This window comes from Loxodonta africana, chromosome 20, assembly GCF_030014295.1.
Source record: "Loxodonta africana isolate mLoxAfr1 chromosome 20, mLoxAfr1.hap2, whole genome shotgun sequence".
NCBI classification, from domain to species: Eukaryota; Metazoa; Chordata; class Mammalia; order Proboscidea; family Elephantidae; genus Loxodonta; species Loxodonta africana.
Window position 1 is genome coordinate 58,996,268 of NC_087361.1, and position 144,179 is coordinate 59,140,446.

The 144,179-nt window shown below is 45.3% G+C and overlaps 1 protein-coding gene and 1 pseudogene across 7 annotated transcripts; one reads left to right on the forward strand and one right to left on the reverse strand.

Moving 5' to 3' along the window:
- Positions 1-32,749: 32,749 nt before the first annotated feature.
- SETD4 (SET domain containing 4) lies at positions 32,750-76,182 on the reverse strand. Of its 7 annotated transcripts, none has more exons than XR_010318730.1 (13): positions 75,608-76,180; positions 73,635-73,722; positions 70,163-70,258; positions 67,711-67,748; positions 65,402-65,490; positions 63,275-63,704; positions 60,017-60,191; positions 42,481-42,562; positions 41,530-41,610; positions 38,769-38,892; positions 37,660-38,438; positions 36,768-36,864; positions 32,756-36,116 (listed from the first exon to the last, which is right to left on the reverse strand). XR_010318730.1 is itself a non-coding variant. In XM_023548421.2 (10 exons), the coding sequence occupies exons 1-10, from the start codon at positions 73,705-73,707 to the stop codon at positions 38,304-38,306; spliced, it is 1,323 nt and encodes a 440-aa protein (XP_023404189.1). In that variant the 5' UTR covers positions 73,708-76,177; the 3' UTR covers positions 36,898-38,303. The 7 variants fall into 7 exon arrangements, 1 of the variants encoding a protein (XP_023404189.1); XR_010318729.1 differs by having other exon boundaries at positions 35,890-36,116; positions 73,635-73,787; positions 75,608-76,177; XR_010318731.1 differs by lacking the exon at positions 70,163-70,258 and having other exon boundaries at positions 32,750-36,116; positions 75,608-76,182.
- A 9,791-nt stretch (positions 76,183-85,973) lies between these two features.
- Positions 85,974-93,132, forward strand: LOC100665599 (carbonyl reductase [NADPH] 1-like; annotated as a pseudogene).
- Positions 93,133-144,179: the final 51,047 nt, after the last annotated feature.

The following is a 144,179-nucleotide window of genomic DNA, read 5'->3' on the forward strand; positions in this document are numbered from 1 at the left end:
GTAAGCCATTTCCTTGATATAAATCTCTCTGTATATATTTATGGACACCCTGGTGGCATAGTGGTTAAATGCTATGGCTGCTAACCAAAAGGTCAGCAGTTCAAATTTACCAGCAGCTCCTTGGAAACTCTATGGGGCAGTTCTACTCTTTCCTATTGAGTTGCTATGAGTCAGAATCGACTCGAGGGCAATGGGTTGTTTTGTTTTTGGTTTTGGTTTTTGGTTTTTATATATATTTATAGGCTTTACTGGTTTTGCTTCTCTAGAGAACCCAGTGTAAGACAGCACACTATTGCATACATGGGTATATTTGCAACTTGTACACATGCACACATATATATACATGTGTGTACTTCCATACACCCCCCCACCTCTGCTCAGCTTACATATATACCTATGTATCCACTCATACATTATTGTTTATTACTGTTCTTGCAGGATTGTATTAGTATTTACTGTTGTTCCGTTTTACTCTTGAGTACCTTTCAGTGTCTTCCTTTATCCTGATTATGTTGTGTTGACTTCCCCCACATTGTGTGTTCTCTCTGCCTTCACCAAAGTTAGTGTGTGTCTATTACCTAGACAGTGGTTACCACTGCCCCGCCCCCATCCCTGGTAACTATCAAAGAATGTTTCTATGTGAAAACATTTTCTTGACTTTTTATAACAGTGGTCTCGTACAATATGTGTTCTTTTGTGATTGACTTATTTCACTCAGCATAATTTCCTCCAGGTTCATCCATGCTGTGAGATGTTTCTCAGATTCGTCATTACTCTTTAATGTTGTGTAGTCTCGCCATCATTGCTTCCAAGGAGCATTCTGGTTGTACTTCTTCCAGGAAAGAGTTGTTTGTTCTTCTGGCAGTCCATGGTATACTCAATATTCTTTGCCAACATCACAACTCAAAGGCATCAATTCTTCTTCGGTCATTCTTATTCATTGTCCAGCTCTTGCATGCATATTAGGTGACTGAAAACACCATGGCTTGGGTCAGGTGCACCTTAGTCTTCAAGGTGATAACTTTTTTTTCAATACTTTAAAAAAGTCTTTTGCAGCAGATTTTCCCAATGCAATGTGTCTTTTGATCTCTTGACTGCTGATTCTATGGGTGTTGATTGTGGAGGCAAGCAAAATAAAATTCTTGCCAACTTCAATCTTTTCTGCATTTAACGGGATGTTGCTTATTGGTCCACTAGTAAGGATTTATGTTCCCTTTATGTTCAGGTGTAACCCATACTGAAGGCTGTGGTCTTTGATCTTCATCAGTAAGTGCGTCAAGTCCTCTACACTTTCAGCAAGCAAGGTTGTGTCATCTGCATAACGAAGGTTGTTAATGAGTCTTCCTCCAATCCTGATGCCCCCTTCTTCTTCATATAGTCTGGCTTCTCAGATTATTTGCTCAGCATACAGATTGAATAGGTATGGTGAAAGGATACAACCCTGACACACACCTTTCCTGACTTTAAACTCAGGAACACAGTATGCAGTATTCCCTTGTTCTGTTCGAATGACTGCCTCTTGGTCTATGTACAGGTTCCTCATGAGCAGATTTAAGCGTTCTGGAATTCCCATTCTCTGCAATGTTATCCATAATTTTGGTCTGATCCACACAGTCAAATGTCTTTGCGTTTTCAATAAAACACAGGTAAACATCTTTCTGGTATTCTCTGCTTTCAGCCAGGATCCATCTGACATCAGCAATGATATCCCTGGTTTCACATCCTCTTCTGAATTCGGCTTGAATTTCTGGCAGTTCCGTGTTGATATACTGCTGCAACCGCTTTTGAATGATCTTCAGCAAAAGTTTACTTGCATGCAATATCAATGATATTGTTTGATAATTTCCACATTTATTTGGATCACCTTTCTTGGGAATAGGCATAAAACGGATCTCTTCCAGTCAGTTGGCCAGGCAGCTGTCTTCCAAATTTCTTGGCATAGATGAGCAAGCACTTCCAGTGCTGCATCTGTTTGTTGAAACATTTCAATTGATATTCCATCAATTCCTGAAGCCTTGTTTTTCGCCAATGCCTTCAGTGCAGCTTGGACTTCTTCCTGCAGTACCATTGATACCTGACCATATGCTACCTCTTGGAATGGTTGAACATCAACCAATTCTTTTTGGTACAGTGACTCTGCGTATTCTTTCCATGATATGTTTCTCTCCATTTATGCAGGTCTCTTTTGGTTTCTTGCAGTAGTGTTTGTAGTTTTCTTTGTATAAGTCTTTTACGTTCCTAGCTAGGGTTTATCCCCAAGTATTTTATCTTTTAGGGGGGCTGTTATAAATGATATTGTTTTCCTGATTTCCTTTTTGGAGTTCTCTTGGTTAGTAGAGAGGAATCCAAACTGATTTTTGTATGTTAATCTTGTACCCCACCACTTTGCTAAATCCCTCTATTAGTTCCACTAGGTTTCTTGGAGAGTCCCTGGGATTTTCTATGCATCAGATCATGTCATCTGGAAATAGGGAAAGTTTTACTTCTTTCTTATCAATTTTGATACCTTTACTTCCCTATCTTGCCTTATTGCCTTCCAGGACAATATTGAATAAAAGTAGTGATAAAGGGCATCCTTGTCTAGTTCCCATTCTCACGGGAAATGCTTTCAGACTCTCTCCATTGAGAATAATTGTTGACTGTTGGTTTTATATATATGCCCTTAATTATGTTTAGGAATTTCCCCTCTATTCCTATTTTGCTGAGAGTTTTTATCAAGACTGAATGTTGTACTTTATCAAATGCCTTTTCTGCATCGATTGAGATGATCATGTGGTTCTTTACCTTTGTTTTATTTATGTGGTGAATTACATTTATTGATTTTCTAATATTAAACCATCCTTGCATACCTGGTATGAATCCCACTTGGTCATGGTGTGTTATTTTCTTGATATGCTGTTGAAATCTGTTGGCTAAGATTTTGTTGAGAATTTTCGTATCAATATTCATGAGAGATATTTGTCTATAATTTTCTTTTTTAGTGATTCCTTTGCATGGCTTTGGTATCAGGGTTATGTTGGCTTCATAGAATGAACTCAGGCATATTCCTTCCTTTTTTATGTTCTAGAAGAGTTTAAGATTGGTGTCAACTCTTCTCTGAAGGTTTAGTAGAATTCTCCAGCAAAGCCATCTGAGCTGGGGTTTTTATTTATTGGGAGTTTTTTATGGTCTTTTCAATTCCTTCTTTAGCTACAGGTCTGTTTAAATTTTCTACTTCAGTTTGTGTTAATTTAAGTAGGTAGTGTCTTTCTAGAAATATGCCCATTTCTTCTAGGTTCTCAAATTTGTTGCAGTACAGTTTTTCATAGTATTCTCTTATGGCTCTTTTTTATCTCAGTTGGTTCTGTTATAATGTCACCCATCTCATTTGTTATTTGGATCATCTCTTTCTTTTCCTTTGTCAGTTTGGCCAGCGGTTTGTCTATCTTATTGATCCTTTCCAAGAACCAACTTCTAGTCTTGCTGATTCTTTCTATTGTTTTTTTGTTTCCTATTTCATTTATTTCTGATCTAATCTTTGTTATTTCCTTTTTTCTGGTGACTGTGGGCTACTTTTGCTGCTCTTTTTCTATTTGTTCAAGTTGTAGGGTTAAACTATTGATTTTGGTCCTTTCTTCTTTTTTGATGTGTGCATTTATTGCTATGAATAAGCACTACTTTTGCTGTGTCCCACAGGTTTTGGTATGCTGCGTTTTCATTCTCATTTGATTCTAGGAATTTTATTTCATTTTAAATTTCTTCTATTACCCAGTGGTTTTTCAGCAAGGTGTTATTCAGTTTCTATGTATTTGATATTTTTCCCTGTTCTTCCCGCTAGTTTTACAGCACTGTGGTCAGAGAAGATGCTTTGTATTATTTCAATGCTTTTTAATTTATTAAGGCTTGCTTTGTGACCTAAAATGTGGTCTATTCTGGAATATGATCCATGTATGTTGGAGAAGAATGTGTAATGTGCTGCTGTTGGGTGGAATGTTCTGTATATGTCTATGAGTTAAGCTGGTTAATTGTGTTATTTAGATCTTCTGTATCTTTGTTTAGTTTCTATTTGTTCTCTCCTTCATTAAAAGTAGTTTGTTAAAGTCTCTTACTACTATTTTGGAACTGTCACTTTCTTGTGTTAATGCTGTTAGAGTCTGATTTGTGTATTTTGGAGCTCTGTCATTGGGTGCACAGGTATTTATTATGATTATGTCTTCTTGGTGGATTGTCCCTTTAATCATTACATAATGCCCTCTCCTTGTCTCTTATGATGGATTTTGATTTAAAGTCTCTTTAATCAGAGATTAATATTGCCACTTCTGCTCTTTTTTGGTTACTGTTTACATGATATATTTTTTCCATCCTTTGATTTCTAACCTATTTATGCATTTGTGTCTAAGATGTGTCTCTTATAGGCAACATATTGATGGATTAGGTTTTTTTAATCCATTCTGCCACTCTCTGTCTCTTAAACATTTACATTCAATGTAATTATGGATAGGTACAAATTTACTTTTACCATTTTATTATGCTTTTTGTTGTGATACTGCTGTTTTCTTTGTTATGTTTTATTTTCTGTGCTGAGTATTTTTGTTCATGTATTTTCTTTTCATTTCCTTCATTGTTGATTTTGTGTTTATTGATTTCTTCTTTTTTTTAGGGGGTGAGTAGGTTTATTAACTTTCTTTGTGATTACTCTGACATTTACCTTTATCTTCCTAAGTTTAAAACACTCTGCTCTTTCTTGATATTGCATTGTTTCCTCTCCAACGGGAAGTTCTATGTCTACACAATTTATTCCCTCTTTTTGTTTTGAAGTTGTTCTTGCTTACAGACTGACATCTCTGGTTCCCTGGTTTTGGTTCTGTAGCTTTATTTTATTTTTGAGGTTTCTCTATCTGGGTTGGCATCTTGGTGATGCTGTTGTGTGGCTTACCCACAGGCTGATGTCTGATGTCATTGGTCCTCTATCTGAAAGACTCCCTTTGATATTTCTTGTAAGTTTGGTCTTTTTTTATAAATTTCCTTAATTTCTATGTATCTGAGAATGTACTAATTTTGCCATCATATTTGAGAGATAATTTTGCTGGGTATATGATTCTTGGTGGCCAGTTCTTCTCTTCTAGTATTTTATGTATGTCATCCCATTGCCTTCTTGCCTGTATGATGTCTGCTGAGAAATCAGAGCTTAGCCTTATTGGAGTCCCTTTGTAGGTGATACTTCATTTTTCTCAAGCTTCTCTCAGAATTCTTTTTCTTTGGGCTTGGAAAGTTCGATTATGATATGTCTTGGTGACTATGAATTTTGTTGAGCTTCTTGGATGGAAATATTCTTGTCTTTCATATTTCGGAAGTGTTCTTCCAGCAGATCTTCAAAAAAAATTTTTTTTTTTTTTATTTTGGTCTCCTCCTGTCTGGGATTCCAGTCACACGTAAATTAGTCCTCTTCGTAGTGTCCCACATAACTCTTAGGCTGTCTTCATTTTCTTTTTCATCCTTTTTTCTGATTGTTCCTTGAACAAATTGGTATCAAGGGATTTGTCCTCTATTTCACTAAATCTTTCTTCCATTTTTTCAGTTCTACTTCTTGTCCCCCAGTTATCTATTTCTGATATTTGGTTGTTAATCTTTTGGATTTCTAGTTGCTGTTTTTGTATGATTTCTATTCGTATATTTAATTTGTCATTTTGCTCTTGTATTGTTTTTCTGAATTCTTCTTCTTTCCTTGGTTTTGTCTGTGTTTTCCTTCATCTCTTTGAGGACCTTGTATGTAAGCCTTTCAAACTCCTCATCAGGCAGTTCCATTACCATCCTTTCCACAGGAAGGATTTCTGCCCTTTTATTTTGGTCTCTTGGTTGAGTCATCTTGTTTTGTTTCTTAATATGATTTGATATTATCTGTTGTCTCTGAGGTATTAAGGTGTTATTTTACTTATTTATGATTTCTGTTTTGTTTTGGTATATCACAGTGGGTGTTCTCTTCAGCTGGGTGGGAGGGAAGGCGGCCTGGTGTCATATAGGTGCTCTTGCTGGCAGAGGTGGGTGCACAGGCACTTTCTCCAGCAGGGAAGGAACAGGGCAGTCCACCAGGGGCGGGGGGCACAAGCACTCTCTCTGGAAGGGGAGGGGAGGGGCAGTCAGCCAGGAATTGTGTGAGTGCTCTCTACAGTGAGGGAGGGAAGACGTGTGCAGACAGGGGTTGCACAGATGTTCATTCAGTGAGGGAGGGGAGGGTGGGCAGCTAGAGGGTATGCAGGTACTCTCTTCAATGGGGCATGGATGGAACAATTGGCCAGGGGTCACGCAGGCACTCTTTCCAACAGGTGAGGGGTCAGGCAGTCAGCCATGGGAAGTGCAGGCACTCTCTTGGGCTGGGGAGAGGCAGGGTGGGTGGCCGAGGAGTAGGGGAGGGAAAAATAAAAAAATAAAGAGGGGTTCGTCTATTGCTTCAGTCTGTGACCACCCTACCAGTAAGGTACCATCTTGCAGAGTCATCCTGTCTCTGGGCCCTGGCTCCCTCTCTGCTCTGGGTACACCAGGATCCCTGAAGCTCTCTTCCTCCTTCCTGTACTTTCCCTTCTTAGATCCAGTTCATGTCCTGTTCACCTTGCTTCATTCCAGGTATGTCTTTGCAGTTTCTCTATCTCCTATTGGGAATTCCATGATGTTGTCTTCCTAGGCTCCTCATCCAGGGTCGCTGCTGGCTTTGTCTCAAAATGGCCCTGCAGTGCCAGACTAGTGGGTAGGGCACGTACACTCCATATCTCTCCCTAGTCACTGCTGTCATTCAGTTCCTTTTTCCAATCAGTGTTTCATCTAATTCCACATCCTTTGATATAGATGCTCAGGGTTCCAGGGTTGTCATCTGCATCTGATACACTTTGTTTCATGGGTCTTTGCTGTAGAGGGACAGCATGGTGTGTCTGACTAGGCCACCATCTTGAATTTTTAGTATGCTCTGATGAGCTCAGAGAGGCCAAGGCAGGGTACCCAGGGAGCTGGCTTCTTGGGTTTGGTCACAGGTCACAGACCTACCTTGTCTGTGGATGCCCTTTTTTGGTGTGTCCCTACCTCTGCCTCCCTATCATTTTCAGTGCCAGAGAGGCCGTTTCTCTCCACAAAGGCTTCTTACCTTAATTATAGCACATTCACCACCTCTTTTTTCCAGAAAGCTCACCTGAAAAGACCAGTCCAGCACAGTTGGACTTGCATTGTTCCAGGTAACCCAATTCCCACCTGTACAGCTCTAGATGACCTGTGAGCTCCTGACACCCACTGTGTGAGCTTTCCCAACAAAGGCCCTCTCTGCTATGTCCTTCCTGTCTGATTTCTCTTTCCAGAAAATGTAATTTGCCTCCCATTTCACTGTGGTATGTCACTACCGTGCTCTGGTGGGGAAGCTCTTAATCTTTCAAGAGGAAAATCATTTTGCACATTGCAGTCAACTTTAACATTATCCCAGTCAGCTATGAGGTGTGCAAAAATACCTGATACTATAGAATCCATTCCAACTCATAAAGATCTCATAAAAAAACCAAACCTGTTGCCATTGAGTCAATTCCAACTCATAGAGACCCTATACAACAGAGTAGAACTGCCCCATAGGGTCCCCAAGGAGTGACTGGTGGATTCAAACTGCCAACATTTTGGTTAGCAGCAGAGCTCCTAACCACTAGAGTAAAACTGCCCCGATGGGGCTTCCAAGGCTGTAATCTTTATAGAAGCAGACTGCCTCGTCTTTCTCCCATGGAACAGCTGGTGGGTTCAAACTGCCAACTACTGTACCACCACACAAATAGTTGGTTATTAACAAAAAATTTAAGAGCCTTCATAGCTTTAGATCACTATTTCAATATTTACTATCTGACCCTTCACAGGAAAAGCATTATGAACCCAAGTGAAAAGCAAGAGGGAAGCTGAAAGCAAAGATAAACTGGACACAAGCTAAGTGACAATCTTCCATCCTAACATTCAGTTACATCTGTGCCCCTTGCCCTGACTTTTTTTTTCATTCTGTGATACCTCTACATAAGAGTGAAGAGTGGATTAAGCTTTTGTTATGGAATGAATTTTGTCCTCCGAATATGAGAGTCCTGACCCCTATACCTGTGGATATAATCCTATTTGGAAATAAGGTTTTCTCCGTTATGTTAATGAGGGCATATCAGTGCAGGGTATGCCCTAAACTTAATCACTTCTGAGTTAAAGGACTAGCATAGACACAGAGACAAGTAGCACAAAGCCAGTGGGGCGGGGGGGGGGGTTGGGAGGGCAGATGCCACATGAAGGTTGTCAAGGAACTGAGAAATACCAGAGCTACAGAAGCTGAAACAAGGATCTTTGACAGACAGAGAGCCTTTCTCTAGAGCCAGTGCCTTGAATTTCAACTTCTAGCCTCCTAAAGAAGGAGCCCTGGTGCTGCTGTGGTAAGCCCTCAGCTGCTAACCAAAAGATCAGTGATTCCAACCCACCAGCCACTCTGTGGGAGAAAGATGTAGCACTCTGCCTCTGTAAAGATTACAGCCTTGGAAATCCTACAGGGCAGTTCCACTCCGTCCTATAGGGTTGCTATGAGTTGGAATTGAATCTATGGTGAGAGGTTTAGGAAACTGAGAAACTAAATTTCTGTTCTTTAAAGCCACCCATTTGTGGTATTTTTGTCACAGCAGCACTAAGACAGTGTTATCCCTGAAATAATATCAGTCTTGGCCTGCTTTCTTGAATAGAGAAAAAAAAAAGTTAGTTTGGGACCAAGGAGCACATAGGTAACCACCCATCCTCCGCTTACAACCCAAAGCCCTTGATACACAGTTAATTGTTGTGGGAGCTACAAGTTGCACTGCTTGTGAGGTGTGACTTCATAGTTTCTTTTTCTACTGAATTTCACTCCAGGATATATTTTCAATAAGCAAGACATCAAGGACAAGCAAAGAAGGTGTGAGCAGCTCCTACACTGCTGTTCTACCAGAATGCCACCAGGCCACTTCTCTGGGGAATTTGCAAATCAGGCTGTATTAATTGTTGTCTTTTCCTAATGTTATTATCTTAAATTTATTTTCACATGTATGTCACGTGTACCAAGAAAAATCAGACGTCTTCAATTTGCCTGTGTCTGTTAGTACTTCCAGCGCCCATTCTAATTGAGGCTCCACTATTTGATCTTTTCATAATAATATTTTAAAAATCTACGAATTCCACTTGTTTGGGATTTTAACAAAAATCATATTGTAATACATACTCATTTGTTTAATTATCTAAGGAATACAGGTGTAGAGCAACACTTCTTTTAAAAAATATCCTATTCTTTCAAATATACTTTTAAAATAACTTCAATGATTGTTAGCATTATTAATTTTTTAACCTATAAAATGACTAATATTTGAGATCTTTACGTGGCCACTTTACTCAACATGTATATAAATGTATTTACGAATTTCATCCAAAAAAATATAGTGATGTTTGCATTACAAGATTTTTACATTTTCTAAAATCCAGATCCATTGATGAGATACATTTTGTTAGCTGTACATACATCTATACATCTTGGATGTAAATGACATCTAAGGCAGGAAAAAAAAAAAAAAAAAAAAACGCTGCCCTGACTATAGATAATACTTGCTGTAGGTTTTGAGGGAGCAAAAAGAGCAGGATCTCACGGCCCAGTCAAGCCCCTGGGAGGAGAGCAGACGTTTGTAGGGCCAACAGAATGTGTCTGTTGTTGGAGTATCCTGGGCATGCTCCCTTCTTGGGTGCTGAATACCAGGTAAATAACTAGATCTGGTTCAAAATCAGTGACCAAGAGAAGGACCATCAGAAGAAAGACAGAGACCAACAGAACCATCAAAGAAAGTTCACATTTTATTAGATACAGAGCAACTTTTTCTATAAAGGGCCAGATAGTAAATTTTCTGACTTTGCATATGATAGAGTCTCTGTCACAGTGACTCAGCTCTGCTGTTATAAGGCAAAAACCAAAAGCAGCCGTAAATAACAAACCAACAGACATGGCTGTGTTACAATAAAATGTTATTTAAAAAAATATGGACAGGCTGAATTTGCCAACCCCTGATCGAGAAATTTTCTGTTTTCTATAACATCAAAGTGACTCTTTATGTGTGTTATAATACCAAAAAGTGGGTCTTCTATAGGGTTATCCCACCATGTTAGAATCAAGGTGTTAAGTACTTCCCATGAGTGTATGACCCTTAATCACAGGACTTTGTTAATTTTTATGTCTATATGAAGGTCAGGACTACACTGGAATGTGAAGAAAACAAAAGTACTCACAAGTGGACCAATAAACAGCATCATGATAAATGAAAACAAAATTAGAATTGTCAATGATTTCATTCTACTTGGACCAACAATCAACATCCATGGAAGCAGCAGTCAAAAAATCAAACAACATATTGTGCTGGGCAAATTTGCAGCAAAAGACCTTTTTAAAGTTTTAAAAAGCAAAGATGTCACTTTGAGGAGTACAGTGCACCTAACCCGAGCCATGGTTTTTCAATCACCTTATACGCATGCGAAAGCTGGGCAATGAAAAAAGAAGAATTGAAGTGTTTGAACTGTGATGTTGGTGAAGAATACTGAATACACTGTGGCATTTCAGAAGGATGAACAAATCTGTCCTAGAAGAAATATAACAAGATGCTCCTTAGAAACGAGAATGGCAAGATTTCAGCTTACTTTGCACACATCATCAGGAAACGTCCAATTGCTAGAAAAGGACATCATGGTTGATAAAGCAGAGGGTCAGTGAAAACAAGGGAAACCCTCAATGAAATGGATTGACACAATGGACTCAATATACCAGTGATCTTGAAGATGGTGCAGGACTGGCAACATTTTGTTCTGTTTTACATTAGGTACATCAATTAGAGCTGTCTCAGCAACAACTAACAACAACGATACACACACATGTCTGCTACATGGGGATAGGCGTATTTATATTGGGTGGCGCGGCCTTCAAAAGCCTCTAGACTATGTTATATATACTACATCATGTCCCAGAGAATGGCAAAAGTGTAGCAAGGACAGTCTGGTAGAATGCAAAGGCCCCTAATGGTTTGGGAAGCCCAGTCACCACTTCTTGTATCGTCTCAATCATATCATTTCTTCTCCCTGGGCCTCAGTTTAATTACAACCGATTCGCATTATTCATGGTGGTTGTGTTCCACAAAGCCATAGTGAACACTGAGGTAGTGAATACTGAGCCATTGCTCCTACGTGAAATAGAAGGTTAGGTTCCTGCAAGCCTCTGGTCACCTCATTTTCATAAGCCAATCAATACATAACCTTGTTTTATGTGTGCTTCTCTTTAAAGACACCTAATTTAACACAGATTGTTGATTCATTAACACTGAACTCAGGTCAACAGCGCTGTAAGTTGTGACTGAAGAGAGCTTATCTAATGCACATATTTTTTCCATAAGGCACATCCCAGCCTTCTCGTGTTTAAGAAACTAGACAGCACTTCAGCACTACATTTCGGAGCCATTTTAAACAACAAAGTCACCAACGAAAAACATAAAAATGCAAAAAACGTGGCGCTAAGTGGATCACAAAAAGGACACTTATTTACAGTGTTAGAGCTAAAACCAGAAGGCAGAGCATTGCCTTGCTCGGCTATCTGGGAACGTACACATTGGACGACTCAAATTTCCCACAGCTCTGCACAGGTCCATGGATGATCACGGAAGTACACAGGTATTGATCTGGGGTTTGCAAATAAATTCAGTGAGCAGGTGAATTCACAAATGCAGAGTCCATGAACAACAAGGACTCACTGTGTATGATTCTATATGGTACCTGCATCCCTTACACAGGAGCAGAGAGGCCTTTACACTGTCTCACGGATGGCTCCCCCACCCTTAGGCACACAATCATCCAGAAGAATAAATATCCAAGTAGACATAAAGTGCAAAGCTTGAAGCCATAATTCAATGTATAACAACCTGCAAACCAGTGCAGGTTTATTAGGGCTAATAAAAATAAATCACGGTCGTGTTTTTAAAATGACTTTTCATGTGTTGTGGTTACTTCTCTGGCGTACTGTAAATTAACCGTGAAGTGCTACTTCCTGAGGGTGCATTTTCCCCCAAATGTAAAGGGTTACAAGGCTAAAGGATGCAGACATGCATCATGTCTGCAGCAATCATTAAAAAAAAAAAGATCAAATGTAATATTTTCTTTCAACATGGACAACTGCTTTGAGATATTCCATTCAGGCAGCCTTGAACACAGCCTCCAGCGTCTGCCAATTACTGACAAATGCCATTTGGTTCTGAGTGATGTTGTAAGTGAAATAAAACAGTGGGGGGAAAAACAGAACATGATAAAAGGATTTTTTTTTTTCGGTCTGCTGAGAACTTACTGTAAGTTATACATTCCCGGGTAAGACCTTACTTCCTGCCTGTGACGGACCACATGTGATTTTGAGTTCTAAGGTGACTTTTGTTTGACAGTAATTGGGAGGAAAGACAAAACTCGGTTTTCATGTCCCTTAAAAGGGAGTCAGCTCTTCTTTCCCTCCCAAAGAAAAAACTGTATATAAACAAAGGAAGGGACTCGGGGCTCTGTTCCCCATCATTCTGCACAATATGAGCTAATGGGGGGAAACAATGCCTTGAAATCAGCCTGGCCAGAACCCCAGAGGCTCCCAGCTTTGAGTCTGAGCATGTTAGAACCTGCAGAGGGTAACAAAAGCCACAAGAAAGAAAAAGGAAAGCTGGCATTCAAAGTGCTGTTGTCTGGTCCTCCGCCCCGCCCCCTCCATTCTCTTTCGGCATTTTCTCCTTTTCCGAGGTCTCCATGTCCCAGAACCCACAGACAGACACAATAAAACCAAAATCCAGTTGCTGTACAGTCAACTCTGACTCATGGCGACCCCGTGTGTGAGAGAGCAGAACTGTGCTCCACGGGGTTTTCAATGGCTGATTTTTCAGAAGGAGACCACCAAGCCTTTCTTCCAAGGTGCCTCTGGGTAGACTGGACCTACCTTCCTTTCAGTGAGTAGCTGAGCGTGTTAACAATTTGCACCACCCAGGGACTCCCGTAGCTACAAAATACCAAGTAAAAGCCTAGTCTTAAAGCCCCTGGACTCTTCCAATCATGGTCCCCAGTCCTAATGAGCAGGGCACAGCTTAGCGATTTCATAACCACACCAGTAGCATTGCGAGCTATTTTTCCCTGTAGATATGAAACTCATACACGCAGGCAGATTGGTCTTCTGCAGCCCAACTGCCACTTGGTGTGGGTGGGGACAGGGCGGCTTTCTCTCAGGCTGCTTTACCTGGCATTTCAAGAAGTGTTTGGGAATAGCCAACCAGAACAGTACAGCCAGAATGCTCCTTAGAAGCAAGGATGGCGAGATTATGTCTCCCATTCTTTGGACATGTTGTCAGGAGGGATCAGTCCCTGGAGAAGAACATCATTCTTGGTAGAGGGTCAGCGAAAAAGAGGAAGAGCAGGAAGAGCCTCAATGAGATGGATTAACACAGTGACTGCAACAATGGGCTTAAGCGCAACAATGATTGTGAGGATGGTGCAGGACCCAGCGTGATTCATTCTGTGGTACATAGGTCGCTATGAGTCAGAGCAACATAACAACATCAACATGCCCCAGTGGCAAGAATGGCAAGGCTTCACCTTGCTTCCTTTGGACACATCATCAGAGAAGACCAATCACTAGAAAAGGACATCATGTTTGGTAAAATAGAAGATCATCAAAATTGAGGGAAATCCTCAATGAGATGGACTGACATAATAGTCACAACAATGGACTCAAACAGCAACGATCATGAAGATGGTGCAGGACTAGGCAACGTTTAGTCCTGTTGTACGTAAGGTCGAGGTGAGTTGAAGTTGAGCGGACAGCAACTAACAACAACAACACGTCTCAATGGAGGGGCAAAACCACAGTAATCCCTCTGCTAATCCAGCCTTGAGGGTCCTCTCCCAGAGCCCCTGCCTCACTCTCCGTGGAGGACCCAGCTCCAATGGTGCCTCGGGTCAAGGACGAGGTTCTCCCAGTAGATCTAAACAGATGGCAGAGGAGTGGACTGACGGCCCAGGAGATGGGTCGCACGTACAGAACTGGTGGAGCCCCTGCCGCCAGTCTCACTTCCAAGGCCCTGCATTTCTTACTCTTGTGTACACAGGAATCTCATTACAGTGCAGTGTGGCTTTGACCCTGCATTTTTAACTCAATTCCAGGGGATATCGATGCCTTGATCTGCACACTACCCTTTGAGGGGGGTTCTAAAGCAAGAAACTCAATAAAAGATTCTGAAACAGCTTGTTTCAATTTCCGGGAAACATATTTTGGCAGTGGCCTGTGTGGTGGTGTCCTCTATAGTTCTGTCACTGATAAACCATAAAAGAAAGAAGCTAGAGTCTAGCATTTGCCCCCTACCAGTAATTTGCTCCTACTGGTATCAGAAAGACAGAAGCCCTGGTGCCACAGTGGTTAAGCACTCAACTGCTAACCGAAAGTTTGGCAGTTCGAGCCCACCAGCCACTCCTCGGGAGAAAGACATGTCAGCCTGCTTCTGTAAAGATTTACAGCTTTGGAAACCCTGTGGGACAGTTCCACTCTGTCCTATAGGGTTATTATGAGTCGGAATAGACTCAACGGCAACAGGTGGTATCAGAGACGCTACCTTCTGAATAAAGAGAAACAATCTTTCCTCTTTCACACTTTCTGCTGATGGCTGTGCCCTGGGGAGCTGTGACTCCCAACCCAGGCTATCTTATGGTTACTAGCGCTGAACATTGAATCTCAGCAATCAAAAATAGCTCATTATCCCAACCTGGATACTTTAAAGCAGTATCTGTATCCCAAACACGCAGCCACCATCACCAACGGTGAACTCCCACCAGTGGTTTACTCTGCCAATTCCAAAAACAACAAACATTCCACAACATCCATGAATGTAAGGCCATCCTCTAGGTGCTACCATCAGTTCCGTGGATGAAAATGCAGAAGAGAAAACAGGTATCCTTGGTGGTACAAACAGTGAACGCACTTGACTGCTAACCAGCAGGCTGGAGGCTGAGTCCACCGAGAGGCACCAGCGATCTACTCGTGAAAAATCAACCATTGAAGGCCTCACGGACCACAATTATACTCTGACACTCATGGGTCACTACAAGTCAGAATCAACTCAACAACAACTGGTGAATCAAGGCAAAACTGGAATGTGTATGAACAGTAAACAGGGGAGGCGGGGAGGAGGGTGTCAGGGGAGAAGTATGATAGGAACTTTCCCGTTTACAAGTTAAATTTGTCTTGATGTAAGAACAGATATGAGAAGCCCTGAGAAAGTCCAGTAGACCAGAAAAATAACTTCAAATCAGGCCTCCAGTGGGAAGCCCTTGTGCTCAGCACCAGCAGTTCAAGTATCTGGAGTCTGTCAGTCACCTACTGACAGAGAAATTCAAGGGTAGCTTGGTGGTTTCGTTCCTCTTCCATGAGGCTCTGCCATTGGATCACACACCTCTAACAACGCACGAGCAGCCCTGCCAACGATCAGCAGAAAGGGTTTGTTTCCAGCCCTCCACAAAATGCACCACTGGCCTGTCCTAGAAACATCTGGCAGAAGAGGAGTCACACAAGCAGTTCTCTCCTCTCCTCTTGTGTGTGGTCAACCTAAACACCTTACAGGCAACTCTTCCTGTTTGCCTGCCTGACGGGGCCTGAGTGTACCTGTGATCAATTGCCATGGGCAGGAATTAAAATCTATTGCCTGGTATGAGCAGCTTTCTGTTCTCAAAAGAAAGTATTAATATATTACTTATTTGTGGCTTGTCAGACGACAAAAAAACAGGGAAATCCCCCTTTCTCTCTGGCCCTGGCCTCTAAGGCTGGCCACCGCCCTCAACCAACACTGAAATGAGGTCATCTGCCTGGGCTTCTCACCCAAGCAGAACCAATAGCCCAAAAGAGAATACTAACACCTGTATTTTATTCCGGTAGCAACACATGAACTGAGCTACTTTTGCCTTGTCTTGGTTCCACTAATATTTGAAAAACCTGATTTTGATTAAGCCACAATGACGCCGAGAGTCTTTGGCGTCCTCAGCTCGAAGGTCCTCTTGCGCCATCTAGTGTACAAAGATGGAGATGCCTCAAGCGTGTGTCAAAGTCCCACAAAAATTCAAAGATCTTGATACTTTTTAGGCCCCAGCCCTAAAACTCTGGAGATTACAGGCGTGACATTTTTTTTTTTCTTCTTTTTAAAGAGAAGAACAAAAAGAAGCAAAATTTATCAATCGCCTGTTGTGGGCTGGCCACTCATATTAACTATATTTGCTGAGCCAAATCATAAAGCATTTCATCTCTGGATTCATCTAAACCCAACAAGATTGGTATTATTTTAAAATTATTCATGCAGCATAAACTTGCATATTATAGGAATATATGCTCTATCCTGGCTTCTAAAACTATTATAATTGAAGGCCTTTGAAAACCAGAACGTTCCTGCTGGGAGAAGCTAAAGCAGCTTGTTCAGAAAGTACAGACAGTGACATTGCATATTGGAGCCACCTGGGATCTTTAAAACCCCCAATGTCCTGGCACACAGCAGACCAATTAAATCAGACCCTACAAAGGGGGGCCAGGTGCATTGTTAAAGCTCCCCATGTGATTCCAACGAGCAGCCAAGGCTGTGAACTGCCAATGGAGCGTTTCCTGAGGCCTTGGAGGTGAAGGTACATCTCAGAGGGACCTAGAGATGCACAGGTCTACACTGACTGTCTCAAACACACCCCTTAGACTTAACCTGCTGTCTCAGTGACAGCCTGGATTCCCTTTTATCTTAAAACATTTTAGAGTCTCCCTTTGTGATCAGGGCAAATCTTGAACTGGAATTACTTACCATCCAGTAATTGCTTGGTAACTCTTTGCAATCTTGGGTGTTGCCTTATCTTCTGATTCTAGGCACTGGGGAGGAGATTCAGGGCTTTGGGCAGGCACGCTGGCACCAAAAGACTTTCAAATGCCAACTGTCTGAGCTGCACGACTTCACAGGGACCCAGAGGTCCCTGTGTGGCCACAGGGACGCCCCTGGGGATGAAGTCCTCCGAAGTGGGGGGAGGTCTGCCTGCAGAATCACTTCCCTTTCTCACCCCTCTAGTAACCCCTATTGCCCCTTGATGTGCAGTGTGGGTTGTCATGGTGATGAGGAAGGGCTGTAAGGCTGAAACCTGTTGTAAGAGACAAGGCAGCAGAGACAGAGAGACAGCAGAGACAGGGCAGGCCTACGTAGGCTTCTGAGGAGGACTTTTTTGCTTCTTGCAACTCAGCTGGAGAGCTCCTGCACCCTGATTCCAGTCTGCACAACGAAGTCAGAACAAATCACTTTCAGGGGGTGGGTCACCAGGCTGTGTGCCACAGGCTGCCTATCTTTGAAGGTGGAAACGGATCACCGAGCAAGCAGACTTGAACTCTTTGGTTCTCATCCCAGCCTTATGAGGCTGGACAAGTCACTTGGCTCTTAAATGCCTCAGTTTCTTCATCTCTATTTTTTTTTTTTTTTCAGTTGCCAAGTCGAGTTGATTCCAACTTATGTCAACCCCATGTGCGCAGAGTAGAACCAAATGATTTTCAAGGAATCGACTCGACGGCACTGGGTTTTTGTTTTTTTTTTTTTTAAAACCTTTAGGAAACAGATCACCAGGCCTTTCTTCTGTGGCACCGCTGGGTGGGTTTGAACCACCATTTAGGTTGTGGTTGTTGTTGTTAGGTGCCGTCATGTCGGTTCTGACTCATAGCGACCTTATGCACAACAGAACGAAACACTGCCTGGTCCTGCACCATCATTACAATCGTTGTTATGCCTGAGCTCATTGTTGCAGCCACTGTGTCAGTCCACCTCCTTGAGGGTCTTCCTCTTTTCTGCTGACCCTGTACTTTACCAAGCATGATGTCCTTCTCCAGGGACTGATCCGTCCTGACAACATGTCCGAAGTATGTAAACTGAGTCTCGCCATCCTTGCTTCTAAGGAGCATTCTGGTTGTACTTCTTCCAAGACAGATTTGTTCCTTCTTTTGGCAGTCCATGGTATAGTCAATATTCTTCACCAACACCACAATTCAAAGGTGTCAATTCTTCTTCGGTCTTCCTTATTCATTGTTCAGCTTTCACATGCATATGATGCAATTGAAAATACCATGGCTTGGGTCAGGCACACCTTAGTCTTCGAGGTGACATCTTTGCTCCTCAACACTTTAAAGAGGTGCTTTGCAGCAGATTTACCCAATACAATGCGTCTTTTGATTTCGTGACTGCTGCTTCCTCCCATGGCTGTTGATTGCAGATCCAATTAAAATGAAATCCTTGACAACTTCAATCTTTTCTCCATTTATCATGATGTTGCTTATTGGTTCAGTTGTGAGGATTTTTGATTTTTGTATGTTGAGGTACAATCCATACTGAAGGCTGTGGTCTTTGATCTTCATTAGTAAGTGCTTCACATCCTCACTTTCAGCAAGCAAGGTTGTGTCATCTGCGTAATGCAGGTTGTTAATGAGTCTTCCTCCAATCCTGATGCCCTGTTCTTTACATAGATCAAGAGTCAGTTGTTCAGACAGAACAAGGGGATACTGATTGGTTTAAAGTCAGGAAAGGTGTGCGTCAGGGTTGTATTCTTTCAACGTACCTATTCAGTCTGTATGCTGAGCAAATAATCTGAGAAGGTGGACCGTTTAGGTTAAAAAAAAAAAACAAACCCATTGCCATTGAGTCAATTCCGACTCATAGAGACCGAACAGGATAGAGTAGAACTGCCCTATGGGGGTTTTAGATTAGTAGTCTAGTAATCCATTTGTGCCACCCAGGGACCTTTATCTCTAATTAACCAAAAAAACAAACAAACCAACCAACCCCATTGCCTTCAAGTCAATTCCGAGTCATAGCAACTCTATAGGGCAGAGTAGAACTGCCCCGCAGGGTTTCCAGCCAGCAGCTGGTGGATTCAAACTGCTGACTTTTCAGTTAGCAGCTAAGCTCTTAACCACTGCACCACCAAGGCTCCTTGTCCCTAATAGAAGATATAACGCCCATCTTGCAGAACTGTTGTGAAAACTAAGTGGGAAAGGAGAATATAAAATGCCTGGTACAGGGCAGGACTCAGTCACCGTCAGTCTTGACTTGAAGCTACCATTTCTCTTTCTTCCTTGATAGCCCCACTCATTTTCTGGTTCAATAGAGGAATACATTTTGGGGAGAGTTCATTCGGAAGAGTCTGGATCTTACGCTCTGGCAGAAGGCAGGAGAGAGGAAAACCTACTAGAATCAGGGAGAAAACATGGGTTCTGCCCTAAAGCTATGACCTCTCAGGGCTTCGACTGCAAAGAAAAGGGGTCACTGTGGATAATCTCAGGGCCCTTTTCACCCCAATCTTCTGATGCTGCACATATGGAAAGGAACAGCCTCAGTTCTCATGATCTAGTGCCAAGTTTGGGGGCCATGGTAGAATTCAGAGGTAGAGTTCTCACCTTCCATGCAGGGGGCCCAGTTTCAATTCCTGACAATGCACCTCATGCACGGCCCCCACCCATCTGTCAGTGGAGGCCTGCGTGTTGCTATGATGCTGAATAGGTTTCAGTGGAGCTTCCAGACCAAGATAGACTAGGAAGAAAGGCCTGGCCATCTACTGAAAATCAGCCAACAATAATTGTATAGATCACAACCATTGTGCACAAGGTTGCCATGAGTTCGGAGCTTACTCAACAGCAGCCAACAACAGGGTCAAGTCTGCCTAATGTTTGTATCAAGAGTCCAAGAAATAACCCGCACAACCCCTCAAAGACCAACGCCTCCAGAGGGAGAGTGAAGGTCTCTTCCTTTGGAATCTCTAGATCAGTGGTTCCATATTTAGTGTGCATTAAAATTCCCTGGGGATTCACCTAAAACCCACACTCCTGGACCCTGTCCCCAGAGATTCTAATTTGGTGGGTTTGGGTGGGCCCATGTAACTTGTTTCTGATGCAGCAGTCCGGGACCATATTTGATAACCACTGCTCTTAATAAGGAAACCCTGGTGGCATAGTGGTTAAGAGCTACAGCTGCTAACCAAAGGTCGGCAGTTCAAATCCACCAGGTGCTCCTTGGAAACCCTATGTGGCAGTTCTACCCTGTCCTTTAGGGTCACTATGAGTTGGAATTGACTTGACAGCAACAGGTTTAGTTTGTTTGTTTTTTCGGCTCTTAATAAAGGCTCCAACTGTGCACTTACCTGCTGTGAACCCTTGGGCAAGTTCCTTCACCTCTCTGAGCCTCTCTTCTCTTCTGAAAAGGTGGTAACAACACCCACTGTTGGGGAATGAGCTGTCACTTTTGAAGACATGACTCTGCTCTTCTACATGTCAAGAAGTCTCTCTGTGGATGAGCTAGGAAGGAGTGCTCTTAAAAAGGCAAGAAAGACTGTATGATCTTGGCACCAGAAATCTTCTTCCAAGGTTGACTAATTCAGATACAGTTGGATTTTTCAAAGTCCTAATCAGGTAAGGGGAGTCCCTGGGTGGTGCAAATGGTTAACGCATTCAACTGCTAACCAAAAGTTTGGAGTTCAAGTCCACCCAGAGGCACCTCAGAAAAAAGGCCTGGCTATCTACTCTGGAAAAACCAGCCATCGATTTTTGGTTTGTTGGAGGACAGTTCTACTCTGACACACATGGGGTCACCATGAGTCAGAGTCAACTCAACAGCAAGTGATAATCAGGTAATGTCAGGTGCCTACCTACACCTGCACGCACCCTTCTTGAATATTGTCTTTGATATACGAACAATGGCAATTAGGAGTGATAATGCTGAATTTTACCTGAACCCTGAAACTAGAAAACAGCGATGGTTAACGAAATCCCTCATCCTTTGTGTTCAGAAAAAGAACCACCCTGCCCATCTGAGTTAAATAAGGCTCACGGACTCCCCTTGTTTACCTATGACAAGGCCTGAAACAGACCCTCCAATTTTCCATTCCTCACCTCATAGATGAGTAACTGAATTGCTTGTCCTTATTGATCAATCGGAAACAAAGTGCTTGTTCACCAAGCTTTGGTTAAGCTTCTCGCACTCGCCCAGGTCCCTGAACTTCTGGCCTGCCCTCACCCTGAGCCAACGAACAAGCTCTTTCAGGGTGGAGAATATGCTATCCCCAGCATAAAGCACTCTGATTTACTCTGCAGTGATGTCACCCTTTCATTCCACTTCCTCACACCTGGGCTTTTTTTAGCCTTTTTTTCTTTTTTAATTGTGCTTTAGATGAAGGTTTACAGAACAAACTAGCTTCTCATTAAACAGTTAGTACACATATTGTTATGACATTGGTTAACAGCCCTACTACATGTTAACACTCTCCTTTCTCGACCTTGGGTTCCCTATTACCAGCTTTTCCATCCCCTCCTGTCTTCTAGACCTTGCCCCTGGGCTGGTGTGCCCCTTTAATCTGGTTTTCTTTTATGGGTCTTTGGCTGAAGGGTGAGCCTCAAGGGTGATGTCATTACTGAGCTAAAAACGGTGTCCGGAGGCCATACTCTCAGGGTTTCTCCAGTCTCTGTCGGGCCAGTAAGTCTGGTCTTTTTTTATGTTTTAGCCTGTCTATGTTTTAATACTGTCTGTATTAAAATTAAGCACTTACTGATGAAGATCAAAGACCACAGCTGTCAGTATGGACTATATCTTAACATAAAACAAAAATCCTCACAACTGGACCAATAAGCAGCTTCATGATAAACGGAGAAAAGACTGGGGTTGTCAAGGATTTCATTTTACTTGGATCCATAATCAACACCCATGGTGGTAAAAAAAAAAAAAAAAGTAGCAGCCAAGAAATCAAAAGATGCATTGCGTCAGGTAAATTGGCTGCAAATGATCTCTTTAAAGTGTTAAAAAGCAAAGACGTTACCTTGAGGACTAAGGTGCACCTGACCCAAGCCACTGGTGTTTTCAATCACCTCATATGCATGTGAAAGCTGGACAATGAAGAAGGAAGACCAAAGAAGAACTAATGCCTTTGAACCGTGGTGTTGGTGAAGAATATTGTATCTAACATAGGCTGCCAAAAGAGTGAACAAATCTGTCTTGGAAGAAGTACAACCAGAATGCTCCTTGGAAGCAAGGATGGCAAGACCGCGTCTCCCATAATTTGGACGTGTTGTTGGGAGGGATCAGTCCCTGGAGGACATCATGCTTGGTAAAGTACAGGGTCGGCGGAAAAGAGGAAGACCCTCAATAAGATGGACTGACACAGTGGCTGCAACAACGGACTCAAGCATAACGATTCTGAGGATGATGCAAGATCAGGCAGTGTTTTGTTCTGTGGTACACGGGGTTGCTGTGAGTTGGAACCGACTAGACGGCACCTAATAATAATTAAAAATGAAACAAAAAACACTTTTCCTCTAACTCTTTGAGACATTTGCCGGTTAGTGTTCTATAGGTCAGTGGTCTCCATATCACAATAGACCCCTCTCCCTGTTGTAATAGCCCCATTCCCTTTTCCTTCTGAATAAAGCTTCTCCCTGTCAAAGTCTGGATCTTTTTTTTTTTAACAAGAGCATGGAGTCTGGAGGTTGGGCAGGGGTTCAATCCTGGCTCTGCCATTCATCAGCTGTGTGACCTCAGTGATAACTTCTGATTTAGGAAATAATATTGAAATCATTATTCCTGTCCTTGAGCATAGAGAATGTGACCCAGCTGGAGCTGGGCTCACAAGGGCTCACAGAGGCTCACAAGGACACATCAACTGGCCCCTGAGGTATAAAGACAATAGATAGGATAATCTTGGAAAATACCTTTTAGGGAACCTTTCACAGAAGCACACAAAAGACTTTCCACTGATCTTTTTCTATTAGCATTTAATGAATGGAGAATTTTTTGGACCAGTGAGGACCCTCCTGACTGTTGTTACTGAAACCTGTAACAAGGACAGTTAAGAAAGGCAATTCAAAATGTGGAATCACATTTTCTAGCTTATCTCCGAAAAGGTAAAGCTTTCAATGGTTTTGCTCATTTTGTAATGTTAATATATACTGATGATTCTGCAACTTTCTTCAGACTCGGGCAGACATGACTCTAGCTGCATGCTTGTCCGTTTTCTCATTCTTGCCTATACTGTAATATTCTTTGGACTCAGGCAGACATGACTCTAGCAGCATGCTTGTCCGTTTTCTCATTCTTGCCTATTCTGTAATATTCTTTGGACTCAGGCAGACATGACTCTAAGCCCACTGCCGTCAAGTCGATTCCAACTCATAGCGACCCTATAGGACAGGGTAGAACTGCCTGATAAGTATCCAAGGAGTGCCTGGCAGATTCGAACTGCCGACCTCTTGGTTAGCAGCCGTAGCACTTAACTACTACGCCTCCAGACATGACTCTAGCAGCACGCTTATCCGTTTTCCCACTTTTGTCTGTTTTGTAGTATCTCCTTGGACTCGGGCAGACGTGACTCTAGCAGCATGCTTGTCTGTTTTCCCACTTTTGTCTGTTCTGTAGTATCTCCTTGGATTCAGGCAGACGTGACTCTAGCAGCATGCTTGTCCATTTTTCCCCCTTTTGTCTGTTCTGTAGTATCTCCTTTGACTCGGGCAGACATGACTCTAGCAGCATGCTTGTCCTTTTTCTCATTCTTGCCTATACTGTAATATTCTTTGGACTCGAGCAGACATGACTCTAGCAGCATGCTTATGCACTTCCTACTTCTGCCTTTTTGAATACATGCCAAATAAAACTTTTTGCTTTACTCTGTGATAGTTTCACCCTACTTCTCTGAACTTTTGTTTCCTCCTTCACAAGAACAGGAGAATGTTGTCTCAACAGATTACATAAGGATTAACGCAGGTAATAAAGCAGTCATCAGGCTAAGGACTGGACTCTCCCAGAGCTTCACCATCATCACGGTCCACTTGATGAATTCTGGACTTTCCTGTGTTAGTTCAAAGTGAGAAAGATATAATTCTCATCTCTAAGGTACTAACCTTACATTTTTATTATGTAAATTCTACTCATCTTTTGTGGGTTTTTTTTTTATTGTTACTGTTTACTCACTGCCCAAGGTTAAAACTAGAGTTCCTGGATAAAGCTAACAGTTGAGCACTCAGCTGCTAACCGAAAGATTGATGGTTCAAACCCACGCATAGGCACTTTGGAAGGCAGGCCTGGCAACCTGCTTTCGAAAGGTCAAGGCCATTGAAAATCCTGCACGCATGGGGTCGCCACGAGTCAGGACTGACTCTGTTGCCGGGAAATCTGAGTTCTGCTTGGCACGACTCTGTCGGGGCCAAAAGACAGAGAATGAATTAGGGAGAACAAACAGCAACTTTATTGGTTGGCTAAACAAGGAGGCAGTTGGGGCTAAGCCCTTTCCAAGACTGTTTTTTTGCAGGCAGAGTGTTGAGGATAGTTTACACAGGCAAGATCAGTTACAGATAAAAGATGGTGCGGGTGCCGGCGCAGAGTGTTCCAGAATGAGTAAGCATTTTCTAGGTCCTGGGTTCAATTCCCCACGCAAGAGGAACTTAGCCATTTTTGTTAATCAGCATATCAAGCTCTCCACCCAGGGGTGGGGAACTTACCATGCATGAGGCAGTTAATGAGCTAAAGGTCCTCTGGAGTGCCAAGATGGAAGGCAGAGCCTGTTTCAGCCAATTCCGGCTAGCTGGTGGCTGTTTCTTTTCGATGAAGTTCTGAGGAGAAAAACCACCTCAGGAAATGGGCCAGGTGAGGGGCTGTCCCGAGGAGCCAAGGATTTTAAGGAAATGGCTCTGGCCCTCTTAACTTGATGGCACCTGTTTTTTGTTTTTTTAAGGTTAAAACTAAACGTAACTGAAGGAAATTAAACAATACATCCTCAAGGAGGAAACCCTGGTGGCGTAGTGGTTAAGTGCTACGCCTGCTAACCAAAGGGTTGGCAGTTTGAAGCCGCCAGATGCTCCTTGGGAACTCTATGGGGCAGTTCTACTCTGTCCTACAGGGTCGTTATGAGTTGGAATCGACTCGACGGCACTGGGTTTTGGTTTTTTTGGATCCTCAAGGAGAGGCTGTAACAGACTGAGGAGGGGGGAATGCCCCTTTCCACATTGAGGGAACAGCACTGAGAGGGGATGGCTATCCGTATGGCTGACTCATGAGGCTCTACAAAAGCGATTAAACATATTTTTCCCCCTGATGTCCTAGTTCCCTTTGAGTCACACATGGTTTTCTGGATCTGTAAAAGAAAGTTCTTTTCCAAGTGAGCCAACACAAGCATTCCTGACAAGGTTCTACAGTCAAACATCAGCCAACAAATCAGTGTGGGTCTTGCTATCGTTCCTCTTCTCCTTGGGACAAAACCTACTGCCAAGTAGCTTTGGTTGCCTTTACCAACCGAGGAGCTAAAACTGCTTCCCTATTTCTGTACCTCAACGGCTCCTCTAAGGCACTGTCCAAGTGGATTGGTAAGAAAACCATTTTCACAGAATTACAGTCTGAGTTCCTAAAAGGTCATTACCAGTCCCCACCCTCAGGCAGAAGCACTTAAACCTTCTCAGTCTGAGCAGCCTCTTCTATTTTTAGCATGAAAGATTACAGAGGAATGCTTCGGATCATCCCTGAGGTCTCCTGTCTGTGGCCTCGGGCCAAGTTAGCATGGGAGGTTTACCACCCACACACCGGTAATCAGATACCACAAAGGGGTGGGGGTCCGCAGGGATCTCAGGCACTAACTAGCAAAATGGAAAAAAGAAAGACATGATAAGGGGGTAGGAGTCAAGAGAATAAAGACAATAGGACCACAGAGTAGGAGCCCTGGTGGCACAGCTGCTAACTTGAAAGGTCAGAGGTTCAAACCCATCAGCTGCTCCAAGGGAGAAAGATGTGGCACTCTACTTCGTAAAGATTACAGCCTTAGAAACCTACGGGGGCACCTTTCTGGCTTTTATGATTTTACAAGAATACCCAAAGGAGGCAGGGCATTGGATCGTAAGCAGTGGTTTTCACCCTGTGGGCCAGACTGCCCCATAAGGAGCCACAGGATTTCTTGCCAGGAGTCTGTGGGTTTATACATTTGTTGAACATTATCAACAAACCAAGTCTTACGTTACTATTTTTCAAATAAATGTAGATCTGTTGTGAATGGTGAAATATTACTCATTTTAGAACGTGTATCAGTAGTTGCTTTTGGTCATCGTGTATTTGTCCTAATCACTGCAGAGCTAAGGCACAATTACTATATGGGGGTCTGCAAAGTCTTTGTCACAAAGGGGCTTCATTTTTTAAAAGTATAAAGCACTTTGAGGCAGGAATTGATATATTTAGGTCCTAAAGGTCCAATAATAGGGGACAGAAAAAATAAATTACAGTACAGCACTGCACCAAACCAAACCCATTGCCATCAATTCTGAGCCATAGCAACAGGTGAGCAGAACTATGGCCTACCACTTGACTTTGTAAAAACAGTTTTATTCAAACACAGCCATGCCATTTGTTCATGTACCATCCAGCTGCTATTGCAGAGCAGCTGTGACAAAGACCATACGGCCCACAAAGCCTAAAACATTTCCTATCTGGCCTTTTACTGGAAAAGCTTGCCAACCTCTGGAATAGCATATCTTGGTATACACTGTAGCTATTTAAATTAAAATCAGTACAAACTATATTAACAGGAAAAGTATTCAAGATATAATAATGGCAATGTTTTACTCATAACTCCAACAGACTTCTGAGGAGAGTGGGCCCCATCTGCTTGGTTTTACTGAGCCCGCCCATGGGGAAAGGCAGTAAAAGGGCTTTCGGAACAGAAATGTTGACCTGGGGAGTCCCCTGGGGTAGGACAAGCAGCCTCAGTCCCTCCCTATTTCTGAGTCCTATCTATCCCTCCAAGGTCCCATGCACTCTGCATTATCCATCCAGGGAGTCCTGAGGCTGAAGTCTATTGGAATTGTGGGCTGAGCATCCCTCTTCCTGCTCTGGTTATGAAAACGCTGAGGAACAAAACAAAGAGTAAGCCTGGAGGCCAAAATACCAGCATGGCTTTGAGTCAGTACATCTAAACCGAACCCCAGAATCAGACACCCCTACCGAGCGGCAGCTGTGCTGGGCAGGGCCAGCGTCCCCAAGTAGGGAGGCCATCCAGAAAAAACTCCAGGAATAAAGCTGAAAGAATTGTGTAGTTGAGCCAGTCACTCTTCCCAAATTATTAGATAAGTTCCTTCTCCTGGGCAGGAGAGGCTAGGAGCCTCCTTGAAGAAAATCCCTCCTCTGGAGGCCCCAAGTTTCCCCCAGGAGGGCTCCCCAATATCTACCTCAATGCTCCCAACATGGGGCAGGACACGGGCTCTCAGGAGAAGCTGTGTCTACAAGATGTATCTACACAGCAGAAACAGCAAGCCCCCTCTCTGAGTAAGACCCTTCTTTTCTCCAGCGGACCAGCAGAACTGCACCTGCACCCACGTCCTGCCTCCTAAGGGAGGCGACCCTCAGTGAGAACCAGGTGATGTCTCACCCTGCTAAAAGAGAAAACAAGAAAGCTGCTCTCTAGAAGGGCTCCTACTGGAGAGCCATGCCAATTCCCCCCACCTACGTCTCCCCAACAATCTCCAGGGAAGCTACACAACTCACGCGTGCTAGGGTAAGAACATGAATAAGTGCTACCTTCTGCATCTCTGATGCCAGCTGATGAGAGACAAGCATGGACGCAAGGGTGAGACAGCCCTGCGGACGGGCGAACCCAACCCCCGTGTCAGGACAGGCAGGGAGAGCTCTGAACCATAGGCACTGGGGCAGGGGCAGTAGTTCCCCCCGAGGGCAGGATGAGAGGCATTTTCACTCTGCCACATACCAGCTTCTGCGGAGTAGACTCTGATGCAAAGCGACCCCATATGTGTCAGCAGCACTGTGCACCAGGGGGTTTTCCATGGCAGGTCTTTCGGAAGTAGATCATCAGGCCTTTCTTCCAAGGCACCTCTGTGTGGACTTGAACCACCAACCTTTCTCTCAACAGTCAAGGGCATTAACCACCTGCACCACCAGGGACTCCTCACTCTACCTAGTACTGTGTGTGTGATCGCAGTCGCTTTTTTAACTATTTGTAAAATAAGGTTAACTGTGAGGCTTGAATGAAACCTGCACAAAAAGGCCTCACCCCAACCCAGTGATACTGGCATTTAATGACTTATTGTCAAAGGTTTCGATAATGGTCAGGTGTTTATAATAAATGCATATTTGCTTGTGCAATCAAAACAAGTATTTTTAAAATAAAGCTTAGTTTTCATCCTGGCTCTGCTACCGATATTCTGTGATCTTGGCAAACCAAAAAACCCACTGCCGCTGAGTCAATTCTGACTCATAGCAACGGTATAGGACAAGCAGAACTGCACCATATGGTTTCCAAGGAACGGTTGGTGGATTCCAATGGCTGACCTTATGGATAATAGCCAGGATCTTAACCACTATGCCACCAAGGCATGAAAGAAAATGCTAGCTGCACTGCCTCCCTCACAGAGTGGTCATGAATGTGAATGAAGTCATGAGAAGGGTGTGGAAGCATAAATCCAAAGCAGGAATATAAAAAGAACCAAACAGAGCATCCGTTGCCATTCAGTTATGACTCACAGCAACCCTACGAACAGAGAACTGCCCTTCAGGGATTCCTAGGCTGTAATCTTTACGGAAGCAGAGTGCCACATCTTTCTCCCATGGAGTGGCCGGTGAGTTAAAATCACCAACCTTGGAGGGGCCAAGATGGTGGAATAGGCAGATGCTTCCAGCGAGCCCTCTTTACAACAAAGACCCAAAAAAACAAAAGAAACGAGTATATTTGTGACAAGATGGGAGCCCCTGAGCTTCAAAGGCAAGCTTAGAAAACAAACTGAGGGGGAGGGGGAAGAAGAGACCTTTCAGACACGGAGAGGAGTTACCGGGCCTGAATCCAAAGGAGCCCTCAGGCACCATTCCCAGAGCCGCAGCAGGGATGGGCTGGTAGTAGTGTTCGGCCGCAGTTTCCTCAGGGAGAAGCAGCCAGCCACACAGCCCACTCAAACCTCCAGAACCTGGAAAGAACTGCGCTCTAGGCAAAAGTTAAGTACTTGCCTATATTTTACGCCCCCCCCCCCGCCCCCGCCCCGCCACCTACCCCAAAGCCGGCTTCAGCAGCTGAATCCCTGGGCCTGAGATAGGACCTGTTGAGCACCTAGAGCCATCCTCCTGGCCTCGGGGAAGGAAAAAATTTGCAATTGGGGGAAAAGATAATTTGATAGCTCCACTAACCAGGGGAGCTCAGGACAGAAGCAGCTCCTGTCCAGGCATAAAGCGTCCATGGACTTTGAGTACCTTTCCCTCCTGCATAGACCTGTATGGGCCTATTTCAGGAGAATAGCCCCTTGTTGGCAGACTCCAACCATTTCAGCCATGCGATGCAGGGGTGCGTGTTTGATGTTTGACGTTGCTTTGCCTATTAAACAAGGTCCTCACCTACCCACATCAGGGACCGAAAGACTGGTAGCTCCACTCAGGTCACCCAGCAACCCGTGACAGGGGTCCAAAGATAAGTGGTACCTCCCAGTATTTACGACCAAAAATATTGGGTGCCCATGCTCCGTCTGCAAAACCCACCAACCTCCACGCTCTAGGGAACAGGGACGCACTTTCTTCAGAGACACTCGAGGGTTGGTTCTCAGCCCCCTAGCTTGTTCAGAGCGTGACCTCCTGCTGCAATCAGATAAGAGTATATACGCCAATCACCCCTGCCCCTCTAAGACTGTAGGACAGAGCCTGTACCACACACTTGATCAGCTACCTGTACACCAGAGCTGAATTCATACAAGAAAACTGAATGGACTCCTACACCGATATACCTGATAACAGCTCTAGCCATCTTGGGACAGGACGTCAGAGCTCCAAAGGCAAAAATAATCAAGCTAGCTCACTCAAGCAACCCACAGGGATATACCAAAACAAAACAAAGCAAGCAGCTGTGACACAGTAAGCAAGCATAAAATAATAAAATGACTTACAGATGGGTCAGAGACAACAGCCAATATCAAGTCACATAAGAAAACAGACCATAATCACCTCAACAGACTCTCAAAATAAAGAATCCAGGGATCTTCTAGATGAAAGTGCATTCCTGGAATTACCAGAGACAAAATACAAGACATCAGGAAGGAAATGAGGCAATACGCAGAACAAGCTAAGGAACACACAGACAAAGCAACTGAAGAAATTAGAAAGATTATTCAGGAACATAATGGAAAGTTTAATAAGCTGGAAAAATCCATAGACAGACAGCAATCAGAAATTCAGAAGATTAACAATAAAATTACAGAAGTAGACAACTCAATAGAAAGTCAGAGGAGCGGAATTCAGTAAGTAGAAGCTAGAATTTCTGAACTTGAAGATAAATCACTTGGCACTAATATATTTGAAGAAAAATCACATAAAATAATTTAAAAAAATGAAGAAACCTTAAGAATCATGTGGGACTCCATCAAGAGAAATAACCTACGAGTGATTGGAGTACCAGAACAGGGAGGGATAACAGAAAATACAGGGAGGATTGTTGAAGATGTGTGGACAGAAAACTTCCCTAATATCGTGAAAGATGAGAAGATATCTATCCAAGATGCTCATTGAATTCCACATAAGGTAGATCTTAAAAGAAGGTCACCAAGACATATTATAATCAAACTTACCAAGACCAAAGAAAAAGAGAGAATCATAAGAGCAGCGAGTAATAAACAAAAAGTCACCTACGAAGGAGAGTCAATAAAAACAAACTCAGACTACTGGGCAGAAACCATGCAGGCAAGAAGGCAATAGGATGACATATTTAAAAAACTGAAGGAAAAAAAATGCCTGCCAAGAATCACATATCCATCAAAACTGTCTCTTAAATATAAAGGTGAAATTAAGACATTTCCAGATAAACACAAGTTGAGGGAATTCATAAAAACCAAACCAAAACTACAAGAAATAGTAAAGGGGGATCTTTGGTTAGAAAATCAATAACAATCATGTATCGACCCAAGACTAGAACACTGGGCACAGCAACCAGAAGTCAACCCAGACAGGGAAATCCAAAAAAACAAAGATTATTAAAAAAAAAAGCTCAAAACAGGGTAAGAACAATGTTATTATATAAAAGAAGACAACATTAAAATAATAAAGAGGGACTAAGAAATGTAATCATACACCTTCCATATGGAGAGGAAGATCAGCGATACAAAGAAATAAAAATTAGTTTTAAATTTAGAAAAATAGGGGTAAATAATAAGGTAACCACAAAGGAGACAAACTATCCTATTCATCAAAATAAAATACAAGGCAAAAATACAGACTCAGCAGAAACAAAATCAACAACAACAAATATGAGGAAAGGACAATATATAAAGAAAATCTATTCAGCACATAAAATCAAGTGGGAAAAAAACTGTCAGCACACAAAAAAAGACATCAAAATGATAGCACTAAATTCATACCTATCTATAATTACCCTGAATGTAAATGGACTAAATAAACCAATAAAGAGACAGAGAGAGCCAGAATGGATTAAAAAACAATGTCCGTCTATTGTGGAGACAGCTCCACAATAATAGTAGGAGACTTCAACACACCACTCTTGGTGAAGGACAAGACATCCAGAAAGAAGCTCAATAAAGACATGGAAGATCTAAATGCCACAATCAACCAACTTGATCTCATAGACATATACAAGAGACATACCTTAGACTAGAGACACAAACAAATTGAAACTCAAAGGATGGAAAAAAATACATCAAGCAAACAACAATCAAAAAAGAGCAGGAGTGGCAATATTAATTTCTGACAAAATAGATTTAAAGTTAAATCCATCAGAAAGGATAAGGAAGGACACTATATAATGATTAAAGAGACAATACACCAAGAAGATATAACCATATTAAATATTTATAAACCCAATGACAGGGCTGCAAGATATATAAACTCTATCAGTATTGAAAAGTGAGATAGACAGCTCCACAATAATAGTAGGAGACTTCAACACACCACTCTTGGTGAAGGACAAGACATCCAGAAAGAAGCTCAATAAAGACATGGAAGATCTAAATGCCACAATCAACCAACTTGATTTCATAGACATATACAGAACACTCCAACCAACAGCAACCAAGTATACCTTCTTTTCTAGTGCACATGGAACATCCTCTAGAATAGACCACATATTAGGTCATAAAGCAAGCCTCAGCAGAATCCAAAACATTGAAATATGACAAAGCATCTTCTCTGACCATAAGGCCATAAAACTGGAAATGAATAACAAGAAAAGCAGGGAAAAGAAATCAAACACTTGAAAACTGAACAATATCTTGCTCAAAAAAGACTGGATTATAGAAGACATTAAGGATGGAATAAAGAAATTCATAGAATCCAATGAGAATAAAAACACTTCCTATCAGAACCTTTGGGACACAGCAAAAGTGGTGCTCAGAGGCCAATTTACATCAATAAATGCACACATACAAAAAGAAGGGCCAGAATCAAAGAATTATCCCTACAAATTGAGCAAATACAAAGAGAGCAACAAAAGAAACCCACAGGCAGCAGAAGAAAACAAATAATAAAAATGAGAGCAGAACTAAATGAAATAGAAAACAGAAAAACAATTGAAAGAATTCACAAGACCAAAAGCTGGTTCTGTGAAAAAATCAACAAATTTGATAAACCACTGGCCAAGCCGACAAAAAAAAAAAAAAAAAATTAGAGGAAGCAAATAACCCCAGTAAGAAATGAAATGGGCAATATTACAACAGACCCAACTGAAATTAAAAGAATCATATCAGATTACTATGAAAAATTGTACTCTAACAAATTTGAAAACCTAGAAGAAATGGATGAATTCCTAGAAACACACTACCTACCTAAACTAACACAAACAGAGGTAGAACAACTAAACAGACCCATAACAAAAGAAGAGATTGAAAAGGTAATCAAAAAACTTACAGCAAAAAAAAGCCCTGGTCCGGATGGCTTCACTGCAGAGTTCTACCAAACTTTCAGAGAAGAGTTAACACCACTACTACTAAAGGTATTTCAGAGCATAGAAAATGATGAAATTCTACCAAACTCATTCTATGAAGCCACCCTATCCCTGATACCAAAACCAGGTAAAGACACCACAAGAAAATTATAGACCTATATCTCTCATGAACATAGATGCAAAAATCCTCAACAAAATTCTAGCCAAAAGAATTCAACAATACATCAAAAAATAATTCACCATGACCAAGTGGGATTCATATCAGGTATGCAGGGATGGTTCAACATTAGAAAAATAATTAATGTAATCCACCACATAAATAAAAGAATCACATGATTTTACCAACTGATGCAGAAAAGGCATTCGACAAAGTTCAACACCCATTCATGATAAAAACTCTCAGCAAAATACGAATAGAAAGAAAATTCCTCAACATAATAAAGGGCATTTATACAAAGCCAACAGGCAACATCACCCTAAATCGAGAGAGCCTGAAAGCATTCCCATTGAGATCGGGAACCAGTCAAGGATGGGCTTTATGAACGCTTTTATTCAACATTGTGTTGGAGGTCCTAGCCAGAGCAATTAGGCTAGATAAAGATATAAAGGGCATCCAGATTGGCAAGGAAGAAGTCAAAGTATCTCTATTTGCACATGACATGATCTTATACACAGAAAACCCTAAGGAATCCTCCAGAAAACTACTGAAGCTAAGACAAGAGTTCAGCAGAGTATCGGGACACAAGATAAACATACAAAAATCAGTTGGATTCCTCTATACCAACAAAAAGAACATCGAAGAGGAAATTATCAAATCAATGCCATTTACAGTAGCCCCCAAGAAGATGAAATACTTAGGAATAAATCTTACCAGAGACGTAAAAGACTTATACAAAGAAAACTACACTACACTTTTGCAAGAAACCAAAAGAGACTTACGTAAGCGGAAGAACATACGTTGCTCATGGATAGGAAGACTTAACATTATAAAAATGTCTATTCTACCAAAAGTGATCTATACATGTAACGCAATTCCGATCAAAATTCCAACAACATTCTTTAATGAGATGGAGAAACAAATCACCAACTTCATATGGAAGGGAAAGAGGCCCCGGAAAAATAAGGCCTTAGTGAAAAAGAAGAAAAAAGTGCGAGGCCTTACTTTACCTGATTTTAGAACCTATTATTCCACCACAGTAGTCAAAACAGCCTGGTAAGTGGTACAACAACAGACACATGGATCAATGGAACAGAATTGAGAATCCAGACATAAATCCATCCACATATAAGCAGTTGATATTTGTCAAAGGCCCCAAAACAGTTCAATGGGGAAAAGACAGTCTTTTTAATAAATGGTGCTGGTATAACTGGATATCCATCTGAAAAAAAATGAAACAAGACCCATACCTCATTCCATGTACAAAAATGAGCTCAAAATGGATCAAAGACCTAAATATAAAATCTAAAACAAAAGAGATCACGGAAGAAAAAATAGGGACGATGTTAGGAGTCCTAATACATGGCATAAACAGTATACGAAACGTTATTAAGAATCCAGAAGAAAAACTAGATAACTGGGAGCTCCTAAAAATCAAACACCTATGCTCATCCAAGGACTTCACCGAAAGAGTAAAAAGATTATCTACAGACTGGTAAAAAGTTTTTCGCTATGACATTTTCGATCAGCACCTGATCTCCTGAATCTACACGATACTGCAAAAGCTCAACTACAAAAAGACAAATAACCCAATTAAAAAATGGGCAAAAGATATGAATAGACACTTCACTAAAGAAGACATTCAGGTAGCTAACAGATACATGAGGAAATGTTCACGATCATCAGCCATTAGAGAAATACAGATCAAAACTACAATGAGATTTCATCTCACTCCAACAAGGCTGGCTTTAATCCAAAAAACACAAAATAATGAATGTTGGAGAGGCTGTGGAGAGATTGGAACACTTCTACACTGCTGGTGGGAATGTCAAATGGTACAACCACTTTATAAATCGATTTGGCGCTTCCTTACAAAGCTAGAAATAGAACTACCATACGATCCAGCAATCCCACTCCTTGGAATATATCCTAGAGAAATAAGAGCCTTTACACCAACAGATACATGCACACCTGTGTTTATTGCAGCACTGTTTACAGCAGCAAAAAGATGGAAGTAACCAAGATGCCCATCAACCGATGAATGGATAAATTATAAAGAACAGTGGGGAATCTGTGAAATATTTCATAACATGGAGAAACCTGGAAGACATTATGCTGAGTGCAATTAGTCAGCTGCAAAAGGTCAAGTATTGTATAACACCACTATCATAAAAACTTGAGAAATAGTTTAAACTGAGAAGAAAACATTTTTTTGTGGTTACAAGAGAGGGGAGTGAGGGAGGGTGGGAGAGGGGTATTCACTAATTAGATAGTATATAAGAAAGACTTTAGGTGAAGGCAAAGACAACACACAATACAGGGGAGGTCAGCTCAACTGGACTAAACCAAAAGCAGAGAAGTTTCCTGAATAAACTGAATGCTTTGAAGGCCAATGTAGCAGGGGCAGGGGTCTGGGGACCATGGTTTCAGGGGACATCTAAGTCAACTGGCATAATAAAATCTATTAAGAAAACATTCTGCATTCCTCTTTGAAGAGTGGCATCTGGGGTCTTAAGCGCTAGCAAGCAGCCATCTAACATGCATCAATTGATCTCAATCTACCTGGAGCAAAGGGGAATGAAGAACACCAAGGATACAAGGTAATTATGAGCCCAAGAAACAGAAAGGGCCACATAAACCAGAGACTACATCATCCTCAGACCAGAACTGGATGGTGCCTGGCTACAACCGAGGACTGCCCTCACAGGGAACACAACAGAGAACCCCTGAGCGAGCAGGAGAGCAGTGGGATGCAGACCCCAAATTCTCATAAAAAGACCAGACTTCATGGTCTGACTGAGACCAGAAGGACCCCGGTGGTCATGGCCCCCAGACCTTCTGTTGGCACAGGACAGGAACCATTCCCGAAGGCAACTCTTCAGACATGGATTAGACTGGACAATGGGTTGGAAAGGGATGCTGGTGAGGAGTGAGCTTCTTGGATCTGGTGGACACTTCAGACTATGTTGGCATCTCCTGCCTGGAGGGGAGATGAGAGGGTAGAGGGTGTTAGAAGCTGGCGAAATGGACACGAAAATAGAGAGTGGAGAGAGAGAGAGGTCTGTCTCATTAGAGGGAGAGTAACTGGGAGTATGTAGCAAGGTGTATATAAGTTTTTGTGTGAGAGACTGACTTGATTTGTAAATTTTCACTTAAAGCACAATAAAAATTATTAAAAAAAAAAATGCCAACCTTTCAGTTAGCAGTCAAGTGCTTAAACCACTGTGCAAACCGTTAATACCCCACTTCCATCAAGTCAACTTCGACTCATAGCAACCCTATAGGACAATGTAGAACTGCCTCAGGGTTTCCAAGGAGCACCTGGTGGATCTGAACTGCCAACCTTTTGGTTAGCAGCTAAGCTCTTAACCGCTGCACCACTAGGGCTCTACTGTGCCACTAAAAAAAACCCAGTGCCACTAGGGCTCCTTAAAATAGAGCATACTTCACATAAAAACCAAACTCAGAGGGAAGTCTACAGTCCAACATGCTTTAATTACTCAAAAGACAAAAAAGGAAAAAACCCAATTCAAAATTGTCGAGCATAAAAATGTACCTCCTCTCCCTCTAGACAGAACCATTAAAATGACCAAAAAAAAAAAAAGCCGCATACTAAGAGTTGAACACCCACCACAAAGAGAACAGTGAGGGAGCCATCAACTGACAAGAGGTTTCAATCAAGCTCTAGAAGACTTCAAGTGGAAGCAGGACTGGTGAAGCAGGTGCTCCTATACACAATGAAGACACATTAACTTCCCACTCATAAAATCATGGCAAGTGCCTCAGATAACCTGACCATAATCCCCCATTCTCAGAGAGCGGTGGGGCTGGAGAGGTCCTGCCTACGGTCTTATCAACTAGGACCTTTGCAGGGCCAGCTAGGCGGGTGGGGACGAAGGGCTGGGGCACTTGGGAGCCAACAACATTCTCATTTTCAGGACGGAAATTAAGGATGAAAAATTCAAAGTTGTTCACTACAGCTCAAGGTGCAGCTGAAGGTGAAGCCAGCTGGGACCCAGGACTGCTAGCACGCCCCTACGCCCTCTACAGTCCCCACAAGAAGCCACATGCCACTAGCTTGCCTCTGAATCTGATAGTATCAGAGCATCTTAAAAGCAGGAACTCTTGCCCTTTTACAGCTGCTGAGCCAGATAAGAAGCAGGAAAGGCAGTGAAAGACCACCCATGGGGCCCTGGGGCAGACTCGGGTCCCTCAGGTCTCCCTCTCTCATTACAGCTTAGTGCTTTCCTTGCATTTCCTTCGGGACTGTGGTGTATTTTGTAGAGCAGTGAATGAACTTCCTAACGCCACATCACCTTCACTGAGGGCTCCGGCATGCAGAACCCGTTCTCCCTTGCAGACATCCCTGCAAAGTCCTAGGAGCACCCACCACATTGTCCCACAAAGACTCGTAAAAGTTCAGTATTTGTTGGAAAAGCAAAAAGGATTAAGTATATAATTTTTGAATAGAAAGCATGCATCAATTGCAAATGATTCTATATAAAATAAATTTAATTCATTACACTGTTGTTAAAAACGGTTCCATTACTTAAGACGTCACAGCCACCATAGGAGGTGATCACATGTACTTTGGTCAATGTGACGGTTAAAGTTGTGCGTCAGCTTGGCTGGGCCATGATTCTCAGTGGTTTTGCAGTTATGTAATGATGTAATCTGGCAGTTGTGTAATGATATAGCCATCCTCCATGACGTGATCAGCCAATCAGTTGTTAGGGGAGTTTCCTCAGGAGTGCGGCCTACATCCAATATATATATGGGTGTTTTGGCAAAGCTTGCTTGCTTGCTCTGGGTCCTGCATCCGGCTCATCATCATCTGATCTCCAGTTCTTGGGACCTGGGCCAGCAGCCTGCCAAACAGCCTGCTGATCTTGGGATTCATCAGCCTCTGCAGCCTATGAGCTAGCAGCCTGCCGTCTTGCCTGCCTATCTTGGGTTCCTCAGCCCCTGTGGCTATGTGAGTCTGGAGATGCCTCCAGCCTGAAGCCTGACCCACAAACTTGGCTGGCTCTACAACTGTGTGAGCCATTTCCTTGAGATAAATATCCCTCTCTCTCTCTACTTTCTCTCTCTCCCTCCCCGAGGCTACCTCCTCTCTCTCTATACATACAATTAACTGGCTTTGCTTATCCAGCCTAAGACAGTAGAGTTAGGTAAAGGTTGTTTGTAAACTGCTTAGAATGGCAGCAGATGCTTGTAGAATCTTTAGCTCTTCTGTCCACAAAGTTTCTACCAAAGTTAGTTGGTTTATCAAAGCCACTTCTTCATTCTTCATACGAGAAACCTGAAAGTAATTAAAAAAAAATTTTTTTTTAATCTCAGTAATGTTTTCATATGAATAAGCTGATCTCTCTTAATTAAAAAAAATTACTAAATAAAAATATAAATGGAAAATCATACCTGAAAATCTATTACCGAAAAGTCATACAATAATTTTTACCTATTAAAAGGTGTAGGTACAGTTTCAACAATCAAAAATAGAGATCGCATCAACATTCATTCAAGACACTAAACAGTGCACTTATAAGTGTACTGTCCCTACCTAACACGTATAAAACATGTAACTTCTTAAAACACTTCTTTAAGAAAAGGATGTAATACTCTAGAAACATACCTTTTGAAGCATAGCATTAGACTCCTCTATAAAATAACAGCAGATTTTCCAGGTTACGTCCAAACTTGTCTTCTCATTTGTATCTGAAATTATTTCACCAAGAAGTACTTTTTTCCAGGATGTACTAGAATCAAAATGTACAATAAGAGAGTATCATCAGGCTCTCAAAAAATAAAGGTGTTTACACTCAATATGGCACACAAACTCTTTTCTTTAAAGCTCATCTGTAGACAGACTCCCTAAAACTTCCATATCATAAGCAGCAGGCAAGGTAGAGAAGAAAAGGAGTGAAAATGGAGGCAGCATCAAAAGCCACCAAGAATAAAAAGCAAGGGGATCAGGTGCTCTCTATAGGTAGAGACTCAGTTTTATTATCATGGCAACCCTGTGTCTGGCCCATAACAAAGTAGGGTCACAACCACCAGCCACGGGCATAAAGCAAGAGACAGAGCAGAAAGGCAAGTCCACAGCAGAAAGGCCAAAAGACTCTGAGGAGTGAGGGCAGCATCTCAAGGCACAGTCCTTCCTGAAAGGTGGCTAAATGAACAGAACACATTTTACAAAACGTTTTACAAGTGGAAGGATGACTCTACAGTCAAGTCTTTCTCTAATTTTACACTAGAAAACTTTGTAGAAAATGAAGTTCATGGGCAGTGTTGCTGTCAGGTGCTGTCGAGCTCTCCCACGTGAGAGAACAGAACTGCCCAACGGGATTTTTTCAGGTATAATCTTTACAGAAGCAGATGGCCAGGTTCAAACCTCAACCTTTGGGTTAGCTGCCAAGCACTTAACCACTGTGCCGCCACGGGCAGGGTAGGGCCAATCTACTACAGTTTAGGTGTGTTAGGGTAAGGAAGAGGAAGTCAAGGCCAAGTCTGCACACTAAGAAACACCAATCAGGAAGAGAATGGAGGAACATATTCTGGATACAGAAAACGTAGAAGTAGGATCTAACCTGGAAGACTCAAGATAGACTGCAGCAACACTAAGAAGAATATAAGTACACCGTAGCCAGTCAGACATGCAGAACAGCTGACAAGACACAACAGGGAATGAAGTCTTAGAAGTCTTCAGCTTTACAGAGATGGCTGAAGCTTGAGGAATAGGAGTTCTCAGGCAAGAAAGAAGGAGATTACTATGTGCCAGGAGCCATACTTTCACCTATACCCATTATCTACTTTAATCTTCACAATTTCTTGCAAAGAAAGCATTATTATCCCCACGTTAGACACATACAAACAGAACCAGGAAAGTTAGAGAATTCCCTCTAAGAGACAGAGCTAGTCAAAGACAGCCACAGCGTTTAGACACACAACAGGCAGAGTCCCAACCCCACGCTTTTTCTGCCACGTGCCCTGGAAGTAAGAAAAAACTCAGAGAAGAGGCCTAAAGATGACCTCTGGAAAACATCCAGCGGTTTTATTTTAGGTTGAAGTACCTAAAAAAGGACTTGTATCTTGTTCCACAAAGGATTTTAAGAAGCTTACATACAAGGATACACACAAGATAAAACAAAATAAAAAGATGAATGAATAGGGGAAACCAGACAAAGAAGAGAAGAGAGATGATGGAACCCAGCAAGGAGGCCAGTGATGAAGCTCATGCCTCAAGATCCTGAACAGCTGGAGCCACCACAAATTTGCCTGAGTTATCCAGCAAGCAATAAGAAGAAGGAAACATGATCAGTTACAGAATTCAATGCCTGTAAGACAAAAACATGTCATCTGCTGAGAATAAACACAACTATTCCTGGTGTTGGGACCAGGGGGAAATTCCACTCCCCAGGTCCCTATAGAAAAGAAGTAGGTGATGTCATCAACAACGATAGCAGACATCACTGAGTGTGCACCAAAACCACCTCCAGGCACTGTGCTAAGTGCTATTTCGAAGCATTATCTCTTTTAATCCTCCCTGCCACTTATGATGGCCTCCTCATCTTCAGGAAGTCATCCCTGTTTCTCTGACCTGAGCTTTTGCTAAGTACCAGGCAGCAGTGAGGAGGCTGAACCAGGGAAGGAGCTCCATGCATGTGCAGGGCACCGCCTACATGCTGGCCTAGCTGGGCCAGGACTAACGGACTCAACGACAGCCTCACATGAATACTGAGGAGCCTGACCAGGACCAATGTGCACACCAGGGGCCCCTGTGCCTGCCTTTGTAGAAAACCCCAGGCCTCTCAGTCAGCAGGAAACCCTGCTGGCATAGTAGTTAAGAGCTACAGCTGCTAACCAAAAGGTAAGTAGTTCGAATCCACCAGGCGCTCTTTGGAAACTCTCTGGGGCAGTTCTACTCTGTGCTATAGGGTCGCTATGAGTTGGAATCGACTTAACAGCAACTGGCTTGATTTTTTTTTTTTTTTTTTTTCGGTTTCTCCTTCAGCAGAAGCTCTGGACCTGCCCAGCACAGAACCACATGTGGCTTATGGCAGCAGCTCTGTTTGCTCCTGGGAAGAACCTACTTACTCTAGCATGAGACTTTCCTCTGCAAAGTGCCAATGCCCACACGTTTATCCTGAACAATGAGCTTCAGGTGACCAGGGGAAGTATCTGATTAGAAACTAAAATATTCTCAGAACCATATACTTTATGATTCTAAAACCAGAATCCTAGAAACAGTTAAAATGTAGACAAAAATACCAACTACATGGGCAAATGAAAATTCTTTCTTCCTCTCCCGTTGGGTGCTTGAAGGTCAGCTGAAACACTCCCAGATAATGTCCAGATTGTAACTACAGCTCATGACCAACACGCGTGGAACTTACAATTCTCCAGCTTCCAGACACAACAACTTGAGAGCTGTGAGTAACCTCCACGATGGACCATCCCATCCAAACGTCAAATTTCTAAAGTAGAACAAAAATTAACAACAAACCCTTTATTTCAGTGTTTTATGACACCATGACAAATGGCTGAAAAGCCATGTATTGTCTTAAAGGGGCCACTGAACATATGTAACCTATGACCCTGGTCAAAAAGGAAAGGAGATAAGTAAGTCTACAAACACTTAATAATAGAGACTGATAACAGAAAATTCCCTCTGTGTTTAATTAAAAAAAAAAAGTAAAAAGCTATTCTCCAATTAATTCTGATATGGGGCTAAACTTGGGTGAGGGACCACAACAAGAGGGGGTGCACCCCAGTTTACAGTGTGATAAGTGATGTGGAATCTGGACTCATCCTGGGGTCGGATAAACGGCACCCACCATAGTCAGGCTGCCTTAACGCTACTTCTCGATTCCTTAAAGCTTAACACTGTCCACAGAATATGTGAAAAGAGAAAGGCTAAAACCCTGTTTATTCCACTAGGTGTGGAATCACCTGGCTGCCCACCCAGCTCAACTGCCTGAACCAACGCCCAGGTTTCAAGCGACTGGGTACATCCCCAGAGGGCCAGCCTCATCCTGCGCTAACTAGCCCAAGGCCGTCCCTCCTGGCCACATGTCAGACACACATACACAACAGGCCACCAATTGGGTTCCCTTTAGGTATAACAATTCAGCACTTCAAGCTTCTGTCTTACTTCCCAAACTAAGCCTCCTGAAAGTGCCTTAAGCTCGTGTCCCCAGCAACACTAGGCACATTTTTATGCACAGAGTAAGTGCTCCACAAATGCTGACCTGTCCGTGACAGAGTCAGGTGCTGCAGGCCTGCAGAACCCTAACCTTCATTCCTGAAAGAGTAACTTCAAGAGAGAAAGAGAGAAAAATACTTACTCTATAAAGTCGTGGTCCTTTAGAATGGAAATCTTTTTGTTCATCTGCTTATCTGTTGATGGGAGATATTTAACGAGTATATCTACATCAAAAAAAAAAAAAAAAAGTCAGACTAAGATCCAGGGTATAATTCAGACAGCAGTGTGTACTTCCCTTCTCAGCTCACCTTCCTTCCCATCAGCAATCCAGACATGTGTAAGCAGAATCTGACCAAGTCACATACACAAAAAAAGTCTATTCTTCCTGTTCAATTCAATGAGATCATTTTTTGTTCCTGGTAAACTATAAAAATCCCAAGGCAGGAGGCCAAAACATCCAAAACCTCAGCTTATGCAAATCAAATAATAATGACATTAGCATAGCTGTAGGGAAATTACAACCAACAAAAGCATAAAACCAGTTTCCCTGGAGTTGATCTGGACTTATGGCGACCCCGTGTGTGTTCCAACAGAACTCTGCTTCATAGGGTTTTCAATGGCTGATTTCTCAGAAGTAAATCACCAGAGAAGAGGCGGGGCAAGACGGCAAAATGAGTGGCTCACATTCCCTCAGCCAGCAACTAATTCACTGAGTGACGAATAAAAACAAGCAGAGACTGAGAGCACAGAACACCAGCCGTCATCTGAGATGTTGGAGAGTGGGGTGACTCTAGAAGCAGAGCAGAGGAGGGCGGACGGCACCGAAGTTGGGAGATCCTACCCGCTGACATCGGGAGCACGTGCTCATTGTGGACATTTTGGGACAGGGCTGGGTAACACCTCAAACATGGAACACAGAGAAGTAGCTAATCTGAGGAAGCTGTAGCCAGATTTTTTCAAGGCGGCAGAAACTGGCTGTGGGAGTTACAGTCCACACAACTGTGGTGCTGCGAGAGAATGCTACTGAGTCTCGCTGAGGCTCAACTGACACGCACTAGGACCAGAAGGAACAGCAAGGGCAGCAGGGTGAGGGCAACACTTCAGACTGACAGGCAACACAGCGAGAAACAGCCCACAGCAGGATACCATGGGAGAGACTGTGCAGGGGTATCCATGACGGAAAGATAAAGAGAGCCCTCCCACCTTCGCTACAGAAAAGTCAAGCCCCATCATTTACATCTACTACAGCTAAACCCCGCTCCTGCACATGCGTACTGGATTCTAGAGATCAAGCATCCAGAACACCTGAATCAGCACTGAAAAAAAAAAAAAAAAAAAAACCTAAGGATAAGAGTGCTCTCTAGTGGCCCTCAGGAGAAGATACCAAGCCCACTGTCTCTGGATCAATTCTGACTCAACAATCCTGTGAAGCTCAGAGGAGCTGCCCTGTGGGGTTAACGGGGCTGAGTCTTTGTGGAGGCAGACTGCTGCATCTCTGTCCCGCAGAGCGGCTGGTGGGTGCAGGTCCTGGCCTTTCAGTTGGCAGCTGGATGTTTGGCTGCTGCATCACCAGGTCATCCAAAAAGAAAATTTTCACACAAAATACAGAATAGAAAATTTAAACTAAAAAATAACAAAATGGCCCAAGTTCAACAAAAATTAGTAAAATACACAAGATCACAAGAAAGACCAGTCAAAGGCAAAACATGAAGAGAAAATTTGTCCTAGGGAGGCCAGAATAATACAAAGAATCGATAATTTTCAGACTACTGTACTAAATATGGAAACCCTGGTGGTACAGCGGTTAAGTGCTATGGCTGCTAACCAAAAGGTCAGCAGTTTGAACCCACCAGGCGCTCCTTGGAAACTCTTATGGGGCAGTTCTTCTCAGTCCTATAGGGTTACTATGGGTCAGAATCAACTCAGTGGCAACAGGTTTGGGTACTAAATATGTTTAAAGAAAGCAAAAAGCACAGAGAAAACAAATTAGCAGAGATCAGGAAACAAATGGAGGAACAAGATGACAGACTGAACATAGAAACTGAAGACATCAAAAAAAAAAAAAAACCCAAAGAGAAATACTGGAACTGAAGGAAAAAACATGAATTAGAAAAAGCAAGAAAAACACCCAACGAAAGAGTTGAATAGACAGAAGACAGAAAAAATTAAGTAGCAGACAATATAACTGAACTTACCAAGTCTTGAGAAAAGAACAAAGAAAAGTAAACAAACCCAAAAGGAAATGTGGGATTAAACTAAGAAATCTAACATTAGAATTATTGAAATCCCAGAGCATCATGACCACAATAAAGGCTCAGAAACAATTCTCCTAAGAGATAATCAGAACTTCCCAGATATGTAAAGAAAACCAAGCGTGCAAATACAGGAAGCTACACGAATTCTAATCAGAAGAGACACAAAAAGATCAACTTCACACCATATCCTAATAAAATTCTTGAAAACCAAAGACAAGGAGAGAATTCTGAAAGCAGCAAGAGAAAACGCAATATAACATACCAAGGGGCTTTCATAGGATTCAGGGCAGATTTCTCCCCAGATCTAGAGGCCAGAAGACAATGGAGTGACATACGTAAAATACTGAAAAAAACAAAAATTGCCAACCAAGACTTCTTTACTCAGCAAAGCTGTCATTCAAAAACAGGAGGGAAATCAAGGCATTCCCAACAAACAGAAGCTCCAGGAATTTGCCACCACCAGACCAGCTCTGCAAGTATTACTTAAGAGAGCACTCCAAAGGAAAGGCAAGTGCATTGCATAAATACTCATGTCTATAAACTGAGGGGGGAGGATAACAGAGAGAAAGAGAGATCTCCAAAATACACACAACAACACAGGCAATCATAAGGACCAAGTGTATGATATTTTCAGGGAATAAACTCATGAATTAAATCCTGCAAACAATACAACGTAAGTTTGTAAGAAATACGCACAAAGTAAACTTAAAGAACACAGGTTGTACATTGATGTTAATGGAAACATACCAACAGGAATGGGGGAGGGAAGAAAATATGAGAAATAGATTTACTATGTTAAGGGTGTACGTTAACTGTTGTTCATATGCTAAATGGTCCAATTTAAAGTTGTGTAACTTAACATATGTAGTAACCACTATGAAATCATCAAGAAGAAACATTCTGCCGGGGTCTTAAATGCTAGCAAGCGGCCATCTAAGATGCATTAATTGGTTTCAACCCACCTGGAGCAAGGAAGAATGAAGAACACCAAAGATATAATGTAATTATGAGCCTAAGAGACAGAAAGGACCACATAAACCAGAGACTACATCAGCCTGAGACCAGAAGAACTAAATGGTGCTCGGCCACAACCAATGACTGCCCTGAAGGGGAACACAACAGAGAACCCCTGAGGGAGCAGGACAGAAGTGGGATGCAGACCCCAAATTCTCGTAAAAAGACCAGACTTAATGGTCAGACTCAGGCTAGAAGGACCCTGGAGGCCATGGTCCTCAGACCTTCTGTTAGCCCAAGACAGGAAACATTCCCAAAGCCAACTCTTTAGACAAGGATTGGACCGGAATACGGGATGCAAAATGCTACTGGTGAAGAACGAGCTTCTTGGATCAAGTAGACACATGAGACTATGTTGACATCTCCTGTCTGGAGGGGAAATGAGAGGGCAGAGGGGGCCAGAAGCTACCCGAGTGGACACAAGGAGAAAGAGTAGAGGGAAGAACTGTGCCATCTCATTAGAGGAAGAGCAATTAGAAGTGTATAGCAAGGTGTATGTAAATTTTTGTATGAGAGACTGACCTGAATTATAAACTTTCACTTCAAGCAAAATAAAAATTAATTTAAAATAAAAAATTCTAAGGAGGAAAGTTAACAAAAAGGCTCATCACAAGAAAAGCAGCTAAATCAAAATAAAAACAGAATTAAAAAACAAAGAAGACACAAAACACTCAAAAACAAATAGGATGCGAACAGACTGAAAATAAAGGATAGAGAAAAATATTCCATGCAACCAGTAAACAAAAAAGAGCAGGGTGGTCATACTGATTATCAGATAAAATAGACTTGAATTCAAAGTATATTACAAGAGATGAAGGATATTACATAATAATAAAAACTTGTTACAATTATAAATATATGCACACCTAACAACAATGCACCAAAATACATGAAACAAACACTGAGTAATATGAAAGTAGAAAAAGACAACGCCACAATAATAGAGGGGATGTCAACACACCACTTTGAATTATAGGGAGAACATCTAAAAAGAAGATCACTGAGGATATCGCGAACTTATATAAAACCATAGGCCAACTGAACATAATGAGCATATACAGAACACTCCACCCAGCAGCAGAACAATACACATTCATCTCCAGTGCACATGGATCATTTTCCAGAACAGCCCATATGCTAGGACACAAAACAAGGCTCAACAAATTTAAAAAAGATTGAAATCAACAAAGCATCTTCTCTGACCATAAATGATATAAAACTAAAAATCAACAGGAAAAATCGGAGAAAAAAAAATAAATACATGGAAACTAAATACTACGCTACTAAAAAACTATTAGGTTTTATAAGAAATCAAAAGAGAAATTTAAAAATTCCTAGAATCAAACAAATATGAAAACAACATATCAAAACTTTTAGGACAGAGCAAAAGCTGTACTCAGAGGGAAACTTATAGCACTAAAGGATTACATTAAGAAAGAAAGAATTCTACCAAACATTCAAAATAGAGTTGACACCAGTTCTACTCAAACTATTCTAGAACACAGAAAAAGGCACAGTCCCAAATTCATTTTATGAAGCCAGAATAATCCTGATACCAAAGCAAGGCAAAGACATCACTAAAAAGAAAACTACAGACCAATATTCTTCATGAATACAGATGCAAAAATTCTCAACAAAATCCTAGCCAATTCAACAGTATATCAAAAAATAATACATCACAACTAAGTGGGACTCATACCAGGCATACAAGGATGGTTTAACATTAGAAAATCAATCAATGTAATTCACCACATAAATAAAATAAAGGAAAAGAATCACATGATCAGAGATGCAGAAAAGGCATTTGATAAAGTACAACACCCATTCTTGATAAAAACTCTCAGCAAAATAGGAAGAGATGGAAAATTTCTCAACATAATAAAGGGCATTTATACAAAATTAACAGCCAACAATTATTCTCAATGAAGAGAGTCATAAAGTATTCCCCTTGAGAGTGGGAACCAGACAAGGATGCTTTTTAACACTACTCTTATTCAACATTGTATTGGCAGTCCTAGCTACAGCAAAAAGGCAAGAAAAGGAAATAAAAGGCATCAAAATAGGTAAGGAAGGAATAAAACTATCCCTATTTGCAGAAGATATGATCATAGAAAATCCCAAAGATTCCACCGGGAAGTTACTGGGGATTCAGCAAAGTAGCAGGATACAAGATCAGTATACAAAAATTAGCTGGATTCCTCCACATCAACAAAGAAAACTTGGAAAAGGAAATCAAGAAAACCATTCCATTTACAACAGCCCCCCAAAAGATAAAATCCTTAGGAATAAATCTAACCAGGGACATAAAAGACTTGTCAAAAGAAAACTACAAAACACTACTGCAAGAAACCAAAAGAGATCTACATAAATAGAAGAAAATATCATGCACTTGAATAGGAAGACTTAACATTGTCAGAATGTCAATACTGCTCAAAGTGATACACAGATATAATGCAATCCTGAGCCAAATCCCAATGGCATTCTTCAACAAGATGGAAAAACTAATCACTAACATTATATGGAAAGGAAACACGCCCCAGATAAGTAAAACATTATTAAAGAAGAAAAAAAAAGTAGAAAACTTCACACTACCTGATCTCACAACCTACTATACAGCCATGGTAGTCAAAACAGCCTGGTAGTGGCAACAGACACATAGACCAATGGAACAGAATTGAGAACTCAGATGTAAATCCATCCACCTATGGAAAGCTGATCTTCAACAAAGGACCAAAGTCCATTCAATGGGAAAAAAGACAGTCTGTTCTACAAATGGCACTGGAAAAACTGGATCTCTATCTCTAGAAAAATAAAACAGGATCCATACCTCACACCATACACAAAACTAAGTCAAAATGCATTAAAGACCTAAATATAAAACCTAAAACTATAAAGAGTATGGAGGAAAAAATAGGGACAACACTAGAGGATACACTGAATACAAAACATAACTAAAAATGCACACACAGCAGAAGATGAACTAGATAAATGGGACCTCCTAAAAATTAAATACTTATGCTCAACAAAAGACTTGTCCAATGACTAAAAAGAAAACTTACACACTGGGAAAAAAATTTTGGCTTCGACATATCCGACAAGGGTCTAATCTCTAAAATTTATAGAAAACTTCAACACCTCAAGAATGAAAAGACAAACAATCCAATTAAAAAATGGGCAACGGAGATGAACAGACACTTCAAGAAAGAAGACATTCAGGCAGCTAACAAATATGAAGAAATGCTCCCAGTCAATAGCAATTAGAGAGATGCAAATCAAAATTATAATGAGATACAATCTCACCTGGACATTGCCGGCACTAATCAAAAAAAAGAAAATAAGAAATGCTGGAGAGGTTGTGGGGAGAATGAAAGTATTATATACTGCAGGTGGAAATGTAAAATGGTACAACCACTATAGAAAATGGTATGACTCTTCCTCAAAAAGCTAGAAACAGAAATATCACATGGTCCAGCAATCCCACTCCTAGGTGTATACCCTAAAGAAATAACAGCCATGACACAAACACTTCCATACCCATATTCATTGCAGGATTATTCACAATAGCAAAAAGATGGAAACAACCTATGTGCCCATGGATGGACGAGCGGATAAACTGTGGAACATACACAAAGAAGAATACTACGCAAGGATAAAGAATAACTATGAATCCGTGAGACATCTCACGACATGGATGAATTTGGAGGACATTATGCTAAGTGAAATAAGTCAATCACAAAGACAAGCATTGTGTGAGACCACTATTATAAAGTAACAACAAAAGGTTTACACACGGAGAAAAAAAAAAATCTTTGATGGTTACCAAGGATGGGAAAGGGAGAGACAGAAAACTACCAAATAGATAAGAGACACATGTTAATACTGGTGAAGGGAAAGGCAATACACAATATGGGAGAAATCAACATGACCAAGGCAAAAGAGGACACTGAGAAAACGCAAGAATAATGGGCAACCATGGTGATTAATATAGCATAGACAATCCTGCAACAGTAGTATTAACAATCTACGAATGGATACATAGGTAAACAGATATGCCAAGATGTGTGGGGAAGTGTTAGGGAGCACACCCATGGGCAGATGGTGGATATGTCTACATACACAACTGTAGGTGCTCCTCATATATTAATATAGACAACATAGCACACAAGGGGCACAGTCAGGGAAACCTCTTAGATATAATCAAACATCTCACGGGATGAAATTTCCTGGCTCAAAGGTAAAGGACCATAGAGTCAGAGGACATCTACAACAATTGGCACAAGAGAGTTCATAAAGACAATATTCTGCATCCTACTTTGGTGAGTAGCGTCTGGGGTCTTAAAAGCTTGTGAGCGACCATCTAAGATACAACTATTGGTCTCTTCCTGTCCGGAGCAAAGGAGAGTGAGGAACACCAAAGACTCATGGGAGCAATTAGTCCAAAGGTCCAATGGATCACATGAACCACAGCCTACACAGGCCCAAGACCAGAGGAACTAGATGGTGCCCAGCTTCCACTACCGACCACTCTGACTGGGATCAAAACAGAGGGTCCCAGATAGAGCAAGAGAAAAACATAGAATAAAAAAATCAAATTCACAAAAGACCAGACTTTCTGGTCTGACAGAGACTGGAGGAATCCCTGAAACTATGGTCCTACAACACCCTTATGACCTGGAACCAAAGCCATTTCCAGAGACCACCTTCCAGCCAAACAATAGAGAAGCCCATAAAATAAACAATAATACCCAAGAGGAATGTGCCCCCTAGAACAATCAATTATATGAGATTGAAAGGACAATATTTGCCCAAAAGCGAAGATGAGAAGGTAGAAGGGGTAGAAAATCAGGACGAAGGGAAACGGGGAAACCAGGGTGGCAATGGTGAGAGCGCTGACACATTGTAAGGCATGAAACAAAGGCCACGAAACACTTTATGTACAAACTGTTGAAGGAGAATCTAATTTGCTCTGTAAACTTTCACTTAATGCACAATAAAAGAAGAAGAAAGATCCAAAATCATGAACTTAACCTGACAACTTGAACATATAGAAAAAGAAGAGCAAAAGACGCCAAACGCTACCAGAAAAAAGAAAATAATAAAGACCAGGTCAGAAATAAACAAAATTTAAAAAAAGAATAAAACAAATCAACAAAACCAGAAGTTGGTTCTTGAAAAGATCAGTAAAACAGACAAACCACGGGCTAGACTGACAAAAGAAAACCCAGAAGAGACAAATACCAAATTAAGAAATGAAACTGGTAACATTACAACCAATCTAACAGAGATAAAGAAGATCATCACTGATTACCATGAAAACCTGTGCTCCAACAAATCGGAAAACCTAGATGAAAGGGACAAATTCCTAGAAAGACACTGTCACACTACCTACCCAAACTAACACAAACTAAGGTAGAAAATTTAAACACCCATTACAAAAGAATAGATTGAAGATGTCATCAAAAAACTGCCAACAACAACAACAACAAAAAGCCCAGGATCAGATGGCTACACTGGAGATTTCTACCGAACATTCAGAGACGAGTTGACACCAATCCTACTCAAGCTCTTCAAAAACATAGAAGTGGAAGGAACACTACTGAACTCTTTCTATAATGCCAGCATAACCCTGATACTTAAACCAGGGAAAGATATCACAAAAAAGAAAAAGAAAATTACAGACTAATATCCCTTATGAACACAGATGCAAAAATTTTCAACAAAATTCTAGCCAACAGACTTCAGCAGCATATCAAAAAAATTGTACACCATGATCAAATGGAATTCATACAAAGATTACAAGAGTGGTTCAACATTAGAAAATCAATCAATGTAATTCACCACATAAATAAAACAAAAAAGAACCATATGATCATATCAATTAATGCAGAAAAGGCGTTTGATAAAATTCAAAACCCTTTCCTGATTAACACTCAGCAGAATAGGAATAGAAGGGAAATTTCTCAACATAATTAAGGGCATATATGCAAAACCAACAGCCAACATTATACTCAACAGAGAAAGGCTGAAAGCCTTCCCTTTGAGAACAGGAACGAGACAAGATGTCCATTATCACCACTTTTATTCAACACTGTACTGTAAGTCCTAGTAGAGCACCGAGAAAAGAAAGAGAAATAAAAGGTATCCAAATTGGAAAGGAAGAAGTAAAACTATATTTGCTGATGACGTGATCCTATACATGGAAGAGCCTCAAGATTCCACAAGAAAACTGCTGGAACTAATAGAAGAGTTTAGCAATGTTGCAGGGTACAAGATCAACACACAAAAATCAGCTGGGTTCCTCGACACTGACAAAGACTACTCTGAAAAAAGTTTTCAAAAAAAAAAGCCCATTTACAACAGCCCCTAAATTGATAAAATAACAAATTCCTAACCAAACACATAAAAGACTTATACGATGACAATTACAAAACACTTTGTACAACCTGCGATATGCAGATGACACAACCTTGCTTGCTGAAGTTGAAGAGGACTTGAAGCGCTTACTGACGAAGATCAAAGACCACTGCCTTCAGTATGGATTACACCTCAACATAAAGAAAACAAAAATCCTCACAACTGGACCAATGAGCAACATCATGATAAATGGAGAAAAGATAGGAGTTGTCAAGAATTTCATTTTACTTGGGTCCACAATCAACACCCATGGAAGCAGCAGTCAAGAAATCAAAAGACGCGTTTGCATTAGGCAAATCTTCTGCAAAAGGTCTCTTCAAAGCGTTGAAAAGTAAAGATGTCACCTTAAAGGCTAAGGTGGCGCCTGACCCAAGCCACGGTATTGTCAATCGCCTTCCATACATGTGAAAGCTAGAAGAGGAATAAGGAAGACCAAAGATGCTTTTGAAGTGTGGTATTGGAAAAGAATGCTGAATATATCACGGACTGCCAAAAGAAAGAAAAAATCTGTCTCAGAAGACGCACGATCAGAATGCTCCTTAGAAGCACGGATTGCAAGACTATGTCTCACACACTTTGGCCATGTTGTCAGGAGGAATCGGTCCCTGGAAAAGGACATCACGCTCGGTAGAGGTTCAGCAAAAAAGAGGAAGATGCTCAACAAGATGGACTAATACAGTTGTTGCAACAATGGGTTACGCATAACGATTGTAAGAACCCGGCATGGTTTTGTTCTGTTGTACACAGGGTCACTATGAGTCAGAATCAACTTGATAGCACCTGACAACAACAACAACTACGTAGAAGAGATTAAAAGAGACATACAAAAACGTAAAGACAGCCAGTGTTCGTGGACTGGAAGTGTAGGGTAATGCTATTCAGCTATATGCATCCCCTCCTAATGGAGGCAGCTTTGCTCTTCCCTGAAGCATGCTGGGGATGAACTCAAGATGAACTCAGGCTAAGGTACAAGGCCAGGAGTGGCATGACTGGGCCAGTGGCCAAGGCTGAGGAACGGCTTGTCAACAAAAAGAAACACCTCTGGGCCTGGATGTGTAGTCCCTTGAAGTGCTGGCCACCCAGGGACCTGGAAGAAAAACAAACAAGCTTTAGGCCCAGCGGGAACTGTATGTAAGCTTGAGTCCCTTGCTAGGCGGTAGCAGAGTGCTACTCTGGTCCAGTCGCTGCCATGGACTGTCCTGTACATAAGCTCCCCAATAAACCCTATGTCCCGACTGCTGGTTCCAGAGTCTTTCTTTGGTCTCTAGGCTACGTGGCTGACCCTGGGTCCAGACGCCGCTGCGTTATCACTCAACAGAAGACATAATGAAAATGTCAATTCCACCTAAAACAATCTACAGATAACAATGCAATCCGATACAAATTCCAACGTTCTTTACTGAAATGGAATAACTAATAACCAACTTCATATGGATATGTAAGAAACTCTGAATAGCCAGAACAACATTGAAGAAAAAGAACAAAGCAGGAGGCCATACACTCCCCGATATCAAAACATTCTATCTTAGTTATGTAGTGCTGCTATAACAGAAATACCACAAGCAGATGGCTTTAACAAAGAGAAATTTATTCTCTCACAGTCTAGGAGGCTAGAAGTCCAATTCAGAGGGTCAGCTCCAGGGGAAGGCTTTCTCTCTCAGTTGGTTCTGGGGGAAGGTGTTTGTCATCAATCTTCCCCTGATCTAGGAACTTTTTGGTGCAGTGACACCAGGTTCAAAGGATGTACACTCCTGGCTCTTTTTGCTTGGTGGTGATTAGGTCCCCATGTGTCTCTGCTCCCTTCTTTTATATATCAAAGGAGATTGACTTAAGACACAACCTAATCCTGTAGATTAAGTCCTGCCTCATTAACATGATAGAGGTAGGATTTACAACAGAGGAAAATCATATCAGATCACAAAATGGTGGACAATCACACAATACTGAGAATCATGGCCTAGCCAAGTTGACAGATATTTGGGTGGACACAATTCAATCCATGACATTCCACGCTTTGGCCCCTCCAAATTCATGTCCTTGCAATATGTAAAATATAATCACCCCATCATATTATAGCAGAAGTCTTAAATCAACTCCCAAATCCAAAAATTCCTCCTCATCTGTGAAATCTAGAATACAAGTTATCTGCTTCCGAAGTACAACAGTGGAACAGGCACAATTTGACATTTCCATTACAAATAGGAGAAACTGGAGGGAAAGAAGGGGTAACAGGCACCAAGCAAGTCAGAAGGACACATTACATTAGCCCTTAAGGCTTGAAAATAATCATGATCTCTGAGACCATTTAGGCAATGGCCCTCCCCTCCAGATTCTGGGTGTTGGCCACACTCTCTGGATTCTGAGTAGAAGTCCCTCAGCCCTGGGCTTCAGCTCCATCTTCCAGGCCCACTGGAGCAGCAACTCTGCTCCCTCACATTTGGGCAGCCCCATTCTCTTAGTCCATCTGAGTGGCTACCTTTTTCTGCCCCTTGGGCATGGCGGCCCCACCCTTTCAACTTTGGGCAGCGGGTCTGGCCCCATACCGCTGGCACTCATGAACGGTAGCTCCATACTCCAGAACTGAGTTGGTGAAGATCTGACTCTGAAACCCAGGAGGCTTTGCCCCCACCCTTAGAAACTCCAGAGGCTATGGCTTCACCCTTTGAGACCCCAGAGATCATGGCCCTACACTTTGAGACTGAGGCAGCTCTGCTTCCTGTGTTTCTTGTCTCTTCAGCTTCTACTTCCTGGCCCCTTGGGCTCTAGGCCCCTTGGACCTCACCACCCATGTCTGCCCTGCTGGGGCAAGTGTTCCAAAGTTTTTAGCTCTACCGGTATGTGCCTGGAGGCACCTCACTCTGCAAGTAAACTTCGGCTGGAAGGCACTCAGCTCTCTTACTCTGTGGGTCAGCAAGCCTAGCTCCACCGGTAAGTACCCAGGGGCACCCCACTCTGCCAGGAAGATTCCTGTGCAAAGGCACTCAGCTCTCTCTCTCTGTGGGTCAGCTCCAGTGCTGTCTTGCACTGGTTTCCTGGTTCTGTTGCTGCTTCTTGTCGTTTGTGTAATCTCCAGTGTAACAGCTCTTCTCATTTCCTTGAGTCCTCACCAGAATTGCTTCTGATGTCCATAGTTCCACCAAAAGTCTCCTCAAGGCAATCTAGGCTTTTAATATTAGGCACTTTAAACTCTTTCAGCCTCTACCCATTCACAGTTTCAAAACCACTCCCACATTTTAGGTATCTGTTAGAGTAGCACCCCATTCTTGGTACCAAATTCTGTCTTAGTTATGTAGTGCTGCTGTCACAGAAATACTATAAGTAGATGGCTTTGACAAACAGAAGTTTATTCTCTCACAGTCTAATAGGCTAGAAGTCCAAATTCAGGGTGCCAGCTCCAGGGGCAGGCTTTCTCTTTGTTGGCTCTAGAGAAAGGTCCTTGTCATCAAACTTTCCTGGTCTAGGAGCTTCTCTGCTCAGGAACCCTAGGTCCATTTCTGTCTTAGATATCTTGTGCTGTTATAACACAAATACCACAAGTGGATGACCTGAACCAAGAAATTTATTCTCTCACAGTCTAGGAGGCTAGAAATAAAAAATTCAGGGGGCCAGCTCCAGGGGAAGGCTTTCTCTCTCAGTTAACTCTGGAGGAAGGTCCTTGTCACCAATCTTTCCCTGATCTAGGTGCTCTGCGGTACAGGGACCCCAGGTCCAAAGGATGTGAACTCCTGGCTCTTCTTGCTTGGTGATAATGAGGTTTCCATGTATCTCTCCTCCCTTCTGTCTTTTATATCTCAAAAGAGATTGACTTAAGACACAACCTAATCTTGTAGATTAAGTCCTGCCTCACTAACATAACTGTCCCTAATCCTGCCTTATTAACATGGGAAAGGTAGGATTTACAACACAGAGGAAAATCACATCAGGTCACAAAATGGTGGACAATCACACAAAACTGAGAATCATGGCCTAGCCAAGTTGACAGATATTTTGGGGGGATACAACTGAATCCATGACACACATACTATACCCAAACCCACTGCTGTCGAGTCCATTCTCATAGCAACCCTATAGGACAGAGTAGAACTGCCCAATAGAGTTTCCAAAGAGCGCCTGGTGGATTCGAACTGCCGACCTCTTGGTTAGCAGCTATAGCACTGAACCACTACGCCACCAGGGTTTCCACATACTATACAGCCACTGTAATCAAAACAGCCTGGTACTGGTTCAACGACAGACACACAGACCAGTGGAACAGGATTGAGAGCTCAGAATTAAACACAATCATCTGTAGACAACTGATTTTCTACAAGGGGTCAAGGTCCATTCAGTGGGGCAGAAACAGTCTCTTTAATAAATGGTCCTGGCAAAACTGGATATCCACCTGCAGAAAAAATGAACAGGACCCATACCTAACACCACACACAAAAACTAACTCAAATTGAATTAAAGACCTAAATGTGAAATCCTACATTATAAAATTCCTGAAGGAAAACACAAGGAGAAAACTATAGGGCCTAAGCTTTTACAAGAACAGGATAACAAACATTACAACAAATACATGAACAGAAGACAAAATAGATAAATGGGACCTCATAAAAATTAAATACTTATGCTCATCAAAAGACTTTATCAAGTGTGCAAACTAAAACCATAAAATTCTTAGAAAAAAACAAGCAGGGTCAACGCCGTCAGTCCTAGCTTTCAACAATGCATTATTTAATATAATAACAAAAGCACAAATAGTAAAAGGCAAGATAAATAAATGGGACCTCATAAAAATTAACTTTCATTCATCAAGACTTTGCCAAAAAAGTGGAAAGACAAGCTACCGACTGGGAGAATATCTTCAGAAACCACGTATCTGACAAGAATCTAGTAACCAAAATACATATGAAACTTTGACAACTTAACAACAAAAAGACAAATAACCCAATCATAAAATAGGCAAAGGACTTGAAAAGACATTCCACCAAAGAGGACATTCAAATGGCCATCACACACATGAAAAGGTGCTTAGTGCCATTAGCCATCAGATAGATGCAAATCAAAACCATAATAAGATGCCATTTCATTCCCACTAGAATGGCTAAGATAAAAAAAATAAACAGAAAATCACAAATCTTGGCAAGGATGTGGGGAAATTGGAACCCATATCCATTGATAGTAGGAATGAAAAATACTACAGCCGTTGTGGAAAACAGTGTGGCAGTTTCTCAAAAAACTCAAAATAGAACTACCATGTTGTTGCTGTTCTTAGGTGCTTTCCATTTGGTACCAACACACAGCGACCCTATGTATAACACAATGCAACACTGCCCAGTCCTGCACCATCCTCACAATTGTTGCTATGTTTGGGCCCACTGTTGCAGCCACTGTGTCAATCCATCTCCTTGAGGGTCTTCCTCTTTCTACTTTACCAAGCATGATATTCTTCTCCAGGGGATGGTCTATCCTGAAAACATGTCCAAAGTACATGAGACAAAGTCTCACCATCCTTGCTTGTAAGGAGCATTCTTGCTGTACTTCTTCCAAGACAGATTTGTTGGTTCCTCTGCCAGTGCATGGTATATTCAATATTCTTGGCCTGGCAATCTACTTTCAAAAACTAGCCAATAAAAATCCCATGAATCACAACAGAATGTTGTCTGATACAGTACTGGAAGATGAGCCCCCTAGGCTAGAAGACACTCAAAATACACAATGGCTGCAACAATGGACCTGAGCATACCAACGATCATGAAGACGGTGCAGGACTGGGTGATGCTTCATTCTGTTGTACATGGGATTGCCATGAGTCAGAGCCAACTGGTCAGCACCTAACTATAACAGAGTAACGAGGGATTTTTTATTTTTTAAATTTCATCTTATATTCCTAGGTTTTTTTTTTTTAAATACAAAAATGACTAAAATGTAAATTTTTCTTAAATTCATTTATTTTACGAATGAACATTTCATAGCCTTCAGTATTAAAGCTACCAGGATTCTGAAAATATGAAACCAATCTTTTAGTTTTCTAAGACAACAAACAAGGCCAAGTTTTTGCTTTTCTACTTTTAAGAAATAACATTAGTATTCAGCCTATAGGATGGAGGAGCATTACCTTGACCAAGCTTCTATTTCCACCAGAACTTACATTAAAACTTCCTCAAATTATAGACTTCTTAAATTTCTGGCCATTTCTTTTTAGCTTTGAAAACTGTTTCTGCTGCTTCAGGAGGAGAAAAATCAGTCTTCTATGTACTGTTTTTAATACTATATTTTGAATTTTTTTCATACTATAAACTGAATAGCTAAATTATTATTTTTTAAAAGGGTTTTTGTTTTAAATACCAATGATGATGGCTAGTTAATACACTGCAAAAAACATAAATACAATCAATAGTTCGTTGTGGCCTTGAACTCTGAAAACAAGGACTATTTAATAGATTTATCTCTGTTGTCAACATGATGCCCTGCACATAAAACAAACACTAGCTGCTGTTGAGTTGACTCTGACTCATGGTGACCCCATGTGTGTCAGAGCAGAACTGTGCTCAATAGGGTTTTCATAGCTGTGGCCTTACAGAAGTAGACCACCAGCCTTTGTTCCCAGGTGCCTTTGGGTGGATTTGAACCACCAACCTTTCGGTTAGCAGTCGAGCACTTAACCATCTGCTCAATCCAGGGTTCCTAAGACCGAAAAAAAAAAAAAAAAAACTCACTGCCATCTAGTTGATTCTGACTTATAGCAACCCTATTTTTTTTATGGTGTAGATTAGAACTGCCCCATAAGTTTTTCAAGGTTGTAAATGTTTACAGAAGCAGACTGTCACATCTTTCTCCTGTGGAACTGCTGTTGAGTTCGAACCAACAATCTTTCATTAGCAACTGAGTGCTTTAACCACTGAGCCACCAGGGCTCTTTCCAGGTTTCCTCACAAAGCCAAACCAAACCCGTTACCATCGAGTCAATTCCGATTCACAGTAACCCTACAGGACAGAGTAGAACTGCCCATACGGTTTCCAAGGAGCACTAGGTGGATTTAAACTGCTGACCTTTTGGTTAGTAGCCAAGCTCTTAACTGCTGCACCACCAGGGCTCCTCCAGTGTTCCTAGTAGGTGCTTAATAAAATTTTTGTATACTTTTATTAAATATTAACAAATATTTTGAGTTTTAATGTTTTGAGTTGTTGATCTCTAATCCTGCTATCTTCAGTGACAGTGAGCCCTAGGAGTGCACGGTTAAGTGCTAGGCTGCTAACCAAAAGGTTGGTGGTTTGAACCCATCTAGCTGCTCCGTGGAAGAAAGGCCTGGGAATCTGCTCCCACAAAGACTACAGCCTAGCAGTTCTAGTCTGTCACATAAGGTCACTGTTGAGTCGGAATTGACTCAACAGCACCTAACAACGACCCTACTTATCTTTAGTGACAGTGACAATGTCTTGATACGAAAATCTCCATTTCTTTCCATCTGTTAATATTTATGTCCTTAACAGTTTTCTTTCTCTTTCATTCTGTCTTCTAATCTAATGTCATTACGCTTTTCTCATTTCTTATCCTCAATATCAAGCAACCTAAGCTTTGCAGTTTTTACTTCAACACTGAATCACAGTCGGTAGGAGTCAGGCGGGGCCTACCTAGGAGAAGACAGGTGATGTGCACATGTGCTCAGGAGTCCCTGGGTGGTGCACACAGTTAACTGCTCAGCTGTTAAATGAAAAGTTGGAGGTTCAAGTGTGTCCCGAGGTGCCTCAGAAGAAGGCCTGAAGACCTACTGCTGAAAAAATAGCCGCTGAAAACCCTATGGAGCACGGTTCTACTCTGACACACATGGAGTTGCCATGAGCCGGAGCTGACTCCAGATAGAACCAAACCAGTTGCCATCAAGTCGATTTCGACTCACAGCAAATGGTATACGCTTTAAAGTTTTGCTGTTTTTACTAAATCTTAAAATAACCACATCTCCAGAAGGGAAAATTATATCGTTTTAGTGATAAAACCAAAGTCGACTCCAACCTCTTGAGACGTAAACACAGGCATGAGGATTCCGGGTGGAAACAAACCCATATTCCAGGAGCAGACGGTGGTTATCGTGGGGGCCATAGCAGATGAATACCTCCTCATGTTTTCTACAACTTGACACGGCAACAATTTCGTAACAGCGAGTTTTCTCATTAAACGCTGCTTTTACCTACAAAGGGAAAATTTTTCAGATCCTTTCTATGTGTACAAAGGAAAAGCTGATTACATTGCTGCATTAATTGGTGCAGACGCAGCTTTCTAATGCTCATCAATGAATTTAACCACATGTGAAGAAAATTAACAAAAAATGCCCAGTCTGCACTTCAGCCCTCAAGCAGCATGATCATGGTTAATACAATCACGTGGATTTTGCAGTAATGCTGTTAATTACAAGGAGCCCTAGTGGTACAGTGGTTAAGCGCTCAGCTGCTAACTGAAAGGTCAGTGGTTCAAACCCTCCAGCTGCTCCATGGGAGAGAGGTGTGGCACTGTGCTTCCATAGACTGTTGCTGTTAGGTGCCGTCAAGTCGGTTCTGACTCATAGCAATCCCATGTACCACAGAATGAAACACTGCCTGGACCTGAGCCACCCTCACAATTGTTGTTATTGTTGTTGAGTGCTGTCGAGTCAGTTCTGACTCATAGCGACCCTACATATCATAAAACAAACACTGCCTGGACCTGCACCATCCTTACAATTGTTGTTATGCTTGAGCCCACTGTTGTAGTCACTGTGTCAATCCATCTTGTTGAGGGTCTTCCTCTTTTCTGCTGACCCTGTTATTTTACCAAGCATGATGTCCTTCTCCAGGGACTGATCCCTTCCTGATAACATAGCCGAAGTCTGTAAAGACGCAGCCTCGCCATCCTTGCTTCTAAGGAGCATCCTGGTTGTACTTCTTCCAAGACAGATTTGTTCGTCCTTTTGGCAGTCCATGGTATATTCAGTATTCTTTGCCAACACCACAATTCAAAGGCGTCAACTCTTCTTCGGTCTTCCTTATTCAGTGTCCAGCTTTCTCATGCATATAATGTAATTGAAAACACCATGGCTTGGGTCAGGCACACTTTAGTCTTCAAGGTGACATCTTTGCTTTTCAACACTTTCAAGAGGTCCTCAGCAGCAGATTTCCCCAACGCAATGCATATTTGATTTCTTAGCTGCTGCTTCCATGGCTGTTGACTGTGAGTCCAAGTGAAAGGAAATCCTTGACAACTTCAATCTTTTCTCTATTTATCATGATGTTGCTCGTTGGTCCAGTTGTGAGGATTTTTGTTTTCTTTATGTTGAGGTGTAATCCATACTGAAGGCTGTGGTCCTTGATCTTCATCAATAAGTGCTTCAAGTCCTCTTCACTTTCAGCAGGCAAGGTTGTGTCATTTGCATAATGCAGGTTGTTAATGAGTCTTTCTCCAATCCTGATGTCCCATTCTTCTTCATATAGTCCAGCTTCGTGGATTATTTTCTCAGCATACAGACTGAATAAGTATGGTGAAAGGATACAACCCTGATGCACAACTTTCCTGACTTTAAGCCACTCAGTATCCCCTTGTTCTGTCCGAACAACTGCCTCTTGATCTATGTACAGGCTCCTCATGAGTACAATTAAGTGTTCTGGAATTTGCATTCTTCTCAATGTTATCCATAATTTGTTATCATCCACACCGTCAAAAGCCTTTGCGTAGTCAATAAAACACGGTAAACATCGTTCTGGTACTCTCTGCTTTTAGCCAGGATCTATCTGACATCAGCAATGATATCCCTGGTTCCACGTCCTCTTCTGAAACCGGCCTGAATTTCTGGCAGTTCCCTGTTGATATACTGCTACAGCCTGTTTTGAATGATCTTTAGCAAAATTTTGCTTGCGTGTGATATTAATGATACTGTTTGACAATTTCCTCATTTGGTTGGATCACCTTTCTTGGGAATAGGCATAAATATGGATCTCTTCCTCCATAAAGATTACAGCCTTGAAAACCCTATAGGGCAGTTCTACTCTGTCCTATGAGGTCAAGAGGAGTTGGAATCAACTCGAGAGCAATGAGAATTTTACAGGCTGTTAATTACTAGGTATAACACATGGAGAAAAGCACCAAGAAGGCCCAACTGTTCCCTGCACTTAGGATGGGTCCGAGCATTGAGTTCCTCTTCTGAAGCACCAAATCCCAGCACAGATGAAAATGAGTAAAAGGTTGAAATTCCTGGCTCTCTGGGGAGATGGTTTTGCAGCATCAGTAACAGATTAGGAGTTTCAGGCATTCTAAGGGAGATTCTTTCATGATTTTTAAGAGTCCCTTTCCCCACAATATTCTTCCATTCAGCAAACATTTACTGAGCACCTACTATGTTCCCATTTCTTAATAATCATCTAAAGATTTCTACTGTATTAGGACGAGTCCCTTGACTCTTCCCTTTTTTTCATTTTATTTTGTAAATCATCCTTGTTTTACCTATAAGACCCATTAAGGGAAGCTGGGACAACAAATCCAATAAGGCTTCTCAGACTATTGCTCAATTTTGTAATAGCAAGGTTACATGGGGTGCCCATGTAACTTAATCACAGTATTTACCATGACCTGGGTATGGGGTATTTCCGACCATCATAAAGCCAATCGGCATGGCCTGCACACACAGCGTATTAGCTGCTTCGTCTGGGGTATTCCACTTGGCATTTAAAGAAGGAGGGTGGTCTCCCTTCTCAGGGTACACAAACTTCAGAGCAGTTTTTATAGTCCACCAGATGAGCTGTCCCCTCAGGGACAACCTGCCATGTGCCTGGATAACGTACAGCCGCTTGTGCTAAGCACTGGAGTTACAAACAGGAACCAGGCAAAGTCCCCACCTTCAAAGATTTCAGAGCACAGCAGGGGAAGAGGCAAGTCCATCTGTGTCATGCTCTGACAGCGATGCGTCCAAGTGTAAAAGGGAATGGGACTGGAAAGCACGCAAAGCTTCAGCCCCCCTTCTGGAAGGAGAAAGAAAGACTCTGCCACAGGGGGGATGCTGGGGAAGACAGGCCAGGGGGTACAGTATGGGGCTAGACAGAAGATCTGAGGAACAGGGCAAAAGAAAAAGGATGCCAGCAATGAAAGTGGGCTAGGAAGAAAAAACAGAAGCACACCTGACAACAGGTTCGTCTAAGAGTTTAACTAAAGCCAGCTATGCCTGGTTTTGTTTACAATACAGTCACGGTTTTACACGTTTGAGTCCTTCCTATCCAAACAGAATGTGCCCCCGGATGGATTTCTCACCTGGACGTCCGGACTGTGGTTCAGCAGATCCAGGTACGGGGCGAGCGCACATGTGTCCGGCTCTGCAGAGAAGCATCTGAGCTGCCTGTGCCTCAGGTACACCGCTCTGGTGTTAACAGTGCACCAGGCCCACAGAAGGGCGCTGTAGGTGAAGATGTTTTCAACCGCCTCTGAGAAGAGAGGCTGCAGGGAGGAGAAAAAGTCTCTGAAGGATGTAAAAAACTCCTGAACGCGGGTCCTCTGCTCTTGAGCCTTTGCTCTTAAAGGCCTGGGAAGAAGATTCACCACTTCCGGTTCCCAACAAACAGGGCAGGTGTAGGTCTTGGGTAGCGTCTCCAGGTAAGGCTTCCAGGAAGACTGGTCCCCAGCATGCTTTTCTAAGACTAGAAAGGTGCACAGGGCCAGCAGAGGAGATGGAGGTGGCTTCCACCTGGTACAATTAAACAGGTTTAAAAGAATTACTGTTACTCAAAGTATAGAATAAGCTAAATGTATAAATACCCTAGTGGTTTGTTTTGCAGCTAGATGGATTATGCTCAAACTGTCAATCACACCAAGTTTAGTTAAGGGACTTAACAGTTTCTTCCCTCCTCAGCCCTTCAGTCTGTGAGGGACATCCTCACTGCAAGTGTTCTGAGAAAGTCCTACTGATGAGAGAAGAACTGAACCACTAGATTAAGTACCAAATCTATTTAGAAGAGATTCCTCTTTGTAAAAATCTCTTTGCTTCCACCTTTAGATTTCCAGTTTGAAAACTTGCTACAAGTCCACTTGTATCACTTAGATAAGAACATAAAAATTGGTGGAAAAAAGCTAGACCCACACCACACAATACAGGAGCCACCAGCTAACCCAAAAATAAAACCAAACCCATTGCTACCAAGTTGATTCTGACTCATGGCAACCCCAGGTGTTACAGAGAAGAACAGCTCCATAGGGTTTTCTTTACTGTAATCATTTCAGAAGCAGACTGCCAGACCTTTTTTCCATGGCACCACTGAATGTATTCCAAACTGCCAATTTTTAGCTTAGCAGTTGTACACAAATCATTTGGGACCTACCAACTAGTTATATGTGGCTATATAAATTTTAATTAATAAAAATTAAACAACATTTAAAATCAATGGACTAGTGGCTACTACACTGAGTAATACAGAATAAAACATTCTCATCACATCAGAAAGTTCAACTGGATGCCACTAACCTAGACCAAACAATGGATATGCTTATTACACACTTGTCATACTTCTGAACCTTTTATTTCTAACTTCCCTTGCTTGGCTACATTACATACTTTTATTTGTTTGCACAGTTACCAATAAAAATACATCATGGTGCATGCAAGGACTGAGCAAATACTTCAAGGTCTGGATTTGTATATTACTGAACTCTCTACGCAAAATTTCAGAAAAATACAGAAAATGTAAATCTTAAGAGCATCCTTGCCTTTACTCCAGCCTACAAGGATACATCTGCCCTTTTACAAAAACATTCTGGGGTAGGAAAAAATCCAGAATTTACCTTGAGATTAAAAGACAAACTAGACAATCTCTCAACCTTCCTAATTTAGAAATCCCCCTGTTGAGCATCTCAGTCACCCTACCCTTGGAAAGCCCCCAAAACCAAGGCCCACCATAACATGCATCAGAAAATACTCCCCAGCTCCCTCTATGCATCCTCTCCTCTGTGCTAAGAAAAACTAATTCTTTCATAAGGTCGACATCTTTTCATCTGAAGAATTCAAGCAAATACAAGTAAGGGTAAAAATAAAAGAAAATAACATTTGTCAAGACCTCCTGTGATGGTAGAAAGGTAGGTCACTGAGTTGAGACACTGTGTCTGTGATTCACACATACCCTCACCATCAAGCTTCATTTTCAGATAAGTGATGGACCAGGACTCAACCCATATTCCAGGCAGCCCAGAAAAACCTTAAAATTTCAGTTGACAATGAATTAAGAACAAACTTCATGGAACCAAATAAACTTTTCAAATAATTTGAGATATTTATTACTTATACAAAGGGGTTGGGTCTTAATGAACTATGTCTCAATGACATACTGGCCAATGACAAAGACCTTAAGGGACATGCACGACCACCATACCAACACAGGCACGATCACTTACTTGGTAATGTATGCCCCTAAGTAGCTTCTAATCACCGTGTCTGTGCTGAGCAGGCAACTCTCTGGCAATGAAATAATCATCTGTCCCACCTTACCAAAAAGAAAGTAAAGTTTAAAACACTCATGCTTTGGAATTACCTGTCAGTTTTGTAAAATCACTGTTTCCACCATTATCTACGAAGACTCCACTAGACCCCAACCACGGACTGATAGAAAGCCCACGTGGTCTCGCTCCCACATCCCTGAGTCAGCAGGTATAGGCAAGGCTGCTCCAATGCCACGTACTACATCCCCAACAAGAGCTACAGGTTAATGATATGACCCACTACCGTCAACCTTTCTCCTGGAAGGAATGGGAGACAGTTTGACAACTTAAATTATAACATTCCTTCATTTTTTTATGGCGGGAAATAGTGCTCCCTAAGGTGGTGTAGGAAAACCTGGTGGTGTAGTGGTTAAGTGCTACAACTGCTAACTAAGAGGTCGGCAGTTCAAATCCACCAGGCACTCCTTGGAAACTCTATGGCGCAGTTCTACTCTGTCCTATAGGGTCGCTATGAGTTGGAATCGACTCAACGGCACTGGGTTTGGTTTTTTGGAAGGTGGTGCAGTGGCTAAATGTCTGAATCCACCAGCCACTCCTTGGGGGCAGTTCTACTCTTCTTCTATAGTGTCACTATGAGTCAGAATTGATTCGACGTCAACAGGTTATGGGAAACAGGCAGAAACCACCAAAAATGATTGCATCCAGTGAAATCCAGGGGCCCAGTGACCACTCCAGGCAAGAGCCTACTGTCTACATCACCCGTTACTAGCCAACTAGCTAAAGAAAGGGCAGCCCACCCAGCACAGCAAAAATCTAATTCTACCACTTAGAAAAGTTTAACTTTGAGTTTCTCTCATCATAATACAGGGAAAAAAAAAAAATTAAGATGGAAAGTAACAGACACCAGAAACAAAGCACTAAGAAGCCAGACTTAAAATCCTGCCTTCATTACCACTGGCACCCAAGTTTGACTAAAAATCTCAGCCACTCCAAGAGCAAATCTTCAGGGTTCAATTTCTGGATTCGTCGTCAGTAATGCAAGATTAAACTGGTGATCGCTGCAGTCCCTTCCAACCCCAAAATGCCACGATTTTCTGATTAATATAAAAGTCACTCAGTGGAAATGTTCTATATCTTGACTGGGGTGTATCCTTTTGTCATCAAAACTCACCAAACTGTACATTTCACCAAATGCAAAATATGTCTTAGCTAAAAAAAATTTCATTTAAAAAAGAAAAAAATACATTTTAAAACACATGTGAGGCAATCTCCAAGTATCAACAAAAACTGTTGCTGTGTGTCACCAAGTCCTTGAAAAACTAGCATATCTTAGGCCAATAAATTTAAGAGATTCAAAATTGAAAAATAAATAAATAATAAGTAAATGAATTAACTTGAGTTTTAAGGAAGATTTTGTATTAGGAATCCTTTAAATCACACAGAAAGAAAAAAAGGGACCGTGGAGGTTGTCTGTCACCCTGCCTCCTCCTGTGACAGTGCCTAAGCAGCAGCAGAGAGGAAAGGAGCCCTGCGGCCCCCCAGCTAGGTGAGGCCGCCCTGGGCCTGGCCCGGAGGCACTGCTGGCTCAGGCCTATACTTCCTGCACTGCGCACAGCCTCTCAGAGGAGAACAGCTGCCCCGGCCCATGTGAAAATGACCTCGACTCAGAGTCTGCTGCGGCAGGCTGCTGGTTGCTGCCCCAACACACCGCTTCTCCCGCTCACCAACCGAGGGCATGGTGACAGGGACGGGGCGGCTCGCGCCGTTCCCTGCAGTCGGCTGTGGCTGTGGACTGACTTCTGGCTAGGGAGATTTCCACAGGAGTTTCCTCACAGGGAAGAAGCCTGACTTTCTTCACCCAGCCTGCAGCTGATGCTCCCTCTAGCATGGATGGGGACCAGGCAAGGAGCCTGGGACGCCCTCTAGGTGCATGGACAGGGGACTGCAAGAAACTTGGGGCGCCCTCTAGGGGCACGGGTGGGGGGCTGCAAGGAGCCTGAGACTCCAAGGGCCACAGGGGCCCTGGTCTGCCTACTCCTTTCCCAGAAAGCAAAATAAGCTCCACTCTGTTTAAGCCCTTTTACTTTGAATTTGTCTCTCAGGTGCCACAACACTTAATCATACCTGATAGAACTATATTCAAAGATATCCACTAGGTAAGTTAAGAAATGCCGGTAAGTCAAAATGTTTTAAAAACGTTTTGAACCACAAAACAAAGCAGGAAAACCAACAATGAGTTTCAAGGATAAAGGAGAAATTCTGACCTGCAGGGATGTTTTGCTCATCAGTCCCCTTCCTGTACCTAGGAAAGCAAAGAAATAACAAGGATAAATCCTGCTGTGTCCTCAAGGCCCTAAAGAGACGACTTTGCATTAAAAAAAAATGTTAGTAACTTCAAAACTACACAAAGCTGAAGCTGTTGAGTTTCTCTCCACCTTTGACTCCTAGGGGAAAACATGGTATCAGGAAGCCTCATGCCCTTGTGGCTTTATAATCCTTGTAGGGTGCCCTGTAGGGGCAGTGGTGGTTCAATGGTAGAATTCTTGCCTTCTGTGCAGGAGATTCCCAGCTAATGCCCCTCGTGTGCAGCCACCACCCGTCTGTCGGTAGAGGCTTGTGTGTTGCCTCAATGCTGAACAGGTTTCAGCGGCGCTTCCAGACTAAGACAGACTAGGAGAAAAGGCCTTGTAATCTACTTTCAAAAATCAGCCAGTGAAAATCCTACGGACACAAAGGTCCAGTCCACAACTGATCATGGGGAGGCACAGGACTGGGCAGTGTTTCAGTCTGTTGTGCATGGGGTCGCCATGAGTGGGGAACCAACTGCACGGCAGCTCACAACAAGATGGCCTATCATATGAACCAACATGGACTTAACACAGATCTGTGCTGGGCCTCTTACAAGAACTCTCACGCTGGGACTCCCTCCCTCAAGCAGGAGGCCAGTCCTGATTCCCATCCAACCTCAGTGCTACTTTTATCCTTACAAGACCCAGCCTTCCCCAATAACAATCTCTGAGGGCCCTCTGGTTGACTGACCAGCAAACCCCACTCCAGGTCCCAGAAAGCCTGTGGATTACATCCTTCCCTCCCCAGCCAGGTAGCCCATCACATGAGCTCTGCCTTGACATGGGTGAACACAGCGGGGATCTACAGATCCAGGCCAGCCGCTGCCTACGAGCCAAAGCTTTAGGGGGAGGCCAATCATAGTCGTAACCTCACCAGCCGCACTTCCAGCCCACCAGCTTCCTGCAGCTCATCTCTCCACGTGGAGCCTCCCCTCTTGGGACAGTCAGGTGAACTTTCAGAGGATGCTCGGGTGCGGCGCTTCCAGCAGACTCAGGTATTATAGGACCTAACAGGCCTAGAGCTTAAACACTCATCTTTTCATATTCATAGTCTTTGACCTTTCTTCTGTCAGCTGGGAGGGAATATAATTCCACACAGGCCAACCCCTGCAGGACTTGAGGAGCTCCTGGGTCACGGGGGAACTACAGCCTTGAGTCAAGTGTTTGGCTAGTCGGAGTTAGTATGTCCTAACACTTGATTCCTCATCCAGGAGCATACTGGCTGCTCGGACAAATGGTTTTGGTTTTAGGAACTTATTTCATTTGTTTTGTACATCCCATGGTGGCATTAATCTTCCCTGTGGGCTGGAATCCTTCCTGAATCAATTACTGATGGGAAGATTTTCTTCTATAGAGTCATCCTTCAAAAGACTCACGTGCTAATTTACATCAAAGTTTCTCTCCCAGACATATATGAACAGAACCTGGCATATGGAATAAATCTGGAAGACATGTTACCAATATTTCTACAATATACAGTTCAGTATCAAAGAATATATCATACTAACCTGCACTTCCTATCATTTTTCATTTTTTTTACTGGATAAACTAAACCAGGTAGAAAGTGGCCAGAAGGAGCTTATAAAAGTAGAGCTTATTACAAACTTCTCATTGCCTTCAAATCTCTGCTCTCTTAAATTCACATGGGAGGCCTGGATTTCGGCAGTGCCTTTCGTATTGACAGGAGACACACAGGGTTCTGTCCAAGGCAGAGATTAGATGAGAGACTAAGGACAGAATCTCAATAGCTATGTGGGAGCCTTGCCATTCTCCTCCCCACACCAAGATGTATTCCTCAGAATCTTATTGATTTTGACTGAATCCCAAAAATATCCCCTCCTATCATACTTGATGATATAAAAATATATAAAGCACTCAGAGGAGGTCCCTTGCCTCCAGAATATAAGCAGCAGGCTGTGATCATAGCCAAATAATTTAGCTGTAGCACCTCCAGGGCCATGAACCTAGAGTTAGGCCCCAGGCAAGTTGTCCCCACTCATAAAACTGGAAACTCTTCCCTGCTCCAAATTATAAACAGGTGATTTATTTTTGGACATTCCATCTAAACCATATGCCAATTCCTGCTTGATCGCCATAAACCTGTCCTTCTTAAGCCAAAGTGATACCCACGAAGCAGGTGGGCCTTAGGCACAGCTAGTCCACTCCTGACAAGCCACTTTTAATTCATTTTTAGAACAAGATGACATACGATAAACATTACAGCTCCAAGGCAGGAAGCCTGACACACAACAGAGGCTGTGCACCACAGAGAGCAGCGCTCACCTGGAAGAGTCACCCAGGCGTTCCCACCACCTGCGCCCACGTTTCTCATATAGAAAGGTCATGAGAGTCAAACACCAGACTTTACCTGGAAAACGAGCAGGTATTAAATTTGTATCTTCAAACTTCCTATCTTTCAGCCATTTCTTAAGCTCTATAAATTCAGACTTGTAGCTCTCATTCACTAATCAGGAGAAGAGAGAACAGACAGTGATTAAAGTTAACTATATAATCAGGTCACCATTTTTTAAAAATCTCTGATGAACTGTCTCAGGCAGACAGTCATATTATAAAAGGAAATAAAATTTTTAAAAAGAACAAATAGTGTAAACTAGCTCATAGGAACCCCATGTGTTACAGAGTAGAAATGTTCCATAGGGTTTTCTTCTTAAAAAGCAAAGATGTAAGTTTAAGGACTAAAGTACACCTGCCCCAAGGCATGGTGTTTTCAGTCGGATCATATGCATGCGAAAGCTGGATGATGAATAAGGAAGACAGGACAAGAATTGATGCCTTTGAATTATGATGTTGGCAAAGAATACTGAACATACCATGGACTGCCAGAAGAAATCAAGAGATCTGTCTTGGGAGAAGTACAGCCAGAATGCTGTGGAAGTGAGGATGGCAAGACTTCGTCTCACACACTTTGGACATGTTATCAGGAGGGACCAGTCCCTGGAGAAGGACATTATGCTTGGTAAAGCAGAGGGTCAGCAAAAAGAGGAAGACCCTCAATGAGATGGACTGACACAGTGGCTGCAACAATGGGCTCAAACACAGTAATGGTTGTGAGGATGCTGCAGGGCACGGCAGTGTTTCGTTCTATTGTACACAGGGTCGCTATGAGTCAGAACCTACTCGACAGCACCTAACAACAATAATCTTTGAAGAAGCAGATCAACAGGCCTTTCTTCCCTGGTGCCACTGGGTGCGTGTGAACCGAACACATTTAGGTTAGCAATCGAGCAGAAACACTTTGCACCACCTAGGGACTTTCTCATCCACTAAAAAAATGACTATAATCAAGAAGACAGACAATAACAAGTGTTGGGGAGAACGCAGAAGAATTGCATCTCTCATAAACTGCTGGCGGGAATGCAAAATGGAACAACCACTTTGAAAAGCAACTTGGTAGCTTTTTAAAAAGTTAAACATAAAACAAGCATATGATCCAGCCACTCCACTCTTAGGTATTTACCCAAAAGAAAACAAAGCATATGTCTATATAGACCTGTACACATACGTTCACAGCTTTACTGTAATAGCCAATAACTGAAAACAACCCAAATGTCCATCAGCAGAATAAACAAATTGTGAAATATTATTGAGCAATACAATTGACTATTAATGCCCATAACAATACAGAATCATCTCAAAATTAAGCTAAGTGAAAGAAGCCAGATAAAAGAAAATTGTGAAATATTTTTCAGCAATACAATTGACTATTAATACATGTAACGACATGGAATTATCTCAAAATTAAACTAAGTGGAAAAAAAAAAACTGAAAGAAGCCAGATAGAAGAATATACAGCCATGCACCACGTAACAGCCAACTGCATAGGCATCCACTGCCCCATGAGGTTACATCCTTTATTTTATTTCTACAGAGCAGTGAGTAATAACAGGCCTGGGATTCTAATCTTTGTTCTGTCATAAGTATGCTGCATGACAAAGTACCTCCCTGGGTCTCTTTGTCTGCAAAGAATGTCTCCAACATCCTTTAAGGCTCCGAAGTCAGAACCGAAGCTTCACGACTGAAGGCCTGTTTACCCCAGGTCGGTGGGCTACCTGGTGTGGGTTTGGTTCATAAGGATGTGAGAGTGGTGGGGCCCCGGAGGACTAACCCCCAGTCCTCACCGCCTGGGATCACCACCTCCAAGGCTGCACACACCCCTCCTACCGACCCCGAAAGCACACAGACAGAGCGGACTGGCTTCCAGAGCCGAGTGGAGGCCACAGGCTTGGGACATAGGAACCCAGGGCTTCAGCAACCAGAGGAAGAACTGGAGGAGCTGCAGCTTGACGAGTGCTGTTGTTCACACAACATCCTATTTCACAGAACAATCATGGACGTTAAATGATGCAAGACTGTATACTGTATAATTCCACTTCTGTAAAACTCAGTAAAACAAACTATTCTATAGTGATAGCAGGTAAGTGGTTGCCTAGGGACAGGGTGGAGAACATTCAAAGAGGGGTGGGAGAAAGGGATTACACAGGGAAACAAAGAAGCTTGTAGGGTGACAGAGATGTTCATTATCTTGACTGTGGTGAATTGTTTCAAGGGAACACACAGATATTAATCTTTATCAAATTGTACACTTTATATATGAGACATTATGTGCCAATTATACCACAATAAAGTTGTTCAAAAAAAAGGCTTCCCAAAATGTTGTCAACAAATTAGATAATAGAGTTTATGGTAAGAGCAATCAATCACTGAGTGTTTACTGAGTATCTACTACACATGGCACTCTGCTAACCACTGTGGGGCATGCTCAACAAGTTCTTTACCCTCAAGAAGTCGACTATTTAGCTGGGAAACAAGATTTCCAAGAAAAACAATTGGAAAGCCACAAGGGCCTTAAGAGTGACTCCCAGTAAGCATACACCAATTCAGACAAGAGCAATATTAGTGCCAACTGTAGAAGACATTACCAAGAAACTAAGAGCTCAGCTAAGCCTTGAAAGCTGGAGAGAAACTGGGCAAGAAAGGAAAAGGAAAACAGGTGTTCTAGGCTGCAGGAGAAATGCAAGGAATGGCACAGAAATGGAAGTGTGTGGGGTACGTTCAGGCAGTAGTGAGCAGAGATTACACTTTCAGGACATGGAGACCGGAGCATGGAACCCCCTTATAAAGGAGGGCAGAATGCCTAGCAGGAGTTGTTCAGATATCATGCAAAAAGGGTATGAGGATCCCTGGAAGCTCTTTAACCAAAAAGGCAGCATGGAAGCAGTCCTTTAAGAAAGTTAGACCGACAGCAATAAATGCAACAGCCAACAGGGAAGAAAAACAAGGGGGGTTTTCAGCCAAGAGCCAGTTGAAATCATCACGGTGTACAGACAGAAGCCAACCTGGGAAAGGACACTGGCTACAGAAGGTAAAAAACAGTTAAAGACTACCTCAATGGTGGTGCTGACATATTTGGGGTCAACGAGGAGGAATGTTATTAATTTTTGTGAAAACAATAATTGCATTTATGTAGTACTTCCCAGTTGGCCAAGCACTTTCACATACAGTATGTCATTCAGACTAGGTTATACTGAATGTGAAGTAACTAATTTATATCCAAACAGTGATATCCAACAGGTGACAAGAGCTCAGGAGTAAGGTCAAAACAGGAACCTGGGAATCATCCCCAGAGAAGACAGAGTTGGAGCAATGAGTTAAATATATCTGTAGTCCTACAAATGTTTAAAAGAAAAGAGTACTCTTTCAAAAATGTTGTCTTTGAAGATTATCCACATGCCTCTGATAAAAGGTACGTGTATGAACAGACACCAATCAACAAAGGATGCCTATTTTGAACACTGACCCCAAAGGAATCAAAACTATACCTCCTCTCGATTCAGAACTTCTGAAGAGCTTTCGTCTTCTGATCCGGCTTGTTCTCCCTCTTCCCTTCGGCATACTAAAATGCAGCTTCTGTTTAGGTCAAAAGCATTTTCTTTAAGTTTTCTACTGTATGATATAATCACCAATCTTCGTACCTATAAGTATTTAAATACACAAATGCATACAATTCAGTAAACTATTTCTCTAACGAGTTTCTACGAAAGGCTTATGCTGTGAGCTAAGTCATAATTCCCTGTACAGTAATGGACTGCCCTTTACATTGGTCCCTCTAAAATAGCTTTATCTTGAGGTCCTACTTAAAAAAACAAAAACAAATCTGTTGCCTTTGAGTTGATTCCAACTCATAGTGACCCTTTAAGACAGAGCAGAACTGCCCCACAGCTGGTAGATTTGAACTGCCAACCATTTGGTTGGCAACTGAGCTCTTAACCACTGAGCCGACAGGGCGCCGAAGTCCTACTAAATGCTGATTAATCATGGAAATCCTCATAATTGATTTCAGAAATGTGCACTTTGGTGACTTATACATTTCAATTCTAATCAATAGTTATTAAGCACCAACTTAACTATACTTAGATATAAACATTCTATTAAAGAGTAGGCAATAAGCCACCATCAACGAGGAAATCTTAGGGGAAAAAAATCCCCTTTCAGTACGGAGTAAATAGTGGGGTTTGTTTTTAAGATACCAAGATTCTGAAATAATATAACTAAATGGGTACTTGAAACAGATTAGGGAGAGAATGAGAACTAAAAACACAGACAAACCAAAGAGATAATCGTAAAATCTATAATGGCTACTAGTTTCTACAGGCTATTTCCCTGCAAGCATAAAAAATGAAACCCAGTAAACACACCAGTACGATACAGGCAGTGGAGTATTATGCAAATGTTAATTAGAAGAAAAAATGAAAGCTAAGATGTAAAAATGTCCAAGACCCATTAAGTGAAAAGGGAAAGCTGCAAGATAGTATAAAAGAAAATAACCTTTTTGTGTTTGGTTTTGAGCATATTATATATGCCTATAAAAGAGAAGGATTTTGAGAAAAAAGGAAATTAAAAAATGTGCTACCAATGGTTACCTGTGGGGATCTGGATGGAGAGTAAAGGCAGAGGAGGTTGTTACTTCTTTTACTTTTGTATCCTCCCATGTTGTGGTTTACATGTGTACAGAGGTGACATAAATATGATTACACACATGTATATATATGTATTTTAACCATGTAATTGTTTTACATCTACATCTAAAAACTACTAGAGCAGAAATGAATAAGAACACCAGGCACTATTAATACATTTCAGCACTGTTCAGTTCATTGCTTGACCCATGGAAAGTTGACGAGTCCAGTCTCAGCACCAACGCGCAGCGAACCTCCAGCCCCCGTCCCTGTAGCTCTGCGTCCGTCCCTGCGGCTCGGTGCCGGTCCCTGCGGCTCTGCATCCATCCCTGCGGTTCTGCGTCTGTCCCTGCGGCTGGGTGCGCACACCGGCCGGGAGGCCCCCATGAAGACCAACGGCCCCGGCCGCGCGCAGGCAGCCCCGGGTCGGGCGCCCAGAGTGACAGCCACTGCTAATGGTGCCGTCGGCGTCCCCACAGCCCTTGAACTCCAGGCGTGAGGTCATCCTACCGTCCTGGACACACGGCGCCACCCGCCAGTTTCCGACCAGGTGGACATAAGGCGCCGGTGGGTTACACACTAGGGCCTTCGGCCTTGCGCACTCCTCAGTGCGCCTGGACAGCAGCTTGTTAGGTGAAAATTCGCTAAATGAACGGCTTCCAAATGATGTGGGGTTACTGTTGTGCACAGTGTAACGCCAGACCTCGTAGGAGGCTATAATTTGAACTCAGCTCTCCTTTCTACATTGAATAAGAAAAATGAAAGATTGAGCGCCACTCGGCTTCCGTTACCTGGGCAGCGAGAGAGCCCCGCCCCCAGAAGTCCTTCCGGCTCACCTCGGGGTCAGAATCCAGCCTCCACGATGGTGGAGGCAGTGGCCGGGCCAGAGCACGTGGAAACCAAAAACAAGGCCTCAGATGAACGCGAGTTGAAGCAGCAGGCCGAAGCCGGAGAGACCAAGCGCCATCATGCCACCTCGAGTCCTCCAAGTTCGAGTACCCAGGTTCTCAGTCAACCAGGCGGAGACCTCCCTCCGCGGCAAGGCTGCTTCCTTCCAGCGCGCGCAGGCGCGCCTGTTCCCCTGCACTTGCTGCGGCCGCCAATCTGTGCCGAGGGCACGACCCCCTCCTCACCCCGCCCACGCCCCAGAGCCAGCCGCAAGAGGCCGAGAAAACCTGTCTTCTGCAGCTCGAGGGAGAGACCTCCTGGGAAGCGCGTCTCTGCCCTGGCCTGAAGACAGGCGCCCGTGGTCCTCCAAGCTCAGTCTCGCCTCTCGGCCTAGTAGATCCTACCCCCTCCCCGCTTGCCCGGCAGGCATCGCCCCAGCAGCTCCCTGCCCGGTACCTCCCCACCCCTCCCTTGGCCTGAATAGCCCAGGTCCCAGCCCTCTGTCCGGCAAGAGCCCGCCCAGCCCGTGCTCTCTGCCCGGCTGGCGACCTTCCGGCTCCCGGGCCACCGCGCACCGTTTTAAGCCTGCCAGGCCCCGGCCCCGCCCTGTTGCCTGGTCCCGGACATAGCAGGGCCGGGTCCCGCCCCCTCACCCGAATAGCCCCGCCTCATTGCCCACCCCCGGAAGTAGCAGGTCCGGGTCCCGCCCCTTCGCGCGGATAGGCCCCCCCCATTGTGCTGCTCCCGGAAGTAGCAGGCCGGGGCCCCGCCCCGGTGCTAAAAGCTCCACCCTGTGATAGATGGCGTTTCGCGTGCTTACAAGATCTTTCTTTTGAGATTAAAAGGAGAGTTCTGTGAAGAGCTTAAAACTAAATCTACTACTGCAGCAAAGCGTTGTATCATTTTGCAATCCCTGCATCACTCACACCCGCAGTTGTTAGAGACACTGCTAGTGACTGCGGCGGCATTTCATCTCTAGAAGCTGTGCCTGGTGTGTTCTCAGCAGGTCCTGCTGGTACCAGATGGAGCAGGAATCTAGGAACAGAGCACCGGGCACAGCTAATGTGTTCCCTCTGTTCCAGGAGAGCGCTGCTTTCGACTACAGTCCCTTTGTCCTTTATGGCTCTTGCTCTTGTGTGTCCTGCATCCTTAAGTACATCCACTGAAGGTGGGCACAGTGGTATTCTGGACAAAACACTGCAGGGAATGGGGCCACCAGGTTCCAAGGCCATTCCTCAGCTTGCAGCTCCAGCAACTTGAGTTTGACCTGCTGCCCAACTGGGCCCGCTTTCAGGAACAGACTGGTGTGAAACCCATCTGTTGGGGGACAGCCCCAGCAAGGAAAGACCCTCACTGTGCATCCTGGCAGATAATCCAAAGAACTGACATGTAGCCCTTTCCAGATCCGAGAGTTTATTCAGGGAAACTTACATAGGCAAGCAGCTACTCTCCAGTGGCAACCACCTAGCAAGGGACCCAAGCTTATATACCGTTCCAGCTGGGACCAAAGCTCATCGTTTTCTCCCATGCCCTTGGGCAGTCAGTGTTCCCAGGGACTTCACGTCCAGGCCCAGAAGTTTTCCTTCTTGTTGCTAAGGCATTCCTTGGCCTTGGCCGCTGGCCCAGTCATGTCACTCCAGGCCTCGTACCTTAGCCTGAGTCCATCCTGAATTCATCCCAAGCATGCCTTGGGGAAGAGCAAAGCTGATTCTATTAGGGAGAGGATGCATATAGCTGAATAGTATTACCCTACACCATCTTAGGAGACTGATAAGAGTTATGTGTGTGATTACTCAGGATCTGTGAGAAACTACATGCTCAAAGAAAGAACCAATGGGGAAATGGTGAATGCATTCATCCTTTGAGGCCCTGTGTCTCCCACCAGTTGCATAATTCTGGTAAACCCCAACAGCCAAAGATTGATTTACTGCAGCAAGAGAACCTGCACACCAGGAGAACCATGGGGCATTTCACCAAAGAGGAAAAACTGGGTTCTTATAAGATTTGAAAAATTAAATGAAGCAGTGTTTTTTATTGTTGTTTTTGTTTTTTGTTTTGCTACAGGCTGGGTGTGCAGGGGTTAACATCAGGCCTGGGCTGAGAAGGGGGCTCAGGGACCTGTTTTCTTAGAGATTTCGACAGTAAGACAAATGTGAAATGTGTCAAAAAAAACACCTTTTCTGAGTTCTGTACCTTACTGGAAATCAAGGTTACCTCTTCGTATGAAAGCAAGTGAGATCGTTCAGATTGTCCAGTGTGATATTCCATCCTCATCCTCAGACAGGTTTATAACAAACGCATCATCTAGTCTTCCTCACTTCCTACTTGTATTAATGTCTACAGTCATTCTCTTCAGACACCACTACATTAAAAACCTAGACATAATCACTTCCTTGGACATCACTTCCTCCTCACCTGTGATCACTCTCCAAATGTGAATGAGCCCTCTTCTTGGGAAAAAACTAACCTTATTACTGTGACTCAGGTTTCAGGGACCCTACCGGACAGAGTAGAACTGCCCCATTGGGTTCCCAAGGCTGTCAATCTTTACAAGAGCAGACTGCCACATCCTTCTCCCACGGAGGGCCTGATGGGTTCAAACTGGTGACCCTTCAGTTCACAGCTAAGTGCTTTAACCACTGCACCACCAGGGCTTCTTCCAGTTATCATAAATGGCTGGAAAACCATTCAATAAAAAGCTGAGGGGAATTTCATAATGGACGCTTCAAGCTGGTAGCCCCTGAATCCACTGATCAATCTTAATATCAAAACAAGAGACAACCAACACGTGTTTCCTAATTCCAGGCAAGAGAATATGCACCGCACCACCAGCGAAGAATCCTTGCCAAAATGAAAACCTGATTCTGATCAAATCTCTGAAAGTAGCATCAGCTTATAAGAAATAGAGCGTGTCAAGATGCATTTCTAATCAGCAAAATCTAAATTGTAGGAAGTTCTACAAGATAAATGACCCAGTTTCTCCAAAAAAAATAAATGGCAAGGAAAAAAAGGAGGTGGAGGAGAGAAGAAAATATTAAAGATGATAAAAAACGGAAAAGTGTGTCAACCAAATGCAGTACGGGGACCTGTTTGGGTTTTAATTTCCACAGATCAACTTTAAGAAGAGATTTATGGTTTGGAGGGTGGATGAAAATGTTTCAAAGGTAGTTGTGATGGCTGCACACCCCTGTGAGTATATGAAAAACCAGTGAACTACACACTTTAAGTGGGTGAATTTTATGGTTTGTGAATTACATCTCGACAGAGAATTGAGAAAAGGAAATCCGTGAGATAAACAGAGACCCTTAGAACATGGACTGGATATTTAGTGATATTAAGGAATTACGTTGAGAGGTATATGAAGTATTAGGTTAACTCTGTCAAATACTACAAACAGGTTCAATAAGGTGAGCCCCGTGAGGTGAGGTCACTGGTGACCTGGACAGAACACTGGGGGGAGGGCATAAGAAAATCCTGAGTGGAACAGGTTCAGACAGAAGGGGGGAGAGGTGTGAAGACAGTGAGCATGTACAACTGTTTGGAGGAGTTTGTCTATAAAGCAAAGTAGACAAATGAGACAGTACCTAGAAGAGGATTGATCTCTGCAAAAACATTGTGTGGGGCTTGAAATAGACACCCAGTAGTTCACCACCCATCTGTCAGTTTGTCATACTATGGTGGCTCGTGTGTTGCCTTGATGTTGGAAGTCATGCCACCAGTATTTCAAATACCAGCAGGGTCCATGGTAGACAGGTTTCAGCAGAGCTTCCAGAGTTAGAGACTAGGAAAAAAGTCCTGACAATCTACTTCCAAAAATTAGCCAATGAAAAACCTATAGATCACCATAGAATAGTGTTCAATATAGTGCTGGGAGATGAGCTCCTAGATTGGAAGGCACTCAAATATACAGTGGCAACAACAAACTCAAGCATACCAACAATTGTAAAGATGGTGTAGGACCAGGCAATGTTTTGTTCTGTTGTACACGTGGTCCACATGAGTTGGAACCAACTCAGTGGCAACTAATAACAAGATGAATAGTAGCGTAAAGTTTGGGATAGCCCTGGGCACTGTTATCATCCCTAGGCCTGAGGGACACAGGGAGGGTGGTAACCAGAATCAGGGCAGAGAGAGATCTCTGTGACAAGAGACACAATCTTGACCTCAGTATCCTTCCTCCCACCAGTCTCTGCCAGGGTCCCCATCATCCCAACTCAACTAGAATCTAGAAGGAGTCTGAGGGAGCCCATCAGGACCTCCACATAGGTCAGCCCCCTGGTGTACAAGCAGGAAAGACCCAGCTCTGGAGGGCAAACAGAAGAGGCCCAGTAGATCACACACAGAGAGTGCTTAGCATTCCCTGTCCACCACAGGACTGGTGCTGCTGCCTATCATGGCCAGGGAGCTGAGAGCCACCCCCTCTCCCCATCCTGTATACTGCTCTTCACAACTTAAATGAAACACACATTCTGGGCCCCAGGGAAGAGTTAAGCTGTTCATTACATCAGTATTCTCGGAAGTTCCAAAGCCGCACAGGATCAGAGGGAGGCTAGAAGCTGCCAATGGCACGCTCATGTCCCTCTGCCCACTCAGCATGCTCCTGCCAACTAAATGCAAGAGAATGCCTTTCCACGCCCAAGAGCTTCTTTCTAGAACCCCAACAGGTTGTTCTGCAAGGGAAGTCAGAACCGCCCACAGTCAATGTCTCTTGGGTGTTGAAGCATAAATACCCCAGCTCCCACTTCCGAGGTGTCATGGATTAAATTATGTACCATCCCCAACCCCCTCCCCTAAATATGTGCTGGAATCCTAAGCCCTATAATTGTGAATGTGATACTATTTAGAAATAGGGTGTTCTTTGTTATGTCAATCATATACCCAAGTAGGATGGATTCTAAATCTAATCACTTCTGAGTTATAAAAGGGGCAGATTAGATAGAAATACATAAGCACGGAAGGCAGACATACACCATGTGAGAATTATCCACAAACCAAGGAACACCCAGGACTACCCACAATGGAGAAATTGACACCACTGAGACCCTGATTTGAACTTTTAGCCTCCAGAACTGTGAGAAAATAAAATTCTGTCCTTTAAAGCCACTCACTCGTATCTGTTACTGCTCTAGAACACCAAGACACATGGGCAGAGAATTCTGACGCACGCATTTCATACTGTTCCCCAAAGTCTCCCTATGGGATTGTGTTCCTGTCACACCATTTTCTGACTGCCTTCCTTCTGTGTCTCCCCACCCTACCCCATCCCTGTGTACTCTGCCCCTCCCAAATAAAGAACTTGCCCTTGAGTCCTTGTGTTAGGGTCTCCCGTCAAGCCCAAACTAACACAGAAGCACTGGATGAGCACTGTGCCCTACCTAGATGGCTCACTCCTTTGTAACATGGGCAGGGTGGGAGGGTGGGTGTCCCATGTGGCCCTTCCTTGATAGCTAACCTCCCTCATCCCGTATTTCCTTTGCTCCTTTCTTTCTCTTTTAACCCCTTCCCCTTTGGTGTCGCTGACCTACCTTCCACTTTCCTTGGGATCCAAACCCTTCCCTACATAATCAAGGTTCAGTCCTTTCTTGTTTCTTGCCAAGTCTACAGTGAGGAGTGTGCTAAGCAGCAGTGGCTATGATTCTCTGGCCAGTGACTACTGCCCCGTAGAGGAGGGGTGGGTTTGTTTTGTGTCTGCCGGTGCCCGCTGCGGATGGGACACTCTGGAGTATTGAGGAAGCTCCACCTTGGTCTGTGATTGGTTTCAAAAATAAAATACATCTGTCTTAGCTGCCTGCAGTCACGGCCAAAAAGAAGCTGAAGTTGTCCTCGTTGGAAGCTGTCCTCATTGAAGAACAGTATCCTGTCTCCTGAGTTGTATCCTGCTACCCCCAGGTTGATCCTTGTCCCGAGTTGTAACATGTTGTGGTGCAGTGGTTAAGTGTTCGGCTGCCAACTGAAAGGGTGATGGTTCGATCTCACCAGCCGCTTCATGGGAGAAAGATGTGGCAGTCTGCTTCCATAAAGATTCACAGCCTTGGAAACCCTATGGGGCAGTTCTACTCTGTCCTGTGGGTCACCATGAGTTGGAATCAACTTGACGGCAATGGTTAACAGGTAACTTCTCTAATAAACCACATAAATGTGAATATAGTCTACGAGCTCTGGGTGGCCAATTATTAAACCCAGTACAGAAGTAAAGAGTGCATGGGGAGGACACCTGGTGTCAGAATCGGTAAAAACGTCAGAGAGTGGAGGTATGTCTGACCTCCACCTCACAGGAATCAGCTTTGTGCTGATCTTAATTCTCATCCCTCCTCTTGAAGTTAGACGAGACCTGATGCTACTACATTACAACCAGCAATGTCCTCAACATAAACTAATATGCTGATCTCAAAATGTTGAAAGAGGATTTACCCATTTCCTTTTCTAGCTTACATAACAAAACTTTAAGTAGACAAGGAATGTTGGTTTCGTAGTGCGCCAAGTGTACTACAGTAATACATTAATAACAGGAGAAACTGGGTGAGGGATATATGGGAACTCTCTGTACTGTATTTGCAACTTTTCTGTAAATCCAACCATACTAAAATTAAAAAAAAAAAAATTTTTTTTAAAGGCAAGAAATAGATGGTTCCAGATTTGGAACCACGATTCAGTGATGTCATCAAAGACCAATGCTATTTCTAACCTTCTGCCTCACCATCTTCAGTGAGTTGGCTAGTCATCCTTAAGTTTGTTTCATCGTGGTGGCAAGGTGGCTGCAACAGCTCCACACGTGACATCCCTACATAACTGTAAAGAAGAGAGGAAGAAAAAGGGCAGACGAAAAGAAAGTATTTCCTTCATCAGGGAGGAAAATAATGTATACTCCCATTTTATAGACGGGAAGTAAGTAAATTGTTTGAAGTTATATATCTACTAAACAGCTCAGAAAGCATTTGAACCCAGGCCTCAAATTCCATGCTCTGCCTCTTTACCCATTAAAACTCATTCCTCTCGAGTAGATTCTGACTCATAGCGCCCCTACAGGACAGAGGAGAACTGCCCCATAGGGTTTCCAAGGAGTGTCTGGTAAATTTGAACTGCCAACCTTTTGGATAGCAGCTGTAGCTCTTAACCACTACGCCACCAGGGTTTCCTCTGCTCTTTTAGGTAGGCTGATTAAACATCCTAAGCAAGCATAAAATGTAGGAAGAAAAGCCAGCATTAACTAGAGTTCTACGAGGGTAAATAAACATAAAAAATAAACATGGGCAAGGGAAAATCCTGTGAGCTTAATTTGATAAAATTCTATTCCACCATCTGTTAATACAGTAGTCACCACAGAACTGTGTATATTAGGATAGAGTAACTGCTTCAGACAAGTGAGTAATAAAGATGTTCATTTATCCTAAAAGTTAATTTTAGGATAAGATGATTAATTTTTTTTTCAATCTACCAGCCAAGATGGTCCCAGCCCTTTCTCTCTCAGAAATGAAGTAAATCTTCCAACTCAGCCCTCAGCAGTAATAAAGGAGATTTGGGCCTCCATCTTCATGATTGTTTTGTTAGTATGGCTAGTGGAAGTGAGAACTGAATTTTAAATTGTATTCAATTATAATTAACTTAATTTACATTTAAATGGCTGCTTGTGACTAGTGGCTACCTTCTGGGACAGCAAAGGAAGGAAACTTGGCCTTGTAGTCCCTTTCCCCCAATTGTAAGTCATAAAAGGAAGGAAAAAAACTCATTTTCTATTGCCAAACTAATTTATGAACTTTCTGAGGATGTATTCCCTCATCTTATAATGGGCATAATAACACACATCCTGAGGTTTTACTTTGGGTGTGAGAAAAGGCTGCCAGCTGCCTTGCACACATACACTGCAGAGCCCTGACACAGGTAAGACGGTGGCCTGGACACAGGTAGAAAGGAGTTGCTCTGCAGATACCTAGAGAGGTACAGTAATGTAAATTCCCCAGAATTACTTGGGTGGCTGGACTGTCAAACTGCCCAAGGATAGGCCGGTAGCTTTGCTTTCACATACTCATGGGGGGAAAAGCATAGAAACTTAATCTCTTGCCATTTTCTTCCAGTTGAGAAGGCATTCGAAAACTCTAGTTTCAGTGACTCAAAAAAAAACAAAACTCTGTGTTAGGAGCCCTGGTTGGCATAATGGTTAAGCCCTGGGCTGCTAACTGAAAGGTCAGTGGTTTGAACACACCAGCTGCAACGCAGGAGAGGAGACCTGGTGATCTGCTCCCCTAAAGATTGTTGTCGTTGTTAGGTGCTGTCGAGTCTGTTCCGACTAGAGACGCTATGTACAACAGGATTAAACGCTATCCAGTCCTACGCCATCCTCACAGTTGTTGCTATGTTTCAACACATTGTTGCAGCCACTTTATCAATCCATCTCATGGAGGGTCTTCCTCTTTTTCACTGACGCTCTACTTTACCAAGCATGATGTTTTTCTCCAGGAACTGGTCTCTCCTGATAACATGTCCATAAGTGTGTGAAACAAAGTCTCGCCATCCTCGCTTCTAAGGAGCGTTTTGGCTGTACTTCCAAGGCAGATTGGTTAGTTCTTCTGGTGGGCCATGGTATATTCAGTATCCCCTGTCAATGCCATAACTCAGATGCATCCATTCTTCTTCAGTCCTTATTCATTGTCCAGCTTTTGCTTTTGTAAGAGGCAACTGAAAACACCAAGGCTTGGCTTAGGCACACCTTAGTCCTCAAAGTGACATCTTTGCTTTTTAACACTTTCTAGAAGTCTTTACAGCAGATTTGCTCAATGCAATATATCATTTAATTTCTTGACTGCTGCTTCCATGGCCGTTGATTGCAGAATCAAGTAAAATGAAATCCTTGAAAACTTCACTCTTTTCTTCATTTATCATGGTGTTGCTTATTGGTCCAGTTGTGAGGATTTTTGTTTTCTTTATGTTGAGGTGTAATCCATACTGAAGTCTTCGATCTTCATCAGTAAGTGCTTCAGGTCCTCTTCACTTTCAGCAAGCAAGGCTGCATATTGCGGGTTGTTAATCAGTCTTTCTCCAATCTTGATGCTGCATTCTTCATAGAGTCCAGCTTCTCAGATTATTTGCTCATCATACAGACAGAATAGGTATGGTGAAAGGATACAACCCTGATGCACATCTTTTCTGATTTTAAACCACAACCTATCCCCTTGTTCTGTTTGAATAACTGTCTCTTGGTCTAGGTACAGTTCCTCATGATCACAATTAAGTGTTCTGGAATTCCCATTCTTTGCAATGTTATCCATAATGTGTTATCATCCACACAATCTAATGCCTTTGCATAGTCAATAAAACACAGGTAGACATCTTTCTGGTATGTCCATCTGACATCAACAATGATATCCGTTGTTCCATGTTCTCTGAAGATTAAAAAAATAAAAATTTTTTTTTTTTTTTTAAGATTACAACCTAGGAAACCCAATGGGGCAGTTCTAGTCTGTCCTGTAGGATCACTATGAGCTGGAATTAACTTAAGGCAAACTAGTGAAGCCCACGTAATACCCTCCCTTTTTTTTTTTAGTGTGGCAAGTGTATAGGTAACAGAACATTTGCTATTTCTACAGTCTTCACAAGTACAGTTCACTGACATTAATTACATCATGTCCAACCATCATCCTTTACTGTTCACGAATTTTTCCATCATTCTTACCAGTAGCTCAGTGGCCCCTAAGGATTGTGTCTTTCTTTCCTCCTCTCTCCCACCCATCCCTGGTATGCAGTAATAAACTTTTATCTCCATAACCTGCCTAGTCTAGATCTTTCGTAGAAGTGGGGTTTCGTGACTGACTTACCTCACTCAGCAAAATGTTTTCAAGGTTCGTTTCCTGAAGGCACTTTGTGAACAGCTGAATAGCAGCGGGAATAGGAGGACAAACCTGGAGAACCACGGAAAAGGATTTGGTTCAGATCTAGTCCCTGGGCTAGTCCGAATGGCTCTTTGCTGCAAGGTGGGCAGCTGCCATCACTGAAGCCCTAGGCTGGATTTCCAAAGTCTTCCCAGGCCGCTCTCTCGGAACACGCTCCGCACACCATAGTGAGGACCCGGAACTCCAGGTGAGGGGGAGCTCTCCCGCGGGGACCCCTCCCCGAAACGGAGGCCACGCCCTCGCCCGCGACTGCGCGCTCCGCCCTGGCGACCCCGGCACGCATCCCGCCGGGTCGCGCGGAGCCTCCGCCCACAGTCGCTCTGACACGCCGCGCGCGCCGCCCCCAGTGCAGCCTGGTCGGCTCTCGGCCCAGGTGTGTTACGGTGCCTCTCCGGTTGTCTGTGCCTAGCCGCCGCCTCCCCACCCAGCCATGTCGTCCTGCAGGCCCCTGGCGCTGGTGACCGGCGCCAGCAAGGGTGTCGGCTTCGCCATCGCGCCCGAGATGCGTCGGCAGTTCTCGGGGGACGCGGTGCTCGCGCCTCGGGCTAGGCGGTGGGCTGCAGTGCAGGTTGGGGGCCTGAGCCCGCGCCTCCACCGGCTGGACATCGACGACCTGCAGAGACTTCCTGCGCCACGAGGACGGGGGCGTGCAGGTCAACGACGCAGGCCTGCCTTCAAGAGTAAGGGGCTGGGGGCGGGGGTCCCGGGGCGCCCACCTCGGAGAGAGGCTGCAGTGAGGCCCCTCGTGCCTGTGTGGTCGGGAGAGAGCTCCCTAGGGAAGGAGAAGAAGGGACTCAGGGAGACCCAAGTCTGCCTGGAGTCGGAGGGCTTTCCAACCCGAGGGACATTTCTGTTTCCCTGGCTGGGACTCTTGGGTGTCTTTCCAGGTTTTCTTGAAACAGTTCTTCCCAGACTGAACTTTAGAGAGTTGGGTGAACTGTTAATTTTGTATTTTGAAATAATCCAGAAATTGCAAAAAATAAAAATAAAAAATAAAAGTACAGAAGGTCGTGTGCACCCTGTGAATACAGAACATCATCGAAACCAGAAAATTGGCGTTGGCACAATACTTTCAGCCAGCGCCTTTACTCGAGTTCTCCAGATTTCACATTAACTCTTTTTTTTTGGGGGGGGGGAGCTAATCGGGCTATGAAACTTTACCACATTGCTACAATTGATTAACTCGGTTCTTTTCTCCCCAGAAGATGCTGACCCACACCCTTTCGTACTCAAGCAGAGGTGATGCTGAAAAGAGACTTAGTACCTGAGCTGTCTGCACTCAGTTGCTGCCTCTAATAAGACCTCAAGGTAAGTCCGTGATGAGGAACACCGTTCTTAAGTGTGTAGCTTGCTGGAGCTGACCGCTGCCTGCCTCTGAGTCATCTACCCTTCTCCTGTTTCCTCACAGAGCCCCAGCTACGCTGGCCCCTTCCCTATGTCTCTGCCCGGCCAGGTGTAGTTCTGCTTCAGGACTTTGCATTCCCCTGAAGGCCATTGTGGGTGCTCCTCCCACAGATCTTTGCACACTTGGCTCTTTCTTATCCTTAAGGCCTCAGCTCAAAGGCCCCTCACATGTTAGATTCCCTTAGGATTCATCCATTGTCCTCTCTTTGCTCCTGTTCCCGTACCTATACCGTACCTATTTCCGTCGATTCAATTCTGACCCGTAGTGATCTTATTCAGTCCAGGGGAGCTGGATTCCAGTTGGTGATTGGAGCTCTATTTGCCAATTCGTTAAGTAATTTTTCTAAACAATATTTTATTGTTTTCAGTGAAGGTTTACACAGTTAGGCTCCCATTCAACAATTTCTATACAGATTGTTCAGTGACATTGGTTACATTCTTCACAGTGTGTGAGCATTCTCATTATTTCTGTTCTTGTTGTTCTGTTTCCATTAATCTAGTTTTCCAGCCTTCTTACCTTCTCGTCTTTGCTTTAGAATAATTATTGACCATTTGGCCTCATATAGATGATTTTCTGAAGGCTCATAGTACTCATGGGTGATATTCTTTATTTTGTGAGCCAATCTGTTATTTAGCTACAGGTGACCTCAGGTCAATAGTTTCGGGGCATCCTACAGTCTCAACTGATCCACTAAGTCTGGATTTTTTAAGAATTTGAAGTTCTGTTACACATTTGCGTCCCATTCTTTCAGCATCCATCTGTTGTGGCCCTCATCCGAATGGCAGTGGTAGCTGGGCACCATCTGGTTCTTCAGTCTCAGGGTAGATAAGGCCATGATTCTTGTAGACTATTAGCCCTGTGGTCTAATGATTTGTGTAGACCGTTAGACCTGTAGCCTAGTTTCTTCTTTGAGCCTTTAGTTTCCTTCTTTGTCTTTTGCTCCAGACAAGTTGAGACCAACAGTTGTATCTTAGATGGTTGCTCACAAGTTTTTAAAACCCCTAAATAAAAATTTTAAAACAATAACAAAAACAAACAAAAATCCATTGTTGAGTCAGCCGATTCCAAGTCATAGCCACCCTATAGGACAGAGTAGAACTGCCCCATAGGCTTTCTAAGGAGCACCTTGTGGATTCGAACTGCCAACCTTTTGGTTAGGAGCTGTAGCGCTTAACCGCTACACCACCAGGGTTTCCAGATAAAAATTTTAAAACAATAATAAAAGCAAAAACCAGTTGCTGCCGAGTCGGTACCGACTCATAGCAACCCCGTGTGAGTCAGAGTAGAACTTTGCTCCGTTAGGTTTTAGTGGCTGAATTTCCAGAAGCAGATCGTCAGGCCTCTCTTCCAAGGCACTTCTGGGTAGACGTGAACCTCCAGTCTTCGGGTTGGCAGCTGAGCACGTTAACTGTTCGCACCACCTAGTGACTCCACCAGTGCATTAAACCAGTTGCCATCAAGTCGATTTGGACTCATGGGGACACCGTATATTCTAGAGCAGAATTGCTCAATGTGATTTCCATGGCTGTGACCTTTTGGAAGTAGATTGCCAGGACTTTCTTCCAAGGCACCTTTGGGTAGGTTTGAACTGTCAATCTTTCTGTTAGTAGCCCAGCACTTAAGCGTTTACACCATCAATTCATTAGGTCCTTCCAAATCTGTCACCTGCCCACAACACTCCCAGAGCTCCAGACCCACGTATTTGTCTTCCTGCCTCTCCATCTCCTCCTGACTGCCCCTCCCACCCTGCATATCTGAAACAAACATTTCCAAAGGGGCAGTCATCCTCTCTCTTCAGCCATCTTGTTCAGTGATCCCACCATCCACCCAGCAAGGATCCTGGAGGTCACCATGGCCCACCCCCTTAAAATCATTTACCAGGTCTTAAGAATTTGCCTGCCAGTTTCTCCCCAGTTTGTTGTCTCCGTCCCAGCTCCACCTCAGGTCCTCAGCCGTCATTTCTGGTCAAGTGCAAACCTCCCCGAGTGATGGCCTTTCTTGGGTCTTCCTTTCCCTGCATTGTCTGTACTGTCTCTGCAGACACTCCCCTTCTGAAAATCCATCAGGAACAAAGTCCAGGCTGCTTAGCATGTTTTATAGGAATCTCTGTGATCTGACCCTGCCTGAGTCTCGGCTCCTTTTAACTCCCTTTCAGCATGCTTAATGCTCGGGACGTAATCAATTACCTTGTTTTTTTTCTTATAAACTAATCCTTACCCCAAGGTCATGGGTGGGGAGGGCACACCACCCTAATAAATAGACATCAGTTAAGGCAAGTGGCCACCGTTAGAAAGCTTAAAGTGAGTGGCTTTGAATTCAGTACATACGTGTACAGTTTGCTCTCTGGCCTGCTTTTGCGGGTTTCGTTCTCTCCACTTTCCTACCACTCCCCTCTTCTCCCTGTCTGGTTCCCCTCGAAGGCTGTATTTCTCCTAAGACTGGCTCAGTAGGGCCTCAAAAGGTGGCTCTTTCAAATGTCACCTGACTCTAACTCTCGCTAGCACTTGAAAGCAGGCCTAGAGCTGTGTATCGGTGTCCTAGGGTGGCTGCGACAAAGCATTACAACTTGGTGGCTTATAAGAACAGAAACTTACTTTCAGTTGTGGAAGAGTCTGAATTCAGGGTGTGTCTCTCCAGAGGCTCCAGGGGAGGATCCATATCCTTCCGGCTTCTGGTAGTCCAGGGTTCCTGGGCCTGCAGCTGTAGGATGACTCCATTGTCACATGGCTGTTTTCCCTCCATGTCTCTGTGTCTCTTCTCTCATAAGGACAGCATCCCTGGATTGGGACCCACCTGGCTTCAGCATGACCTTGTGTTGGCTTAATTGATAACAACCTCAAAGACCCTATTTCCAAAGAAAGTCATGCTCACAGATACCGGGGGTTAGGACTTCAACAAAAATTTTGCAGGGGACAAGATTCAATACATAACTAGCTCCTTGTGCAACCCTGTACCTTCTGCATACATTGGTCTTAGAGCTCACGCTTCCACCTGTCCATTTCACTTACTTAGCTGGGCTTTGGTAGTGCTTGCTGTGCTGGGGCATTGATGGATTTGCTAAGGCAGACTTTATTCAGACAGTTCATCTTGCCTGAGGAAAGCTAGAGTTTAATGCAAACTTAAGTACATGCTATATTCTTTTTACTGTGAGAGCAAAATTTTCTTTCCTTTTGAAATAGGACAGTTCTTCCATTTTGTTAGAAAAAGGTAGCCACGATGGTTCCTGTTGTTGTTCTAGCACTCTTTGGGAGAAAATTCAGAAAAAGGCCCAAGCAGGGTGAAAAAAAAAAAGGAAATACTGTCCTTTCTCCCCTGCCTTCGTCTCCTAGGGCTGCTGGAACACAGATACAAGTAGATGGCTTTGAAGACTACGAATGTATTTTCTCACAGTTCAGGAGACTAGAAGTTCAAATTCGGGGCACCAGCTGCAGGGAGGCTGTCTGTCGGCTCTGGGGGAAGATCCTCGTCTCTTCTAGCACTCCTGAGTCCCTTGGCTATATCTTCCCACTTTGTGGTTGCTTGTCTCTGTACCTGTGCTGTTGCTTACAACTCAGAAGTGGTCAGATTTAGGCCACGCCCTCCATAACAAAGAAAACCCAATTCCCAAATGGACTTGGGGGTTAGGATTCCAACACATATTTTGGGGGGGGGGGTACAATTCAATCCATAGCATCCCGATATCTCAGAACCTGGGGCACAAAAAACAACCACATGACCTCTGTGGGTGGCAGAAAATGTCCACAAGAGGAATATTGAGTGTACTGTTTGGTGTGGAGAAGGAGAAAAGGAATGGGTGTTGTGACCTGAAGGGTTACCGAGGGATAATTGTTGACAGATAGATGTGGATTTCTTTTTATTTTTTAATCCTTTATTTAAAAACAAAATTATTAAGAAATACTCTAGCCACACAAAAAGATAAGAATACTGCTACAACCCACATGTATCCACCACCCAACTAAAAAACAAGACACAAATGCCGTAAGCCCCTTAGCCCCTTCCTAACTTGTTTCTTTCATATTGCCCCAAACTATTGTCCTGAATTTGGGAGAATGCTTTATTTAATGCTGGTAGGCTCAGGATATATATATTTTTTTAAGTTATATTTTGTATATTTTTTGAAAAGTAGGTGTTAAAAACCCTGATTTCAAGAGGTACTGCTTTTCAGCTTTCTAAAATCTGAAAATCACTGGAGGATAGTAGGAAGAATTACAGTAGTAAAGGGCTCTCCTGTCCCCAATCAAGAGGAAGTCCCTTTCCCTCAGTTGTCACACTGCCACAGTGGGTGGCTTAGAAGAACAAATCTATTTTCTCACAATTTTGGACTCTAAAAGTCTAGATCAGGGCCTTGGCCATGTCAATTTTCTGTGGGTCTCTCCTAGTTTCCAGTGTCTGGTGGCTGGCCTTGGTCTTCCTTTGCTTGTAGACGGGCCCTTACATGGCCTCTGTCTTCCCCCTGTGTGTGTCTCTGTGTCTAGTCTGCTCTTTTTATAACTCAGAGGGATTAGGCTTAGGACACAGCTTACACTAATGTGACCTCATTAACACCACAGAAGAAAAACCCTCTTTCCAGATAGGATCAGGTCCACAGATACAGGGCATAGGACTTTAATACATGTTTTCGGCGGACACAATTCAATCCATAACATCTAATACTTTGTGATTCTGTAACGGGTGGATGGAGAAGACACTATCTGATGCCATGTGCTAGGCATGTTTTATATATTTTCCCATTTTACTGAGGAGAGCATTGAGGCATAAACTATCTCAAGGTCACATGCACGGTGGGATCTAGACTAGGTCCTGTCACTTCCCAAGCAAATTGTTTTCCCCCCTGCACAGCAATTCTCAGGCGTTTTTTTTTACTGAAGGAACCTTTATTCAAGTAAAGCCATACCTAGGAGGCCAGTGTGACAAATGATGGAAAGGGACTCCCCCATATTTTTCTCCACAGTGGCCTCCAAGATGTCTCAGGGAAACCCAAAGGGCTGCTGGAGACAGGAGATTTTAAAAGCACTGCAGTGAATGGTGACGGATGCGTAGCATTCCAGAAACCTTGACAGCAGGTAATCCTGGAATAAGGAAAGATAGAGGGAATGCGATGAGCATAAAATCTTAAAAGGTCTAGAGAAGCCAGATGTAGACTTAGTTCCTCTACCTAGACTGTTAGAATCAAGTAAAGTTTTCGAGGTTTGTTATTGGAGAGATGACACCTTTACAAGTATCCCTTGTTATCCCAGCCCACTTGGCTCCTCATTTTGAACACCGATAGTTTGGAGAGCGAGGCCCCAATACTGGGGCCTCATGGGCATTTACAGGACTGTATGGGGGCCAGTTGCTCCACAGACAGTTGGGGTTCAGTGTACAGTTCAGTGGCATAAAGTGCATTCACAGTGCTTTACAATCATCATCACCATCTAGTTGCAGAACTTTTTCGTCACCCCAAAAGGAAATGTTATGTTTTTTTAATGTAATAATCACGTGAAAACATTGCCGTTTTTGTACCATCAAGAGCCTAATAGATGCTTGGCGATCTTGGTGTTTTGGTATTGGTCCTTCTGTGCATGTAACCATGTGTGTTGTGTTTTAGGCAGCATGGTGAATGTGTCGAATCTGGTTAGTCTCAGAGCCCCTAAATCCTGCAGCCCGGAGCTGCAGCAGAAGTTACTGAGTGAGACCATTGCGAAGGAGGGGCTGGTGGTGCTCGTGAACAAGTTTGGGAAGATACAAAGAATGGAGTGCACCAGATAGAGGGCTGGTCCTGCCCAGAATCTACCCCAGGAACCTGAGCAAGCAGAGGAGAGGCGACAAGATCCTCCTGAATACCTGCTGCCCAGGGTGGGCGATAAGTGACATGACGGGGCCCAAGGCCACCAACAGCCCAGAAGAGGGAGCGGAGGTCCCCATGTACTTGGCTCTTTTTCCCTCAGATGCTGAGGGGCTTCACGGACAGTTAGAAAAGAGTTGAGCAGTGGTGAGCTTCACTCACAGCGCCAGTCTTGGGCACCGTTTTGTTCCTGTCCTGATTAAACCACAGGGCATTTAATACTTGCCAACAACATCCCTGTCAAGCACAACTTTCAGTTGCCTATGAAATCTATGAATTCTTTCATGATTTCCTTCATGATATTTTGTAGGGGAAAAATTGTGCAATAGGTGAAAATAATGCCTGAATCAACAGATGAATAAAAATATTTCTTGATAAATGCCTATTTTTGTGGATTGTTTACATGCTGAAACAGCTCCACCTAAAAAAAAAAAAAAAAACAAAAAACGGTTGCGGTTGATGCGATTGAATTCCAACTCATGTCTTAGTGGATAGCTTTAACAAACAGAAATTTATTCTCTCACAGTTTAGGAGGCTACAAGTCCAATTTCAGGGCCCCAGCTCTAGGCGAAGGCTTTCTCACTCTGTTGGCTCTAGAGGAAGGTCCTCGTCATCAATCTTCCTCTGATCTAGAAGCTTCTCAGCACAGGGACTCAGGTCCAAAGGATGCTCTGTGCTCCTGGCACTTCTTTCTTGTGGGTATGAGGTCCCTCTCCTCTGATCACTTCTCTTTTTCATAAATTAAAAGAGATTGACTCAAAATACAACCTAATCCTGTAGATTGAGTTCTGTCTCATTAACATAACGGCCTCTAACTCTGCCTCATTAACGTCATAGATTTACAACACAGAGGATAATCACATCAGATCACAAAATGGAGGACAACCACACAATACTGGGAATCATGGCCTAGCCAAGTTGGCACACATTTTTAGGGGACACAATTTAAACCATAACACCAAGGCAAACAGGTGTGTCAGAGAACTGTGCTCATAGGGTTTTCAGTGGCTAATTTTCTGTAGATCACTAGGCCTTTCTCCTGAGGTACCTATGGGTGGACTCAAACCATGACCATTTTAGTTAGCAGCCAAGTGTATTATTAGGAATGTAATATAACCTAAAAATTAGGTCAAAGGAAGAGACTGTTTTAGTTATCTAGTGCTACTATAACAAATACTACAAATGGATGGCTTTAACAAACTAATTCTCCCACAGCCTATGAGGATAGAAGTCTGAATTCACGGCGCTGGCTCCTGGGGAAGGCTTCCTCTGTCGGCTCTGGGTCCTTGGCATCAATCTTCCTGTGGTCTAGGAGCTTCTCCGTGCAGGGACCCTGGGTGCAAAAGACACAATTCACTCTGGTGTTTCTTGCTTGGTAGTATGAGGTCCCTCTCCTCTCTGCTCACTCCTCTCTTTTATATCTTAAAAGAGATTGATGGAAGATACAACCTAATTCCGTAGACTGACTTCTACTTCAGTAACATAACTGCCTCTAATCCTGCCTCATTAACACCATAGAGGCTAGGATTTATAACACATAGGATAATTACATCAGATCACAAAATGGTGGACAATCACACAATCCTGGAAATCATGGTTAAGCCAAGTTGATACACATTTTGGGAGACAAAATTTAGTAATATCTGTGAAGTTTAAGATTGTGTGTCAACTTGGCTAGGCCATCATTCTGTGGTTCTATGTGAACACTTCCATGATGGGATCTGCTGTGAGTAGCCAGTCAATTGAAAGGGAGTTTCCTTTGGGGTGTGGCCTACCTCGAATATAAGCAGACATTCTGGCTTTTTGCTCCCTCTGGATCCTGTGGCTGCCTCCTGTTCGTCTGACCTCCGGTTCTTGGGAGCTATCAGTTTATCTGCCAATCTTGGGGTTCGTCGATATTCACAGCTTGTGAGCAAGAGCCCTGCTTACCAACCAGCTGATCTTGGGTTCGCCAGCCCCTGTGTCTGTGTGAATCAGGAGAAGCCTCTATCCTAATCCATGGACTTAGGATGTTCCAGCCTCTACAATCACTTGAGCCGTTTCTTGGATATAAATCTCTCTATATATTTATACACTTTACTGGTTTTGCCTTTTGAAAGAAACAAGCCTAAGACAATATCCATACGCCTACAAGGAAGACCAGTTAAAACGACTATTATTCAAATGTACACACCAACTGCTAAGGCCAAAGAAAGAAACTGAATATTTTTACCACCTTCTGTAGTCCGAAATTGATCAGATGTGCAATCAAGGTGCATTGATAATTACTGGTGATTGTGAAAGTTGGAAACCAAGAAGATGGATTGGTAGTTGAAAAATATGGCCTTGATGATAGAAATGATGCTGGAGATCGCATGACAGAATTTTGCAAGATCAATGACTTCTTCACTGCAAATATTTTTTTTCACCATCATAAACGGTGACTATACACATGGACCTCGCCAGGTGGTCTACACAGGAATCAAATCAACTACATTTGTGGAAAGAGACAATGGAAAAACTCAGTATCATCAGTCAGAACAAGGCCAGGAACAGACTGTGTAACAGACCATCAGTTGCTCATATGCAAGTTTAAGTTCAAGTTGAAAATTTGAACAACCCCACAAGAACCAAAGTACGACCTTGAGTATATCTCACCTGAATTTAGAGATTTTCTGAAGAATAGACTTGAATCGTTGAACACTAATGACTGAAGACCAGACAAGTTGTGGAATGACACGATACGTGAAGAAAGCAAGGGGTCATTAAAAAGACAGGAAAGACCAAAATGAATGTCAGAGGAGACGCTGAAGGTTGCTTGAATGTAGAATAGCTAAAGCAAAAGGAAGAAATGATGAAGTAAAAGAGCTGAACAGAAGATTTTCAAAGGATGGCTTGAGAACACAAAGTAAAGTACTATAATGACGTGTGCAAAGACCTGGAGATAGAAAATCAAAAAGGGAAGAACATGCTCTGCATTTCTGAAGCTGAAAGAACTGAAGAAAAAATTCAAGCCTAGAGTTGGTATATTGAAGGATTCTATAGGGAAAATCCCCCACGTGTGTGTCAGTTTGTCGAGTTGTGGAATGACATCAAGGACATCATACATGAAGAAAGCAACAGGCCATTAAAAAGACAGGAAAGAAAGAACAAAATGGATGTCAGAAGAGACTCCAAAACTTGCTCTTGAATGTCGAGTAGCTAAAGTGAAAAGAAGTAATGAAGTAAAAGAGTTGAACAGAAGATTTCAAAGGGCAGCTTGAAAAGACAAAGTATTATAATGACATGTGCAAAGACTTGTAGATGGAAAATCAAAAGGGAAGAACACACTCTGCATTTCTCAAGCTGAAAGAACTGAAGAAAAAAAATTCAAGCCTTGAGTTGCAACTGGTTGAAGGATTCTGTGGGGGGAATATTAAATGACTCAGGAAGCATCAAAAGAAGGTGGAAGGAATACACAGAGTCACTAAACCAAAAAGATGGTTGATGTTCAGCCATTTCAAGAGGTACCATATGAGCAGGAACTAATGGTACTGAAGGAAGAAGTCCAAGCTGCACTGAAGGCATTGGTGAAAAACAAGGCTCCAGGAATTGACAGAATACCAATTGAGATGTTTCAACAAATGGATACAGCGCTGGAAGTCCTTACTTATCTATGCCAAGAAATTTGGAAGACAGTTACCTGGCCAACTGACTGGAAGAGATCAATATTTATGCCAATTCCCAAGAAAGGTGATCCCATTGAATGCAGAAATTATTGAACAATATCATAAATATCACACACAAGTAAAATTTTGCTCAAGATCATTCAAAAGGGGCTTAAGCAGTATATCAACAGTGAACTGCCAGAAATTCAAGCTGGATTCCGAAGAGGACGTGGAAGCAGGGATATCATTGCTGATGTCAGATGGATCCTGGCTAAAAGCAGAGAATACCAGAAAGGTGTTTACCTGTGTTTTATTGACTGTGCAAAGGCTTTTAACTGTATGGATCATAACAAACTGTGGATAACTTTGTGAAGAATGGGAATTCCAGAACACTTAACTGTGCTCATGAACCTGTACATAGATCAAGAGGCAGTTCTTCAAACAGAGCTAGTGGATATTGCGTGGTTTAAAGTCAGAAAAGGTGTGTGTCAGGGTTGTATCCTTCCACCATACCTATTCAATCTGTATACTGAGCAAATAATCCAAGAAACTGGACTAAAGAAGAACATTAGGGCATTAGGACTGGAGGAAGACTCATTAACAGCAGGCAGTACGCCAATGACACAACCTGGCTTGCTGAAAGCAAAGAGCACTTGAAGCACTTACTGATGAAGATGAAAGACGCCAGCCTTTAGTCTGGATTATACCTCAACATAAAGAAGACAAAAATCCTCACAGCTGGACCAATAAGCAGCATTATGATAAATGGAGAAAAGACTGAAGTTGTCAAGGATTTCATTTTACTTGGATCCACAATCAATACTCATGGAAACAGTCAAGAAATCAAAAGATGCATTGCATTGGGCAAATTTGCTGCAAAAGACCCCTCTAAAGTATTGAAAAGCAAAGATATCACCTTAAAGACTAAGGTGCACCTGACTCAAACCATGGTGTTTTCAGTCGCCTCCTATGCATGTGAAAGCTGGATGATTAATAAAGAAGGATAATTGCCGCCTTTGAATTGTGCTGTTGGAGAAGAATATTGAATATACCATGGACTGCCAAAAGAATGAACGAATCTGTCTTGGAAGAAATACAACCAGAACGCTCCTTAGAAGCAAGGATGGCGATACTTCGTCTCACATACTTTGAATGTGTTGTCAGGAGGGATTAGTCCCTGGAGAAGGACATCACGCATGGTAAAGTAGAGGGTCAGGGAAAAAGAGGAAGACCCTCAATGAGATGGATTGACACAGTGGCTGCAACAATGGGTTTAAGCATAACAGCAATTGTGAGGATGGTGCAGGACTGGGCTGTGTTTCATTCTGTTTTACATGGGGTTGCTATGAGTCAGAACTGACTCAATAACACCTAACAACAACAACAACACGGAAAATACTAAATGACCCAAGAAGCATTAAAAGAAGATGGAAGGAATACACAGAGACACTGTACCAAAAAGAACTGGTTGACATTCAGCCATTTCAGGAGGTAGAATATGATCAGGAACTGATGGTACCGAAGGGAGAAGTCCAAGCTGCACCGAAGGCATTGGCGAAAAACAAGGCTCCAGGAATTGATGGAGTACCAATTGAGATGTTTCAACAAATGGATGCAGCACTGAAAGTGCTCACTTGTCTCTGCCAGGAAGTTTGGAAGACAGCTACCTGGCCAACCAACTGGAAGGATCCATATTAAGCCTATTCCCAAGAAAGATGATCCAACCGAATGTGAAAATTATTGAACAATATTAATATCACATGCAAGAAAAATTTTGCTGAATATCATTCAAAAGAGGCTGCAGCGTTATATTGACAGGGAACTGCCAGAAATTCAAGCCAGGTTCCGAAGAGGATGTGGAACCAGGGATATCATTGCTGATGTCAGATGGATCCTGGCTAAAAGCAGAGAATACCAGAAAGGTGTTTACCTGTGTTTTATTGAATATGCAAAGGCTTTTGACTGTGTGGATCATAACAAATTGTGGATAACATTGTGAAGAAAGGGAATTCCAGAACGCTTAATTGTGCTCATGCTCATGAGGAACCTGTACATAGACCAAGAGGAAGTTTTTCAAACAGAACAAGGGGATACTGTGTGGTTTAAAGTCAGGAAAGGTCTGCATCTGGGTTGTATACTTTCACCATACCTATTCAAGCTGTATGCTGAGCAAATAATCTGAGAAGCTGGACTATATGAAGAAGAACGGGGCATGAGGATTGGGGGAAGACTCATTAACAACCTGTGCTATGCCAATGACACAACCTTGCTTACTGAAAGCAAAGAGGACTTGAAGCACTTACTGATGAAGATCAAGGACCGCAGCCTTCAGTATGGATTACACCTCAACATAAAGAAAACAAAAATCCTCACAACTGGACCAATGAGCAACATCATGATAAATGGAGAAAAGATTGAACTTGTCAAAGATTTCATTTTACTTGGGTCCACAATCAACACCCATGGAAGCAGCAGTTGAATAACAAAAGACACATTGCATTGGGCAAATCTGCTGCAAAGGACCTCTTTAAAGTGTTGAAAAGCAATGATGTCATCTTAAAGACCAAGGTATGCCTGACCAAGCTATAGTGTTTTCAGTCACCTCATATACCTGCAAAAGCTGAACAATGAATAAGGAAGACAGAAGAATTGATGCCTTTAAATTGTGGTGTTGGTGAAGAATATTGAATACACCATGGGCTGCCAAAGGAATGAACAAATCTGTCTTGGAAGAAGTAGAGCCAGAATGCTCCTTAGAAGGAAGGATGGTGAGACCTTGTCTCACATACTTTGGACATGTTGTCAGGAGGGATCAGTCCCTGGAGAAGGAAATCATGCTTGGTAAAGTAGAGGGTCAGGGAAAAAGAGGAAGACCCTTGACAAGATGCATTGACGCAGTGGCTGCAGCGATGGGCTGAAGCATAACAATGATTGTGAGGATGGCACAGGACCAGGTAGTGTTTTGTTCTGTTGTACGTAGGGTCTCTCTGAGTTGGAACCTACTCGATGGCACCTAACAACACTGGCTGATGATCTTCAAATTCTTACTAGAACCCAGGAACAACTCTACCTCAGAGTTGTATCCACACCTGGGCACTATTCTCCACACTTGTATGACTCCAAACATCCATATCTAACGTCCAGAAGAAATCTTTTGGTCATTTTCCCAAGCTTGTTTTTCTCTGGTTTTCCACATTGTAAAGAATGGCTCTGGTGACCATGCTCTCACTGTAACCTGAATTCTAGAAGTCACCTTTGATTCTTCAGTCTCTTCATCCCATACATCTGGTCTGCTAGCAATTCTTGGGAGCTCAAGCTCCAAAGTACACCTCAAGCTGTGTTCAATTTATCCCGGCTTGCAGTCAAGTCCTGGGACACGTTCTTTCTTTCCCAAGACCATTAAACAATAGAAGGAGAAGGGCACTTGTATAGCTGCCCCGTCTCTCCTTGAGCAGCATGCCCCTCAGAAACCATGGCTTATTTTCACTCACCACTCTCTCAACTCTCAGTTATGATTTTCTTTGTCTGCACTACTTTGATAATGTTCCTACATGTCTATTTCAGGGGTCATGCAGACAGATGCTTGGAGGAATTTTTCTTAGTATGATCATAATATTCATGTGTGCCTTCTAGTCCATTCTGACTCATAAACCCCCCAAAAACCAATGCCATTTAGTTGATTCTGACTCATAGTGACCTTATAGGACAGAGTAGAGCTGCCCCATGGCGTTTCCAAGGCTGTAAATCTTTACACCAAAGCCTACTGCCAGCCATATCTTTCTCCCACTGTGTGGCTGGTGAGTTTCCGTTAGGAGCCCAGCGTCTGATGTTGCCCCAGCGATCTTTAACCCTGCACACAAGAGGGCCTTCTGACCCCTCCCACCTCCTCGCTCCGCACACCTGGTCATTCTCCTTGCTCCTAGACCACTCCCTCCCCTCTTGCGGCCCTGTCCCATCCCTCCCACCCCCTCGCCTGGGCCGCTAGGTGGGCAGGCACCTGTGTTCCCCGCCGCGGGACCAGTTGCCCCGGGAAGCGCGTGGAGGGAGGGTAGTGTGCACGACTCGATGCTGCGGCGTGGAGAGAGGTTGGTGTTTGTGCAACTCCACGTGCTGTGCTTTCTGAAAGGTACAAGAATCAGGGACCCGGGTGGGGGGACCTGCTCCAAGGCTAAACACGCCCGGGCCCGCCAAGGTGTGTAGGGCGGGTGCGTGAAGCGTGGCGCCAGCGTCCCTGCAAACCCGTGGAGTGGCAGCAATAGGTTCCTCCGCGATCCCACCCCCCGCTGCGACCCCGCCTGCTGGCGCCAGGTCCCCGCGTGCGCCCCGTGTGTCCTTGGTGTCCCCGCAACCCAGGTGCCGGAGGGGTCAGAGGGTCCGCACCCAAGGTTAGCGGTTCGCGCTGCCCCCTCCCGCCTGCCCCGCCCTGGGTGATTTCCGCGGGGGCGGACGCAGCGTGGGGGTGGGGCGGTGTGTGGGGGGCGGAGGAACGTGGCGGCCCCAATGGGCTGCAAGAGGGAGCCTCTGGCCCGGGACACCACGGGGCGGTGAGATTTGCACCCCCGCAGATGGGGGATCCAGCTGCCTTCTCCCCTAGTGCCTGGGGGCTTGAAGGCCTTGAGGAGAAAGGCTGGGCCCAAGGCTGAACACAAAGAGGTCTCGGGGAGCCAAGGCCCCTAGCCGCCAGGTGGGTCTGCAGACCAGGCTGAGGAGGAGTGCCAGCGGCCCACCTGCCACCCTAGCCTGGGCCGGAACAAGCCGAGAGTTCTCCATCCCGTCCCCACCGGCCTGTGGCGATTCCCTGGGACAGGGGAGGCGTTCCCTGCCCGAGGTCTCGCGACCCCTTAACCTTTGGGGCTCTATGGGAAGCCGAGGCGTCCCACGCCCGCGCACGGCGGGTCCCCTGGAGGCGCTGGGGGTCGGTGCGGCCCTGGCCCCACCCGGAGAGGAGGGGGCCCCGGGAGTCTGCGGAGCAGCGCGGGGATCCCATCCCTTGTGGAAGCAGCGATTCAGAGTCTGCTAACAGTGTGGATGCCCGGGCCCCCCTTCCCCATGAGTGGCGGGGCCGGGGGAGGGGGGCGCGGACAGCAGGAAGGGGTCCTGAGCACCCATGTAGTTTGTTTATGTAAACATTTGTGCGGGATGTGTACCAGTCGCCGTGGACCAGGGTCTCTTGTGCTGATACGGATTTGGGGGTCTGGCGTGGTGGTTAAATGCTACAACTCTTAACCAAGAGGTCAGCAGCTCAAATCCTCCAGGCGCGCCTTGGAAACTCTACGGGGCAGTTCTACTCTGTCCTATAGGGTCGCTTGTGCGTCGGAATGGACTGGAGGGCAGTGGGTTTTTTTTTTTTTTTTCCAAGCTGGTGGGACTTGGAGCTTTTAGATTGGAGGAGATCTGGGGTCTCCCATGCTGACATTTGAAGGTCTTGAGCTGATGGTTTACGAGAGTTTATAAGGGTTTTGAGGGCTCAGCCCCTGAGCGCAGACCCAGTCTTCCCTCCCCTGCCGACTGTCCCTCCCCACCCCAGGGGAATTGGCTGCTCAGGGTCCCCGCGCCCAGGGGTCATTGAGGAGCTGACAAACATGAGTGACGCGCTGCGGGCTCAGTGGGTGGGGCAGCCCTGCTGACAGTGGTCTCTGTATGGGCTGTCAGGGTCCTGCCTGAGGGGTGGTTTCCAAAGGGTCCCTCGGGTCCCCCTGGGCGGGGCGGGGACTGTCTCCGGGTGGGCGCCAAGTGGGGGCTTGCAGGGCCTCGGGGCACGGAGGGCCAGGTGCCTGGGGTTATGGTTAGGGTTACAGGGCAAGAGTGTAACGGTTAGAGGGTTAGGGTAAGGGTTAGAAGGTAAGGGTTAGAGGGTTAGGGTTAAAGGATAGGATTAGGGTTAGAGTTAAGTTTAGAGAGTTAGTGCAAGGGTTAGGGGGTTATGGTTAAGGTTAGGGTTTGGGGGTTAGGGTTAGGGTTAGAGGGTTAGGGTTAGGGTTTTGGTCAGGTTTTAGGGTTAAGGGTTAGGTGTTAGGGTTAGGGTTACAGTTAGGGTGTTAGGTTGTTAGGGATAGGGTGTTAGGGTATTAGGGTTAGGGTTAGGGTTAGTGTTTAGGGTGAGGTTTAGGATTAGGGGTTAGGGTTAGATGTTAGGTTTAGGGTTAGTGTCAGGGTTAGGGTTAGAAGGTTTGGGTTAAGGTTAAGGGTTTAGTGTTAGGGTTAAGGGTTAGCACTAGGGCTATGGCTAGGGGCTAGGGTTAGGGTTAGAGGATTAGGGTTAGGGTTAGAGGGTAAGTGTTAGGGCTAGGGGCTAGGGGCTGGGGTTTGCAGTTAGGGATTCAATTGGGGTTAGGGTTTACGGCTAGGGATTAGGGTTTGTGGTTTAGGGTTAGGGTTATGTGTTTAGGGTTGGGGTTAGGGGCTTAGGGTTATGGTTAGGGGTTTAGGGTTAGGGTTAGAGGATTAGGGTTAGGGTTAGAGGGTTAGGGTTAGAGGTTTAGCGTTAGAGAGTTAGGGTTTAGGGTTAGGGTCACGGTTCAGGGTTAGGGTTAGAGGATTAGGGTTAGGGCTAGCGTTAGAGTTAGAGGGTTAGCGTTAGGTCAGAGGGTTAGGGTTAGGGAGTTAGGGTGCTTGGGTTAGGAAGTTAGGGTTAGGGGTTAGGTTTAGAGTTAGGGTTAGTGTTTGGGTTAAGGTTAGGGGGTTGGGGGTTAGGGTTTAGGGTTAGGGTTAAGGTTAGGGTTGGTTATGGTTAGGGGTTAGGTTTAGGAGTAGGGTTGGGCAGGGGCGGGGTCAAGGGCTAGGTCGGTGATTTGGGGTTGGGTTTAGGTCAGGGGTTAGGGGTTGGGAGTAGGGTTAGTTTTAGGATTCGCCTAGGCTTAGGGCCAGGGCTAGGGTTTAGGGCTAGCACGAGTGCAAGGTCGAGGGTTTAGGCGTTAGGGTTCAAGGTTTAGGGTTAGGGTTTAGGGTTAGCTGTGGGGTTAGGGTTAGCGGTAGGGTTAGGGTTTGGGGTTAGGGTTAGTGGCTAGGGTTTGGGTTAGGTTAGAGGGTTAGACTGTTAGGGTTAGAATGTTAGGGATAAGGTTAGGGTTTAGAGTTTGGTTTAGGGTCAGGGGGATAGGTTTAGGGTTTTCGGTTAGGGTTTACAGTTAAGGTTAGGGGTAAGGGTTAGAGTTGTTGTGTTAGGGCTAGGACTAGGGTTTAGGGCGAGGGCAAGGTTGAAGGTTTAGGGGTTTGGGGTTAGGGGTTAGTGTTAGGGTTTAGGGTTAGGATTAGAGGTTAGGGTTAGATTTTGGGGTTGGGGTTAGGGTTAAGTGTTAAGGGCTAGGGTTAGATGGTTAGGGTTTAGGTTTAGGGTTAGGGTTAGTGTTTAGGGTTAGGATTCAGGCTGGGGCTAGGGTTAGGCCTAAGGGTTACAGTTATGGTTAGGGTTAAGTGTTAGGGTTAGAGTTTGGGATTAGGGTTAGGGGTTGGGGTTTAGTGTTAGGGCTAGGGCTAGGGTCACTATTATTCTGCCACCAGGGAATATGTGACTGTGGAAGTCACCATCTATCACTGGGAGCAATGTGTCAGTCACTAGAGTTGTAGGCACAAGCTGACCTTGGCTGTTTTCTTCCCCAGACAAGGGCCCGAATCCTTTATCCCAGATGGTGACGCTTGGGCCCTGGTGGATATTAATTTTTACCAACATAGAGATCTGGGTAGTGTCACTAGACCAAGTAGAGGCCAGGTGGGCAGGGCTATAGCTTGTTCACCATCACCATGAAGAAAACCACCTGAAGAGTGGGTGCAGATTCTGAGGAGACGTTTCACAAATTGAGAGTTCTGGCCCAACTGGCCGATGACACAGGGCCCTCCATTTTGACCTATGACACTTAGTGGCCATTTCTGGCTGTTGTCACAGGATTTCTGCACACCCTGTGAAAGGCTGCACAGGTAGATGTTAGCCCCTTGTGTGGACAGATTCAGGGAATGGGGAGAGCAGGCCACGTACCTGTTTTCCAATTTGCTGAGGATATGAGTAGGCAAGGCATCCCTAGTCAGCATCCCTCACCTCTCTCTGTCTCTTTCTGTGTGTGTTCATTCTTCTAAATCTCTTCATTCTACCCGAGACACATCACAACATGGGGCGCCTAGGAGAAACTACATTTGAAAGGAGACAGGTCTCTGGATGTATGGCTTGCTCATGGGCAGAGAAGAGCAGGTAGTCTATCTGGAAGGTCTTGCCAGTAGTGATTGTTGAGAGGAACTATGCCACAGACAGACCCTGACCTGGTGAGGCTTGCAAGCAGATGGAAGCCTCTGCGGAGAATACTAATTCGGCTAATACATAATACGGAAAAACTGGGCCTAGTGGAATGCACAGAAAACATTGAAACATACCTGCCAGAGGCCTAGCCTGGGTCTGAGAATCCCGCCCTAGTCTCCACCTTGTCATCTTCTCAGCACACACTATGCCTGCACACATCAAATCCACCTTTCTGCATGAATGCCTTCTCCTGCTAGGAAACACAGCATGCCAAACTCAGCGAAGGAGAGTACAGGCAAAGTCAACTGAAACAACCATTTTCAAAATTTTGCCCTCTGCTGGTCCACAGCCTCCGGTGGCACACTGCATATGCGTCAGGCCTCCGAAGACAAGGCCGAAATCTTGACAGTCAGGGCGCCCATATTCCAGTGTCTGTGGATGTGGGGATATGGATGACCTATTTGCCATGTACTGGAGGGTGCCCTGGGCCATAGACTGGCTCCCACTTGAGCTCCACGACTTCTGGTACTTTCCCTGGCCTTTGGCCCGTGCCCCAGTGAACGTGTGCTCTCTAGCTGCATTTCTCATCCGACCACTGTCAATCTTCCACCAACGGATATGTGAGCATGGAAATCAATATCTATCACTGGCGGCAGTGTCACAGGTCACTAGGTATCTAGGCTCAAGCTGACGTTGGCTGTCTTGTGCCCCAGGCGAGGTCCCTAATCCTTCAAAGGAAATGATGACGCTTGGGCACTGGTGGACATTATTTTTTTCATCAACACAGTGGTCTAGGTGAGGATCGACAGGCCAGGTAGGCCAGGTGAAGGCATAGAGGGTGGGGCTAAGACTTCTTTCCCAATTACCATGGAGACAGCCACCGGAAGACTGGGCAGAACTTCTGATGGGACAGGTCACAAACACTGGCCCAATAGGGGAAGTCTGGCCTAACTGGCCAGTTCCACAGAGTCCTCCATTTTGCACATTGACACTCAATGGCCTCTTCTGGCTTTCGCCACAGGAATTGAGCACACCCAGGGCATATCTTTACATGTGGTAACCCCTGATGTGGACAGGTTCAGCACACTGGGAGAGCAGGCAGGGACCTGTGTTCCACTTACTTGAGGATACCAGTAGGCAAGTCATCCTTACTCAGTATCTATCGTCCCTCCCTGTATGTGTTCATTCGGGGAGATCTCTTCATTTTACCCCTGAGAAACATCACAAGTACGAGTGCCTGAGCGAGAGCCTAGAGATGAAAGGGGGAAGGCTTCTGGCTGTACTGGTTTCCCACCAGCAGAGAATAGCAGGTAGTCTATCTGGATGGTCTAAGATACGGTTGACTGACATGGGAAATGCACCACGGGCGGTCCCTGGCCAGGTGGAGCTTGTGGGCAGATGCAAGTCTCTCCGGTGACTAATAATTCCGCTGATCCTTTGTATGTCGAAAAACCCCAAAAAGTGGAATGGGCAGATAATACTGAACCTTAACTGCCAGGGTCCTCCCTGGGACTAAATATTACAACCTGGTCTCAACTTCGTCACCTTACAAGCACCCACCTTGCCTGCATACATAGTTTTGCCTTTCTCCGTGAATGCCTTATCCTGCTAGGAAAAACAGTGTGCCACTCAACCAAAGGCAGTACTGCCGAAATGAAGTGAAACTGACGTTTTCCCATTTTTGCTGCCTATAGGTCCACTGCCTCCTGAGGAACACTGCGTATGTGGCCAGCCTCTGAAGACAAGGCCGATATCTTGGCAGCCAGGACCCCAGCAGTCCAGTGGTTTCTGGATTTGGTGACATGGGTGACCCATTTGCAACATACAGGAGAGAGCTTTGGGTCCTAGACTGGCTTGCCATTCAGCTCCACAATGTCAAGCACTGTCCCTGGCCTTTGGCCGGTGCCTCATTGAATGTGTGCTCTCTACGCATATTTCCCCTTCCGTCATTATCATTCCGCCACCAGGGGATATGTGAGTGTGGAAGTCACCATCTATCACTGGCAACAGTGTATCAAGTCACTAGTGATGGAGGCACAAGCTGAACTTGGCTCTCTTCTGTCCCAGGCAAGGCCTGAATCCTTTATCCTAGAAGGTGACAGCTAGGCCCTGGAGGACATTAATTTTTATCAACACAGAGGCCTGGGTCTGGTCAACAGGTCAGGGGAAGGCAGGGTGTTGGGGGCTAAGGCTTGTTCATATCACCATGGAGACAGCCACTACAAAGTGGGTGGAGCTTCTGAGGGGCGGGGTCACAAGCACTGAGACAGTAACAAAGGTCTGGCCTAACTGGCCAGTTCCACTGAGTCCTCCGTTTTGTCCACTGACACTCAATGGTCTCTTCTGGCTTTGGCCACAGGAAATGAGCAAATCCAGGGAATATCTTCACAGGTGGCAACCCCTGATGTGGACAGGTTCAACACACTGGGAGAGCAGGCCAGGTACCTGTGTTCCACTTACTCGAGAATATTAGTAGGAAAGGCGACCTCACTCAGCATCTATTATCCCTCTCTGTATGTGTTTATTCGAAGAAATCTCTTCATTCTACCCGTGAGAAACATCAGAAGTACGAGTGCCTGAGAGAGAGTGTGGTGATGAAATGGGGAAGTCTTCTGGCTGTACAGGTTCCCCACTGGCAGAGAATATCAGGTAGTCTATCTGGAGGGTCTTAAATACTGTTGATTGTCGTGGGAATCACACCACAGGCGGACCCTGGCCAGGTGGAGCTCGTGGGCAGAGGCAAGCCTCTCCAGCACTACTAATTCTGCTGACACGTGGATGTTCAAAAACCCCCAAAATTGGAACAGGTAGATAACATTGACCCATACCAGCCAGTGGCCTCTCCTGTGACGATAGATACCAACCTGGTCTCAACCTCATCACCTTCTGAGCACTCAGCTTGCCTGCACACATAATGCTGCCTTTCTCCGTGAATGTCTTATCCTACCAGGAAGAAAAGCATGCCACTCAGCTAAGGGCAGTACCGGGAAAATGAAGTGAAACTGCCATTTTCCAATTTTTGCTGCCTACACGTCCCCTGCCTGCCATGGAATGCTGCATATGGGGCCGGCCTCTGAAGACAAGGTTAAAATAGTGGCAGCCGGGGCTCCAGCAGTCCGGTGGTTTCTATACATGGGGACATGGATGACCTGTTTGCCACATACAGGAGGGAGCCTTGGGCCCTAGACTGGCTCCTCATTCAGCTCCACGATGTCCAGGACTGCCCCTGGCCTTTGGCCGGTGCCTCATTGAATGTGTGCTCTCTAGCGATATTTCTCCTCCCTTCACTATCATTCTGCCACCAGGGGATATGTGAGTGTGGAAGTCACCATCTATCACAGGCAGCAGTGTGACAAGTCACTACAGATCTAGGCACAAGCTGACCTTGGCTGTCTTCTGCCCCGGTCAAGGGCCTGAATCCTTCATCCCAGATGGTGACACCTGGGCACTGGCAGAAATTAATTTTGATCAACACAGAGGTCTGGGTGAGGGTCAGCAGGGCAGGTGGGCTAAGTGAAGGCCGGGCGGGCGGGGCTAAGGCTTGTTGACCATTACCGTGGAGACAGCCCCTGGAAGAGTGAGCAGAGCTTCTGATGGGCCCGGTCACACGTACTGAGCTACTGGGAACTATCTGACTCCCCAGGCGGGTGACACAGGGCCCTCCATTGTGACCTATGACACTTAGTAGCCACGCCTGGCTGTGGCCACAGGATTTCAGCACACCCTGGGAAAGGCTACGCATGCAGATGGGAGCCCCTGGTGCGGACAGGTTCAGGGCATTGGCAGAGCAGACCTGGTATCTGTTTTTCACTTTCCTGAGGATATCAGGAGGCAAGGCATCCCCACTCAGCATCTCTTGCCTTTCTCTGGCTCTCTCTATATGTGTTCATTTTACAAAATCTCTTCATTGTACCCCTGAGACATGTCACAGCTTGGAGTACTTGAGAGAGTGTCTAGGGACGAAAGACAAAAAGTGGAAGGCCTCTGGCTGTACTGGTTTCCCATGAGCAGAGGGCAGCAGGTAGTCCATCTGGAAGATCTAGATAGTACTGACTGATGGAGGAGCTCCACCAGGGGCAGACCCTGGCCAGGTGAAGCTTGCTGACAGTGGAGGCCTCTCTGGAGGCTACTAATTCCGCTGATACATTGCAGGGAAATACCCTGGTAAGGGGAATGGGCAGAAAACACTGACACCTAACTGCCAGAGGCCTATCCTGGGATTTAAGAACCCACCCTGGTCTCCACCTTGTCATCTTCTTAGCACACACCTTGCCTGCACTCATCAAATCCGCCTTTCTCCATGAATGCCTTCTGCTAGGAAACACAGCATTTCAATCAGCCAAAGAAGAGTACAGGCAAAGTCAAGTGAAACAACCATTTTCAAAATTTTGCTCTCTGTGGTCCACAGTCTCCAGAGGCACAGTGCATATGCGTCGGGTCTCTGATGACAAGGCCGAAATCCGGGCATCCAGGTTCCCAGCTGTCTAAATTCTGTGGATGTGGGGATATGGATGACCTGTTTACCACATACAGGAGGGAGCCATGGGACCGAGACTGGATTCACTTGAGCTCCATGGCTTCTGGCATTTTCCCTCACCTTTGGTCCGTGCCCCCATGAGTGTGTGCTCTCTATCACCATTTCTCCTCCAACCACACTGAATCTGCAACCAGTGGATCTGTGAGTGTGGAAATCAACATCTATCACTGGCGGCAGTGTTACAGGTCACTAGGTATCTAGGCCCAGGCTGACCTTGGCTGTCTTGTGCCCCATGCAAGGTCCCTAATCCTTCAAACAAAATGATGACTCGTGGGCACTGGCGGACATTGTTTGTTTCATCAACACAGGGTTCTGGGTGAGGGTTAACAGGCCAGGTGGGCGAGGTGAAGGCCTAGTGCAGGGCCTAAGGCTTCTTTCCCAATCACCATGGAGACAGCCACCAGAAGACTGGGTGGAAAATCTGACGGTAGGGGTCACAAACACTAAGCCAATAGGAGAGGTCTGGCCTAACTGGCCAGTTCTGCAGAGTCCTCCATTTTGACCATGGACACTCTGGCTTTGCCCACAGGGATTGAGCACACCCAGGGAATATCTTCACAGGTGGCAACCCCTGATGTGGACAGGTTCAACACTGGGAGAGTAGGCAGGTACCTCTTTTCCACTTTCTCTAGGATGCCAGTAGGCAAGGCGCTCTCGCTCAGCATCTATGGTCCCTCTCTGAATGTGTTCATTCAGAGAAATCTGTTCATTGTACCCCTGAGAAACATCACAAGTATGAGTGCCTGAGAGCCTGGATATGAAAGAGGGGAGGCTTCTGGCTGTACCAGTTCCCCATGGGCAGAGAATCGCAGGCACTCTATCTGGCTGGTCTTAGACACTGTTGATTGACACGGGCAATACACCACGGGCAGACCCTGGCCAGATGGATCTCGTGCACGGACGCAAGCCTCTCTGGCAACTAGTAATTCTCCCGATCGATTGTATAGTGAAAAACCCTGCCAAGTGGAATGGGCAGATAACATTGACCCACACCTGGCAGAGGACTCTTATGGGACTAAAGATCACAACCTGGTCTTAACCTCGTCACCCTCTCAGCACACACTTTGCCTGCACACATAATTCTGCCTTTCTCCGTGAATGCCTTATCCTACTAGCAAAAAAAGCATGCCACTCAGACAAGGGCTGTACTGGGAAAATGAAGTGAAACTGCCGTTTTCCAATTTTTGCTGTCTACACGTCCCCTGCGTCTGGTGGAGCGCTGCATATGGGGCCGGCCCCCGAAGACAAGGCCGAAATCCTGGCAGCCAGGGCCCCAGCAGTCCAGTGGTTTCTAGATGTGGGGACATGGATGACCTGTTTACCACATAAAGAAGGGAGCCTTGGGCCCTAGACTGGCTTGCACGTTCAGCTCCACGACGTCCACTACTGTCCCTGGCCTTTGGCCGGTGCCTCATTGAATGTGCGCTCTCTAGTGATATTTCTCCTCCCATCTCGATCATTCTGCCCCCAGGGGATATGTGAGTGTGGAAGTCACCATCTAATACTGGCACCAGTGTCACAAGTCACTAGAGTTCTAGGCAGAAGCTGACCTTGGCTGTCTTCTGCCCCAAGCAAGGGCCCTGTCGGGCGACAGCCCCAGTAAGAAAAGACCCTCACTATGTGTCCTGGCGGATATTCTGAAGAACTGACACGTAGCCCTTTCCAGATTCATACGTTTATTCAGGGAAAGTTACTGACTCGGGCAAGCAGCTGCTCTCTCCAGTGGCGGCTGGCTGGAGTGTTTTCCGCAACCACCTAGCAAGAGACCCAAGCTTATATATACCATTCCAGCTAGGACCAAGGCTCATCGTTTTCTCCCACATCCTTGGGCAGTGTTCCCAGGGACTTCATGTCAAGATCCAGATGTTTTCCTTCTTGTTGCTAAGGTATTCTTTGGCATTGGCCGCTGGCCCAGTCATGCCCCTCCTGTCCTTGTACCTTAGCCCAAGTCCATCCCAAATTCATCCCCAGCATGCTTCAGGCAAGAGCAAAGCTGATTCCATTAGGAAGGGGATGCATATAGTTGAATAGCATTACCCTACAGGCCCGAATCCTTTATCCCAGGTGGTGATACCTGGGGCACTGGCAGGCATTAATTCTTATCAACACAGAGGTCTGGGTGAGGGTCAGCAGGCCAGGTAGGCTAAGTGCAGGATGGGTGGGCGGGGCCGAGGCTTGTGTACCATCGCCATGGAGACAACCCCAGGAAGAGTGGGCGGAGCTTCACATGGGCCCAGTCAGAAATACTGAGCCACTGGGAGCTATCTGGCCCACCAGGTGGATGACACAGGGCCCTCCATCGTGAACTATGACACTTAGTGGCCACCTCAGGCTGTGGCCACAGGATTTCAGCACAACCTGGGAAAGCGTACGCAGGGAGATGGGAGCCCATGGTGCGGACAGCTTCAGGGCGTTGGCAAAGCAGACCAGGTACCTGTTTTCCACTTTCCTGAGGATATCAGTAGGCAAGACTTCCCCACTCAGCATCTCTTGCCTCTCTGTCTCTCTGTATGTGTTCATTCTGCAAAATCTCTTCATTCTACTGCTGAGACAAATCAAAACTTGGAGTGACAGATGAAAGACCAAAGGGGAAAGGCCTCTGGCTGTCCTGGTTGCCCATGGGCAGAAAAGAGCAGGTAGTCTATCCGGAAAGTCTAGATAGTAGTGATTGATGGGGAAGCTACACCACGGGGGACCCTGGCCAGGTGAAGCTTACTGACAGGTGGAAGACTCTCCGGAGACTAATTCCACTGATACATTGTATGGAAATACCCGGGTAAGGACAACAACGGGCAGAAACACTGACACACACTTGCCAGAGGCCTTTCCTGGGTCTGAAGATCCACCCTGGTCTCCACCCTGTCACCTTCTGAGCACACACCTTGCCTGCACTCATCAAATCTGTCTTTCTCTATGAATGCCTTCTCCTGCTAGGAAACACAGCATTTCAATCAGCCAAAGAAGAGTACAGGCAAAGTCAGCCGAAAGAACCATTTTCAAAATTTTGCCCTCTGCTGGTCCACAGACTCCGGTGGCACACTGCATATGCCTCAGGTCTCTGAAGACAAGGCAGAAATCCAGGCATCCAGGTCCCCAGCTGTCCAGAGTCTGTGGATGTGGGGATATGGATGACCTGTTTGCCACGTACAGGAGGGAGCCATGGGCCCTAGACTGGCTCCTCTTGAGCTCCACGACGTCTGGTATTTTCCCTGACCTTTGACCCGTGCCCCACTGAGAGTGTGCTCTCTAGCTCCATTTCTCCTCCGCACTCTGAATCTGCCACCAGCGGATATGTGAATGTGCAAATCAACATCTATCACTGGCTGTAGTGTCACAGGTCACTAGGAATCTAGGCTTAGGCTGACCTTGGCTGTCTTCTGCACCAAGCAAGGGCATTAATCCTTCAAATGAAATGATGACACGTGGGCACTGGCGGACATCCTTTTTTTCATCAACACAGTGGTCTGGGTGAGGGTCAACAGGTCAGGTAGGCCAGGTGAAGGCCCAGTGCAGGGACTAAGGCTTCTTTCACAATCACCATGGAGACAGCCACCAGACAACTGGCTGGAACTTCTGATGGGATGGGTCACAGACACTGAGCCAATAGGAGAGGTCCAGCCTAACTGGCCAGTTCCCCAGAGTCTTCCATTTTGCCCATGGACACTCAACAGCCTCTTCTGGCTTTGCCCACAGGGATTGAGCACACCCAGGGAGTATCTTCACAGGTGGAAACCCTGAAGTGGATAGGTTCAACACACTGGGAGAGCAGGCAGGTACCTCTTTTCCACTTAGTCTAGGATATCAGTAGACAAGGTGCCCTTACTCAGCATCTATGGTCCCTCTCTGTATGTGTTCATTCGGAGAAATCTCTTCATTCTACCTCTGAGAAACATCACAAGTACAAATGCCTGAGAGAGAGCCTAGAGATGAAAGGCGGGAGGCTTCTGGCTGTACTGGTTCCCCACGGGCAGAGAATAGCAGGTAGTCTATCTGGACTGTCTTAGATACTGTTGATTGACATGGGCATACACCTTCAGTCGGACCCCGGCCACGGGCAGCTTGTATGCAGATGCAAGCCTCTTCGGCAACTAGTAATTCCGTTGATCCTTTGTATGGAGAAAAACCTTGCCAAGTGGAATGGGCAGATAACATTGACCCACACCTGCCAAGGGTCTCTTCTAGGACTAAAAATCCCAACCTGGTGTCAACCTCATCACCTTACAAGCACACACCTTGCCAGCACTCATAATTCTGCCTTTCTCCGTGAACGCCTTATCCTACTAGGAAGAAAAGCATGCCACTCAGCCAAGGGCAGTACCAGGAAAGTGAAGTGAAACTGCCATTTTCCAAGTTTTGCTGTCTACATGTTTCCTGCCTCCGGTGGAACACTGCGTATGTGGCCGGCCTTCGAAGACAAGGCCGAAATCCTGGCTGCCAGAGCCCCAGCAGTGCAGTGGTTTCTGGATGTCGGGACGTGGATGACCTGTTGGCCACATAGGGGAGGGAGCCTTGGGCCCTAGACTGGCTTCTTATTCAGCTCCACAACGTCCAGGACTGTCCCTGGCCTTTGGCCGGTGCCTCTAGCGATATTTCTCCTCCCTTCACTATCATTCTGCCACCAGGGGATATGTGAGTGTGGAAGTCACCATCTAAGACTGGAAGCACTGTCACAAGTCACTAGAGATCTAGGCACAAGCTGACCTTGGCTGTCTTCTGCCCCAGGCAAGGGCCTGAATCCTTTATCCCAGATGGTGACACCTGGGCCCTGGCAGAAATTAATTTTGATCAACACAGAGGTCTGGGTGAGGGTCAGCAGGCCAGGTAGGCTAAGTGAAGGCTGGGTAGGTGGGGCTAAGACTTGTTTACCATCACCATGGAGACAGCACCTGGAAGAGTGGGCAGAGCTTGTGATGGGCCCTGTCTCAAGTACTGAGCCAAAGGAGAGATCTGCCTCACCGGGTGGAAGACACAGGGTCTTCCATTGTGACCTATGACATTATTTCAGCACACCCTGGGAAAGGCTATGCAGGCAGATGGGAGCCCCTGGTGCAGACAGGTTCAGGGCATTGGTAGAGTAGGCCAGGTACCATTTTCCACCTTCCTGAGGATGTCAGTAAGCAAGGCTTCCCCACTCAGCATCTCTTGCCTCTCTCTGTATGTGTTCATTTTTGCAAAATCTCTTCATTTTACCGCTGAGACACATCAAAACTTGGAGTGCCTGAGAGAGTGCCTAGAGACGAAAGACAAAAGGGGGAAGGTCTCTGGCTTTACTGGTTGCCCAAGGGCAGAGAAGAGCAGGTAGTCTATTCGGAAGGCCTAGATACTAGTGATTGATGGAGGAGCTAACCACGGGCGGACTCTGGCCAGGTAAAACTTGCGGACAGATGAAAGCCTCTCCAGAGACTACTAATTCCACTGATCCATTGTATGGAAATACCCAAGAAAGGGGAATGGGCAGAAAATATTGACTGTACCTGCCAGAGACCTATCCTGGATCTGAAGGTCTCACCCTCATCTCCACTGTGTCATCTTCTCAGCACAAACTTTGCCTGCACACATCAAATCCATCTTTCCCCATTAATTCCTTCTCCTGCTGGGAAACATAGAATATCACTCAGCCAAAGAAGAGTATAGGCAAAGTCAAGTGAAACGAGCATTTTCAAAATTTTGCTGTCCGCTGGTCCACAGCCTCCGGAGGAACACTGTATATGCGTCAGGTTTCCAAGACAAGGCCGAAATCTTGGCAGCCAGGGCTGCAGTAGTCCAGAAGCTGTGGATGTGGGGATATGGATGACCTGTTTGCAACATACAGGAGGGAGCCCTGAACCCTAGACTGGCTCTCACTTGAGGTCCACGATGTCTACTATTTTCCCAGACCTTTGGCCCGTGCCAACTTGAATGTGTGCTCTCTAGGTACATTTCTCCTCTGACCACTCTGAGTCTGCTACCAGCTGATACATAAGTGTGGAAATCAACATCTATCACGGGTGGCAGTGTCACAGGTCACTAGGTATCTAGGCTTAGGCTGATGTTGTCTGTCTTCTGCCTCAGGCACGGGCCCTCATCCTTCAAAGGAAATGAAGACACAAGGGCAATAGTGGACATTATATTTTTCATCAACTCTGGGGTCTGGGTGAGGGTGTACAGGCCAGGTTGCCAGGTAAAGGACCAGTGGGCGGAGCTAAGGTTTGTTTCCCAATTACCATAGAGACAACCACTGGAAGACTGGGTGGAACTTCTGATGGAACGCGTCACAAAAACTGAACCAATAGGAGAGGTCTGGCCTAACTGGTCAGTTCCACAGAGTCCTCTGTTTTGTCCATGGACACTCAACGGCCTCTTCTGGCTTTGGCCACAGGAATTGAGCAAACCCAAGAAATATCTTCACAGGTGGCAACCCCTGACGTGGACAGGTTAAAGACACTGGGAGAGCAGGCCAGGGGCCTGTGTTCCACTTACTTGAGGATATCAGCAGGCAAGGAGAACTCACTCAGCATCTATCGTTCCTCTCTGTATGTGTTCAATGGGAGAAAATTATCTTCATTCTACCCCTGAGAAACATCACAAGTATGAGTGCCTGAGAGAGAGCCTGGAGATGGGGGTGGGGGAGGCTTCTGGCTGTACCAGTTCCGCATGGGCAGAGAATATCAGGTAGTCTATCTGAATGGTCATAGACACTGTTGACCGACATGGGAAATACACCACGGGCTGACCTTGGCTAGTTGAAGCTTGTGGGCAGATGCAAGCCTCTGAGGCGACTAGTAATTCTGGTGATCGTTCGTATGGCCAAAAACCCCACCAAGTGGAATGGGCAGATAACATTGACCCACACCTGCCAGGGGACTCTTCTGGGACTAAAAATCCCAACCTGCTCTCAACCTCATCACCTTACAAGCACACACCTTTCCTGCACACATAATTCTGCCTTTTTCAAGAATGCCTTATTGTATTAGGAAAAAAAGCATGCCATTCAGCCAAGGGCGGTACCGGGAAAATGAAGTAAAAATGCCAGTTTCAGATTTTTGCTGTCTACACGTTGCCTGCCTCCGGTGGAAGCATGCATATGTGGCCAGCCTCCAAACACAAGTCCGAAATCCTGGCAGCCAGGGCCCCAGCAGTCCAGTGGTTTCTGGATGTGGGGACAGGGATGACCTGTTTGCCACATACAGGAGGAAGGCTTGGGCCCTAGACTGGCTCACCATTCAGCTCCATGACGTCCAGGACTGTCCATGGCCTTTGGCTGGTGCCTCATTGACTGTGTGCTTCCTAGCAATGTTTCTTCTCCTGTCACTATCATTCTACCACCATGTGAACATGTGAGTGTGGAAGTCAATATCTATCACTGGCAGCAGTGTCACAAGTCACTAGAGATCTAGGCACATGCTGACTTTGGCTGTCTTCTTCCTCAGGCAAGGTCCCGAATACTTTATCCCAGATGGTGACACCTGTGCCCTGGCGGATATTCATCCTGATCAACACAGAGGTCTGGGTGAGGGTCAGCAGACCACGTAGGCTAAGTGAAGGCCGAGTGGGCAGGGCTAAGGCTTGTTTACCACCACCATGGAGACAGCCACCGGAAAGCTTAAGCAGAGATTCTGATGGGATGCCTCACAAGTACTGAGCCCATGGGAGAGATCTGGCCCAGCTGGTGGATGACAAAAGGCCATCCATTGTGACCTGTGACACTTAGTGGCCAAATCTGGGCGTGGCTACAGGATTTCAGCACACCCTGGGAAAGGCAACACACGCAGATGGGAGCCCCTGATGTGGACAGGTTCAGGGCATTTGAAGAGCAGGTCAGTTACCTGTTTTCCACTTTCCTGAGGATATCAGTAGGCAAGGCATCCCGTTCAGCATCTCTTGCCACTCTCTGTCTCTCTATGTGCTCATTCTGGGAAATCTCTTCATTATACCCCTGAGACACATCTCAACTTGGAGTGTCAGAAAAAGACTAGAGACAAAAGGGGGAAGACCTCTGGCTTTACTGGTTGCCCATGGGCAGAGAAGTAAAGGTAGTCTATTTCGAAGGCCTTGATAGTAGTGATTGTTGGTGGGAGCTACACCACAGGCAGACCCTGGCCAGGTGAAGCTTGCTGACATATGGAAGCCTCTCCGGAGATTACTTATTCGGCTGATACGTTGAACAGAAATACCTGGGTAAGGACAATGGGCAGAAAACATTTGACAAATAGCTGCCAGAGGGCTATCCTGGGTCTGAATATCACATCCTGGTCTCCACCCTGTCATCTTCTCAGCGCACACCTTTCCTGCACACATCAAATCCGTCTTTCTCCATGAAAGCCTTCTCCCGCTGGGAAACACTGCATGCCACTCAGCCAAAGGAGAGTACAGGCAAAGTCAAGTGAAAGGAGCATTTTCTAAATTTTGCCGTCCACTGGTCCACAGCCTCCGGAGGCACAATGTATATCCATCAGGTTTACCAAGACAAGGCTGAAATCCTGGAAGCCAGGGCCCCAGTATTCCAGAATCTGTGGATGTGGGGATATGGATGACCATTTTGCAATGCACAGGAAGGATCCATAGGCCCTAGGCTGGCTGGCTCACACTTGATCTCCACGACTTCTATTAAATGACGCCTTGAATGCATGCTCCCGAGATTCATTTCCCCTCTGACCACCCATTATCTGCAACCAGCGGGTATGTAAGTGTGGAAATCAACATCTATCACTGGTGCCAGTGTCACAGGTCACTAGGTATCTAGGCTCAGGCTGACCTTGGCTGTCTTCTGCCCCAGGCACAGGCCCTCATCCTTCAAAGGAAATGATGACAGGTGGGCAATGATGGACATCATTTTTTTCATCAACAGAAGGGTCTGGGTGAGGGTCAACAGGCCACGTGGCCAGGTGAAGGCCCAGTGCAGGGGCTAAGGTATGTTTCCCAATCACATGGAGACAACCACCAGAAGACTGGGTGGAACTTCTGATGGGACGAGTCACAAACAATAAGCCAATAGGAGAGTTCCAGCCCAGCTGACCAGTTCCGCAGAGTCCTCTGTTTTGTCCATGGACATTCAATGGCCTCTTCTGGCTTTGGCCACAGGAATTGGACACACCTAGGGAATATCTTCACAGGCGGCAACACCTGATGTGGACAGGTTCAAGACACTGGAAGAGCAGACCAGGTACCTGTGTTCTTCTTACTTGAGGATATCAGTAGGCAAGGCGACCTCACTCAGCAACTATGGTCACTCTCTGTATGTGTTCATTTGGAGAAATCTTATTTTACCCCTGAGAAACATCACAAGTACAAGTGCCTGAAAGAGAGTCTGGAGATGAAAGGGGGAAGGCTTTTGGCTGTACCAGCATACCATGGCCAGAGAATATAAGGTATTCTATCTGAATGGTCTTAGATACTGTTGTTTGCCACGGGAAATACACCACAGGCCGACCCTGGCCAGGTGGATCTTGAGGGCAGATGCAAGCCCTTCTGGCAACTACTAATTCTGCTAATACTTTGTATCGTGAAAAACCCCACCAACTGGAATGGGCAGGTAACATTGACCCATACGGCCAGGGGCCTCTCCTGTGACTAAGATCCCAACCTGGTCTCAACTTCATCACCTTCTCAGCACACACCTTGCCTGCACACGTAATTCTGCATTTCTCCTTATTCTACTAGGTAAAAAAGCATGCCACTCAGCCGAAGGTACTTCTGAGAAAATGAAGTGAAAGTGCCATTTTCCAATTTTTGCTGTCTACATGTCCCCTGCCTCTGGTGGAACACTGCGTATGTAGCTGGCCTCCAAAGACAAGGCCGAAATCCTGGCAGCCAGGGCCCTAGCAGTCCAGTGGTTTCTGGATGTGGGGACATGGATGACCTGTTTGCCACATACAGAAGGAAGCCTTGGGCCCTAGACTGGCTTGCCATTCAGCTCCAAGACGTCCAGTACAATCCCTGGTCTTTGGCTGGTGCCTCATTGAATGTGTGCTCTCTAGTGATATTTCTCCTCCCGTCACTATCATTCTGCCACCAGGGGATAAGAGAGTGTGGAAGTCACCATCTATCATGGCAGCACTGTCAAAAGTCACTAGAGATCTAGGCTCAAGCTTACCTTGGCTGTCTTCTGCCCCAGGCAAGGGCCCGAAGACTTTATCCTGGGTGGTGACACCTGGGCACTAGCGGACATTAATTTTGATAAACACAGAGGTCTGGCTGATGGTCAGCAGGCCACATAGGCTAAGTGAAGCCCAGATGGGCAGGTCAAAAGCTTGTTTACCATCACCATGGACACAGCCACCAGAAGAGTAAGTAGAGATTCTGATAGGTCGGCTCACAAGTACTGAGCCAATGGAAGAGATCTGGCCCACCTGGTGGATGACACAGGGCCCTTCATTGTGACCTAAGACACTTAGTGGCCACCTCTGGCTGTGGCCACAGGATTCAGCACACCCTGGGAAAGGCGACGCATGCAGATGGGAGCCCCTGATGTGGACATGTTCAGGGCACTGGGAGAGTAGGCCAGGTACCTCTTTTCTACTTTCCTGAGGATATTAGTAGCAAGGCATCCCCACTCAGTATCTCTTGCCTCTCTCTGTCCCTCTCTGTATGTGTTCCTTTTGCAAAATCTCTTCATTCAAACCCAGAGACACATCACAACTAGGAGTGCCTGAGAGAGATCTTAGAGACGAAAGGGGGAAGGCCTCTGGCTGTACTAGTTGCGCATGGGCAGAGAAGAGTAGGTATTCTATCCAGAAGGTCTAGATAGTGTGACTAATGGGGGAGCTACACCTTGGGTGGACCCTGGCCACGTGAAGCTTGCTGAAAGATGGAAGCCTCTCCGGAGACTACTAATTCCTCTGATATATTGTATGAAATATCCGGGCAAGGGGAATAGGCAGAAAACACTGGCAAATAAAACACTGGTCCATATTTGCCAGAGGCCTATCTTAGTCTGAAGATCCCACCCTGATCTCTACCTTGTCATCTTCTCAGCATACACCTTGCCTGCACACTTCAAATCCGCCTTTCTCCATGAATGCCTTCTCCTGCTAGGAAACACAGCATGCCACTCAGCCAAAGGAGAGTACAGGCAAAGTCAAATGAAACCATCATTTTCCAAATTTTGCCCTCTGCTGGTCCACAGCCTCCAGTGGCACGCTGCATATGTGTCAGGTCTCCGAAAGCAAGGCCAAAATCTGGGCCTCCTGAACCCCGGTTGTTCAGAGCCTCTGGATTTGGGGATATGGATGACCTGTTTGCCACATACAGGAGGGTGCCCTGGGCCCTAGACTGTCTTCAACTGAGCTCCATGACATCTGGTATTTTCTCTGACCTTTGGCCCATGCCCGTGGGAGTGTGTGCTCTCTAGTTACATTTCACTTCCGACCACTTTCAATCTGCCACCAAAGGAAATGTGAGTTTGGAAATCAGCATCTATCACTGGCGGCAGTGCCACAGATCACTGGGTATCTAGGCTCAGGTTGACCTTGGCTGTCTTTTGCCCCAGGGAAGGGCCCTTATCCTTCAAATGAAATGATGACACGTGGGCACTGGTGGATGCTATTTTTTTCATCAACACAGGGGTCTGGGTGAGGGTCAACAGGCCAGGTAGGCCAGGTGAAGGCCCAGCGCAGGGGCTAAAGCTTGTTTCCCCATCACCGTGGAGACAGCCATGGGAAGAATGGACAGAACCTCTGATGGAACCGGTCACAAACACTGAGCCAATAGGGGAGCTCCAGCCTAACTGGCCAGTTCAGCGGAGTCCTCCATTTTTTCCAAGGACACTCAACGACCCCTTCTAGCTTCGGCCACAGGAATTGAGTACACACAGGCAATATCTTCACAGGTGGCAACCCCTCATGTGGACAGGTTTAAGACACTGGGAGAGCAGGCCAGGTACCTGTGTTCCACTTACTCAAGGATATCAGTAGGTAAGGCGCCCTTACTCAGCATCTATGGTCCGTCTCTGTATGTGCTCATTTCAAGAAATCTCTTCATTCTACCCCTGTGAAACATCGCAAGTATGAAGGGCCTGAGAGGGAGCCTGGAGATGAAAGGGGGAAGGCTTCTGGCTATACTGGTTCCCATGGGCAGAGAATAGCAGGTGGTCTATCTGGATAGTCTTAGATACTATTGAATGACATGCGAAATACACCAGGGGTGGACTCTGTCCAGGTGGAGCTTGCCAGCCACTGCAAACCTCTCTGGCAACTGGTAATTCCGTGGATAATTTTTATCACGCAAAACCTCACCAAGTGGAATGGGTAGATAACATTGACCCACACCTGTCAGGGGCCTCTCCTGGGACAAAAATGAGACCAACCTGGTCTCAATCTCGTCACCTTCTCAGTGCACAACTTGTCTGCACATACAGTTCTGCCTTTCTCAGTGAATGCCTTATACTACTAAAAAAAAAAAAAAAAAAAGGTATAGCACTCAGCCAAAAGCAGTACCAAGAAAGTGAAATGAAACTGCCATTTTCACATTTTTGCGGTCTACACGTCGCCTGCCTCTGGTGGAGCGCTGCGTATGTGGCCGGCCTCCGAAGACAAGGCCGAAATCCTGGCAGCCAGGGCCTCAGTGGTCCCGTGGCTTCTGGATGTGGAGATATTGATGACCTGTTTGCCACAAACAGGAGGGAGTCTTGGGCCCTGGACTGGCAAAACTTTCAGCTCCACCACGTCCGCTACTGTCCCTGCCTTTGGCTGGTGCCTCATTGAATGTGTGCTCTCTAGCAATCTTTCTCCTTTTGTCACTATCATTTTGCCACAAGGGGGTATATGAGTGTGGAAGTCACCATCTATCACTGGCAGCAGTGTCACAGATCACTAGAGTTCTAGGTAAAAGCTGACCTTGCCTTTCTTCTGCCCCAGGCAAGAGCCCGAATCCTTTATCCCAGATTGTGACACCTGGGCACTGGCGCACGTTAATTTTTCTGAACACAGAGGTCTGGGTGAGGGTCAGCAAGCCAGGTAGGCTAAGTCAAGGCCAGACGCGTGGGGCTGAGGCTTGTTTACCATCATCATGGAGACAGATCCCCAGATGAGTGTGTGGAGCTTCTGATGGGCGTAGTCACAAGTACTGAGCCAATGGGAGAGATCTGGCCCACCTGGCGGCTGACAGAGGGCTCTCCATTGCGACCTAGGATACTTAGTGGTGACCTCTGGCCGTGGCCATAGGAGTTCAGAACACCCTGGGAAAGGCTACGCAGGCAGATGTGAGCCCCTGATGCAGACAGGTTCAGGGCATTGGCAGAGCAGGCCAGGTACCTGTTTTCCAATTTCCTGAGTATATCAGTAGGCAAGGCAAACACATTCAGCATCTCTTGCCTCTCTCTGTCTCCCTCTGTATGTGTTCATTCTGTGAAATCTCTTCATTCTACCCCTGTGACACATCACAGCTTGGCGTGCCTGAGAGAGTGCCTAGAGATGAAAAAAGAAATGGGGAAGGCCTCTGCCTTTGCTGGTTGCCCAAGAGCAGAGAAGAGCAGGTCGTCTGTCTGGAAGGTCTAAATAGCAGTGATTGATGGGGGAGCTACAACACGGGCAGACCCTGGCCAGTTGAAGCTTGCTGGCAGATGGAAGCCTCTCCAGAGACTACTAATTCTGCTGATACATTCTATGGAAATACCCGGGTAAGGGAAATGGGTAGAAAACATTGACACAGACCTGCCAGAGGCCTATCCTGGGTCAGATCCCACCCTGTTTAGAGAAATTATCTAGGGAGAAAAGGAAGACCCATCCACTTTCTTAGAAAGGGTGACAGACGTGTTTCGTCAGTACTCTGATATCAACCCTGAAGATCCTAACAATGCCTGGCTTATAAACATGACTTTTATTTCACAGGAGTGCCCCTGATATTAAAAAAAAAATTACAAAACTTAAAAAGAAGACTTGAAATGCCAATAGGGCAGCTGGTTGAAGTAGCTTTTAAGGTGTTCAATAATTGGGACCAGGTAACAGAACAAAAAGAGAAACAAAAGATAAAACAAAAGGAGGCCTTACTAGCAGTGGCCCTGGCCGCTCCCCCGAATGAAGAAGGTGGAAGGGAGATAAGAGCGATAAGAATGACCACCCCGGGGTGAGGAGAGAGACCTTTAGAACCTGATCAGTGCGCCTTCTGTAAAAGACAGGGCCACTGGAAGCAAGAGTGCCCAGAGAAAAGGGAAAGGCAAGACAGACCTAAACCCGCAACTCTCCAGGCTTATCAGGAAGGGCCCGCGCAGTTGGATGATTCCGAATGACAGGACCCAGGGGCTCAAACCTCGCTGGCTATCTCCCACCATGAGTCCCAGGTAACTCTAAAGGTAAGAAGACATCCTATTGACTTTATTCTAGATACAGGTACCACCTTTTCGGTTTTGAACACCACGGAGTCTCCCCTTAGTCCACCTACTGCCCCAGTGGTAGGGGTTTCGGGAAAATTTTCAACCCGGCCTTTCCTCCAACCAGTGAATTGTGGAATTAGAAAAGACTTGTTATACCACAAGTTCCTTTCAATGCCAGAATGTCCCGCCCCCCTCCTCGGGAGGGACCTATTGTCAAAACTTGGGGCACAAGTCACCTTTGGACCGTCTCGAATTTTGGTGCAAATTCCACCCAAACAGGCATGAGCTTTGCAGGCAGCCTTGTTGTTAGAAGAACCAGCAGCCACTAGCGACATCCCTGTCCACATACAACAAGAAGGGAACTTGGAAGTCTGGGCATCAGGGAGGCCGGGAAGGGCCAGATTCACTAAGCCAGTTAAAATTGCCCCAAAGCCTGGAGCACCTGTCGTAAATCAGAAACAATACCCACTCCATAGAGAAGCTCTAGAAATTATTTCTGTACTGGTCCACTGATATACAGAGATTAGACTTTTAAGACCATGCCGGTCCCTGTATAACACCCCCATTCTGCCAGTGTTAAAAGTCCAGGACAAGAGAATATCAATTTGTGCAAGACTTAAGAAAGATTAATCAAATGCTAGATGATATTCACCCGGTTGTGCCCAACCCATATACTCTCCTAGTAATCATACCCAGCAAATATGCTTGGTTTTCAATATTTGATCTGAAAGATGTTTTCTTTTGCATTCCCTTGCATCCTGAGTCTCAACTTTTGTTTGCATTTGAATGGACTGATGTAGAAACAGGGCAAAAAGACACCTCACATGGCAGGTGCTGGCCCAGGGGTTCAAAAACTCCCCTACAATTTTCAGAGAGACATTGGCTAAAGACATGAGGGCTTTGCAACTTAAAAAGGGGATGGTCTTACAGTATGTAGATGATATTTTAGTGACAAGTGAAACTCAAGAATATTTAGATCAAAATACCATCATGGTCTTAAACTATCTGGCTAGGTGTGGGTACCAAGTTCCCAAAAATAAGTTCCAAATATCACAACAAGAAGTAACATATCTGGGGTTCCAAATATCACAGGGGCAGCAGAACCTTCTCCAGGACTGATAAGAACCTATTATGCAGGTAGCACCCCTGTGACAACTTAGAGGTTTTCTTGGGATGACAGCTTTTTGTCAAATCTGGATTCCCGGGTTTGGACTCATGGCAAAACCCTTGTACAAAGCCCTGAAGGGAGAGGATAAAGAACCCCTGTTTTGGACTGCTGAATGTCAACAAGCCTTCAAAAAAATTGAATATAAATTAATGACAGCCCCAACATTAGGATTACTGGATCTCCAGAAACCATTAGAACTGTTTGTACATGAGAGACAAGGAGTTGCTCTGGGAATGATGACCCAGACTTTGGGACCAGCCAAGAGGCCAGTAGAGTATTTTTCCAAACAACTAGACAATGTGGCTCGAAGACAGCCCCCTTGCCTCCAGGCTGTGGCTGCAACATGTGACTTACCGCAAGAAACTGAAAAATTTACCCTAGGACAAAAAGTGATGGTTCACAAGCCTCACACTGTCTTTCCCCTCTTAGAACAAAAACGGGGGTTTTGGCTTACGGCAGGATGCATGTGGAAATATCAAGCAATCCTATTAGACAACCCAAATGTAATCTTAAAGGCTGTCTCTGCTCTCAACCCAGCCACCCTACTACCCATCTTGGAAGAAGGGCCAACACATGACTGCTTAGAGATTATAGAAGAGATTTATTCCAGCAGTCCCAATCTATGAGACACCCCTTTAACTGGCCCTGAGCTAGAAATGTACAATGATGGTAGCAGCTTCATGTATAAAAGACATTGAAGGGAAGGCTATGCGGTAGTGACTCGGACTGAAATTTTAGAGGCTGCTCCATTTCCTGCTGACACCTCAGCACAAAAAGTTGAGTTAATAGCCCTTGGGTGGACCCTGCAGCTGGGAGCAGGAAGGCGTATAACAGTGTACGCTGACAACAGATATGCCCATCTTGTACTCCACTCTCATGGGACATTGTGGAAGGAGAGGGGTCTTCTTATGTCTGCTAACAAAGAGATAAAGCATGTACCAGAAATTCTTGAGCTCCTAGAAGCAGTCAAGGATCCTCTCCAGGTGGCAGTGGTGTATTGCCCCCAGCACCAGAAGAAAAAATCCCCTGAAGCTGTAGAGAACTGGAAAGCAGATGCAGAGGCCAAAAAGGCTGCGATAAGAGGAAAGGAGATAGAGAAAGAGATAACCCTGATCCCTCACCTGAACCCTGCTGACCTTCCTGCACCTACCTACACCACTCAAGACTTAAAAAGGGCTAAAGAATGGGGTATTCACCCGACTCCCCATTCCAGCTGGTTAGTGAGCCCCCAAGGGAAAGTAGTGTTACTAGAAGCCCAAGTATACGGTGTAGTGTCGATTTTCCATGAAGGAACTCCTTATCGGAGAGATGCCAGTCTTGAGTGGATTCAACAGGTGGTCGTAGGACCAAGTCTCCTCAAGGCTATTCAAAAAGTCACAAGAAGATGGCACCTTTGTACAAGGAACAACCCAAAGACTGTGCCTCATCCGACAGAACCGGGAGTCCAACATCGAGGAACTAACATGAGAGAAGATTGGAAGATAGATTTTACAGTGATGCCCCGGGCACCTGGAAACTTCAGGTATCTGTTGGTCTTTGTGGATACCTACTCAGGCTGGGTAGAGGCTTTTCCTTATCGAACTGAACAAGCTCGAGGAGTAACCAAGGTACTACTTAAGAGATTATCCCTTGGTTCGGATTGCCAATTTCAATTCAAAGTGACAATAGAAGAGATTTCGTGGCACAAATAACACAAGAAGTCAGCAAAGCCCTAGATATAAATTAGAAGCTACCCTCTGCCTGGAGGCCACAGTCGACAGGGAAGACTGAGAAGATGAATCACACCCTAAAAAAGGCCCTGGCAAAAATATGTCAGGAGATTAACTTAACATGGTTACAAGCCCTGCCTATTGCACTGCTTAGAATCCGAGTGGCCCCTCGGAGTGGGTTTAAGTTAAGCCCTTATGAATTAGTATATGGGAGACCATTCCTGAGAAAGTCTACCTTCCCCACCTTAGTAATGACAGAAGTGGAAAAGAGAGACTGGATCTGTTCTCTGGGAGCTGTTGTAAACATTATTAACCAATATGCCTCTCTCCATCTGTCTTTTCCCTCTGATACCCTTCTTCACAGATTCTGGCCAGGAGATCAGGTATTACTAAAGGCTTGGAGACACCAGCACCCTGAAGACCAGCTGGCTTCCAAATGGGAGGGGCCTTTTGAAGTCCTCCTAACTGCTCACTCATCTTTAAAGTTGGCAAGAGTGACTGCATGGGTGCATCATTCCAGAGTAAAAACAGCTCCGCTTAAAAAAGAAAGAGCTGAAGAATCACCTTATTCCTGCACACTGGTTCAAGGTTTAAAGTACAGGTTTAAAAAAATTACAAAACAATAGTTTTAACCTTTGTTTTTCTCTTCTTCCAAGATGCACGCCACACCGTGGCAACAAATCAGGCCCCTGCAGTTCTACAAACCAGAGGGACCCTGACCTTATGAGTAGAAGATGCCCTGACTATTCCATGTGTTGTATCGTCTCTGACTCTAGTTGGCCCCATTAAACGGATACTGGTAACCCCGGAAAAAGAACAGATGGTTGTCTGTGACTTTAAAACTGCTTGCTCCTCCAGAGTGACCCCCATGGCTGACACCACTGGGTCGTACAGTCGAGACATTTTAATCATTATTTCAGATATAACCTTGTCTGATACAGGGTTTTATTACTGTATAAAGTTTAAAAAATGGTCGCCAAAAGATATTGAAATCAGTAGGGGGGAAAGAATCCAGGTAGTTGTAGAATATCAAGAGCCTGCCCACCTCCCAGATGGGTGGGACTGGTGGTCCAATGGCCTAGTCACCATGTCCCAAACAGTGGCCACGGGGAGAAATCTCAGCAACTGCTAGATATGCCACCATCTTCCTCAGTCAGGAACACCTCTGAGGCCCATGGCAGCCCTGATTTTTTATTATAACAATGATGTCCCTAACTGCACCTTGACTCACCATGTCCCCAAGGCACCAATCCGAGCTCGGCTCGTACACTGCCCATTTTCTATACCTTGTTTTCTCCTCACTAATCTTTATAATCATACCTTGGAAACCAGATGGGAAAAAAAATCACAAAGCCCCTGAGCTAAAGTCACACGGCAGGTTTTTCAAGACTTCCAGCTTCTTTTGTCCTGCAATGAATCTTTGACCATACCCCAGTTGATTTACATCAATTCTAATATTCCCAATGGCCCCAATAAGAATCTATCCTTGTGTGCTCCACCAGGATACACCTTCTTATGTGGAGGGAGACCCTATGCCACCAGTAAAGTCCCTGTCCCTATGCCATCACCTTACACCTGGGCCATTCAGTGCTTAACAAAAGTTCACTTTGTGAAACAGTGTTCTCTGGGGTTCCTGACTTTCCCAACCCAAGTTCATCCACTATCCTCCCAACACGTCATGAAGATCCCCTGAAAGAAAAGGGATGTGTTTTCAGTAGATCCTAAAACCCTAGAGGTGACCAGGTTGGAAGGTAACCCTGTTCTGGAGGAAAATGGGCTTGGGTAGTGGTTCTTGAGAACAATTATTCCAGGTTTAGGAATGTACCACATGGAGGTGGCCATTAAAAACTTGTTGTACACTATCCACCTGCTAACCCTAAGAACTGAAAAGGTGCTTAGAGCACAACAAACCTCTTTAAATTCCTTAGCAGAGATGGTCCTAGATAATAGAATAGTCTTGGACTTCTTATTAGCCAAATCAGGAGGAGTATGTGCTGTGATTAACAAAACATGTTGTACCTGGATAGACACCACTGGAAAAGTAGAAGTAAAACTAGAGGCTGCTCACAAGGTAACCAAATAGACTGACCCAAAACCTAGGCAAGAGAGCGTGTGGGATTGGTTCACTAAACTTATCCCTACCTTGGGGCTCTGGTTGACCCTTTTAATAACTTTGAGAGTAATAGTCACTTTGGTCTTCATTTGCACTCTCTGCCTAATAAAAGTGGTTATCAGGGGCGCCACCAACACCCTCAAGGCTGGAGAGATCTTTGCTGTGGAAGACCAAACTACTCCTTTCCCAGACTCTGGGGATGCGTGTCACTTAATTCAATGAGACATTGCAGAATTTCATCTTTCCAAACTGCAACCTGCGTATGACCCCTGATAGATGTCAGGTTTCTCTCCCCAGCTGATGTCCCCACCCAGCAGGAAGTAGCTAGAGAGAGGCACAGCACCCTGTTTCCCAAAACTGAGAAACCTACAACAAAAAGGGGGGACTGAAACAGGCCGCTCAGCTGTATCTTGAACAGTACTTGAGCCAAAGTTTTTTCCTTCTTCTTTCTTCTTTCTCTTCTTTCCCTCCCCGAGCCCATCCCTGTCTCCAAGTAAGATCCTGATGTTAGCTCCCCAAATGGTTAAGTGTTAAGCAATGTTTCCTCTAAGAGTATGGAAAACAAGTGATATTGATCTAAGCCTGTCAAATAAGATGAAGGATGGCACCAGCTACCCCATGAGCTGATGAGAAAATGGTGGGAAAACATCAACATGTTTGAGATACAACCACCGAAACCAAATAGAAGAAAGAGAGTGGACATTCCACAAGTGCCTAAAACTTATGACCCCTTTTGCCTTAAAAACCTAAGCTAATCGGTAGTCTATGGAGACAGACGACTTTACAAAGAGATCATTCCCCTCTGTCTCCATATACCGGTATATCGAATAAAGCTCTTGCTATCCACCTCATCCCTGTCTCAAGAATTGGCGATTTGTGGCAGATGGGTCTAACTCATGAAATTGAGGCAACAAGGCTATGCAGGCAGATGGGAGTCCCTGAGGTTGACAGGTTCAGGGCATTGGGAGAGCAGTCCGGGTACCTGTTTTCCACTTTCCTGAGGATATCAGTAGGCAAGGCATTCCCCACTCAGCATCTCTTGCCTTTCTCTGTCTCTCTCTGTATGTGTTGATTCTGCAAAATCTCTTCATTCTACCCCAGAGACACATCACAACTTGGAGTGCCTAGGAGAGAGCACAGAGATGAAAGGGGGAAGGCCTCTGGCTGTACTGGTTGCCCATGGGGAGAGAAGAGCAGGTAGTCTATCCAGAAAGTCTACATAGTAGTGATTGATGGGGAAGCTACGCCACGGGAGGACCCTGGCCAGGTGAAGCTTCTGAAAGATGGAAGCCTCTCTGGAGACTACTAAATCCTCTGATACATTGTATGAAAATACCTGGGTAAGGGGAATGGGCAGAAAACATTGACACATACCTGTCAGAGGCCTATCCTGGGTCTGAATATCCCACCCTGGTCTCCACCCTGTCATCTTCTCAGCACATACCTTGCCTGCACACATTCATGCCTTTCTCCATGAATGCCTTCTCCTGCTAGGAAACACAGCATGCCACTCAGCCAAAGGAGAGTACAGGCAAAGTCAAGTGAAATGAGCATTTTCAAAATTTTGCCATCTGCTGGTCCACAGCCTCCGGTGGCACAATGCATATGAGTCAGGTTTCCCAAGACAAGGCCGAAATCCTGGCAGCCAGGGCCCTGGTAGTCCAGAGTCTGTGGATGTGGAAATATGGATGACCTGTTTGCCACGTACAGGAGGGAGCCCTGGGCCCTACACTGGCTCACACTTGAGCTCCACGATGTCTACTATTTTCCCTGGCCATTGGCCTGTGCCACCTTGAATGTGTGCTCTCTAGGTACATTTCTCCTCCAAACACTCTGAATCTGCCACCAGCGGATATGTGAGTGTGGAAATCAACATCTATCACTAGTGGTAGTGTCACAGGTCACTAGGTATCTAGGCTCAGGCTGCCTTCGGCCTCAGGCAAGGGACCTAATCCTTCAAAGGCAATGACGACACACTGGAACCGGCGGACATTATTTTTGAATCAACACAGGGGTCTGGGTGAGGGTCAACAGGCCAGGTGGCCTGCTGAAGGCTGAGAGGTGGGGCTAAGGTTTGTTTCCCAATCACCATGGAGACAGCCACCAGAAGACTGGGCGGAACGTCTGATGGAAGGGTTCACAAACACTGAGACAATAGGAAAGGTCTGGCTTAAATGGCCGATTCCTCAGAACCCTCCATTTTACCCATGGACACTCAATGGCCTCTTCTGGCTTTGGCCACAGGAATTGAGCACACCCAGGAAATACCTTAACAGGTGGCAACCCCTGATGTGGACAGGTTCAAGACACCGGGACAGCAGGCCAGGCAGCTGTGTTCCACTTACTTGAGGTTATCAATAGGCAAGGCGACCTCATTCAGCATCTATGGTCCCTCTCTGTATGTGTTCATTTGGAGAAATCTCTTCATTCTAACCCTGAGACACATCACAGCTTGGAGTGCCTGAGAGAGAGCCTAGAGATGAAACTCAAACGGAGGAAGGCCTCTGGCTGTACTGATTTTAAGACAGGGAGTAAAGGCCCTGAGATCAGAAGGTGCCTGTTTGAAAAACAGCGAAGAGACTGCTGTGGTAGGAGGAGAAGTAAGTAAAAGAGAAATAGACTATATTACAAGGAAGGTAATAGGCGGCTGAGTGTGAAACCTAGACACTTAGTAAGACAAGGAACAGAGGGGCTCCCAAATCTGCAAACAAAATAATAAGAAATGGGCCAGTGCGCAGAAACAAAGCCGTTCCCCAGAACAATGGGGCAAAGTATATAAAAATAGCCCACAAACTTTTTAAAGTTGCCTTTCAGAAGCAGCTTGAGAAAACCAGTCCCAAGATCATGCACAGAACATCTACTTGTGAACACTGTGTAACCTCCCACTAGGGGCAGTGAAGGGCTGCAGCCCCAGCTGGGGAATTGAATCAGGGGAGCGAGAGACTGTGCAGGTGCAACACCCCATAATAAGTCCTGGTACGAATCCCAGAGGCCTCTGGGACACGAGCCATCTTGGAAAGTTATTATGCATGAATGTTAGTTAAAACATACCCACCTGCATCTATGAATAAACATGAATCTTTTCCCGCCCTAGAGCTTTTAAAACCTTGGGCCTGTCTTTTGTTCAATGAGATGAGGGTATGCGTTGCTCTAGGCCATCCTCATCTCTGCTTGCAAGCCTCTTCAATAAAGCTTTGCTACTGTGGAAAACTATGTGCCTTACCTGCTCATTCTTGACCCGTGAGAGGCAAGAACCTTATTCCGGTAACAGATGCCCATGGGCAGAGAAGAGCAGGTAGTCCATCCGAAAAGTCTACATAGTAGTGATTGATGGGGGAGCTACACCACGGGCGGACCCTGGCCAAGTGAAGCTTGCTGACAGATGGAAGCCTCTCCAGAGACTACTAATTCCACTGATACATTCTATGGAAATACCCAGGTAAGGGGAATGGGTAGAAAACATTGACACAGACCTACCAGATGCCTTTCCTGGGTCTGAAGTAGCCACCCCGGTCTCCACCTTGTCATCTTCTCAGCACAAATCTTGCCTGTACACATCAAATCCACCTTTCTCCATTAATGCCTTCCCCTGCTAGGAAACACAGCAGGTCACTCAGCCAAAGGAGAGTACAGGCAAAGTCAACTGAAACTACTGTTTTCAAAATTGTGCCGTCTGCTGGTCCATAGCCTCCAGTGGCACACTGCATAAGCATCAGGTCTCCGAAGACAAGGCCAAAATCCGGGCATACAGGGCCCCATCTGTCCAGAGTCTGTGGATGTGGGAATATGGATCACCTGTTTACCACATACAGGAGGGAGCCCTGGGCCCTAGACTGGGTCCACTTGAGCTCCACGACATCTGGTACTGTCCCTGACCATTTGGCCGTGCCCCAGTGACTATGTGCTCTCTAGCTACATTTCTCTTCCAACCACTCTGAATCTGCCACCACTGGATATGTGAGTGTAGAAATCAACATCTAACACTGGTGGCAGTGTCACAAGTCACCAGGTATCTAGGCTCAAGCTGACCTTGGCTGTCTTCTGCTCCAGGCAAGGCCCCTAATACTTCAAATGAAATGATGGCACGTGGGTACTAGTGGACAACCTTTTTCTCATCAACACAGGTGTCTGGGTGAGGGTCAACTGGCCAGGAAGGCCAGGTGAAGGCTGAGTGCAGGGGATAAGGCTTCTTTCCCAATTACCATGGAGACAGCCACCAGAACACTGGGCCGAACTTCTGACAGTACGGGTCACAAACACTGAGCCAATAGGAGAGGTCTGGGTTAACTGGTAAGTTTCACAGAGTCCTCCATTTTGCCTATTGACACTCACCAGCCTCGTCTGGCTTTGGCCACAGGAATTGAGCACACCCAGGGAATATCATTACATGTGGCAACCCCTGATGTGGACAGGTTCAACACACTGGGAGAGCAGACCAGGTACCTGTGTTCCACTTACTTGAGGATATCAGTAGGCAAGACGTCTTTACTCAGCATCTATGGTCCCTCTCTATATGTGTTCATTCTGAGAGATCTCTTCATTCTACCCCTGAGAAACATCACAAGTACCAGTGCCTGAGAGAGGGCCTAGAGATGAAAGGGGGAAGGCTTCTGGCTGTACCAGTTCCCCACTGGCAGAGAGTAGCATGTAGTCTATCTGGATGGTCTTAGATACTGTTGACTGACATGGGAAATGCACTATGGGCCGACCCTGGCCAGGTGGAGCTTGTGGGCAGATGCAAGCCTCTGTGGCAACTAGTAATTCCACTGATCCTTTGTATGGTGAAAAACCCCGCCAAGTGGAATGGGCAGATAACATTGACCCATACCTGCCAGGGGCCTCTCCTGGGACTAAAGATCCCAACCTGGTATCGACCTTATAAGCACACACCTTGCCTGCACACGTAATTCTCCCTTCTCTGTGAATGCCTTATCCTACTAGGAAAAATAACATGCCACTCAGCCAAACATGGTACTGTCCAAATGAAGTGAAACTGCCATTTTCCAAATTTTGCTACCTATAGGTCCACTGCCTCCGGTGGAACACTGCACATGTGGCCATTCGCCGAAGACAAGACCAAAATCCTGGCAGCCAGGGCCCCCGTAGTCCAGTGGTTTCTGGATGTGGGGACGTGGATGACCTGTTTGCCACATACAGGAGGGAGCCTTGGGCCCTAGACTGGCTCGCCATTCAGATCCATGACGTCCAGTACTGTCGCTCGCCTTTGGCCGGTGCCTCATTGTATGCGTGCCCTCTTGCCATATTTCCCCTCCTGTCACTATCATTCTGCCACCAGGGGATATGTGAGTACAGAAGTCACCATCTATCACTGGCTGCTGTGTGTCAAGTCACTAGAGTTCTAGACACAAGCTGACCTTGTCTGTCTTCTGCTTCAGGCAAGAGTACGTATCCTTTATCCCAGAATGTGACACCTGGGCCCTGGCAGACAGGAATTTTTATCAACACAGAGGTCTGGGTCAGGTCAGGAGGCCAGGTGGAGGCCAGATGAGCGGGGCTAAGGATTATTCACCATCACCATGGAGACAACCACCAGAAGAGTGGGTGCAGGTTCTGAGGGGCCTGGTCACAAGTACTTAGCCAATGGCAGAGATCTGGACCACCTGGCCAATGACACAGGGCCCTCCATTGTGACCTATGACACCTAGTGGCCACCTCTGGCTGCGGCCATGGGATTTCAGCACACCCTGGAAAGGCTACACAGGCAGATGGGAGCCTCTGGTGCGGATAGGTTCAGGGCATTGGGAGAGCAGGCTAGGCACCTGTTTTCTACTTTCCTGAGGATATCAGTAGGCAAGGCATCCCCACTCAGTATGTCTTGCCTCTCTCTGTCTCTCTCTGCATGTGTTCATTCTATATATCTCTTCATTCTTCCCCTGAGACACATCACATATTGGAGTGCCTGAGAGGCAAGAGATGAAAGAAGGGAGGTCTCTAGCTATACTGCTTGCCCATGGGCAGAGAAGAGCAGGTAGTCTATTTGGAAGGCCTTGATAGTAGTGATTGTTGGTGGGAGCTACACCACAGGCAGACCCTGGCCTGGTGAATCTTGTGGGCAGATGGAAGCCTATGCAGAGAACACTAATTCTGCTGATACATGGTATGGAAAAACCCGGCGTAGGGGAATGGGTAGAAACTTTGAAACATATCTCCCAGAGGCCTACCTTGGGTGTGAGGCTCCCAACCTGGCCTCCACCTTGTCATCTTCTCAGCATACACCTTGCCTGCACACATCAAATCCACCTTTCTCCATGAATGTCTTCTCCTGCTAGGAAACGCAGCATGCCAAACTCAGCCAAGGAGAGTACAGGCAAAGTCAACTGAAACAACCATTTTCCAAATTTTACTTTCTGCTAGTCCACAGCCTCCAGTGGCATACTGCATATGCATCAGGCCTCTAAAGACAAAGCCAAAACCCTGGCAGCCAGGGCCCCCGTACATTCCAGTGTTTGTGGATGTGGGGTATGGATGACCTGTTTGCCACGTATACAAGGGTTTCCTGGGCCCTAGATGGCTCCCACTTAAGCTCCACGAATTCTGGTATTTTCCCTGGCCTTTGGCCCATGGCCCGGTGAACGTGTAGTCTCTAGCTACATTTCTTCTCCAACCGCTCTGAATCTGCACCAGCAGATATGTCAGTGTCAGAATCAACATCTATCACTTGCAGCAGTGTCACACGTCACAAGGTATCTAGGCTCAGGCTGACCTTGGCTCTCTTCTGCCCCAGGCAGGGGCCCTCATCCTTCAAAGGAAATGATGACGCTTGGGTACTGGTGGACATTATTTTTTTCATCAACACAGGGCTCTGGATGAGGGTCAACATGCCAGGTAGGCCAGATTAAGGCCAAATGGGTGGGGCTAAGACTTCATTCCCAATCACCATGGAGACAGCCATAGGAAGACCCGCCAGAATTTCTGATGGGACGGGTCACAAACACTGAGTCAGTAGGAGAGGTCCGGCCTAGCTGGCCAGTTCTGCAGAGTCCTTTATTTTGTCCATGGACACTCAACGGCCTCTTCTGGTTTTGGCCACAGGAATTGAGCACACCCAGGGAATATCTTCACAGGTGGCAACCCCTGATGTGGACAGGTTCAAGACACTGGGAGAGCAGGCCAGGTATCTCTTTCCCACTTACTTGAGGATATCATTAGGCAAGGCATCCTTACTCAGCATCTATGGTCCCTCTCTGTATGTGTTCATTCAGAGAAATCTCTTCATTCTACCCCTGAGAAACATCACAAGTATGAGTGCCAGAGAGAGAGTGGAGATGAAAGGGGAAAGGCTTCTGGCTGTACCGGTTCCCCACTGGCAGAGAATAGCAGGTGGTCTATCTGGATGGTCTTAGGTACTGTTGACTGACATGGGAAATACACCACAGGCGGACCGTGGCCAGGTGGAGCTTGTAGGCAGATGCAATCCTCTGCAGCGACTAGTAATTCCGCTGATCCTTTTTGTATGGTGAAAAACCCCACCAAGTAGAACGGGCAGATAACATTGACCCATACCTGTCAGGGGCCTCTCCTAGGACTAAAGATCCCAACCTGGTCTCAACCTCATCACCTTACAAGCACACATCTTGCCAGCACTCATAATTCTGCCTTTCTCCGTGAATGCCTTATCCTACTAGGAAAAATAGCATGCCACTCAGCCAAAAGCAGTAAGCCCAAATGAAGTGAAATGCTATTTTCTAATCTTTGCTGCCTGCAGGTCCACTGCCTCCAGTGGAACATTGCGTTTGTAGTGGCCTCTGAAGATAAGGCTGAAATCGTGGCAGCCAGGGCTCCAGCAGTCCAGTGGTTTCTGGATGTGGGGACATGGGTGCCCTGTTTGCCACATACTGGAGGCTCGCCATTTAGCTCCACTACATTCAGTACTGTCCCTGGCCTTTGGCCGGTGCCTCCTTGAATGTGTGCTCTCCTGCCACATTTCCCCTCCCATGACTACCATTCTGCCGCCAGGGAATATGTGAGTGTGGAAGTCACCATGTATCACTGGCAGCAGTGTGACAAGTCACTAGAGACCTAGGCAAAACCTGACCTTGGCTGTCTTCTGCCCCAGGCAAGGCCCCGAATTTTTATCCCAGATGGTGACACCTGGGCCCTGATGGACATTAACTTTTCTCAACACAGAGGTCTGGGTCAGGTCAGCAGGCCAGATGAAGGCCGGGAGGGCGGGGCTAAGGCTAGTTCACCATCACCATGGAGTCAGCCACATAAAGGGTGGGCAGAGCTTCTGAGGGGCCGGGTGACAAATATGAGCCAATGGTAGAGATCTGGCCTACCTGGCTGATGACACAGGGACCTCCATTGTGACCTATGACACTTAGTGGACACTTCTGGCTGTGGCCACCGGATTTCAGCACACCCTGAGAAAGGCTACCCAAGCAGATGAAAGCCCCTGGCGTGGACAGGTTCAGGGTATTGGCAGAGCAGACCAGGTACCTGTTTTCCACTTTCCTGAGGGTATCAGTAGGCAAGGCATCCCCACTCAGCATGTCCTGCCTCTCTCTGTCTCTCTCTGTATGTATTCATTCTACAAAATCTCTTCATTCTACCCCTGAGACACACCACAACTTGGAGTGCCTGAGAGAGACTAGAGACAAAAGGGGGAAATCTCTGACTGTACTGGTGCCCATGGGCAGAGAAGAGCAGGTAGTGTATCTGGAAGGTCTTGACAGTTGTGATTGTTGGGGGGATCTACACCACAGGCAGCCCCTGGCCTGGTGAAGCTTGCGGGCAGATGGAAGCCTCTGTGAAGAATACTAATTTTGCTAATCCATTCTATGGACATACCCGAGCAAGAAGAATGGGCGGAAAAAACTGACATACCTGCCAGAGGCCTATCCTGGGTCTGAAGACCCCACCGTGGTCTCCACCTTGTCATCTTCTCAGCACACACCTTGCCTACACACATCAAGTCTGCCTTTCTCCATGAATGTCTTCACCTGCTAGAAAACACGGCATGCCACTCAGCCAAAGGAGAGTACAAGCAAAGTCATGTGGAATGAGCATTTTCAAAATTTTGCCGTCTGCTTGTCCATGCCTCCGGTAGCACACTGCCTATGCACCAGATTTCCCAAGAAGAGGCCAAAATTCTGTCAGCCAGAGCCCCAGTAGTCCAGCGTCCATGGATGTAGCAATATGGATCACCTGTTTGCAACATACAGGAAGGAGCCCTGGGCTTAGACATTGAGCTCTAAGACATCCGGTATTTTCCCTGACCTTTGGCCTGTCCCCCCCGAATGCTTGCTGTCTAGGTACATTTCTCCTCCGACTATTTTGAATATGCCACCAGTGGATATGTAAGTGTAGAAATCAACATCTATCCCTGGTGGCAGTGTCACAGGTCACCAGGTATCTAGACTCAGGCTGACCTTGGCTGTCTTCAGCCCCAGGAAAGGGCCCTCATCCTTCAAACGAAATGATGACATGGACACTGGCAGACATTATTTTTTTCATCAACACAGGGGTTTGGTGAGGGTCAACAGGGCAGGTGGCCAGGTGAAGACCGAGTGGGCGGGGCTGTGGTTTGATTCCCAGTCTCCATGGAGACAGCCACCCGAAGACTGGGTGGTGCTTCTGATGGGACAGTTCACAAACACTGAGCCAATAGGAGAGGTCTGGCCTAACTGGCCAGCTCTGCAGAGTCCTCTGTTTTCTCCCTGGACACTCAAGGGCCTCTTCTGGCTTTGGCCACAGGAATTGAGCACACCAAGGGAATATCTGCACAGGTGGCAACTCCTGATGCGGACAGGTTCAAGACACTGGGAGAGCAGGCCAGGTACCTGTGTTCTTCTTACTTGAGGATATCAGTAGGCAAGGTGACCTCACTCAGCATCTATGGTCCCTCTCTCTATGTGTTCATTCAGAGAAATCTCCTCGTTCTACCCCTGAGAAACATCACAAATACGAGTGCCTGAGAGAGAGCCTGGTAATAAAAGGGGGAAGTCTTCTGGCTGTACCGGTTTCCCATGGGCAGAGAATATCAGGTGGTCTATCTGGATGGTCTTAAATGCTGTTGATTGTCATGGGAATCACACCATGGGTGGACCTTCCTAGCCAGGTGAAGTTTGTGGGCAGATGCAAGCCCCTCTGGCGACTACTAATTCCACTGATACTTTGTATGTTCAAAAACCCCACCAAGTGGAATGGGCAGATAACATTGACCCATACCAGCCAGGGGCCTCTCCTTTGACAAAAGACCCCAACCTGGTCTCAATCTCATCACCTTCTCAGCACACACCTTGCCTGCACACAGAATTCTGCCTTTCTCCGTGAATGTCTCATCCTACTAGGAAAAAGAGTATGCCAACCAGCCAAAGGTAGTTCTGAGAAAATGAAGTGAAACTGCCATTTTCAAATTTTTGCTGTCTCCACCCTGGTGCTATAGTGGATAAGTGCTTCGGCTGCTAACCAAATGGTTGGCAGTTCGAATCCTCCAGGCGCTCCTTGGGAACACTATGGGCCAGTTCTACTCTGTCCTATAAGGTTGCCAAGAGTTGGAATCGACGTGATGGAAACAGGTTTTTTTTTTTTTACACGTCCCCTGCCTCCGGGGGAACACTGCGTATGTGGCCGGCCTCCGAAGATAAGGCTGGAAACGTGGCAGCCAGGGACCCAGCGGTCCAGTGGTTTCTGGATGTAGGGACATGGATGACCAGTTTGCCACATACAGGAGGGAGCTTTGGGCCCTAGACGGGCTCACCATTAAGCTCCATGATGTCCAGTACTGTCCCTGGCCTTGGCCGGTGCCTTATTGAATGTGTGCTCTCTAATGATATTTCTCCTCCTGTCACGATCATTCTGCCACCAGGGGATATGTGAGTGTGGAAGTCACCACCTATCACTGGCAGCAATGTCACAAGTCACTAGAGATCTAGGCACAAGCTGACCTTGGCTGTCTTCTGCCCCAGGCACTGGCCAGAATCCTTTATCCCAGAAGGTGACACCTGTGCCCTGGCAGACATTAATTCTTATCAACACAGAGGTCTGGGTGAGGGTCAGCAGGCCATCTAGGCTAAGTGAAGGCTGTGTGAAGGGGGCGAAGACTTCTTTACCAACACTATGGAGACAGCTACTGGAAGAGTGGGCAGAGCTTCTGATGGGCCGGCTAACAAGCACTGAGCTAATGGAAGAGATCCAGCCCAGCAGGCGGATGACACAGGGTCCTCCATTGTGACCTATGACACTGAGTGGCCACCTCTGGCTGTGGCCACAGGATTTCAGCACACCCTGGGAAAGCCTACGCAGGCAGATGGGAAGCTCTGATGCAGACAGGTTCAAGGCATTGGCAGTGCAGGCCAGGTACCTCTTTTTCCACTTTCCTGAGGATACAGGTAGGCAAGGCAGCCCCACTCAGCATCTCTTGCCTCTCACTGTCTCTCCCTGTATGTGTTCATTCTGTGAAATCTCTTCATTCTACCCCTGAGACACATCACAGCCTGGAGTGCCTGAGAGAATGTCTAGAGACGAAAGACCAAAGGGGGAAGGCCTCTGGCTGTACTGGTTGCCCATGGGCAGAGAAGAGCAGGTAGTGTATCTGGGAGGTCTTGGTAGTCGTGATTGTTGCGGGGAGATACACTACAGGCAGACCCTGGCCTGGTGAAACTTGCGGGCTGATGGAAGCCTCTCCAGGGAATACTAATTCTGATGATACATGGTATGGAAAAACCCGGAGAAGGGGCAGAGGGGAATGGGCAGAAAACATTGACACATACCTGCCAGAGGCCTAGCCTGGGTCTGAACATCCCACCCAGGTCTCCACCTTGTCATCTTCTCAGCACACACCTTGCCTGCACACATCAAATCTGCCTTTCTCCATGAATGCCTTCACCTGCTTGGAAACACAACATGTCACTCAGCCAAAGCAGAGCACAGGCAAAATCAACTAAAACTCCCATTTTCCAGATTTTGCCCTCTGCTGATCCATAGCCTCTGGTGGCACTCTGCTTATGTGTCAAGTCTCCAAAGACAAGGCCGAAATCCAGGCATCCAGTGCTCCTGCTGTCCAGAGTCTGTGGATGTGGGGATATGGATGACCTGTTTGCCACATACAGGTGGGAGCCCCAGGCCCTAGACTGGCTCCACTTGAGCTCTACAACATCTGGTATTTTCCCTGACCTTTGGTTCGTGCCCCCCTGAGTGTGTGCTCTCTAGCTAAATTTCTCCTCCAACCACTCTGAAGTTGCCACCAGAGGATATGTGAGTGTGGAAATCAACATCTCTCACTGGCGGCAGTTTTACAGGTCATCAGGTGTCTAGGCTCAGGCTGTCCTTGGCTTCCTTCTGCCCCAGGGAAGGGCCTTAATACTTCAAATGAAATGATGACACGTGGGACCTAGCGGACATCATTTTTTTCAACAACACAGGGTCTGGGTGAGGGTCAACAGGCCAGGTAGGCCAGGTGAATGCCGTGTGGGCAGGGTAAGGCTTCTTTCCCAATCACTATGGAGACAGCCACCGAAAGACTGGTCGGACATCTGATGGGATGGGTCACAAACACTGAGCCAATAAGAGAGGTCCACCCTAACTGGCTAGTTCTGTAGAGTCCTCCATTTTGTCCATGGACATTCAACTGCGTCTTCTGGCTGTGGCCATAGGAATAGAGCACACCCAGGGAATATCTTTACATGTGGCAACCCCTGATGTGGACAGGTTCAAGGCACTGGAAGAGCAGGCCATGTACCTCTTTTCCACTTACTTGCAGATATCAGTATGCAAGGTGTACTTACTCAGAATCTATGGTCCCTCTCTGTATGTGTTCGTTTGAAGAGACCTCTTCATTCTACCCCTAAGGAACATCACAAGTACGAGTGCCTGAGAGAGAGCCTGGAGATGAGAGGGGGAAGGCTTCTGGTTGCACCAGTTCCCCATGGGCAGAGAATAGCAGGTAGTCTATCCGGATGATCTTAGATACTGTTGACTGACAATGGGAACGATACCGCGGGTGGACCCTGGCCAGGTGGAGCTTGTGGGCAGATGCAAGCCTCTCTGGAGACTAGTAATGCTGCAGATCCTTTGCATGGTGAAAAACCCTGCCAAGTGGAATGGGCAGACAACATTGACCCATTCCTGCCAGTGGCCTCTCATGGGACTAAAGATCCCAACCTGGTTTCATCCTCATCGCCTTACAAGCACACACCGTGCCTGCACACACAATTCTGCCTTTCTCCATGAATGCCTTATCCTACTAGAAAAAAAAGCATGCCATTCTGCCAAAGGGAGCACCGCCCAAATGAAGTGAAACTGCCATTTTCCGATTTTTGCTGCCTGCAGGCCCACTGACTCTGGTGGAACACTGCGTATGTGGCCGTCCACCGAAGAGAAGGCCGAAACCCTGGCAGCCAGGTCCCCAGCAGTCCAGTGGTTTCTGGATGTGTGGACCCGGATGACCTGTTTACCACATACAGGAGGGAGCCTCGGACCCTAGACTGGCTTGCCATTCAGCTCCACAACGTCCAGGACTGTCCCTGGCCTTTGGCCGGTGCCTCCTTGAATGTGTGCTCTCTTGCCATATTTCCCCTTCCGTCACTGTCATTATGCCACCAGGGGATATGTGAGTGTGGAAGTCACCATCTATCAAAGGCAGCAGTGTGACAAGTCACTAGAGATCTAGGCACAAGCTGATCTTGGCTGTCTTGTGCCCCAGGTAAGGGCCTGAATCCTTTATCCCAGATTTTGACACCTGGGCCCTGGCAGACATTAATTTTTATCAACACAGAGGTCTGGGTCAGTTCAGGAGGCCAAGTGAAGGCCAGATGTGTGGCGCTAAGACTTGTTCACCGTCACCACGGAGACAGCCACTGGAAGAGTGCGTGGAATTTCTGAAGGGCCTCGTCACAAGTACTGAGCCAATGTTAGAGATCTGGCCCACACTGTCAATGACACAGGGACCTCCATTGTGACCTATGACTCTTAGTGGTCACCTCTGCGTCTGGCCACACGATTTCAGCACACCCTGGGAAAGGCTACGCAGGCTGATGGAAGCCCCTGGTGTGGACAGGTTCAGGGTACTGGGAGAGTAATTCAGGTACCCGTTTCCCATTTTCCTGAGGATCAGTTGGCAATGCACCCTACTTAGCAACTCCTGCCTCTCTCTGTCTCTGTCTGCATGTGTTCATTCTACAAAATTTCTTCATTCTACCCCTGAGACACCTCACAGCTAGGAGTGCCTCAGAGAATGCCTAGAGATGAAAGGGGGAAGACCTCTGGCTGTTCTGATTGACCATGGGTAGAGTAGGGCAAGTAGTCTATCTGGAAGGTCTTGACAGTAGTGATCGTTGGGGGGAGCTACACCAAGGGGGGACCCTGGACTAGTGAAGACTGCAGGCAGATATAAGCCTCTGCGGAGACTAGTAACTCTGCTGTTACATTGTATGGAAATACATGGGAAAGGGAATGGGAAGAAAACATTGACACAGACCTGCCAGAGGCCTATCCTGGGTCTGAACATCCCACCCCGGGTCTCCACCATGTCATCTTCACAGCACACACCTTGCCTGCACACATCAAATCCACCTTTCTCTAAGAATGCTCCTGCTAGGAAACACAGCATGTCACTCACCCAAAGGAGAGTACAGGCAAAGTCAAATGAAACTATCTTTTTCAAAATTTTGCTCTCTGCTGGTCCACAGCCTCAGGTGGCACACTGTGTATGCGTCAGGTCTCCAAAGACAGGCTGAAATCCTGGCAGTCAGGGCTTTGGTATTCCAGTATCTGTGGATGTGGGGATGGGGATGACCTGTTTGCCACCTACAGGAGGGGCCCGTGCCCCCGTGAATGTGTGCTCTTTAGCTACATTTCTCCTCTGTCCACTCTGAATCTGCCACTAGCAGATATGTGAGTGTGGAAATCAACATCTATTACTGGCTGCAGTGTCACAAGGCAATAGTTATCTAGGCTCAGGCTGACCTTGGCTGTCTTCTACCCCAGCCAAGGGCCCTAATCTTTCAATTGGAATGATGACACGTGGGCTCTGGCGGACATCATTTTTTTTCATTAATACACGGGTCTGGGTGAGGGTCAACAGGCCACATAGTCCAGGTGAAGGCCGAGTGCAGGGGATAAGGCTTCTTTCCCAATCATCGTGGAGAAGGCCACTGGGAGACTGGGTGGAATTTCTGATGGGACGGGTCACAAACACTGAGCCAATAGGAGAGGTTTGGCCTAACTGGCCAGTTCCACAAAGTCCTCCATTTTGTTAATGGACACTCAACGGCCTCTTCTGGCTTTGGCCACAGGAACTGAGCACACTCAGAGAACATCTTCACAGGTGGTAACCCCTGAAGGTTCAACACACTGGGAGAACAGGCAGGTACCTCTTTTCCACTTACTCTAGGATATCAGTAGGCAAGGTAGCCTTACTCTGCATCTATGGTCCCTCTCTGTATGTGTTCGTTTGGAGAAATCTCTTTATTCTATCCTTGAGAAACATCACAAGTACAAGTGCCTGAGAGAGCCTGTAGATGAAATGGGGGAGGCTTCTGGCTGTACCGGTTCCCCATGGACAGAGAATAGCAGGTATTCTATCTGGATGGTCATAGATACTGTTGATTGACATGGGCAATACACCACGGGCAGACCCTGGCCAGGTGGAGCTTGTGGGCAGATGTAAGCCTCCTCGGCGACTACTAATTCCTCTGATCCTTTGTAGGTCGAAAAACCCCGTCAAGTAGAGTGGGCAGATAACATTTACCCATCTGTGTCAGGGGCCTCTCTTCAGA

Bases quoted from the DNA above. Each gene is read 5' to 3' on its own strand.
- SETD4 (XM_023548421.2), bottom strand. From the start codon at position 73,707: ATGCCGAAGGGAAGAGGGAGAACAAGCCGGATCAGAAGACGAAAGCTC. The intron at 65,491-67,710 runs GTCAGAATTTCT...CTTTTTGGTAAG, and splicing joins TGAGCAAAACATCCCTGCAG to GTGGGACAGATGATTATTTC. The intron at 60,192-63,274 runs GTGAGAAATCCA...TTCCCTTTGTAG, and splicing joins ACCACAGTCCGGACGTCCAG to GTAAAAGCAGCGTTTAATGA.